The sequence below is a fragment of the Helianthus annuus genome, chromosome 6 (genome assembly GCF_002127325.2).
Source record: "Helianthus annuus cultivar XRQ/B chromosome 6, HanXRQr2.0-SUNRISE, whole genome shotgun sequence".
Classification (NCBI taxonomy): Eukaryota; Viridiplantae; Streptophyta; class Magnoliopsida; order Asterales; family Asteraceae; genus Helianthus; species Helianthus annuus.
The window spans coordinates 88,547,942-88,692,120 of record NC_035438.2 but is presented as its reverse complement, the minus strand read 5'-3'; positions in this window follow the sequence as shown (position 1 = coordinate 88,692,120).

Here is a 144,179-nt window from a genome sequence, read left to right as displayed (position 1 = left end):
TCAACTAATATTTACCAAGTTATTAAAGTGGGAAACTGATTTTATGGCTTTTATATTAATAGTTATGAATTTTATTTAAAACTAACCCGTTTGACTTTTATTTAACCCGACAATTTAACTAAGTAAATGTGGTAATTAGGAGGTGCCCTTTTGAGGGTTTAACACCTACCAAATTACAGTCACGTAGCCATGTTCGTTGCGAACAATGGCTCAACCGTTTAAAAGTCAAAGTGTTTATCAAAAAACGCTTGACTTTTCGGCTATAAACACTAAACAATTAATACTAAGCACGAAAAGATACTTACAAGAGGTCCTATGGACTGAAGGAGGTTCTCAAGAAGCTCAAGATCCAACAAGAATTCAGAGAACAAGGAGAAAGGAATGAAGGTGCCAATGAAACCCAAAACCAAAGGGGTATTTATAGGATTTAGAGGACCGTTAGGATCGTTCTTCGATAAACGTGATTAAATTTGGACCATACACATATTACCCACTATTTTTGGTAATCTATGGGTGCCCACAACAGCCCCTAGATTGTTAATTGTGAGTATGAAAACTAGTTTTCATCAAAACCAGCAACCAGAATTGTTTTCTGCATCTGTGCAGGTCTCGCGGCCGGTGTAGGGGTCTGTGTGGCCTTACGCGGCTCGCCTAACAGTCCAGCCCAGCAAACAATTTCCAGAATGTACAGTTTCAGTCCCTGAACTATGTTAAATGGCTTTTCTGACGCGTATAAAGCCCGTTAACCTCATCTCAAGGCTCCACCATGATGTCCACACAATGGGGACATGAAACATGCTCAAAATGTGCCGGATGTTGGTTTGTTTGGCCGTACGGTCAAGTTATTCGTCTAATTACGACGAAACACGAACGGACGCGAATAAGGATCCAAATTACGCGACGAATGGAATTTTACCAAGCCAAACACTAAAATAAAATATTTTAGTGGTTACATAAATTTTTGGGTGTCCGGGTATATTCAGAATGTGAGATATGCGCGACAATGCAAACTTGTGCACTTATTTTAGGTATTCTAACACTTCCAGTCCTTTCACAATCAAAGTTTTTGATTTTTCGAAAACTTAGTCCCTTAAATTCAATGTTTGACTTTAGTAGGGTTTATTACACGTGTCAATACTTCATTGCACGTGATTTTACGAGGTGTTACATCCTCACCCCCTTAAAAGAAATCTCGACCTCAAGATTTGCTAAAATGCTTGAAGTTCTTTTCGTCACATAATGGACTTAACTTTTATAGCATATCTGGAGCCTCTCAAAGCTCTCAAGCTGACCTCTATAATATGTACATGTATCCTTTTTGGAGCTTCTTAACCTGTCGATTCTCAATCGATATAGGTTTCTCATCATATCATAAATCTGCATATCATTATGTGATAATGCTCCTCGACTTATTGGTGAAACACATCCTTAAATCATTAGTGTGTAATGTATTGCGAGCTCCGCCAAGCTTCTTAAATAGGTTTTAGCTTATAAGCTATTTGATCTTGATACATTCGATTCCCTTGAATGATTCTATATATTCAGAGCTTAACTAGCCTGATGATTAACAAATTGGCACACCCTTCTAGGGTGATATCTTTTGTTGAACCTTATTCCTTAACAAGAACTTAGGAGGGTTGCTACTTTCATTAATCCTTGATTTTCTGCAGAATATTGGCAACTTAAAGATGATTATGGATTTGTGTGATCTTATTCATTGTTTCCAAGGCAACTTTCAGATCCTTATAATTGGACTTACTAATCTTCTGTCTAACAATAGATGTTTAACATTCCATCTATGCAAGGTCTCCAAGGAAGCAGCCTTGATACTTATATAACAACTATTATAGAAAAGCTTATTTTAAGGTGAGATGGTTATTCCAACCACTTCTTAAAACTAATCTTAAGGAGTAGCTAATCCTCGCCGTTAGTCGAACAAATCGACGATCCTGGGCAGCTGATGGCAACTCTTAATTGTTGCCTAATTAGGGTTGCGGTAAACAATGCATAAGCAAAATGAACCGTCTTTCTTAATTAACTATACCGAATTCTCAGAATATTGAGTTAGGCTATATGAATTCTCTATTTTACAACTTACTTAATCAGGGTTTGGATTCTTCCAATGATGGTACTAGCCGTCTTGGAGATTTCATAATAATACAGCCCTAAATGGGATATAAATCTTAACTCTACTTGCCTCTCAGGAGGTAAACAGGGTAATCTTAGGAGAAGATAATCAAGATACAAGGAGGTTACAGAGATTTTCCAAATCTCAGGCTCCAGTTCATCCATCATTGCTTGTGTCAAATAAGTGACACATTTATGTTACAAGTCCACGAATTCCTTAATCGGGAACATTTACTTGGAAACTTCCATTCTGGATGTCTTCTTTGAATACCATTAGCTGACTTTAGTACCATATGACCATCGGAATATCTTGGTGTTCCCATGCATTAAACCTCCATACTGACCAGGCATGGAAGCAATCTATAGAACATATTAAGATACACTAAATCCTCATATGGCGCTTTTATCATACCGTCTGGTATTCGCAATCGATAGAGATCAAAGAGATATCAACTATGTATGCTGACGCACTTCTTCTAGAGAAAGGATACTTCCAGAATTCTACGATTGGAGGTTTCTGACAGGAACAGAAGGAATGGTTCTTATGATTTCGCCTGTAAGTTTTACCTTACACTTAATATCTGGGGTCCTTACGGGAAAATTTCTAAAAGTTTGCTAAGCTTATGGTTTTATGAGAGACTTAGCAGCACCTGAAACCAAACGTAACTTCTAGCAACAAAATCACAATAAGGGATTTATCTGGTGTCATTATTAATGTGAACCGCCTCTAATCATTCATCAGGAGGGTTAAGCACCTCCATTCTTAATCCTTTTAAACCTAGCTGCATAATCTTTGACCAATTTTTAGGGCAGTCTCAGCTTTGACTGGTTATTTCTTAATGTATAAAACGTGAGTAGCTGAGGTAGATCCATAATGGATTTATAATAAGCAGGCTTTGAAACCTTAATGTGTCCTCTTATTGCCGATGCTAACCACCAATAATTGTTTGCATTAAGCTTAGATTTTTGGGCAGATTGAATAGGGCACTATCTCAGCCAATGAATTAAAATTTGTAATATACTGTCTATAGTCCAGAACTTTTATGGTGAGAGTCAGAAAATTCTTATTCCATCTTTTTCCATTTCGTGATGCGGATAATAGGTTTTTCTAATAAGGTCCTTAAAACTTGGTCCATCCCATAATGTATAAGAGGATCTTTCTTGTGGACTTCATTAATGTCCTCACTAATTAAGGGTATTGCCATCGAATGACTGTGATGCGTACCTCACCATGTCCTTTCCAGCGTAACCGCTGATACACCGAATGGTTTCTACTTCATCTAACAATTTTCTGCAATCGATGGCCCCTTTTTATTATTGAAGTCTCTCGACTTCCAAGAGACGAAGTACCTTTAAGTACATCCTAAAAAGGAATGGGGCTCCTTGCCATATATGCTTTTGTTGGGTTTATTCTTCGCATTTGAAGTATGAATATAGCTCTTCCCATGAGCAGCGACATGTGTTTTAAAGCAAGCATCATTCAGCTTCTTGAACCTTTTCATGACATTTCTCATGGCCTTTCTAACAGCTGCGTTAATTACCGTTTTGGAGATTAACTCCATTAACATTGAGGTTCACATTTGGTGCACCATTAACATTTGTTGTATCTCTAGCATCACGACTATTGTGTGCCTCTTCTGAGTTTTCCATACTCAAGGCTTCGGTATTAAATACCAAATTCAGCACGTGCTTAGGCAATCCATACCATATGTCTCCTTGAATTGTCAAAGGCTCACCATAAGGAGTCTTGATAACTACTTGCTTCTTATCACCCACAATATGGGCTTGGTTACAAGACGACCAATCCATTCCTATCACTATATCGAGTCCCTCTATTTTAACGGAAACAAGGACAACGGAAAAGAATGGTTCCTAATGGATATAAAACATCCATCTAATATTGTAGGATCGTGTTCTGACCCGAAACGAGTCGATCAGAGGCGTTCTATTCAATATGAAAGGCGGAAACAGACGTAATGAGTTGAATTCAGCTAGATACACACTTTAATTGTCTTTCTGATTGATTTGACAAAGTTTTACAGTGAAACGACACTTCGGCAGCACTTCGGCTCCGGAAATACACATACACCAGTTACTCAAATGAAATTACATGGGCTCTATTTATAGGCTGCCTAATTCCGCACCAAACAGACTCAAACGGAATTACAACTCATGCGGAATTAGCATTCATGCGGAATTAGCTAATTTCATACGGAGTTACCCGATGGTAATTTCGTGCGGAATTACCTAATTCATGCAAAATTAACTTTTTGACTTGTTCTCTCGAATTTCGTGCCCTGAACTATACACATTCAAACAAGACTCGATACAAGACGAAGTCAAAAGACGTATGCACCAACGGACTCCCCCTCGGATGTTGACGAGTCGTAAGTGTCGAGTCTTCAACGTCTTCATTCTTTATCAGTCTGACTGCTCTCTCTGAAGTATCTAACAATGTAAAACTTCCTCAATCTTTTCTCTCTTTCTTCCATCAGCACCAACAGATAGCCTCCCCTCGAATGTTGATCTTTGATTTTATAGAATCACAGTCTGGCTTTATCCTCTAACATCCCAAGATCTTGATCTGGCTATAATCTTTCTACAATTCTCTTGATCAGATCTCTTGATTCCTTAAGTTCATCAGCATCATCAGCTTGCGTGAACATCAGGCTCCAGAATCATAACCAGGCTCTATTATCAATAGACTCCCCCTTTCGATAAACTGGGATCGTAGTCTAGTTCTTTGAAAAGACAGAGTCCTCAGGCATTGGAACCTGGCTCTTTATCATTCAGAATCAAGATCTGAAACTTGGCTATCCTGCACATTCTCTACCACAAACATAAGTTTTATAATATTAAGATTTGGGAACCTTAGACACCACTTGCAGATTTCTTTCAACAATCATCATCTTTATTGTGAGGTAGAGACATTTATAACATATTTACTTCAAAACAATCTCCCAAACTTTGTTTATCATATTTAGCACTTGGAATTTTGAAAATCAGCTTTTCAACAACAGTTGTCGAAAATAAGATGAAATAAAATCTTTTTTGGATTTTTCAAAATTTTATGCTAAAACACACTCAAATCTTTTTGGATTTTTAAAACTCAGAAAAAAAATGTTTACATACAATATTTTTGTGAGTTTGTGTAAGAGGATCATATCAGTTTATGAGACAAATCACCAACACCGTTAAGCTTTAAATATTTTAAGTTCTAAACAATTCACTTAGATTGTCAGTATACTGATCCACTTCAATTTTCACACAAAGTTCAACTGTTCCGAGATACGAGATTAGTGTTTTAAGGACTTAAACTTATTCGCGTGTTCCACCACTTGAATATACTCCCGTATCCAGATCCCAATATTCAGTCTTACAGGTGAGTATACCTAGATGATATCTGTTAAAGGGTTAAATGCGAAACCATGAGAGCTCAGGTCAGAACTTTCGTTCGTGCAGAGAGATGATGATTCGACTTTGGGTATGTTCCCTTTAGAGAATCTTTTCTTCAACAGCACATGATAGCATTTTGCAATGTTTCATCATTTTTTGTACTGAGGGCTAGCTTTAAGATTAAAGCAAATGCAAAGTATTATTCGAGGACTAGGCCATTGCTTCCGCAATATCAGAAGTCCCGGAATAATACCCCAGATATCACTGAGTATAAAGACCTAGTGTCTCAGAAAGAGGGACCTTTCAAACAAGATTTGAGGGGTTACCCATATATCCAAGAAATGTTCCCCACGAGATAAGTAAGTTTGAAATTTTTTTTATATCTCGAAAACAATCTACTGAATGTATAAAAACCTACTGGCACATCCGCAGTGAGATTGTTTATCACATTTAACTTTCCATTTCTTTAGCATGTTGTGATAGTCTACTGATGTACTATCATTTCCTCTTTTTCACAACAAAACTCATTTTTGAATTTTATCATTTTTTTGGCTTTTCAAATTTTCTAATGTTTTTGGATTTTCTGAAATTTTTACTCCCCCTAAAATGCAAACACATTTAAAGAAATTTGAAAACAAACTATACAAGTAAATTGACAACAGATATCGATTTGTTTCAATTCGCCATTCACTTGGCATAAACAATCATAGCTCCCCCTTACAACAAACTATTTTCCCATTATGATTTCAAAACACTTAAGTTTGTTTTAATCAAAATGGTTTTTCCGGAAAATAAGTTTTGTTGATTTTACCACTTGTAGGGGAAAACTCATCACATTGTTCTTTTAACCACTTAAAAAAATTTAACAGTTTTAGATTTAGCCAACAAACAATCACTTGTAGAAAATCAAGTACAATTTAATGTCCCTGATTTACCACTTGTAAGTCAAACAATTTAACACTTGTAATGAGATTACAACAAGTTCAAATTAATGACCTTGATCAATCATTTTATAAGAATAAACCTCTGTACCACTTGTAGGTATGCACAATCAAACCTGATATAAAGAATGATGTCGATTCCTGCTCCACTCTTACCAACTTAGGAGCTCCGGCATGTCAGGATTTTACTTGTGAAAAACTTCTATCCAAGCCTGACCAAACATGGATGTTTCTTCCTCAACTTCACTTGGGTAAAAAGTTACTTTCTTTGTTTCATAAAAGTCCTTTACCCCTTTAGCCTTTCCCTCGACCATTTTCCCAAAAATCTTTTTAACATTTTCATTAAACACTTTTCTCAACATCAAATTCTTTTTTCTCAGAATAGAATTGATTCGAGATCTCAACATTACCAACTTTTGATTTAAAATTCTCAGCCCTCAATGGTGGAAAATTAACATCATCCATTGGAGGCACTGAGTCTTCTTCTTTAACCTCAATTTGTGGCACCTCTGACTTTGTGGAATCAGATTCATCACCAAATTTCTCAACAAACTTCTTAACAACCCACATTTGGTTATCATGCTTAGCTCTCTTTTTTTGTAAAAATTTGTCTTTGAACACTCACCAACTTCATATGTTGAATTTTCAAAAATTTTAAATCTGTCAATTGGTAGTTCATTTTTTTCAACAGCCTTTTCTTTGAGTTTTTTAGAGACTTCCTATTTTGTTTTTGTTGCTAGAGAACAGTTCCATGCAATGTGACCAACTTCATTGCATCTGTAACAGGTTCTTGTCTCCTTTCTTTGATAAGCTCCATTCTTCATTTTCTCTTGCTTCTTGGCAAGGAATTCTCTGTTTGATTGCTTCCAGAATGAGCTTTTTTATTCCTCTTCACAGGTTGTCCTTGAAACAAATTGTGTATTTGTTTTAGAAATATTCTCATTTTTATGATTTTCAGATGGAATAAAACCTAAGCCTTTCTTTTTGAAATTACCGTTGTGTTTTGGTTTCTTTTGAAAACCAGAACCAGAACTGTAACCCTTTTTCTTGTTTAACCGTTGTTGAACACTTGAAGTGTATTTTTTAGATTTTTCAGAAAGATTTAAATCTTTTATTTTAGAAATATTAATTTCTGTTAGTTGGAAAACCTGTTTGATCTTTTCAAATTGAACACTTCTTATTGGAAACTCTTTATCAGAATATAATTCGTCAGAATCATTGAAAGTATATGCAATTTCAAATGTTTCATCATTCAAACTAGATTTTGATAACAAGAACTCTTTACTGTAAACCCATTTTACCGACGTCTTTGAATTGTTGACCGACGAACTCGAACTTCCAGACGAAGACTTTGACTCAGACTCCTCATCTTTATCCAACACCTGATCGACCACCTTTTTTATTAACTTAGACTCATGATCAGTGTCAGACGATGTAAAAGTAACATCAATGTTTTCTGGTAAATCATCGGTTATTTCGGACTTTAACTTTATATTGATTGCCTTTTCGACTTGCTCCTCATTTGGTTTTCTGGGAGAATAGCCTTCCCAGATCGGAGGTGGACACTTGTTATAACTAACACTCTGTTTCTTACCAGTATCCTTCTTCGGCTTTTTATCATCTTGAAATGCTTCCAAACCTGCAACAGTTGGATAAATTCGATCAATCAATTAATCAGAACTCGAATAACTTTGCAACAATCTTCTAATTCTTTCAATTTTAATCTTCTCAATCTCCAACTCTTGCTTTAGCTGTGCACATTCTTCAATGTAATGATTGATAGCTTTCTGCTTCGACATCATCACTGCATTCATCATGGTTAATGCATCTTCTCTTTCAGGATTTGTCTTCTGAAGACCAGTCACTGTTCTATTCAACACGTCATTTGACTCTTTCACATAATTGAGATTGAACAGTAATTGTTCTTTCATTTTATCAAACTCACACAACTTTTCATCTTTCTCTTCGCATTTTTTGCAAGATTCCAAGCATTTTTCACACGGTTTGATAACTTCAACAATCTTTTCTACTTCAATAATCTTCTCAACTTCAACAACCTTTTCAACAACCTCAACTACTTCAAAACTTTGTATAGAATTCTTTTCCTGATCAACACTTTCACATTTCTTCTTTTTCTGTTCTTTTGCTGCTCGTCTCTCCTTCAGCTTCTCCAAGCGATCTGCAAAATAAAATTGAAAACTTTCAGGAGATAAATGAGTTTTTGCAACATTAATATGTTTTTCTTCCTCATCATCACCACTGTCGTCAGTTGTGATTGATCAAACACTATTGTGTTTTCTAAACTATCATCTGATGAACTAGAATCTGATGATAATTGATCAAAAACTGTTGTTCTTTCTGAAATTTCGTCTGATGAAACAGACTCTTCATCTTGATTCTTCTCATTAACACCAGCCACTTTCATCCATTCTGTAAATAAATCTGGTTCTTTAACAATTTGTGCAATAAGTGCTACTGTTTTTGAATTAGGTGGAATGTATTTATCCCAGCTGAAACCTGATGCCACTTTTTCATCATCTTGATCAATGATACCATAATAAGCTTTCTTATTTGCATCTTCGAACATTTTAGCATGAGCAGTTTGTGGTTCTTTTTGTTGATACGGTTGATGAGCAACTTGTTGATATATGGCCTTCCTATAGTAATCATCTTTTCCAAATGGATTCTTTGCTCCACTTTCCTTTGGATTTTTGCATTCTCTCTTGAAATGTCCTTTCTCCCTGCATCGAAAACAAGTAACTTTAGATTTATCAAAACCCAAAGTAGAAACATGGGCATCCAGAAAATCATTTCTTCCTGTAATCATTTTGAACTTTTCAGCTCTTCTCAAAACACTCGCTAAACACCATTTGATGTCCATAAGTTCCATCTCTTCTGCATCAATCTGATCGTAATCCTCTTTCGTCAGCATTGGATTTCCGATCCTTCCTGCAACTAATCCCTCATAAGATTCCAGCACGGTAGCAAGTAACGCCATGTGATCTTTAGCAACTTCTTCAGAAAAACTTTGACCATTTGGAAGATTCAATGCAATGTTACATTGTATCACACAACCATTTCCACTTTTTGACCCTTGAGACTGAAAGCTTGAAGCTGAAACATTTGGATTAACATTCAGGTATGAAGAAAATCCACTACTACTGTTTGGACTTTGATTGTTTGATCTGGATGTGTTTTCTGCACTGAAAGCAGTTTGAATTTTTAGACTTGCTTCGATGTTCTGAACACTCCCTTTGAAGTACATTTTAACATCTTGTTGTGCACTCGGATTGTTTATTCTAGCTATCTTTTGTTGTTCCAGATCTTGTCCTTCAATCTTTTCAATAAAGTGAGAAATGGTCAAGCCATCATATTCTCCAGTATTCTTTAAAATCATCAAATATGTACTCCATTCTTTTTGAGGTAAAGCATCAGCCAAGTTATCGACCCATTCCTCTCGCTCTTTGTTTATACTCAATAACGACATTGAACGAACTAAGTGACAATATCTTTCAATCAATTTCTTTGTATCTTCTCTCGGCAAACTTGAAAATAAATCAAATTCTTTCTTTAGCAATGCTTTCTTGCTTCTAATCATCTTTTCGCTACCTTCAAACTTAGTTTTAAGTGCATCCCAGATCGATCGTGAAGTATTGTCGTGTTGAAGCAATATGAAGATGTCTTCTTTAATAGCTTGCTGTAGCAGACTGATCATCATCTTTTCTGCTTTATACATGTCTCGTTCTTTATCATTCAGTTCAGAAATTTCTTTAATAACTCCCAACTCAGTACGTGGTCTAACATACTTTTTCTTGATACATTCCCAAGTTCTTAAGTGAGTTGCCTGAACCTAATTCTCAAAACGATCTTTCCATCCATAATACTCTTCAATACCCATAAGCTTCGGAGGTTTTTGTAAAGTTCCGGTTTCATTTTCCATATTCATGCTTTGAGCAATGGCAGCCGGAGTATTAGGGGATGTAGCAAACGCATTATAGAATTCCTCTTCCATGATTTGGTAACATGTTTTTCACAATAGACACTTTCAAACGGAATTAGCACTTCAAACAAAATGCTTCAAACGAAATAACATGCACCACAGTTTCAAGCGAAATAACAACACAAGCGAAATTAGACTTTTCAAACGAAATAAGGGATTTCGTGTGAACCGGTCAAACAAAACTTAATTTCGTACGAAATTATGAACCAGTTCAAACGAAATTAATCTTTTTGAAACGAAATTATAATTTCGTGTGAAATAGGCCAAACGAAATTACAATTCCAAGCGAAATCAGTAACAGTTTCAAAGGAAATTAGCTAAAAGAGGTAATTCCGTGCGAAATTAATATGTAATTCCACGCGAAATTAAGCTGATGTCATCATTTCGAACACATTTTCAAGCGAAGTTACAAATTTTATTAGATTTAGATCGAATTAAGGTCCAATTCTTTCAAGGCTTTGTTAAAACATTGTTTCCCTTATAATGTGTGAAATTTAAACCATTTTAACCGTGAAAACTTGTTCAATTTAGAAAAGAAGGTGTAGAAGTAAGAGAATCTGATGAAATCAAGCTGAATTTGCTAGAACTCCTCCTCCTGAGCTCTAATACCAGTTGTAGGATCGTGTTATGACCCAAAACGAGTCGATCAGAGGCGTTCTACTCAATATGAAAGGCGGAAACAGACATAATGAGTTGAATTCAGCTAGATACACACTTTAATTGTCTTTCTGATTCATTTGACAAAGTTTTATAGTGAAACGACACTTCGGCTCCGGAAACACACATACACCAGTTACTTAAACGAAATTACATGGGCTCTATTTGGCTGCCTAATTCCGCACCAAACATACTCAAACGGAATTACAACTCATGCGGAATTAGCATTCATGCGGAATTAGCTAATTTCGTACGGAATTACCTGATGGTAATTTCGTGCGGAATTACCTAATTCATGCGAAATTAACTTTTTGACTTGTTCTCTCGAATTTCGTGCCCTGAACTATACACATTCAAACAAGACTCGATATAAGACGAAGTCGACAGATGTATGCACCAACAAATATTGCTGAAGCAGTCTCTGAAGTACCATCGGCCAATTCTACTTCATACTTAACGCTTAGAGTTTTAACAGGTAGATTTAATAATTTACAAAATCTATTGTCTACGAAAGACTTATCTGCACTTAAATCAAATAATACTCTAGCATAAACGTCATTGATAAGGAAAGTACCTGTTGTGACATTGTCATCCTGAATGGCCTCTTGAGCATTCATTTAAGAGCCCCCAGCTTTGGTCTTCTTAGCCTCCCCAGGCTTCTTGGTTTTATTTGGGCAATTTGTTTTGATGTGCTCTTTTTCATTGCAACCATAGTAGGTTGCGTCCTTTATGTCTTGGCACTCCAAATTCTTGCGCCCTTCCTTATTACAAATTCCACAAGGCTTAGCTTGTGAATCTAAAGTGCCTTTCCCTTTAGTCGCCTTCTTTGGGCAGCGGGTCTTTATGTGCCCCTTCTCGCCACAACCAAAGCATGTGGCGTCCTTCAAGTCCCTGCATTCATGGGTCTTGTGATCCATCTCTTTACAGATGACACATCCCCTGGTCTGTTCATAGAAACATTTTCCGAAGTGCTTCTTCCCGCAGGTTTTACATTTGGGTTTTGCCTCCTTTGGCTTGGACTGGTTATAGTTTGAATCGGTCTTACTCTTTTTGTAACCCTTATTTGGGGTATTATCGCACTTTCGCTTATGATCCTTTAATATACGGTCCACGGCTTTGTTTACGGCTGTATCTAACATAACATGTAACTCGGTGCCCGTTAAGTTCAATCTTGCATCATCGTTCTGATCAACTGGATGATTGTGAGCTTCAGAGTAGTCAGCCATGGTGAAGCTTTGAAGGCTACAAACCAAGTGGTCATAATTTGTTTAATTATATAGTGAATCGTCAAATCTGATAATTAAATTTCCATGGTGTAAGTAAACCATATAGGCCAATAGATAGTATAAAATTTATTTTGATTATGTTTTGCCTAGGTTTTTAAATAATCCATCTTTGGCGTTTAAACATAATATAATCCTTCATATTTATTAGACAGGGGACATAAATCACGACTGTCAATGTTGTACCGACATTTTATATAGCACAAGGGCTTGTTCCAAAGGACTTTTTGATGGCGCAGAGGCGTTGTCACTAAGGAAATTTTAAAATATAATCAGTGATCCTTTGGATCGGAAAATTTCATAGTTCATTGTCTTGACATGAAGTTTTGAAATAAGGGGTGTGGAAGTTCCTAATATAAATGATTCCTATTGATCATTTATGCTAAATAAGGGGTGTGGAAGTTCCTAATATAAAGATGACAAGTGTGATTTTATCGCATCACCTGTTGTCAGGAGTGTTAACATGTTTTTAGATGTTAACAAGGACTGGAATCTTTTGAATAGGCTTTACCATCTTGGCCATGTCTGAAATGACATCTAGGCTAGGTTTTACTTGTAAGATTCTTTTTAAAATTTAACGCAGAACAATCCTAAATTGATATGTTAATAAGGATCTGAATCTCTTTTAAACAGGTTTTACCATCATATCCAGGTCTTTAATGACATTCAAGCTAGGCTATACCCCTTTAAGATTCTTTTTAATATGTATATACTGGCTGATCATTTGCAAAAAGGAATAATATTCCAATTTATTTCATATATTTTATTCATATATAATGATATAAATGAAATTTAGATAAAACATCCCAATGATTTCAAAAGAGGTACAGAATTTGCCCTAAACGGGGCTTGAAAGAATTAGTGTTGTCCACGAAGGGATTGAAAGATGCGTATGCCCTTATAAGGACCTACTATGGAAACGAACTTCAGCAAAAGGAGTTTCCTCTTCATTTTAATTCTGAATATTTTATCCTCAGTTGCACGTTTATCCTAGTCGCAGCACAAAGCTCCGCATTCCTAAGCTTCGGATGGGGAGAATTTCCATTACGGCTTCTTTGCTTGGCGAGGTATTAAAAATATATAGAATTGAAAGCAATAATTCTCCGAATAGAGCTGAGAGTATTCCTATGTTAAGTCTAGACTCAGAAGGTCAAGGAATGTGCTAGTGTGTCATTGAGATTAAACACATGAAGGCTAGTGTTTAATTCACTCAATGTTGGCTCTGATACCAACCTGTCACACCCCGATATTTGCACGTATTACCGGTGGGCCCAGTGGGGAGTAACGTGACGTAGTTGATATCATTATAGTCAAACAACACAATTTAAATGCACAGCGGAAGCAAAAGATAAATATATTACAATCCGATTCAAAAGTAATATCAAATATTACAAGGAATGTAAGATGGATCCACAGGTGGATCTTAAAACATAAAGATAACATTGTTCAACAGATTTAGGCATCTAGAACTTGCAAGATTCCCTATTAACGCCCTGAGCTTCCAGCCAATTACGTACAGTACATGTCACTTAATATTTTTGGAAAAATACGTCAGTTTACACTGGTAAATACAATTAACTGGCTCATTTTGAAAATGTTTAAGAAAATTGATTTGAATGCTCAAGGCACAAAATTCTTCTATAACTTGGGATAATTATTTATATATAAACTTGTAAAAGAATTACATGTTTGTTATACGTTCAGTAGCCCGATCTGTATACCGGGTTAAAGATTAATAGACACACCACAGGTATAACGCCCACAAGGTTGATTCCTTTAAGTGGATTACCAGTTTTTACATATGCAACTGTCACGTGTACACCTACACCTATACCCCGTGCTTAGGTCGTGGCCATTTCATGAATGATGTCAAGGATATCCGGGACATAGTCATTAACCCCCCAAAGGCTTTAAGCAAACAAATCAATTTAAACGGGTCATCTCAATGAATTAACCTTATCATGATTAACAATTCAATGCCCGACCAAGCGGTATTTTATATACCGTACCCCAAGCCCGTATAAGGGAAAATAAGTTAAAAGTATTTACCTGAGCCTAAAATGCAATTTATACTCAGCTGTATATCCTAATCAGTAAGCACAAGTACCTTTACTGGGGCTCTTAATCTGGAACGAAGGTTTTTTTCATAACCTATTAGATTCCTAACGGGTCTTAATTAAGCCTATGCTTAGACCGGTTAGTTTTAAAGGAGGATACGGTTCAAAACGCATGATTGAGCGAAGACCGGATTAGAATGTGGTTTAGACCCGACAAGCTTGTATACTTGTATAATAAGGGTAAACTAAACACATTCTGGAAATTGAGATAAAAATGATAAGGTTTGACCCGTTTCGGCTAATTTATGCAAACTAGTTATATAAGTCGATCCGAACGCGAAAAGTGCGTAACGAGTAACCAAAAGAGTCATGAACAGGTTTCCTAAGTTAATAGGCCTTAAATATGTTGTGAAATCAGTAGGATACCTTCCATTATGCCCCAAACGAATTTAAACTCAAATTTAACCTCGGAGGGGTATTTTGGTCATTTTAAAGGTTATAAAAGAGTTTATATATTAATCTGAGTTTCAGGTCTAATAAAATCAGTAAAAATACTTACTTTAATAAGTTATATCTGTATGGTATTACATATATGTGAAATTTATTAATTATAACCAAACTGTGCACCGAAGGGGCATTTTGGTAACTTCACATAAGCTTTAAAGGTCAAAACATGAATTCTGAGTTTAAAACTTTTTCCTATTGTTTAATTATGAAAATTTACTTAAAATATCAGTTGGTATCAAACCTTATATGTTAAAAATAGTTTTAACTTATACTATGCGTTAAAAACACGTAAAAAGGCGATTTTAAGGGATTTCCGGGTTTTATAAGAAAAGCTGATATTTTTATCATTCCAGAAAGCTTAAAATGTTTTATTTATCATATAAAATCAGTAGCAAAAAGTTTGGTATCAAATGATTTGTAAAACTCATTTTATAGGCCAAAAGGGCAAAACCGGCAATTACCGAATTAAAGCTAGAACCCTATGTTATGCTCAGCTTAAAAATAAATAAAAATCTTTAAAAACCCCAAAATATTATTTTATATCAGTAGGTAAAAAGTTTGGTATAAAAATTGGGTTTAGATAGGATATACGCTAATTATGCCGTTTAATTAATAAAAAGCTTTTCAATTATGCTAATGAGCATAACTCCTAATCTAGACCTCAAACTGATGTCAAATTTTAGGGACAAGTTTAAAAATTAGTAATAAAGATTATTGTCGTCTCACATTTTCAAAATTCTCGTTTTAGGGTCAAAAGGGCATAATGGTCAACATTTAAGCATATAACGGAAACATGCAATGAATGGGATAACTAAGGATCCAAGTTGTATAACCTCAGAGGGTTACACTTGTAACATTTGTGCCTGTAATCATCATGAACAGTTCAATTATCAATAAAATAATGTTATTTGATCCCAATGTTTGTTTCATTGTGTTTTACATTTTTCGTGTTTTGACTTTTATTCAATTCCAAACTCTACATCACTTTCTGGAGAGTTATACGCTAACTGGTGCGTAAACGTACTCAGTTTAGTGCGACAAATACTCCGGAACACCAACATATACTCAACATACCTTAAATAACCTTTACATAACTTAGAAATAAGTTTTGAAGGCTTTGGTATAGCAAAAACAAGTTAATTCGCTTACAGGGACTAAACTTGACAAACTGCGAAAGTATGCCAATTTGAACGGTAACGAACATTCCGGAACATGTCCATAAGTTAAACATACCATAAATATCCTTTGCATAGCTTAGAAATAGGCTTTGAGGGGTTTGGTATGCTAAAATAAACTTTTGGGTCATTCAGGGACTAAAAGTGTCAAAAAGTGCACAAGTTTGCACTTTTGCGCATAACTTACGTTCTGAATACATCCGGACTTCCAAAAATTTATGTAAGCATCCTTATATTATGCCTTAGTGTTTGGCATGAGAAAAACCCATTCGTCGCGTCATTTGGATCGTCTTTCACGCTTATGCGCATTCCGTCGTAATTAAGCGAACATCGCGATCGTACGGCCAAACGAACCGACATCCGACACATTTTTGAGCATGTTTCATGTCCACAATGTTTAGGCATCATTTTAGGGCCTTAAAGGTGACTTTACAGGTCTTAAAGGGGCTGGAAATAGCTTAAAAACGCAACAGGGGCTGAATACGTAAATTCTGCAAGTGGTGCAGATCAGACGGGGCTAGGCGACCCGCGTAAGACCTGCACCCACTTTCACGCGGGCCGCGTGAACATGTCTGACAGCAGATTCTGCATTTAATGCAGAATCTGGCCTTTCGTTCGATCAAAGGGCGATGCCTTTTCACCCAAATGAAGGGCCAAGGGTCAAGTACACTGAATCTAACCCCTGGACACGTGTACGCACGAGATCAAAGCACGTTATTCGATAAAACGATCCTAACGGTTCCACCTTTCCTATAAATACCCCCCCCCCTTTTTGTGTAAAAACCCACAAATCAGATCTAAATGCTCTAAGTTGATGCTTTTGCTTCATACCTGAGCTATTGGATCTTGATTAGCACTCGGGGACCCTCCGTAAGTCTTCTTTCGCTCTTTTATTCGCTTTTCGAGTCCGAAAGTCAACGTTTTGTTGACTTTCTGCATTGACCAGCTTATGGTCGATGCGAAGTTCATGGAACTTCATAACGTGAGCGTGATCACGATGGTTATGGTCCATAGTGACCATACCTACTGATCACCACGTTATCTAGGCTCAGTGACGAGTCGTAGTTTCGGCCAAAATATGCATTCTTGCATATTTTGTAACCAAAACTACTCGTGGGCATCAAAGCCGTTTGTTTTGATGTCAAACCCGTTTCTAAACTTAGTTAAGCATGTTCTAACATGCTTGGCTCGTCACTTTTAGTTTAGTGCTTATATAGGGTCGTAAGGTAAGCGATCTAAACCATCGCTTATACTTTCGAACCCGACCCATTTGGTCGGTCATTAGGACCTGACCAAACACATTAGGTGACCATAGCTATAACCTTCCGAGGTTATACCTTGTGGTCACGATGTTAGGCGTTCCAGACGCGTTCTACGCGAACGACGCGTAAGGTGGCATAAGCTACCTAAACGGGTCGTGATGGACCGTAAGCACCTAGGTTAAGTTTCATTTTAGTATGTAGGCTTTGTTAAACCATATTACACGAGTCTCCATACTCGTTTGGTTTACGAACCCGCGTACTATCCGATCATCCGATTTGGTCCGGTATATTAACATAAGCTACCTATTAGGTGCCGTTGATATTCCGTGATCTTTAGCATTATCCGGTTATTATACAAAGAACTCAAAGCAATCTCAGGTGAGTACATTGAACCCCTCTTTTACTGTTTTCTAAACTGTTTTGGGGTGAAACACATGTGCCTATCTGTTACTTTCATGCTTTCCATGTTTTCACATCGTATATCTGCTATGCTCATTAGTACATTATAGTACATGATTTCATTACATTTTATGCTACGTATGCCCATTGTGTGCGTACTTAGTACATTGATTTGCATTACATTTCTGTTGCATATGTTTACTCAGCATATGGACACATTGATTTACATGAACATTTCTGCTTCGTATGTTTACTTAGCATACTTAGTACAATTGTTTACATCACATGCCTTCATTTTGTTATGACATTTGGGTTGTTTAACATGGGACAATACATTCATTAACACTGATCACGCCGTTCGTTAGTAGGTAGTGGTACCATAGGAATTGACAACTCCCATTCCTGAAGTCCTGGGTTTGATAGGACTGGAAGGAATGACCGAATTCGATATACATAACTTAGATAAACCTTTAATTTGTTTAAGGGTTTATCGCCGCAGTCTCAAGGCTTGGATGTATGCATAGTTTACAATACCACACAAATGTTAATATCAATAGAGCATGCATTTTTCCACAGAACATAACGTTGATTTAAACCACGTGTTACTTCAACGACTTGTTTTGTGCAGTTTACATATGGTTTAAGTTGATACATTTCGCTTACCATACATGATTCATTTTGGGATACACATTACATGATTTACATTGAACATAAACACGTTGACATTGACATACACATTGGTGGTTTACATTTGAACACAAACATTTGACATAGTTTACACAATAACACTTGACATTTGGTTTACACATGAACAATTTACATGGTGGATTGGTTTGGGTAAATGATTTAAGTAACGTGGCGTATGTAATATGATACAAACATGGTGGATACGCCGCTGGTACTTCCTATATATAAATGTTTGTATAATATTACATATCGTGGCGTTATCTAAGTCATTTCAGTTTAGACACATTATATTTTACATAAATAACATATTCCTCACAAGACATTATTTTCACAAACAACTTATCTTATTCAACTCATTTTACTTGGTTATTCATTTAACCTTGCACTTATTTATACATATCCTTTGATGTTATCGCTTTTCAAATGGTTTACAAAGCAAGACAAATTACAAGGTTCATGACTGACTGTTATTAAACACTCTTTAAACACAAGTCATGAATCCCATTTTCACAAAAACTATGTATCTCACAGGCATTTTTATGCTGACGTACCTACTTTCACATGTGTTTTCAGGAGCTATTCCATAGGACGATGGTCATGATTCTAGGGCGGACCTGTGCCTTAGAGCCTAAAAATGAAGTTTGAACTAGCTTAATTATGTTTTGATTTCTGTACTATCTTTCTAAGACAATGTAACACCTTTGTTTATAAATAAAATACAACTTGTATGCCATGGTTATGAAACAATTTAATTCTGTCCACGACACTCCCCGGCGTTTCCGCCGCGGTTGCATGTTATACGCGGCCGGGGTGTGACAACACTAACCTATAACATGGTCCTAAAGGAATCCTAAGGCATATCTAAACTAAGCTAAATCGGGTCAGAACTGAAAGTCAAAGCAAAAGTTAACTTCTGCGACTTTCGGTTCCGAACCGAGCCTATACTTAGAATTATCGGGTTGAATCATGCTTAGGCATGTTCAACTAATATTTACCAAGTGATTAAAGTGGGAAAACTGATTTTATGGCTTTTATATTAATAGTTATGAATTTTATTTAAAACTAACCCGTTTGACTTTTATTTGACCCGACAATTTAACTAAGTAAACGTGGTAATTAGGAGGTGCCCTTTTGAGGGTTTAACACCTACCTAATTACGGTCACGTAGCCATGTTCGTTGCGAACAATGGCTCAACCGTTTAAAATTCAAAGCGTTTATCGAAAACGCTTGACTTTTCAGCTATAAACGCTAAACAATTAATACTAAGCATGAAAGGATACTTACAAGAGGTCCTATGGACTGAAGGAGGTTCTCAAGAAGCTCAATATCCTCCAAGAATTCAGAGAACAAGCAGAAAGGAATGAAGGTGCCAATGAAACCCAAAATCAAAGGGGTATTTATAGGATTTAGAGGACCGTTAGGATCGTTCTTCGATAAACGTGATTAAATCTGGACCATACACATATTACCCACTGTTTTTGGTAATCTATGGGTGCCCACAACGGCCCCTAGATTGTTAATTATGAGTATGAAAACCAGTTTTCATCAAAACCAGAAACCAGAACTGTTTTCTACATCTGTGCAGGTCTCGCGGCCCGTGTAGTGGTCTGTGTGGCCTTACGCGGCCCGCCTAACAGTCCAGCCCAGCAAACAATTTCCAGAATGTGCAGTTTCAGTCCCTGAACTATGTTAAATGGCTTTTCTGACGCGTATAAGGCCCGTTAACCTCATTTCAAGGTTCCACCATGATGCCCACACATAGGGGACATGAAACATGCTCAAAAATGTGCCGATGTCGGTTTGTTTGGCCGTACGGTCACGTTGTTCGTCTAATTACGACAAAACACGAACGGACGCGAAAAACAATCCAAATTACGCGAAGAATGGAATTTTACCAAGCCAAACACTAAAATAAAATATTTTAGTGGTAACATAAATTTTTGGGTGTCCGGGTATATTCAGAATGTGAGATATGCGTGAGAATGCAAACTTGTGCACTTTTTGACACTTTTAGTCCCTGCATGACCTAAAAGTTTATTTTTGCGCACCAAAGACCTCTAAGCCTATATCTAAGCTATATAAAGGAGAATTAGGGCATGTTTAACTCATGGTCATATTCCGGAAGGTCCGATAACATATGAATCGACATACTTTTGCAGTTTGACGCAAATAGTCCTTTAATCGCACAAAGTAGCGTGAAATGTCGTTTAATGATATCCAAGCCTTCCATGGCCCATATTGCTCATTCCCAAGCATATAATTAAATATTACTATGCTCCCGTTTGCTTAAATGGTCACCAAAAGGCGTAGATTCAAAAGTTGACGCATTAGGTCCCTCTATTGCGCAAACTTGCGCATCTCATCATTTAATAGCATTGAAGCCTCATCCAATCCATATTAGGCATTCTTGAAAGTATTATTAAACATCACGATGCTTCGGGTTCGCTAAAAGGTCATTCAGAGGTATAATTAAACATATTGACACTTTTAGTCCCTCTAACTTGCAAAGTTGCGCGTAACCTTACTTATAGGCATAAAAACCTTAGTCGGACAATAATTGGCATTCCCGAGAGTATAATCGAATATCATGAAGCTCCCGGTTTGTTAAAAGGTCACTCAGAGGTAAGAATTAACATGTTGACGCTTTTAACTCTTCATTGCGCAAACTTTCAATTAATTCTGCAAACGGCTACACTCGATCGACAAGTGGCTTATTAGCGAACATAAATATCATAAGAAGTTATTTAGAAGCTTATTTTAGGTATTCTAACACTTCCAGTCCTTTCACAATCAAAGTTTTCAATTTTTCGAAAAATTAGTCCCTTAAATTCAATGTTTGACTTTATTAGGGTTTATTACATGTGTCAATACATCATTGGACGTGATTTTACGAGGTGTTACACACTAATCAGGAATATGGTTGATGCAAGATACAAGGATACTCAGGCTGAAATCAGGGCTATCAAAGAAGCCTTGGCAAAAATGACTGGCACTACCACTGCACCTATCTACAAAGATGATGATGATCAAAATGATGCCAAAAAGGGGGAGAAACATGACATGAAAAAATTTGGCAGACCTACTCCTAGCAAAATCCAACCCAAAAGCCAGAGCCTGAAGAAGTCTTCTGCAACCACTGATGAAACATCTGCCAAAGAAAAGAAAAAGGGAATTGATGAAACCCTGAACATTCAAGCAGATGAAGTGGAAGCAAACAAAAAGACTGTTAAAAATCAAAATGAAACAAAGGAAAGGGAGTGGAAAAGGGAACAAAAGGCAATGAAGGATTGGGAAATCAAAACAACGAATGTTGGCACTTCAGAAAGAAGAAACTCCATAAGCATAACAAACCACCACTTGCCACATATCCAAAATCACCCTTCACCAACAAAATCAACCACTGATGGTATCAAAGCCACTGCTGGTGTTAAAAGGCCATCCACTGCTACACCCAAACCAACACCACCACCACAAAAACAACCTACCAAAAGGCAGAAAACAAAACCATCCCCACCAAAACCATCCTCACCAATACCAGCCAACACTGCAACAAATGTTGACACGTCAATAATTGTTATGACAACAGCGGTTGAAACACTAGTTGTTTCAACAGTTGTTAGTCAACCATCCATCACCTTTCAATTTCCTTCCCAAGCTATCCTCATTCCTATTTCCAAATCTCCAACAAAAACCCCTTCTCCTAAAAATATTTACACAAGAAAAAGAAAGTTTCAAGTGAATGATGATGATATCCCTGCACCTACTCCTATATCTTCTTGACCTTTCATTCAAACCAACCCTGAACCATTCATTCCTCCACCATCACCATCATCAAATCCACTTGTTGACCCACAAACACTTGAAGGTCATGATCCTTCAAGAACCATCCCATTGGCTGTAAATTATCCTCTGGAATTGCATGTAGTGAAAGATGAAATGAGGCAATTCTATACAGAGGATGATCCAGCTAAAAGAAAGTTTCCATCCTTTCATGGTTTCAGACCTCCAAAGAACATGGATGAGTATCTGAAACTCAAAGTTAGGCAAGCTAAATATGCTGCTAAATATGAAGGTCAAGGGCAAGGTGATAACAACATCTCAAGTCGAATGCAGCATGGGCTTAGTAAAGTCAAGAAATTGGAAGACTATGCAATAGACTTAAGCAAAGAGATGTCAAACTTACCACCAAATGTTAATCTATAGAAGAAGCCGAGGAAAGATATCTTAGAGCTATTATGATAGATAAATTTTATCCTGCCAAAGTTGAACAATTTAAAGACTGGCCACTCATAGCTCTCAAAGAAGAAATGAACAGAATTGAAAGAGTAAAAAAAAATGATCCTCAGATGAAAAGGTCTCCACCAAACTGGAACAAGTATAAGAAGACCATTGCAGAACTTACATTAGAATACAAGAGGAAGAAAGTTGAGTTGGTTGCAGCCAAGTATGGATCAGCAAAGACCATCTCAAAATAGTCCAGGCAGTATACTGATATGGTTTATGATAAGCTGGAGAAACTAAGAGAGACAGATCCTACAGCACCAAAGAAACCAGCATACAAAGACAAAGCCACTGACGAGCCACAGCAGCAGACCCTCTCTCTAAAAACACTGTTCACATCATCTAACTTATCCACCATTGCCTTAGATCAAAGAAAAAGGCAAAAGTAGATAGATGAGGAATATGCACAGAGAGAAGCTGATATCATGAAAGAGGCTATCAAGCAAATGATTGAAGAGAATCCTGACTCACTAAAGCTACAAGAAACTGCCAAAAGGTTAATAAGCAGGCCTCTATCACCAAACTCTCATCAAATAAAATCTCACCCAAGAAATCCATTGAACTCAAAAATACTAAAGTGGAAGTCTGATAAAAAGATCCATGTATTGACTTTGCTCAAGTCCAACGGAAGAGTTGAACACATTTCAAGGGAGGATGCATTAGGTCTGAATGCAGCTGACCTCCTAGATCTTTTAGACCATCAACTCTGTAGGGATGAAGATGATGAAGATTCCCTTAACTTTGAGCTACAATTGAAAGGGCAAGTTAGGGAAAAACTGATGAGAGAATAAAGATCACGAATAAGGAAGTGTTTTGGCATCATCTGTTCTAGGGGGAGATTGTTGGCCCATGCAATCAAGCCAGAAGAACAGATGATATGAATAGCCAAAACTGGTTCTCAAACAGTTGATCACAATAAGCAGTGTATGTCCTAGACGCTCCCCAATGACGGTGTCTTCTATCAGCTGATGATCCTAAGTGCTGATCTTATCAACAATTGTTAGTCAAAAAACTGCTGAGGTATAAAGACTAAAGCCTTAACAACTGATGTCTCTCAAGTACTGATGAAGACTAAAGCACTACTGACTCAAGGTTTGATCACCCTTTGACGAAAGCACTGATCTCCAACATCAGTGCTTAGGCAACAACAGTGGGAAGCTGCATCAGTGTTTATATAATCAGTGTTTATTGTAATAAGTGTTTTGTATGATAAGTGTTTAGAAGTTGTTAGTTTGTTAGATGTCACTATCTAGGTGACGTCAGCTTAGATGCTCAGTGGTTAGGTTTGTACTATAAATAGAACAGTACTATAAATAGAACAGTACCTGTACTGTTCTATTAGCTCTTTTGCACCAAGTCATTTTGTACGAACAAACTAGTGAGCTCATGATGAGGGGGATTTTAGTGTTGCATGCATGCATACTTGATCTTTGTAATTGATACAATCTTTCGACTAATGAAATCATATTTGTTGAAACTATTCTCCTATGATTGTGTTATAAAGTTTATTTCCATTTCTGTTGCACATCATTCTCTGTTTCATCTTACATTTCTGTTAAACAACACAATCTAAAGAAACTCAGATCCTAACACCAAGAATCACGAAATAGGTATCAATGTTTAACGAATCAAGACATATTAGTATAAATGAATAAGTAAGGTTATAATTTGTACAAAACAGGGACGTTATTACAATCGAGGTCTCGGTTTACACAGTTACAAAAACGAATTACGATTATAAGAGAGACAAGTTTTCCAAAAATAGAATTACAAAATAGGCTTTCTAATTCAGGTAAGTTACGAAAAAGCGAGGCGTTACATGTATGGAGTAGTAAAACACGTCCACAACTCGGTATTCTGACCAAGAACATATGTATGAAAACGAATTTTCCATGATGGATAATCGTTCATGTGATTTAACTTTGGTGGACGATTGTTGCTTCTTGTCTCGCTCTCGCTAATAAGAAGAGTTTGAACGCTTTAGTTTTGATTCATAACACACGCCCATTGATTAGCAGTAATCATGGCCGTTTGTTGAGGCATTAAAGATCGTACCCATGAGGTTGCGGAACTAGATTGTGATGGATCTTGGCTTATACTCAAGCTACTACCCCAATCCCAAGGATTTATACCCATTTTAGATGTTTGATTAAGAACAATTGCTTAAAAACTCAAATTAGGCAAGTTTAATATGAATTGAAAACCTTCTGTGAAAAACAATAACTTTCAAAACCCACAAAACACTTATTCCACGAAGAATAGATGTCTGCAAAATTCTTATCTAAGAATCATCCTGCGAAGAACTGAATTTAAGGACGAAGAACCCTTCTCCGTGAGTGTCTTCGATGAAGAACTGAATGTATGGACGAAGAACTATTCTTCGTGGCTTCTACTGACGAATAACTGAAGTAAAAGAAGAATCTATTCTCCGTTAACCAGAGGTTTTCATAGAACTAGGTTCTTCGCATAGGATAGTTCTCCGTGGTTATAGGTTGTTCGTGAACTGGTTGGTGAAATATTTCCTTTTATAATGGAACTTTGTTTCTGAATTTTAGAAAGTTGGTAGCTAGTTATCCAGATTTAGTTAAACAACAAACATTCGAAATTCACTTTTCAAACAAATCTTAAGGTTATTTTATCTCACCAACAAGATTCTGGTGACTTTTCCGGCTAAAACACTTCACCGAAAAAGATGTCAAACTAAAATTTTGCTAGAGATTTCAAGAAAAAATGTATTTTAACATGTCTCCATGTGTTTTAACAAGGTTTTTGTAAAAATTATCTGCAAACAACAAGGTTTTCCTAAGTTTTAACCCATTTTACTTGTAAAAACTTAAGTTTCTTGTTTTAAGTTCAAGAACACTTCCAGGAAGCTTCAACACTTGCTCAAACACAACAATATGCTTGGTTTTAAACAAAGGAAGAGAGCCAAAGCTCTGATACCACTTGTAGGTCCCTCTCGGAGGATCAAGATAAACCTACTTTCTTGTTGTTTAACACACACACGAGTGCGGAATCCAAGTGTATATGCAAACCAAAGCAAGAGCATAACCAATATAACAAAAGATATAACTTCAAAGATTCACTATATTGATTTGTAGAGAGACCCAGTACACACACTCTTGAACAAACTGCTTATCTCTCTATGCACTCTTACAGAACCAGGTTAACTTGTGTGGGTATTTATAGGCCAAGACGTAGCTAACACCATGAAGAACTTACACGGCCACGAAAAACCTATTTGGGCCAAAAGCATGTTATCCCACAATGCCAGTCCACGAAGAATCTGATTTTATTACGAAGAATGGTTCTTCGTGGGCTATTCTTTGTTGACTTCCACACATAGAATCACCTGTTGGGATTGAACCCTGCCAAAGGAACAGATAATAAAAGCCAAAACTGGATCAGAGCAGTGGATCCAGAATAAGCAGGTGTTATGCATGCAAGTCTCTCCCCTTGAAAGTGGTTTCAACATCTGCTGACCTCCTATCTACTGATCATACAAACTGCTGACCTACAACTGCTGATCAAGTCAAAGACTGATGAAGAACTGAAGCTCTGCTGCTCAATCTACTGCCTTGTTTCAAGCACTGCTGATCATGACAAGTACTGCTGGGTTCACAGCAGTGGAAGGAAGCAACAGTTGTTTTATTCACTTTATGTAATGAACTGTAATATCAGCAGTTAGCATAGCAGTGTTTGTATAGGTCAGAGGTTAGAGTTTGTTAGGAGGTTAGATGTCACTTTCATGGTTACGTCAACTTAGATGCTCAGTGGTTTGTTGCGTGCCTATAAATAGAACAGTACTCTGTACTGTTCTGTTTAGCTCTTCACCATCTTCTTCCTGCATGAACAAATTACTGAGCTCGGGCTGAGGGGGAGTTTACAAAGCATACATGCAATTGTAATCAAATTTTGAAATAAATTTAAACATTTGGTTCTTTGTTGAAAATGTATGGTTGAAAGCATTTCTTCTGTTTGATTGTGAAAAGTTTGCTTCCATTTAATTTCCGCTGCACTACTCTTTCATTGTTCATCTTAATTCAAACACAAATCACAATCAATCCAAACTCAGATCCTAACAATTGGTATCAGATCTTGGACAGTCAAATTTGATTTAACAATCATTTTGATGTAAATAGTTCAGCTCGTAATTGTTGATACTGATAGTTTGTTCGTTTCGTTGAAAAACAGAGCAAGGTTTAATCACCATTAAAGTTGATTAATCAGTGCCTGTAAAACAACCAGGATGACGTCACAATCACAAGATGATAAGAATAACATCGGCTCTATTTTCAAACCACCCATGCTTAAACATAATGAGTACAACATCTAGGAGAGAAGGATGGGTCACATCCTTGCTCAACAGAACACTGGATGTTGGAGGTCTGTTGTTTTTGGCCCTCATGTTCCCATGGTGCCAAGTGCTGAGGATGCAAAGAAGTTCGTTCCAAAACCAACTGAAAACTATACTGAAACTGATTTTCAAAAGTTCGAACTCGATGCCAAAGCATTTAGCATCATAGCTTCTGCATTACCCAATGAAATCTATGATGGGCTGTTACACTGTAACAGTGCCAAAGAATTATGGGATGCATTGAAGGAACAATTTGGGGGAATGGAAGAGGTTATTGAAAACAACAGGGAAATTCTGAATCAGCAGTATGAAACATTTTGTCACATCAAAGGGGAATCACTAACCCAACAATTTGAACGTTTCAGCTGTCTCATCAGTAAACTAAGGCTTGTTAAAGTTACATTTCCAAATGCAACTCAAAATAGCAGGTTCCTTAGATCATTGCCCGAAAAATGGGACACAATTGCTTTTGTCACCAGGAATTCAGCTGAGTTTAAAGATCTGACCCTGACCCAACTCCATGGTAGACTCCTGACCTATGAAAGGGAGTTATACCAGAAAACGAAGTTGCAAGAGTCTGGTAAAGTTGCTGATGACTATTCATTTGGCAGCACAGCTCTGTTTGGTCAGGAAGAATTTGGTAGCAGCAGTAAGGATCAGAGTTATGATCATTTTATTGACATAACTGCTGGTGGTAATTTTAAGAACTCTGATTCTCACTCTGCAAATTATGCTTTCACTGCAAAAAATGAAAACTAGATGTCAGATAACTTGTGCTTTGAACTCAATGATTTGCAACATTTTGATCCCACTAACTTAGAAGAGATGGACATATTGCATCAATTAGCTTTGCTTAGTGTTAGAACAAGCAAATTCTACAAAAGAACAGGGAGAAAATTCCCAGGGTTTCTTGGGAATTTAAGGGTGGGATTGGATAAGTCAAAAATCAAGTGTTACAAGTGTAATAGGCTAGGTCATTTTGCTAGGGAATGTAGGAGTCAAACCACTGGTCCAATAATTACTCATCCTAGCTCAAACCCTAGATCACAACAACAAAACACTGTGCACTATACCCAATATACCCCTACAGCACATGTTAACACTGCTCATTATGTTGCAACCCTTGTGCCTGTGCATTATGTTCAAACCACTGTTCCACAAATTCAGTATGTTCAAGCCCCTGTTCCTCAGGTACAGGTGTAACCAGTTGCACCTCAACAAGTTGCTCCAACAGTGACACAACCAGATCAGCAAAGCTTTTTCACACAAGGCTTTGTTGATTGGTGTAGCATGCCTGATGAACTTTGTGATGAAAATTTTGCTCTATATGCATCTAATGATACTTTTAATGATGAATTTTGTTTGATGGCATTAGAGTCAATACCAGAAGGGGTAGAAGCTGAAGGTGAACAGCTAAGTGCTGAAACAATGGATGAAGTTGCTGAAGCAGTGGTTACTGCAGTTGCTGGTGAACTACTGCTGGGAGAAAATTCAGAAACCCTGATTGAACCACTGTCTGACCCTTGGTCCAAAGAAGACAAAAAGAAAGAAGAATTGAAGAAGGCTGGTAAGGGAGAAGGGAGAGCTGATGAAGAAGATGATCATCAATGTAATTGTGCCATGATGCTTGCTGCCAAGGTAACTCCTCAAGTTCTTGAAAATCCGTGTTCAGACAAATGTATTATTGCATTTGCTAACATCAAAGAGGTGAATGAAAACCTTAGGGATAAACTCTTGTCTGATGAAGTCAAATTTGAAAAGTCATTAAAAGAACTTAGAAACAAATTGGTTGAAAAAGATAAAGAGATCAGCAGTCTAAAAGAAGAGCAGAGCATAACCAAAACTCAACTCCAAACTATGGTAGAAAAATACCAGGTTTGCAAAAAGGAGTTGGAGTCTACCCAGATCACCTGTGAAAGATGGGTGGAGTCTTGTAAAGGGTATGAGGTTATGCTTACGAAACAGCTTGAAAGCAATGTCAAGTTTGGTATAGGACATAGAAAATATGATGAACTTGTAAACACTGCTGAAAAACAAGCTGGTTCAACTGAAATAATACCAACCAACAAAAATGGCCAAGAGGTTAAAATAACTGACAAACTTGGAAACAAAATTACTCTGGAAAGACCTGTGGGATCCTCAACTTTTGAGGAAATTGAGAAATATCAATTTAAACCCACATGGTCTGATGAGTGTGATATCCTGGAAAACTTCAAACCAATGGATTTCACAACCACTGATGGTGTAAAAGCTCCAAAAGCAAAGATCATTCCAATCAAAGATATCCCAACAGTGGTTCAAAACTCTGTTGCAAAAGAATCTGAGAAAAGGAACAAGAGAGAAAAAATTAAAAACCTGTTTTGTGATTTTTGTGAAAAAAAAAAAATCATCTAACAAAAGACTATTTTCATTTAAAAGCACATGATCTAAACAAAACAAGTGTCATTGTACCTGCTGAGAGCTGCACCATCTGTGGTAAAAATAACCACAAAACTAAGGAATGTGTGTATCTCAAAAACTTTGATGAGAAAAAGAAGGAGTACACAGCAAAAAAATCCTTAAGTTCATCAACATCTTCTGTCAAGTTCACAAAGAAGCAACCACTGTTTGTGCCAGTCCAAAGAGCTGTCACAAAACAGCTGTACCAAACATCTGTTCAAAGAGATGTTCAGGGGACTGATGCACCCCCTGCCAATCAATTCAGGAGAGGCAAAGGACAACCATCATACCAAAGGATCCCACATGTTTATGAGGCTTACAAAAAGCCCTCTAAACCAAAAGTGAACAGGCATCCTTTTGGTTATCAACAGGTGATTGGCCAAGACCCCCAACAGTGGTTAGAGAAAAACATTCCCAAAAATGTTCAAACCCCTGAGCTAACCACTGTCCATGCATCTGTCACCATCCCAGACACTGTTGAGACCCCATCCAAAGCCTTATTGGCTTTAGAGAACTTAATGAACTAATCCTTTTACTTCATGTGCAGGGAGCTTTTGCATGCTTAGATAGTCTTTGGTATGTAGATAGTGGAGGCTCCAGGCACATGACAGGATGTAAAGCCCTACTTAAAGATTTCAAAATCCATGGAGGGGGTGATATATCCTTTGGGAATAATAGTAAAGGGAAAGTTCTGGGTTCTGGTACAGTTCAATCTGGAAATGTAAAATTTGAAAATGTCAATCTGATAGACAATCTGAAATTCAACCTCCTGAGTGTCTCATAAATGAGTGACAAGGGGTATGGGTCATTCTTCACAAAGGAGTGTTGTAGGATTGTTGGACCAGAAATGGTTGAAAAGATTGAAGCAATAATAAAATCAGGAAAAATAAAACTTGTTGCTCAAAGAAGTGGCAATGTTTATGTTGTTGATATGTCAAAAGAGTGTCCCAGAACTGATGCCTGTCTGTTCTCAGCTTCCTCTAACAAAGAGACAGAGCTTTGGCACAAAAGACTGGGCACACAAATCTCAAGACAATCAATGAAATTTCAAAAAATGGCTTAGTGAGAGGCTTACCACAAAAAAAATGTTTTCATGTCCTGAGCAATGTGTTTCCTGTTTAAAAGGAAAACAGCATAAAAGCTCCTTCAAGCCCATTGAAGAGTCCAAAACAACCTAGTGTCTGCAAATGTTGCACATGGATTTGTTTGGCCCAGTGCAAGTCATGAGTCTCAAAAAGAAGAGATATTGTTTCGTTATTATTGATGACTTCTCTAGGTTTACATGGACCTTCTTTTTACACTCAAAAGATGAGACTGCAGGCATTTTGCAAGACTTTGTGACACAGGTTGAAAAGCAATTTGACCTTCCAGTAAAAGTCTTCAGGAGTGACAATGGCACAGAATTCAAAAATAAGGAGTTGGATGCCTTCTGTGTGAAGAAAGAGATTGTAAGGCAGTACAGCATCCCTGAACACCAGAGCAAAATAGGGTTGTTGAAAGGAAGAACAGAACATTGATTGAGGCAGCCAGAACCATGCTTGCAGATTCAGGTTTTCCATTAACTTTTTGGGCAGAGGCAGTAAACACTGCTTGCTATGTCCAAAACAAAGTTTTAATCAACCCCAGGCACAAAAAGACTGCTTATGAAATTCTGTATAAAATAAAATCATTAATCTCATATTTCAATGTTTTTGGTTGCCCATGTTTCGTTTTAAACTTAAAAGATTCTATCTCAAAGTTTGCAGCCAAAATTGATATGGGATACCACCTGGGATACTCAACCACTGCTAAGGCCTACAAAGTGTTTAACACACAGACCAAAGCAGTGGAGGAGACTTTGAATGTAAAATTCAATGAACTTTCATCAATGAAAATCCCAGCAAATCCTGCAGAATTGTTTGATCTTGAAAAATTCACTTTTGAAAATACTGCTGTCAAGACTAACAGTGCAGGTCCATCAGAAAATTCATCACAGACTATAGGTATGAGATCATCATTCCTCAACAAAAGTCTGTGCAGGTCCATCATAAAATTCATCACCAGACTATAGGTATGAGATCATCATTCCTCAACAAAAGTCTGCCACAATGGGAAGAGCAGCAGATGTCCAAAACAGCTGTCAAAGCTCAACCACTGCTACCTCAACAGTTGTTGACCAAAGTAGCCCATTAACCACTGCTTCCACATCATCAAACACTGCTGATAAAAATCCTCAAACAGTGGATCAAAGTCAGCATGTGTCCACACCTTTACCCCCTATGCCACCACCTTTTGAAGCCACTGTTGGGTCATCAAAGTCACCAGCAGTGGTAGCTCAGATGATACACATTTGCAGCCCTCACCACTCAATGCCATTGTTCCATACAAAGGGGAGTTAATCTTCCTGAAATCTCATCCACCAGATCAAATCATTGGCAACATCAATGAAGGGGTGCTTACAAGAAGGCAATCCCAAAACATTTGTCTTTTTGCTGGTTTTCTATCGGTCCATTAGCCAGTCAAGTACCAAGAGGCACTGAAATACAACAGCTGGGTAGAAGCCATGGAAGAGGAGCTCCAACAGTTTAGAAGACAACAAGTATGGGAGCTTGTTCCATTGCCAGAGGGTGTAAGTCCTATTGGCACAAAATGGGTCTTCAAAAATAAAACTGATGAAAGGGGTATTGTTGTCAAGAATAAAGCCAGGCTTGTGGTTCAAGGTTTCAGACAAGAAGAGGGCATTAACTATGATGAAACTTTTGCCCCTGTAGCAAGACTTGAAGCTATCACACTCTTTCTGGCCTTTGCTGTCAACCACAACATCAAGGTGTATCAAATGGATATCAAATGTGCATTCCTCTATGGTAAGATTCAAGAGGAGGTTTATGTTTGTCAACCTCCAGGTTTTGAGGATCCATTTAATCCAAATCATGTCTACAAGCTGAATAAAGCTTTGTATGAAACTCTTTCCACCTTCCTACTTTCCATTGGTTTCACCAGAGGCAGAATTGATAAAACACTATTTTTAAAATGGAGAGGGAAGGATTTGATGATTGTCCAAATTTATGTGGATTACATCATTTTTGGAAGCACATGTAATAAAATGTGCGAAGAGTTCAGGCAACTCATGACAGCTGAGTTTGAAATGAGTGCAATGGGTGAACTCCAGTGCTTTCTTAGTCTCTAATTAAGGCAGCTGCAAAATGGCACTTTCATCCATCAAGGCAAATATGCCAAAGAACTTTTAAAGAAATTTGATATGGATGATTGTAAGCCATGCAGTACACCCATTGCAACCACTATATTGGTCATGTCTGATGAAAAGGATGATTTGGTTGATCAGACCTTATATAGAAGTATGATTGGGTCTTTAGTGTACCTAACTGCATCTAGACCAGATATCATGTTTGCAACATGTGTCTGTGCAAGATTCCAGTCAGCCCCTAGAAAGTTAAACCTTATTGCTGTAAAAAGGATATTCAGATACCTAAAAGGTGCTCCCACACTTGGTATCTGGTATCCAGCTGATGGTAAAATTGAGCTTTCAGGTTTCTCAGATAGTGACTTTGCTGGATGTGACAAGACAAGGAAGTCTACTTCAGGAGGGTGCCAATTCCTAGGCAATTGCTTAGTGTCTTGGCAAAGCAAAAAGCAAGCAGCTGTTCCCACATCCACTGCTGAGGCAGAATATATAGCTGATGCAAGCTGTACAGCCCAACTGCTTTGGCTTCAAAATCAGTTGCTGGATTTTGGAATCACTGCTTTGAAGACACCACTCATGTTGGACAGCCATGCAGCAGAAAATATCATCAAAAATCCAGTTTCTCATTCAACCATCAAACACATCGACATCAGACATCACTTTGTGAGGGATTGCTATGAAAAAGGTTTGATTTCTCTGCATCATGTTCCAACTAAGGATCAGCTGGCAGATGTGCTAACCAAAGCATTAGACACATCCACCTTTGAAAGCTTGATCTCTAGGATTGGCATGCTAAACATGGAATAACAGGCAAAATCCTGTTTTTCTATGAATAAAAGCATTAAAATGTTTTCAGAAAATCAAAAATCCATCCTTAAAAATAGCTAAAAATGAATTTTTCATTAAAATCCTAAAAGTCTGCCATAACCACTGATGAGTTCTAAAGTCTGCTCTACTTCAAAAGTCTGTCCACTACTGAAAATCATCCCATGTTCTCATATTCCTCTGATAAGCACTGATGTTCAAAATCAATGTTGTATCCACTGATATATGTTATCCACTGATAGTGAAAATCATCCACTGCCTCCATTAACTTTGCAACCACTGCCTTCACTAGTAGTTTTCACAAAAGTACTGTCCTTCACTTCATCAGGGGATAGTACGTGGACAGTACATAGTGGACAGACCTTTTGTAACCGCTGCCACGTCATCATTCACTTTTTCCTCTAAAAAACCCTCTTCAAAACCCCAAACAGGGTCTTACTATCGAATTGAATCCTCAAAAATTCTCTTCTCAAAGTAGTTTCTTCAAATTTCATCAAATTCCTTCACAAATTTCTTCGATCGTCTTCTCCAAAATGACTAAATCGAAGCCTTCCGCAAAATCATCTTCAAAAGGGGCCTCTCAAAAGGCAAAACCCACAGAAATTCCACACAAAACTTCTCATAATCTTCTGGGCCTTCTCACAAAACCTGGCGCCATTGATACATTTGATTCCATCCTTGATATGATCACTGCGTCAAAGTACAAAACTTTGCTTACAGCAGATGCTCCCATCTACCTGCAAACCCAGAGAGTGTTTTGGAAAAATTGTACCCTTGACAAACAATGTGAAGATGTCATAGCCATTAACTCTACTCTACAGGAAAAAGCAGTTCAAATAACACCACAATCCATATCAGAGGTCTTTCAGCTCGATGATCAGAAAGGTATAGATTCTTTTCCTAAACACGAGTTAAAAATTTACTTCATTGAAAGAGGGTATGCAGACACAATGATGAAGAGGGACACCTTACAAAAAGGTTTCTTCCCTCCTGCAACACGGTTTTTATTCCATACCCTCCTTATATGTGTTTCAAATAAAACTACTTCTTTTAATGAAATACCAATGAAGATTCAAAACTTGGGATATGCTATTCTACAAGAAGAAAATTTTAACTATTCCAAGGTAATCTTCAATGATTTGGTTAAAAATGTTGAAACAAAATCATTCTTACTGTTTCCAAGATTTCTAAGCTATTATTTTGAAAAGAAATTCAGTAAGGATAATCTTTTTGTAACAAACCAAGGTGAATCTATTCAAATGCACAGCTTAACTGCTGAAACTTTTACAAGAATGTCAACACCTTGCAAAACACAAGCAGAGGCGCCTGAGCAGAATTTAGCAGCTACCACTGCTCCTCAGGTATCTGCTGCTGAGCCCACTGCTCTAGGTGATCAAAGCAGCAAAACAACTGCTTTGAAACCCACACCTACAATCACCAAAAGGCCACAGAAAAAGAAAACTCAAAAACCCCCAAAACCTACCAAAAAGGCACCTCTGGAGGATGAGATACCAGAGCAAATGCCAGTGACAGCACAAAAGTCACAAGAAACCACTGCTGCTACTTCCTCACAGCCCAAACCATGGCTGAAACTCCTCCTGCTTCTTCACAAAAAGATCAGGTTGTACAAACTGGGTCACCACATCATGATGCTCTGGAAGCACTCGTTTCCATCATCCACAGCCCAATGCCCGGGGCACATTCTCTTTCTACACCTACCCTCACATCCAAAATTCCACCAAATACAAAAATTTTGTTGGATGCAATTGATTTGAACCTGGCACAAACTAGTCCTTCTCAATCACCTGTTCATGAGAATATGCCTCAACAAAAGACTGGGCCTGATGTATCAATCTTCGCTAACCCACCAACACAATCTGAGGAGGTTACACCCCTTGAGTTACAAGTAACTATTGGTGGTAATCCAAGTGAAGCAGCCACTACAAGTGTTGAACCCATCGGTTTGCATTTGGACAGTGGTTACATCAATAAGACTTCCTTGGAGGCAATTCCTTCTATAACACCTCTGTTATCTGCTAGTGAGTTTGTTTTGACCACTCGTTCCATCAAAAGATTGTTAAGTGTTGAAGGAAGAAGACCCCAGTACCAAGAAAAAAGGGCATCAGTTGTTGATGTTTGGAGTACACTCCCTACCTCAACCTCTGATAAAACCACTGCTAGTGGGAAATCAGATGATCCCATTAAATTGGGTGATGGTTTAAAGTACCAGGAATTGACGAGTCGTGTTGAAAAACTTGATACCTCTGTTGCAGAAATCAAAGAAATGCTGCATCAGTTGTTGACAGTACAACAGGTACAATCCACGGCTGTTCCACCTCAAGCACCTGCTCCACCACCAGCAGATGCTACAAATGAGCTCTGGAACCTTTTTCAACCATTTCTCCAACAACAACAACAGATGGCTGAGCAGCAACATGAAAAACATCTTACAGAGCTGAGAAAAGCAATGGAGTCTAGCTACAAGAACACACAAGCAGACATCAAGGCCCTAAAGGCCCATCTGTTGACAACCACTGGCACTGCTCCTCCAACAGTTCTTTTTGTTGGATCTGAGTTTCCTTTTGATTGTATTTTTGTTTGTAAAATAAGATGGAAATGAATGAGTGTGCAGCGGAAATTAAGATGAACACAAACTTTGTATACAATCAAATGAGAGTAATACTTTTAATCAAACATCTTTACACAAAGAACCGAATGATTGAATTTATTTCAAACACGACTACAATGATGATGTATGAATGCAAACTCCCCCTCAGCCCGAGCTCAGTAGTTTGTTCGTGCAAAGAAGACGAATGATGTGAAGAGCTTATAGAACAATACAAAGTACTGTACTATTTATAAGCACTTGCAAACTACTGAGCATCTTTAGCTGACGTCACCATGAAAGTGACATCTAACCTCCTAACAAACTCTAACCTCTGATCTATACAGACACTGCTTGTGTTAACTACTGCTATTACATTCTATTACATAACAGACTATAGAACAACTGCTGCAACCTTCTACTGCTGTGAACCCAGCAGCACTTATCCGGATCAGCAGTGCTTGACTCAAGGCAGTAGATTGAATCAGCAGGACTTGAGTCTTCATCAGATCTTTAATTGAGTAGCAGTTATTGGTCAGCAGTTAGTAAGATCAGCAGATAGGAGGTCATCAGTTGTTGTAATCACTTTCAAGGGGAAAGATATGTATATCAGCATCTGCTTATTCTGGATCCACTGAGCTGATCCAGTTTTGGCTTTACATTATCTGTTCCTCTGATAGGGTTCAATCCCAACAATCTCCCCCTGGAACAGATAATGCCAAAACTCTTCATTATTGTGGATATTTTATTGCCTCATCAACAGCTCCCTTATCTGGCCTTTAAATTGCAATTCAAAGTTAAGGGCATCTGTATCTTCATCATCCCTGCTAAGTGGAAGATCAAGGAGATCCTGCAAATCTTCAAGACTCAGGCCAAGAGCTTGTTCCCTTGATATTATCTTCACTTCTCCACCAGACCTGAGCAAAGTCAATACGCGGGTCTGTTTGTCAGTTGCCCACTTTTGTATTTTTGAGCCTGGTGGGTTTCTTGGGAGATGCTTATTTGCTGAAGTATTTGGAGAGGCTGGCCGATTCATCACTGGCTGAGCAGTGGTAGCAGAATTTTCTTGTTTAAGTTCTTCTTTTAACGTTCTTAACAGGCCTTCTTTTACAACAGCATTGCCAGTAAGAATTTCTTGAACTGTTTCAGCACCTAGCTGGCTTTGACTCCTTCTTTTGTAAAAGGCAGTACCAGCTGGAGCAGTGGATCTCCTGATTTGCAGCTTTGATGGTCCTTTTGAAACCGCTGCTTCAGGGTAGTCAGGTTTTTGAGGGATTTTAGGATCTTTCTTCCTTAATTCCTCCAACCTTTTGTAGGTTGACCTGACCAAATCTTCCTTCCATCTAGCAACTTGTCTTTTGGTGCCAAATTTAGCAACAACCAATTCTTCTTTCATTCTTTTTAGTTCCAACTGCTTTTCAGGTACATTCTTTTTGAACTTTGCCCAATCAGGAGGAGTGTGAGTGACTTTCCTTTTTACCATAACTTGAATTCTGGCTGATTCAGCTTCAAGCTCTGGGATAGTCCACTCTTTGTACATGTGTCTCTCTCCTTTGTATTTCTTGTAAAACATGATGCTTTCAATGTAGTCTTTCTTCAGAGTTTCAGCTGCTCTTTCAGAAATTTGTTGACTAACATTCTTTGCAAAACGTTCCAGGGAATTAAATTGTGTAAGCAGATATTGGTAGTATCTTGAAACTTCTTTGTCAGATTTCCCTTGTGAGTTTCTTTGTGAGATATCCTCTGCTTGTTTGGCCTTTATCTTCAAATATTCATCAATGTTTTTGGGCCATGGATATCCTTTGATTGAGGGCAAACTCCTTTTGGCAGGGTCATCCTCAGTATAGAAGGATTTTATCTCTTCTCTGACAGCTTCTAGTTCAAGAGGAAATTGAACACCTGCAGGAGGTAAAGGTTTGTGCATTGGAACAGAAGAAAGTGGAACTGGTTTTGGTATATTAACAAGGGCTAAAGGTTTTGAAGATGTTTGGGGTGGTAAAGTGACATCATCTTTAGGAGTTAGCCTCCTCCTCTTTATTTGAGGAGGGACTGACGTTGTTTTGGATGGAAAGATGGTTGTAGTGGCAGTGGTTTGTGATAGACTAACAGCTGTAGAAACAACTGGTGTTCCAACCACTGTTGTCTTTACAGTAGATGTTTTAACATCTGCTGTCTTCTGCCTTTTGACAGGAGGTAATTGTGATTTTGGTGGTGATGGTGGTAAAGCAGTAGATGAAGTGTGTGTTGAGGTGGTGTGTGTTGAAGTGGGGGCAGATGTTGAAACTACTGAGGTACCAACAGCAGTTGATACAACAGAGGTTACAACACCTGTTTTGGAAGGTGGTTTTTGAACAAACTTTGAACGCCTGACCGGAATGGATTTGGGTAGCCTTACTTTTCTAGTAGGCTTCTTCTTTTCATCAAAAAGATTTTCATCATCTCTTGACCCTGAAGTACCCTGATCCGGATAATCCACCTTGGCTTTCTTTTTGGCCTCTCTATCCCTTTTTACACAAGCAAGTGCTTCTGCAAGTGCATTTGTAGTCTCATCAATTTTCTTACTACCATCTGGCAAAGGGATCTGCTTGGTCATATTTGAATTTTCTGGTGCAAGGTAAAGACCATCAGTTATTCCCTTTCTCCTCCATTCTTGAATTTTCTCCCCTTTTTTGGCATTATCTTCAGGGAGTTGATCAATGAAGAATACTGGTGGAGGAGCAGTGCCAGTGGTGTGCAGGATCTGAGTTTTGAGAGCCTTTAGATCAGCCTGAGTGTCTTTGAATCTAGACTCCATAGCATTTCTCAGCTGTTGAACATGTTTTGCATGTTGCTGATCTGCCAGTTGTGCCTGATGATGGAGATAAGGTTGAAAGAAATTCCAGAGCTCATTTGTAGCAGGTGCTTGTTGTAGAGCAGGTGCTTGAGGTGGAACAGCAGTGGATTGTACCTTTTGTACCTGTAACAACTGCTAGAGCATAGTTTTGAGCTCTGCAACAGAGTTATCAAGTTTTTCAACACGATCCGTCAATTTCTGGTACTTTAAATCATCACCCAATTTAATGAGATCATCTGATTTCCCACTAACAGTGGTTTTATCAGTGGCAGATGTAGGGAATTTATTCCAAACACTAACCACTGATGCCCCTTTTTCTTGGTACTGGGGTCTTCTTCCTTCAACACTTGACAACCTTTTGATGATGCCAGTTGGATATATAAATCCACTGGTGGTTGGCAGAGGTGCTATGTAAGGAATTGCCTCCAAGGAAGTCTTATTAATGAAACCACTGCCCAACTGTAAACCTGTAGGTTCAACAGTTGTAGTGGCTGCTTCACTTGGATTACCACAAAGAGTTACTTGTAACTCAATGGGTGTAACCTCCTCAGGTTTTGTTGGTGGGTTAGCAATGGATGATACAGTAGGCTCAGTCATTTGTTGAGGTATATTCTCATTGACAGGTGATTGAGAAGGACTGGATAGTGCCTGGTTCAAGTCAATTGCATCCAACAGTAGTTGTGTTTTTGGTGGAATTGAGGATGTGATGGTGGGTTTAGAAAGCTGAATTGCTCCGGGCATTGAGCTGTGGATGATGGAGACAAGTGTATCCAGAGCATCATGATGTGGTGGCCCTTTGTGTACAACCTGTCCTTTTTGTGAAGAAGCAGGAGGAGTTATGGTTATGGGTTGAGATATTTGTACCAACTGCTGTGAGGAAGAAGCAGCAGTGGTTTCTAGTGACATTTGTGTTGTCACAGGCATTAACTCTGGTATCTCATCTGCCAGAGTTGCCTTTTTGATTGGTTTGGAGGGTTTTTGATTTTGCTTTTTGGATGGCCTTTTTGGTTTGGTAGGTGTGGGTTTCAAAACAGTTCTTCTGCTGCTTTGATGACCTAGAGCAGTAGGCTCAGCAGCAGATACCTGAGGAGTAGTGGTAGCTGCTAAAATCTGCTCAGGTACCCATGCTTGTGTTTTGCAAGGTGCTAACATACGTGAAAATGTTTCAGATGTTAGACAGTTTATTGCAGTTATTTCACCTTGGTTTATTAGAGGCAAATCATCCTTACTGAATTTCTTTTGAAAATAATAGCTTAAAAACTGTAGGTCCCCTTGATGTATATGGATCTTCACAGAATCGTCTTTCCAATCAAGAGTGCGGAATCCTCTTGATCAGAATAAGCAGAAAACGTGTAGGAACAGAAATCAGCAATCACTTTCGAACCGGGTTTTATTGATTATCTATCAAGACTGATTACAATCAATCAAACCCTAACCACACTCACAAATTCGTCCAAAGCCTATTGCCTCTCACGAATTTCTCACACAAACTGTTTTGGCTGATTAATCTAAACCCTAAAGCCTAACCTTGTTTATATAACACAAGGTTTACAAGTGGGCTAGGTTTACACTCTTGGGCTGCGAATTGGACAGGCCCAATTCGCACCCCATCACCCAATTCTTTGGGTTTAGTTAGCCCAAACATTACAACTAACTATTATAAAGCTAAACCCGCTAACCGTTTATCGTTTAACTAATTACAAGATATCCAAAGACCAAATCCAAGCTGTTGTCACAAACATGCACCAACAAACTCCCCCTTGACAATAGCTTCATAAAAACTTTGTCTTCAGTCTTCTTGCAATCTTCAAGTAGTCTTGCACTGTCTTTGGTCTTTGGATAGCTTCAGCTTCAATAGCTTCTGTCAGCAACAAAAACCATGGAAACAGTAAAAATGATTTGCTTTCAACATTGTTAACCAAATCTTTAAAGATTTCCCGAGAATAGTTATAATTTTCTTCTTGAAGAATCGCATATCCCAGATTTTGAATCTTTATAGGGATCTCATTGAAAAAAGTGGTTTTGTTTGAAACACATACTAGGAGGGTATGAAATAGAAATCTTGTTGCAGGAGGAAAATAACCTTTTTCTAAGGTAAGTTTCGTCATCATTGTGGCTTCATACCCTCTTTCAATGAAGTCAATGTGCAACTCGTTTTTGGTGAAGGAAGTTTTACCTGCCTGGTCATCGAGTTGGAAGACTTCAGAGATGGATTGTGGTGTAATGTGAACAGCTTTACCCTTTATGGAAGATTTGATTTCTGTTGCAATGTCTCCTTGTTTTTCAAGGGTTGCATTCTTCCAAAACTCCCTTTGGGTTGCCAAGTAGATGGGTGCGTCGGCTGTGAGCAAAGTTTTGTACTTTGATTTTGCCATGATGGTGATAATGGAATCGAAAACATGTGTGGTTCCTGGTTTTGTGAGAAGACCCAGGAGATTGTGAGATTTTTTGAATGGAATGTCAGTGGTGGTTGCCTTTTGAGAGGCTGTTTTCGAAGATTTTGATGTGGGTTTTGCAGATGACTTCGATTTTGTCATTTTTGAAACGATTGATCGAGGGAATTTTGTGGGAGATGGAAAGAAAAACTGCTTTGAGAAGAGAATTTTTATGAATTCAATTCGACAGTAAAACCCTGTTTGGATGGTAAGTGGGGAGTTTTATAGGAGAGATAGTGAATGCTGACGTGGCAGCCGTTACAAAAAGTTTGACTGCTATGTACTGCCCACGTGACAACCACTGGTGAAAATGAAGGACAGTACTTTTGGTGAAAGCAACGGATGAAAGCAGTGGAAAGGGGGCAGTGGATGATTTTTACTATCAGTGGATAGCATATCAGTGGATAAGACACTGCTTTTGAACAACAGTGGTTATCAAGGAATGAGATAGCAGAGGTTGCCTTTCAACAATGGGCAGACTTTTTGAAGTAGAGCAAAATTTTGAACAATCAGTGGTTATGGCAGACTTTTAAGGATTTTAATGAAATTTTCATTTTTAAGCTATTTTTAAGGATGGATTTTTGATTTTCTGAAAACATCTTGTTGCTTTTATTCATAGAAAAACAAGATGTTGCTTGTTATTCCATGTTCAGCATCCCAATCCTAGAGACCAGACTTTCAAAAGTGGCTGTATCAAGTGCTTTTGTGAGCACATCTGCCAGCTGGTCTTTAGTTGGGACATGATGCAGAGAAATCAAACCTTTTTCATAGCAATCCCTCACAAAGTGATGTCTGATGTCGATATGTTTGGTGGTAGAATGGGAAACTGGATTTTTGATGATATTTTCTGCTGCCTGGCTATCCAGCATAAGTGGTGTCTTTAAGGCAGTGATACCAAAATCCGGTAACTGATTTGAAGCCACAGGAGTTGGGTTGTACAGCTTGCAGCAGCAATGTATTCAGCCTCAGCAGTGGATGTTGACACTGCTGCTTGCTTTTTGCTTTGCCAAGAAACTAAGCAATCACCTAGAAACTAGCACCCTCCTGAAGTGGACTTCCTTGTTGTGTGACAACCAGCAAAGTCACTGTCTGAAAAACCTGAAAGCTTGATATTCCCATTAGCTGGATACCAGATACCAAGTGTGGGAGCACCTTTTATGTATCTGAGAATCCTTTTTACAGCAATGAGATTAGATTTTCTGGGAGCTGATTGACTTCTTGCACAGACACATGTTGCAAACATGATGTCTGGTCTGGATGCAGTTAGGTACAATAAAGACCCAATCATGCTCCTATAAAGTGTTTGGTCAATCAGCTCATCCTTTTCATCAGACATGACCAGCTTATTTGTGGCCATGGGTGTGCTGCATGGTTTACAGTCATTCATATCAAATTTGGTTAAAAGTTCTTTAGCATATTTGCTTTGATGAATGAAAGTTCCATTTTGCATTTGCTGTACTTATTTCCCGAGAATAGTTATAATTTTCTTCTTGAAGAATTGCATATCCCAGATTTTGAATCTTTATAGGGATCTCATTAAAAGAAGTGGTTTTGTTTGAAACACACAGTAGGAGGGTATGAAATAGAAATCTGGGTGCAGAAGGAAAATAACCTTTTTCTAAGGTTAGTTTCTTCATCATTGTGGCTTCATACCCTCGTTCAATGAAGTCAATGTGCAACTCGTTTTTAGTGAAGGAAGTTTTACCTGCCTGGTCATCGAGCTGAAAGACTTCGGAGATGGATTGTGGCGTGATTTGGACAGTTTTACCCTTTATAGAAGAGTGAATCGCGGTTGCAATGTCTCCTTGTTTTTCAAGGGTTGCATTCTTCCAAAACTCCCTTTGGGTCGCCAAATAGATTGGTGCATCGGCGGTGAGCAAAGTTTTGTACTTTGATTTTGCCATGATGTTAATGATGGAGTCGAAAACATCTGTGGTTCCTTGTTTTGTGAGTAGACCCAGGAGATTGTGAGACTTTTTGTATGGAATTTCAGTGGAAGTTGCCTTTTGAGAGGCTGTTTTCGATGATTTTGATGTGGGTTTTGCAGATGACTTCGATTTTGTCATTTTTGAAACAAACGATCGAAGGAATTTGTGAGAGATGAGAGGAAAAACTGCTTTGAAAAGAGAATTTTTTAAGAATTCAATTCGACAGTAAAACCCTGTTTTGGTGGTGAGTGGGGAATTTTATAGGAAAGAGAATAAATGCTGACGTGGCAGCCGTTACAAAAGGTATGACTGCTATGTACTGCCCACGTGACAACCACTGGTGAAAATGAAGGACAATACTTTTGATGAAAGCAACTGATGAAAGCAGTGGAAAGGGGGCAGTGGATGATTTTCACTATCAGTGGATAGCATATCAGTGGATAAGACACTGCTTTTGAACAACAGAGGTTATCAAGAAATGAGAGAACAGAGGTTGCCTTTCAGCAGTGGGCAGACTTTTTGAAGTAGAGCAGACTTTTGAACAATCAGTGATTATGGCAGACTTTTAAGGATTTTAATGAATTTTTCATTTTTAGCTATTTTTAAGGATGGTTTTTTGATTTTCTGAAAACATTTTGTTGCTTTTATTCATAGAAAAACAAGATGTTGCTTGTTATTCCATGTTTAGCATCCCAATCCTAGAGACCAAGCTTTCAAAAGTGGCTGTATCAAGTGCTTTTGTGAGCACATCTGCCAGCTGGTCTTTAGTTGGGACATGATGTAGAGAAATCAAACCTTTTTCATAGCAATCCCTCACAAAGTGATGTCTGATGTCGATGTGCTTGGTGGTAGAGTGGGAAACTGGATTTTTTATGATATTTTCTACTGCATGGCTGTCCAACATGAGTGGTGTCTTTAAGGCAGTGATACTAAAATCCAGCAACTGATTTTGAAGCCATAGGAGTTGGGCTGTACAGCTTGCAACAGCAATGTATTCAGCCTCAGCAGTGGATGTTGAAACTGCTGCTTGCTTTTTGCTTTGCCAAGAGACTAAGCAATCACCTAGAAACTGGCACCCTCCTGAAGTGGACTTCCTTGTGGTGTGACATCCAGCAAAGTCACTGTCTGAAAAACCTGAAAGCTTGATATTCCCATTAGCTGGATACCAGATACCAAGTGTGGGAGCACCTTTTATGTATCTGAGAATCCTTTTTACAGCAATGAGATTTGATTTTCTGGGAGCTGATTGACTTCTTGCACAGACACATGTTGCAAACATGATGTCTGGTCTAGATGCAGTTAGGTACAATAAAGACCCAATCATGCTTCTATAAAGTGTTTGGTCAATCAGCTCATCTTTTTCATCAAACATGACCAGCTTATTTGTGGCCATGGGTGTGCTGCATGGTTTACAATCATTCATATCAAATTTGGTTAAAAGTTCTTTAGCATATTTGCTTTGATGAATGAAGGTTCCATTTTGCAATTGCTGTACTTGGAGACCAAGAAAGCATTGCAGCTCACCCATTGCACTCATTTCAAACTCAGCTGTCATGAGTCCTCTAAACTCTTCACACATTTTGGTACATGTGCTTCGAAAAATAATGTCATCCACATAAATTTGGACAATCATTAAATCTTTCCCTCTCCATTTAAGAAACAGTGTTTTATCAATGGTACCTCTTTTGAAACCATTTGAGAGAAGAAAGTTGGAAAGAGTTTCATACCAGACCCTTGGTGCTTGTTTCAGGCCATACAAGGCTTTGTTTAGCCTGTAGACATGATCAGGATAAAATGGATCCTCAAAGCCTGGAGGTTGACATACATATACCTCTTCTTGCAATGTACCATAGAGGAAAGCACTTTTGATATCCATCTAAAACACCTTCATGTTGTGGTTGACAGCAAATGCCAGGAACAGTCTGATAGCTTCCAATCTTGCAACAGGGGCGAATGTTTCATCATAATCAATCCCCTCTTCCTGTCTGTAACCTTGAACCATAAGCCTGGCTTTGTTCTTGACAACAATGCCCCTTTCATCTGTTTTGTTCTTGAAGACCCACTTTGTGCCAATGGGACTGACCTCTTTTGGCAGTGGTACAAGCTCCCATACTTGTTGTCTCTTGAACTGTTGGAGCTCTTTTTGCATGGCTTCTACCCAGCTGTTGTCTTTTAGTGCCTCTTGGTACTTGACTGGCTGATGGAGTGATAGAAAACCAGCAAAAAGACAAATGTTTTGGGTTTGGCTTCTTGTGAGCACCCCTTCATTGATGTTGCCAACGATTTGATCAGGTTGAGATCTCAAGAAGATTAAATCTCCTTGGTATGGTATGATGGCATTTGTTGGTGAAGGCTGCAAATGTGTATCATCTGAGCTAACCACTGCTGGTGACTTTGATGACCCAGCAGTGGCTTCAAAAGGTGGTGGAATGGGTGGTAATGGAGTGGACCACTGCTGACTTTTATCCACTGTTTGAGGACTTTTGTCAGCAGTAGTTGAGGATGTGGAAGCAGTGGTAGATGGGCTACTTTGATCAACAACTGTTGAGGTAGCAGTGGTTGAGCTTTGACAGTTGTTTTGAACAACTGATGCTTTCCCTTTTGTGGCAGACCTTTGAGGGATGATGACTTCATACCCATAGTCTGGTGTTGTATCCTCTGATGGACCTGCACTGTTAGTCTTGACAGCAGTATTTCCAAAAGTGAATTTTTCAAGATCAAACAGTTCAGCAGGATTTGCTGGGATTTTCATTGATGAAAGTTCATTGAACTTTACATCCAAAGTCTCCTCCACTACCTTGGTCCGTGCATTGAACACTTTGTAGGCCTTGGCAATGGTTGAGTATCCCATAAAATAACCACAATCAATTTTGGCTGCAAATTTTGAAATGGAATCTTTTAAGTTCAAAATAAAGCATGGGCAGCCAAATACCTTGAAGTATGAGATCAGTGGTTTGATTTTATACAGAATTTCATAGGCAGTCTTTTTGTGCCTGGGGTTGATTAAAACTCTGTTCTGGACATAGCAAGCAGTGTTTACTACCTCTGCCCAGAAAGTTAATGGCAAACCTGAATCTGCAAGCATGGTTCTGGCAGCCTCAATCAAAATTCTGTTCTTTCTTTCAACAACCCCATTTTGCTCTGGTGTTCTAGGGATGTTGTACTGCCTTACAATCCCTTTCTTCACACAGAAGGCATCCAACTCCCTATTTTTAAATTCTGTGCCATTGTCACTCCTAAAGCTTTTCACTGGAAGATCAAATTGCTTTTCAACCTGTGTCACAAAGTCTTGCAAAATGCCTGCAGTTTCATCTTTAGAGTGCAAAAAGAAAGTCCATGTAAACCTAGAAAAGTCATCAACTATAACTAAACAATATCTTTTCTTTTTGAGGCTCATGACTTGAACTGGGCCAAACAAATCCATGTGCAGCATTTGCAAGCACTGGGTTGTTTTGGACTCCTCAATGGACTTGTAGGAACTTTTATGCTGTTTTCCTTTTAAACAGGAAATGCAATGTTCAGGACATGAAAACAATTTTTGTGGTAGGCCTCTAACCAAACCATTTTTTGAAATTTCTGTTATTGTCTTAAGATTTGTGTGTCCCAGTCTTTTGTGCCAAAGTCTTGTCTCTTTGTTAGAGGCAGCTGAGAACAGACAGGCATCAGCTCTGGGACACTCTTTAGACATGTCAACAACATAAACATTGCCACTTCTTTGAGCAACAAGTTTTGTCTGATCATTTTTAATTATTGCTTCAATCTTTTTGACCATTTCTGGTCCAACAATCCTACAACAATCTTTTGTGAAGAATGACCCAAACCCTTTGTCACTCATTTGAGACACACTCAGAAGGTTGAATTTTAGATTGTCTATTAGATTGACATTTTCAAATTTTACATTGCCAGATTGCACTGTGCCAGACCCCAGAACTTTCCCTTTACTATTATTTCCAAAGGATATATCACCCTCACCATGGATTTTAAAGTCTTTGAGGAGGGCTTTACATCCTGTCATGTGCCTGGAGCCTCCACTATCTACATACCATAGACTATCAAAGCATGCAGAAGCTCCCTGCATATGAAGTAAAAGGATTAGTTCATTAAGGACTCCAAAGCCAACAGGGCTTTGGATGGGGTCTCAACAGTGTCTGGTATGGATGCAGTGTGATGGGCAGTGGTTAAGTCAGGGGTTTGGACAGTTTTAGTACTGTTTCTTGCTAACCACTGTTGGGGGTCTTGCCTAATCAACTGCTGGTAACCGAAAGGATGCCTATTCACTCTGGGTTTTGAGGGCTTTTTGTAGACCTCATAAACGTGTGGAATCCTTTGGTAAGACTGTTTTTCCTTGCCCTTTCTGAATTGATTGGCATGAGGTGCATCAGTAACCTGAACATCTCTTTTGACAGATTTTTGGTTCAGCTGTTTTGTGACAGCTGTTTGAACTGGCACAAACAGTGGTTGTTTCTTTGTGAACTTGATAGATGGTGAAGGTGCTGATGAACTCAAGGATGTTTTAGCCATGTACTCGTTCTTCTTTTCATTGAAGTTTTTGAGGTACACACATGCCTGAGTTTTATGGTTTGTTTTACCACAAACACTGCAACTTTCAGCTGAAGTAGTGACACTTGTTTTGGTTAGGTCATAAGCTTTTAGATGGAAACAATCTTTTGTTAGATGGTTCCTCTTCTCACAGAATTCACAAAACAAGTTATCAATTTTCTCTTTCTTCTTCCTCTTTTCAGACTCCTTTGTAGCAGAGGTTTTGACCACTGCTGGAATATCCTTAAGAGGAATGACTTTAGCTTTTGGAGCCTTAACACCATCAGTTGATGTAAAGTCCATTGGCTTGAAATTTTCAAGGATATCACACTCATCAGACCATCTTGGTTTAAATTGATGATTTTCAATCTCCTCAAATGCAGAGGGACCCATTGGTCTGTCAAGTGTGATTTTGTTACCAAGTTTATCAGTGATTTTCACTTCTTGGCCATCCTTGTTTGTTAGGATGAACTCAGTAGTTTCATCAGTGGTTGAAACAGATTTTCCAAAAGCAGTGTTTTCATCATCATGTTTTCTATAACCAACCCCAAATTTTACATTACTTTTTATCTGTTTCTCAAGCATAACCTCATACCCTTTGCATGATTCCACCCATTTTTCACAAGTGATCTGGGTGGATTCTAACTCCTTTTTGCAAACTTGGTATTTTTCTACCATAGTTTGGAGTTGGGTTTTGGTTATGCTTTGCTCTTCTTTCAAACTGCTAATCTCTTTTTCCTTTTCAGTCAACTTGTTTTTAAGTTCTTTTAAAGATCTTTCAAATTTGACTTCATCAGTTAAGATTTTGTTCCTAAGGTTTTCATTCACCTCTTTGATGTTAGCAAAAGCAATAATGCAATTGTCAGAACATAGTTTTTCTAGAACTTGAGGTGATACCTTGGCAGCAGCCATCATTACACAATCACATTTAGGATTTTCTTCCTCATCAGCTCTCTCTTCTTCCTCACCAGCCTTTTCATCTTTCTTGTCTTCTTCAGACCATAGATCTGTCATTGGTTCAATCAGAGTACCTGAACTTTCTCCCAGCAGTACTTCATCAGTCACAGCAGTAACCACTGCTTCAGTCACCTCTTCCACTGTTTCAACCTTCAGCTGTTCCTCCTCAGATTCAACCCCCTCCTGTATTGACTCTAATGCCATCAAACAAAATTCATTGTGAGAAGAATCATTTGAAGCATATAGTGCAAAATTTTCATCATTAAGATTTTCAGGCATACTGCTCCAGTCAACAAACTCTTGACTAAAGAAACTTTGTTGTTCAGGTTGTGTAACTACTGGAGCAGTAGTTTGAGGTGCAGATTGCACTTGAGCCTGGGGAGCAGGGGTTTGAACAAATTGGATCTGTGGAGCAGCTGTTTGGACATAATGCACTGGCATAGGGGCAACAGCATAGTGAGCAGTGTTCACATGTGCTGCTGGGGCATATTGGGCATAGTGCACAGTGTTTTGAGTTTGAGGTCTAGGATTTGAACTAGGGTGAGTGACTATGGGACCAGTTGTTTGACTCCTACATTCCCTAGCAAAGTGTCCTAACCTGTTACACTTGTAGCACTTGATTTTCGATTTATCCAACCCAACCCTTAGGTTCCCATGAAGACCTGGAAATTTTCTCCCAGTTCTCTTATAAAACTTGCTAGTTCTAACACTTAGCAAGGCCAGTTGGTGCAGGATGTCCATTTCTTCTAGGTCAGTGGGGTCGAAATGCTGTAAATCATTGAGTTCAAAGCTTAAATTGTCTGACATCTGGTTTTCATTTGCAGTGAATGCATAACCTGTAGAGTGAGGATCATGGTTGTTGAAGGTTGCACCAGCAGTTATGTCAATGAAGTGATCATAACCCTGATCCTTACCACTACCACCAGATTCTTCTTGACCCAGAAGAGCAGTGTTACCGAGTGAATAATCATCAACGGTTTTCCCTGACTCTTGTAACTTCCTTTTCTGGTTCAACTCCCTCTCAAAGGTCAGGAGTCGACCATGGAGTTGGGTCAAGGTCAGATCCTTGAACTCAGGTGCAGTTCTGGTGACAATAGCTATTGTGTCCCATTTTTCTGGCAGTGATCTAAGGAACCTGCTATTTTGAGTCGAGTTTGAAAACGTGACCTTAACAAGCCTCAGTTCACTGATGAGACAACTGAAACGCTCAAATTGTTGAGTCAGTGATTCACCTTTAACATGACAAAATGTTTCATACTGTTGGTTCAGGATTTCCCTATTGTTTTCTATGACCTCTTCGGTACCTCCAAACTGTTCCTTAAGTGCGTCCCACAACTCTTTGGCACTGTTACAATGTAACAGTCCAGCATATATTTCGTTGGGGAGCGCTGATGCAACAATACTAAATGCTTTAGCATCTAGTTCAAATTTTTGATAATCCGTTTCAGTATAATTTTCAACAAGTTTAGGAACAAATTTTTTAGCATCTTCAGCGCTTGGCACTGTAGGAACATGAGGACCAAAGATAACAGACTTCCAACAACCTGTGCTTTGTTGAGCAAGGATGTGACCCATCCTCCTCTGCCAGATGTTGTACTCATTTCTTTTTAGCATAGGTGGTTTAAAGAGCGAGCCAATGTTGTTTTTATCGTCCTGAGATTGTGACGTCTTTCTTGTTGTTTTACAGGTACTGAGAAATCAACTATAATGGTGATTAATCCTTACTCTGTTTTTCAACGATGAACAAACGATCAGTATCAACTGTTTTGAGCTGAACTATTTACGTCAAAATGATTGTTAAATCAAATTTGACTGTTCTGGCTCTGATACCAATTGTTGGATCTGAGTTTCCTTTTGATTGTATTTTTGTTTGTAAAATAAGATGGAAATGAATGAGTGTGCAGCGGAAATTAAGATGAACACTAACTTTGTATACAATCAAATGAGAGTAATACTTTTAATCAAACATCTTTACACAAAGAACCGAATGATTGAATTTATTTCAAACACGATTACAATGATGATGTATGAATGCAAACTCCCCCTCAGCCCGAGCTCAGTAATTTGTTCGTGCAAAGAAGACGAATGATGTGAAGAGCTAATAGAACAGTACAAAGTACTGTACTATTTATAAGCACTTGCAAACTACTGAGCATCTTTAGCTGACGTCACCATGAAAGTGACATCTAACCTCCTAACAAACTCTAACCTCTGATCTATACAGACAATGCTTGTGTTAACTACTGCTATTACATTCTATTACATAACAGACTATAGAACAACTGCTGCAACCTTCTACTGCTGTGAACCCATCAGCACTTATCCGGTCAGCTGTGCTTGACTCAAGGCAGTAGATTGAATCAGCAGGACTTGAGTCTTCATCAGATCTTTAATTGAGCAGCAATTATTGGTCAGCAGTTAGTAAGATCAGCAGATAGGAGGTCATCAGTTGTTGTAATCACTTTCAAGGGGAGAGATATGTATATCAGCATCTGCTTATTCTGGATCCACTGAGCTGATCCAGTTTTGGCTTTACATTATCTGTTCCTCTGATAGGGTTCAATCCCAACACTTTTTATTGATGAACTCCCCCAGATAATGCCAAAAAGGGGGAGAAAATTCAGGAGTGGAAGAAGAAAGGGATTGATAATGGTTTGTATATTGAGCCAAAAAAAGTTGCTATGCTAAGAAAAATCCCTTTGCCAGATGGTAGCAAGAAGGCTGATGTTACCCAGAATGCACTTGATGAAGGTGTATTAAGTGTAAAAAGGGATAGAGCGGTAAAGGATATATCAAGGTGGAATGACGAGAAAAGAGCTTACATGGAGCTGAAAATGCACAGGGTTGTTCTGGGTTAAAGGATGTTCAAAATCCCAAGCCAAAAAGAAATCCTACTAGAAAAGTAAGGGAACCCAAGTCCACACCATCCAGACTCACAAAGCATACTCCAAAACCACCATCCAAAAGCCACCAACATCAAACCTCCACCCAAACAGCTACTGAAACTCCTGCTATATCAACATCTGTTGGTACTTCAGTTGTTACAACAACTGCTCTCACTTCAACACACACCACTACCACTGCCTTATCACCACCAAAAACAACATCTCCACCATCATTTCCTGCCATAAAGCAGAAGACAGCAGATGTTACAACATCTGCTGTAATGACAACAGTGGTTGAAACACCAGTTGTTTCAACAACTGTTAGTTAGTCACAAACCATTGCCACTCAAATCACTACCACTGTTCAACCCAAAACATCATCTGTCTCTCCTAAAATAAAAAAGAGAAGGATTATCATACCAGATGATGATTCTCCATCCCCACCACCAACAGCTTCAAAATCTCAAGCACTTGTCACAATTCCAAAACCCATTCCTCTCTCTTCAGCTCAAATTCACAAACCCTTACCTCCTGCAGGTGTCTTATTTCCTATGGAACTCATAGCAGTTAGAGAAGAAATCAAATCTTTCTATTATGAGGATGACCCTGCTAAAAGGAGTTTACCATCAATTGAAGGATATCCCAGGCCAAACAATATTGAAGAATATTTGAAAATCAAGGCCAAGCAAGTAGAGGATATCTCAAACAAAAATAAACAAGGGAAATCTGATAGAGAATTTCAGCAAAACTATCAGTTCCTACTCACCCAGGTCAGATCTATGGAGCAATTTGCCAAAAGAGTATGTCAGCAAATCTCTGAAAGGGCAGATGAGACCTTGAGAAAAGAATACATTGAAAACATCATGACCTATAAGAAATACAAGGGGGAGAAATACATGTATAAAAACTGGACCATTCCTGAGCTTGAAAGTGAGGCAGCCAGGATTCAAGAAATGATCAAAAATAAGGTCCAGCAAACTCCTCCTGAAAAATTCAAACAATTTGAAGTTGACAAGGCCTTAGAGTTGAAGAGAATGAAAGAGGAGCTGGTAGCAGCTGATTATGGGTCAAAGAATTATGTGTCAAAGTGGGGAGAAGCTAGGGTCAGGGCCACCTACAAAAGGTTGGAGGAACTTAGGAAGAAAGATAAAACAACTCCACAAAAGCCTGACTACTCCAAAGCAGAGGTTTCAAAAAGACCACCAAAGCTGCAAGTTAAAAGAAACACTGCCCCAGCTGGTGCTGCCATCTACAAAAGAAGGAGTAAAAACCAGTCAAGTGCTGAAACAATTCAAGATCTAATTGCTGGTAATGACCTTGTAAAATAGGGCATTAGGTTAATGATGAAAGAAGAATCTGAATTGGAACAATCTGCAAGTACTGCCCAGCCAGTCATGAATAGGTCTGCATCACCAAATACCTCAACCAATAAAAATCTCTCAAGAAACCCACCAGGCTCAAAAGTACTAAAGTGGAAAACTGATAAATAGACCCACGTACTGACAGTGTTCAAGTCTAGTGGAGAAGTTAAGAAATTAACAAGGGAACAAGCTCTTGGCCAGAGTCTTGAAGATTTGCAGGATCTCCTTGATCTTTCACTTAGCAGGGATGATGATGAAACAGATGCCTTAACCTTTGAATTACAACTCAAAGGGCAAATAAGGGAACTGTTGTTGAGGCAATAAAGATCTACCAATAATGGAGAGTTTTGGCATTATCTGTTCCAGGGGGAGATTGTTGGGATTGAACCCTGCCAAAGGAACAGATAATAAAAGCCAAAACTGGATCAGAGCAGTGGATCCAGAATAAGCAGGTGTTATGCATGCAAGTTTCTCCCCTTGAAAGTGGTTTCAACATCTGTTGACCTCCTATCTACTGATCATACAAACTGCTGACCTACAACTGCTGATCAAGTCAAAGACTGATGAAGAACTGAAGCTCTGCTGCTCAATCTACTGCCTTGTTTCAAGCACTTCTGATCATGACTGTCACACCCCGACCGCGTATAACATGCAACCGCGGCGGAAACGTCGGGGAGTGTTGGGACATAATTAATTGTTTCATAACCATTGAAATTAAAGTTACATTTTTATTTATCAACAAGAGTGTTACATTGTTTCAAAATAAGAAATAAAGAGTTCACAACATAATTAAGCTAAGTCTATCTTCGTTTTTAGTCTCTAAGGCACATGTCCGCCCTAGTATCACAATCATCATCCTAAGCAACATCTCATGAAAACACATGTGAAAGTAGGTACGTCAGCATAAAAATGCCTGTGAGATACATAGGTTTTTTGAAAATGGGATTCATGACTTGAGTTTAAAGAAAACGTTTAATAACAGTCAGTCATGAACCTTGTAAGTTGTTTAGTATTGTAAATCATATGAGAAACGATAAGATCATATGATATGTATAAGTAAAACGTAAGGTTAAATGAGAGTAAAAATGAGTTTGTATAAGATAAATTTGTTTGTAAAACAATGTCTTGTGAAGAATATGTTATTCGTGAAAAAGGTAACATGTCTATACTGAAATGATTTAAATAAGGCTACGATAGGTAATATTATACAAGCATTTATATATAGGAAGTACCAGCGGCGTATCCACCATGTTTGTATCATATTACATACGCCACGTTACTCAAACCATTTACCCAAACCAACCACCCTGTAAATTGTTCATGTATAAATCAATTGTCAAGTGTTATTGTGTAAACCATATCGAAATGTCTATGTTCAATGTAAACCACCAAATGCGTATATCAATGTCAAAATGTTTATGTCTAATGTAGATCATGTAATGTGTACCCAAAATATATCATGTATGGTAAGTGAAATATATCAACTAAACCATATGTAAAATGCACAAAAACAAGGTATTGAAGTAAAACATGGTTTAAATCAAAGTTATGTTTTGTGGAACAAATGCATGCTATACTGATACAAACATTTATGCGGTATTGTGAAAATGCATACATTCAAGCCTTTGTGACTGTAGTGATAGACCTTTAAACAAATTAAAGGTCTACATGTGTTATGTTCATCGTATTCGGTCATTCTTTCCAATCCAAACAAACCCGAGATTTCAGGAATGGGAGTTGTCAAGTCCTATGGTACCACTACCTACTAACGGGCGGCATGATCGGTGTTAATGAATGTACATTGTATAATTTAAACAAACCAAATGTCATACCAAAATGTAGGCATGTGATGAATAATTGTACTAAGTACGCGCACAATGGGCCTACATAGCATAAAATGTAATTTAAAACAATGTACTAAGTATGCACACAATGGGCATACATAGCATAAAAGTCATGTAAATCAATGTGCTAGCATGCTCAGTCAACATACATAGCAGAAAATGTAATGTGAAACAATGTGCTTAATATGCCAAGTAAACATATGTAGCAAGATAATGTAGTGTAAATCAATGTACTAAGTATGCTAAGTAAACATACATAGCGAAACAATGTAATGTAAATCATGTACTAATAGTGTACTAATGAGCATAGCAAGTATATGATGTGAAAACAGGAAAGCATGAAAGTAACAAGTAGGCACATGTGTTTCACCCCAAAACAGTTTGGGAAACAGTAAAAGAGGGGTTCGATGTACTCACCTGAGATTTCTTTGAAGTTCTTGTGTAATATTCACACAATGCTAGAGATCACGGAATATCAAACGGCACCTAATAGGTAGCTATATTAATATACCGGACCAAAATCGGAAGATTGGATAGAATGAGGGTTCGTAAACCAAACGAGTATAGAGACTCATGTAATATGGTTTAACAAAGCCTACATTCTAAAATGAAACCTAACCTAAGTGCTTACGACCCATTACGACCCGTTTAGGTAGCTTATGCTACCTTAACGCGTCGTTCGCGTAGAACGCGTTTGGAACGCCTAACATCGTGACCATAAGGTATAACCTCGGAAGGTTACAGCTATGGTCACCTAAAGTGTTTGGTCAGATCCTAATGATCGACCAAATGGGTCAGGTTCGAAAGTATAAGCGATTGTTTAGATCGCTTACCTTACGACCCTATATAAGCACTAAACTAAAAGTGACGAGCTAAGCATGTTAGAACATGCTTAACTAAGTTTAGAAAACAGGTTTGGTATCAAAACAAACGGTTTTGATACTCACGAGTAGTTTGGTTACAAAATACGCAAGAATGCGCATTTTGGCCGAAACTACGACTCGTCACTGAGCCTAGATAACGTGGTAATCAGTAGGTATAGTCACTACGGACTATAACCATCGTGATCACGCTCACGTTATGAAGTTCCAACGAACTTCGTGTTGACCATAAGCTGGTCAACGTAGAGAGTCAAACAAGGTTTGACTTTAGCACTAGAAAGCGATTAAAAGAACGAAAGAACACTTACGAAGGGTCCCCGAAAGCTAAACTTGATCCAGGAGCTCAGGTATGGAGCAATAGCATCAACTTAGAGCTCTTTGATCAGTTTTGTGGGTTTTAACACAAATGGGGGGGGGGTATTTATAGGAAAAGCAAAACCGTTAGGATCGTTTCTTGAATATCGTGCCACGATCTCATGCGTACACTTGTCAAGATGTTATGGTAGCTTATTATGACCTTAACCCCAAAGATGGTGAAGGGGCATTGCCCTTTGGAGTGATTGAAAGGCCAAATTCAGCCAAAAAACGAGTTTCTGCATCTGCAGGGCTCACGCGGCCCGCGTCAGCATATAGGCAAAACTCAGGCGGGCCGCCTGGCCATGTCTGATCAGCACAAAGTTTCAGAAATGACAGTTTTAGTCCCTGTTGCATATTTAAGCCATTTCCGACACATCTAAGGCCCGTAAAGCCAACTTTAAGGCCCTAAAATGATGCCTAAACCTTGTGGACATGAAACATGCTCAAAAATATGTCGGATGTTGGTTCGTTTGGCCGTACAATCGCGATGTTTGCTTAATTACGACGAAATGCGCATAAGCGCGAAAAACGATCCAAAATGCGTGACGAATGGATTTTTCTCATGCCATACACTAAGGCATAATATAAGGATGCTTACATAAATTTTTGGATGTCCGGATGTATTCAGAACGTAAGTTATGCGCGAAAGTGCAAACTTGTGCACTTTTTGACACTTTTAGCCCCTGAATGATTCAAAAGTTTGTTTTAGCATACCAAACCCCTCAAAGCCTATTTCTAAGCTATGTAAAGGATTTTTATGGTATGTTTAACTTATGGACATGTTCCGGAATGTTTGTTACAGTTCAAATTGGCATACTTTCGCAGTTTGTCAAGTTTAGTCCCTGTAAGCGAATTAACTTGTTTTTGCCATACCAAAGCATTCAAAACTTATTTCTAAGTTATGTAAAGGTTATTTAAGGTATGTTGAGTATATGTTGATGTTCCGGAGTATTTGTCGCATTAAACTGAGTACGTTTACGCACCAGTTTGCGTATAATTCTCTCGAAAGCGATGTAGAGTTTAAAATCGAACAAAAGTCAAAACATGAAAAATGTAAAACACAACCAAACAAACATTGGGATCAAATAACATTGTTTTATTGATAATTGAACTGTTCATATTGATTTCAAGCACAAATGTTACAGTCTCCCCTACTTGTGGAAATTTCGTCCCGAAATTTATTTAGAGGAAACTCGTGGAAAAAGATGCGGATATTTTGCCTTCATTTGATCTTCGTGCTCCCAAGTAAACTCGGGTCCACGTTTAGATTCCCAGCGAACCTTGACCAAAGGAATGCGCTTGCGTTTAAGCCACTTGACTTCACGTTCCATGATTTCCACTGGTTTCTCAACAAATTTCAGTGTTTTATCAACATGAATTTCGTCAAGCGGTATGTGGAGGTTCTCATCAGCTAAACACCTCTTGAGATTGGACATGTGAAAGGTTGGATGAACATTTCCAAGTTCAGGAGGTAACTCAAGTCTGTAGGCTACCTTACCGATTCTTTCGACGATCTTGAATGGTCCAACGTATCTAGGTGCAAGTTTTCCTTTCTTTCCGAATCTGATCACACCTTTCCAAGGTGAGACCTTAAGCAATACACGATCACCGACTTGAAAATCCAAGGGCTTGCATTTTAGGTCCGCGTAACTCTTTTGACGGCTTCTAGCTGTCTGAAGGTTATCACGAACTTTCTTAACCTTATCTGTTGTCTCTAATATGAGGGCAGGTCCAGTAAGCTGAGCCTCGCCGATCTCATTCCAGCAGACTGGTGAACGACATTTTCGACCATAGAGAGCCTCGAAAGGAGCCATGTTGATGCTGGAGTGATAACTGTTGTTGTAGGAGAATTCAATCAACAGAAGATGTGAATCCCAACTACCATCAAAATCGATCACACAAGCTCTAAGCATATCCTCCAGTGTCTGGATTAGTCTTTCAGACTGACCATCCGTTTGCGGATGATAAGCTGTGCTCAGATTAAGTTGGGACCCCATAGCAGATTGCATGGTTCTCCAAAAATGAGAAGTGAAACGAGCATCTCTGTCAGAAATGATGTTCAAAGGAACACCATGTCGAGCTACAATTTCATCCACGTAGATTTGAGCAAGTTTGTCAGCCGAGAAATCCTCACACATTGGCAAGAAATGCGCTGATTTAGTAAGACGATCAACAACTACCCAGATGGCATCGTGACCTTTCTTTGTGAGCGGGAGTTTAGTAATGAGATCCATAGTAATGTTTTCCCATTTCCAAATTGGGATCTCTGGTTGCTCCAATAAACCAGAAGGACGCTGATGTTCAGCCTTAACCTTAAGACAAGTAAGGCATTTTGATACATATTAGGCGATGTCTTTCTTCATACCAGGCCACCAATACTGAATACGAAGATCCTTATACATCTTATCTGAGCCAGGATGAATAGAATAACGAGACTTATGGGCTTCATCCATAAGCAAGGTACGAAGATTATCTTGGCTTGGGACCCACAAACGGTCCATGAAGTAATACGATCCATTGTCCTTCAGTTCAAGAGCAGGTGTAATGTGATAGGGAAATTCCTGATCCATCAAACCTTGTGAAACACAAGCTTGTTGAGCCTGAGAAATACGGGCTTGGATATCGGTTTGAGCTTGAATAACAGATTGGACACGAACACAATGAAGCTTAGTACGTTCCTTGCGACTCAAAGCATCGGCTACTACGTTCGCCTTACCAGGATGGTAGCGAATTTCGTAGTCATAGTCATTTAGAAGTTCAACCCAACGTCGTTGCCTCATGTTGAGTTCTTTCTGATTGAAGATATGTTGAAGACTTTTGTGGTCTGTGAAAACCACACATTTTGTACCGTACAAGTAGTGTCTCCAAATCTTAAGAGCGAAGACAACTGCACCCAACTCAAGATCATGAGTGGTGTAGTTCTTCTCATGTATCTTCAACTGCCTCGATGCGTATGCTATGACTTTGTTTCTTTGCATTAGGACGCAGCCAAGACCCAATTTAGACGCATCGCAATAAACAACGAAATCATCATTACCCTCGGGCAAAGTTAGGACAGGCGCGTCGCAAAGTTTTTGTTTCAAAGTCAGGAACGCTTCCTCTTGCTTGAATCCCCAATCAAATGGCTTATTCTTCTGAGTTAGAGCAGTTAGAGGAACTGCAATCTCTGAGAAGTTTTCAATAAAGCGGCGATAATAACCCGCTAGACCAAGAAAAGAACGAACTTCAGTAGGGGTAGTAGGCGTATCCCAATCCTTAATCGCACTGACCTTGGAGGGATCTACATGAATACCTTGTTCGTTGACAATATGTCCTAAGAATTGAACCTCTTTAACCAGAATTCACACTTGGAGAATTTGGCGAAAAGTTGCTCTTTCTTTAGGAGTTCCAGAGTAAGACGAAGATGTTGTTCATGATCAACTCGTGTCTTCGAATATATCAAGATGTCATCAATGAAAACGATGATGAACTTATCCAAATAAGGTTTGGAGACCCTATTCATCAAGTCCATGAAAACAGCAGGAGCATTAGTCAAACAGAATGGCATGGACCGTGAACTCATAATGTCCATAGCGAGTACGGAACGCTGTCTTGGGAATATCTTCTTCATGCACACGGAGTTGATGATATTCAAATCGTAGATCAATCTTCGAAAAATAAGAAGCGCCTTGCAATTGGTCAAAGAGATCATCAATGCGAGGTAGGGGATATCGATTCTTGATGGTAAGCTTGTTAAGCTCACGATAATCGATACACATCCTAAAAGATCCATCCTTCTTCTTGACAAAAAGAACGGGAGCACCCCAAGGTGAAAAGCTAGGACGGATAAAACCTTTGTCAGAGAGTTCCTGAAGCTGCTTAGACAATTCTTGCATCTCAGACGGTGCAAGACGATATGGAGTTCTGGCAATGGGATTTGCACCAGGTACGAGATCAATACGGAACTTGACTTGGCGTGCTGGAGGTAGACCAGGTAACTCTTCAGGTAAAACCTCTGAATAATCCCGAATGACAGGAATATCTTGAATAGACTTACCTTTGCCCTTATCTGCTACAACATGTGCCAAAAATGCCACATAGTTCTTTCGCAGATACTTCCGAGCTTTAAAACAAGACATGAGTTTGAGACCACCAGCAGGTTTCTCACCACGAACCTGTAGAATCTCACCTGACGAAAGCGGCATGCGGATGATCTTCTCGAAACAAACTATCTCTGCGTGATGCTTGGCTAACCAATCCATACCCACAATAACGTCGAAGCTTCCAAGTTGCATAGGCGTGAGGTCAATAGGAAAAAGATGGTTGTTAAGGTTCAACTGGCAGTTGCGGAGAACAGAATCAAGAACAATGGGTTCACCACTAGCCAATTCTACTGTCAATGGTTTACCTAGTTTCGTTCTAGACACGCGAAGCAATTGTTCAAAACATAACGACACAAAACTCTTATCGGCACCCGAATCAAAAAGAACAGATGCTGGATGATTATTAATAAAGAACGTATCGTTCACCACATTATCATCTGCTTGTGCCTCTTGTGCGTTCATATTGAAGACTCGACCTCGAGCCTGAGCCTGATTCTGATTGGCATTCTGATTCTGGTTGGCTAGCCTTGGGCACCGATTTCTGTAGTGGGTCAGATCCCCACAATTGTAGCACGAACCAGGAGGAAAATGAGGTCGTGCAGCTTGACCTTGTTGCTGAGCAAGAGGCTGAGCTTGGTTCTGGTTAGTAGGAATGCGGCAGGTGGCAGCAAGATGACCATTTGTTCCACAGTTGGTGCATTGACGACACTGAACCTGTGGTGGGTGATGGTTGTTACACCTGTTGCACAAAGGTGCATTGCCAAGATAAGGCTTCTTGGCTGGAGGCTGTGCGGGTTGGTTGGGAGCTGCCTGGTTAGCCTGGGCAGTGACAGTAAAGTTTTGGGAAGCCTTACGCTTCCTTGACCCCCTAGCAGAACCAGAATCCTTTCCCTTCTTGTTTTGACCTTTCTTGCTATCTTCATTGTCAGACGACTGCTTCTTGCCCTTGTCACCCTTCCTGTGTAATTTATTCTTCCGAATCTGCGACTCAGTCAATGTCGCTGATAACTCGATCTCCTGACGGAGTGTGGTAGGGTTACTACCAGTAATGATGTCTTGTACCGAGTCAGGCAGGCCGTCGATGTACCTTTCGATAGCGTTGTCGAGTGGGGTAACCATAGTCGGGCAAAGCAGACTCAACTCCTCAAACCTATCAGTATATGCCCTGTGCTCGCCACTATCTTGCTTCAAAACATCAAACTCTTTCTCCAACGCTCGTTGTTCATGACGAGGACAAAACTCCCTCATCATAAGAGCTCTAAGTTTAGCCCATGTCTGTGCTAGAGCAACGTCGGCACCACGGTCTCTCATTACCCCATTCCACCATGTAAGAGCCCTCTTCTGAAACACGCTCGAAGAAAACTCGACCTTGTGATTATCCGGACACTGAACGTGGCGAAAAGTATTCTCAATGCTCTCGAACCATTGAAGAAGCCCAGTTGCTCTCTCAGAACCACTAAACTTAAGTGGTTTAGCCGAGTTAAAATTCTTGAAATTGCATGGAGCATTGTTGTTGTTGTTGGCTTGGTTCCATTGAGCAAAGAGATTTGGGAATTGAGCAGCCATCTGCTGTGCAATAATTTCTGCCAGCTCGGCAGTAGCTATCTGGTTGTCGCGTCAAGGAGGCATTCTAGAAGAGGAAAACTTGAAAGGAAACGAGTGAGATGATTGGATGAAGAGAATGAGATGAAACAAAATCAACAAAAGCAAAGATGGTGGTTATGCATCGCTAAGCAAACAAGCGACACATAATGTCTTAATCAAAGTAAATGGGTCGATAATAATGCATTGCGAAGACATGCTCGCCTATAAGTGAACACTCACCTCAAGAGTTCCCAGGTAAGAGTGACTGGTCCGATTATGTGTATTTCTACGTACACTCTAGCCTTAGACAGAAAACCCAGGGTACAGGCAGTCACTCTTCCAGTTCGCACGTGTTCACACTATTAAAACCCAAAACTTTGATGAGACTTTTGAAAATTCAAAAGGGTTCAAAACCATATAATAGAGGGTTCAAATCCTAGTAATCAATCATCCTAGAACAGATGATTAATTATCAAAGCGGATTCGGAATCGAGATTCTCGTTGTGGTTATCACCTAAGGATAGGTGAAGTGCATGTTTTAAAATCTAAACACAAGATAACTTGTGTTAGGGTCCTAGAAAGTTATAGTCTAGGTCAAAGCATTACTAATAACCTAATTCTCTATAACCATTGGCTCTGATACCAACTCTTCTGTCACACCCCGACCGCGTATAACATGCAACCGCGGCGGAAACGTCGGGGAGTGTTGGGACAGAATTAATTGTTTCAGAACCATGGAAATTAAAGTTACATTTTTATTTATCTACAAGAGTGTTACATTGTTTCAAAATAAGAAATAAAGAGTTCACAACATAATTAAGCTAAGTCTATCTTCGTTTTTAGTCTCTAAGGCACAGGTCCGCCCTAGTATCACAATCATCATCCTAAGCAACAGCTCCTGAAAACACATGTGAAAGTAGGTACGTCAGCATAAAAATGCCTGTGAGATACATAGGTTTTGTGAAAATGGGATTCATGACTTGAGTTTAAAGAAAACGTTTAATAACAGTCAGTCATGAACCTTGTAAATTGTTTAGTATTGTAAATCATATGAGAAACGATAAGATCATATGATATGTATAAGTAAAACGTAAGCTTAAATGAGAGTAAAAATGAGTTTGTATAAGATAAATTTGTTTGTAAAACAATGTCTTGTGAAGAATATGTTATTCGTGAAAAAGGTAACATGTCTATACTGAAATGATTTAAATAAGGCCACGATAGGTAATATTATACAAACATTTATATATAGGAAGTACCAGCGGCGTATCCACCATGTTTGTATCATATTACATACGCCACGTTACTCAAACCATTTACCCAAACCAACCACCGTGTAAATTGTTCATGTATAAATCAATTGTCAGGTGTTATTGTATAAACCATATCGAAATGTCTATGTTCAATGTAAACCACCAAATGCGTATATCAATAAATGTTTATGTTTAATGTAGATCATGTATTGTGTACCCAAAATATATCATGTATGGTAAGTGAAATATATCAACTAAACCATATGTAAAATGCACAAAAACAAGGTATTGAAGTAAAACATGGTTTAAATCAAAGTTATGTTTTGTGGAACAAATGCATGCTATACTGATACAAACATTTATGCGGTATTGTGAAAATGCATACATTCAAGCCTGTGTGACTGTAGTGATAGACCTTTAAACAAATTAAAGGTCTACATGTGTTATGTTCATCGTATTCGGTCATTCCTTCCAATCCAAACAAACCCGAGATTTCAGGAATGGGAGTTGTCAAGTCCTATGGTACCACTACCTACTAACGGGCAGCATGATCGGTGTCAATGAATGTACATTGTATAATTTAAACAAACCAAATGTCATACCAAAATGTAGGCATGTGATGAATAATTGTACTAAGTACGCGCACAATGGGCATACATAGCATAAAATGTAATGTAAAATAATGTACTAAGTATGCACACAATGGGCATACATAGCATAAAAGTCATGTAAATCAATGTGCTAGCATGCTCAGTCAACATACATAGCAGAAAATGTAATGTGAAACAATGTGCTTAATATGCCAAGTAAACATATGTAGCAAGATAATGTAATGTAAATCAATGTACTAAGTATGCTAAGTAAACATACATAGCGAAACAATGTAATGTAAATCATGTACTAATAATGTACTAATGAGCATAGCAGGTATATGATGTGAAAAAAGGAAAGCATGAAAGTAACAAGTAGGCACATGTGTTTCACCCCAAAACAGTTTGGAAAACAGTAAAAGAGGGGTTCGATGTACTCACCTGAGATTGCTTTGAAGTTCTTGTGTAATATTCACACAATGCTAGAGATCACGGAATATCAAACGGCACCTAATAGGTAGCTATATTAATATACCGGACCAAAATCGAAAGCTAAACTTGATCCAGGAGCTCAGGTATGGAGCAATAGCATTAACTTAGAGCTCTTTGATCAGTTTTGTGGGTTTTAACACAAATGGGGGGGGGGGTATTTATAGGAAAAGCAAAACCGTTAGGATCGTTTCTTGAATATCGTGCCACGATCTCATGCGTACACTTGTCAAGATGTTATGGTAGCTTATTATGACCTTAACCCCAAAGATGGTGAAGGGGCATTGCCCTTTGGAGTGATTGAAAGGCCAAATTCAGCCAAAAAACGAGTTTCTGCATCTGCAGGGCTCACGCGGCCCGCGTCAGCATATAGGCAAAACTCAGGCGGGCCGCCTGGCCATGTCTTATCAGCACAAAGTTTCAGAAATGATAGTTTTAGTCCCTGTTGCATATTTAAGCCATTTCCGACATGAAACATGCTCAAAAATATGTCGGATGTTGGTTCGTTTGGCCGTACGATCGCGATGTTTGCTTAATTACGACGAAATGCGCATAAGCGCGAAAAACAATCCAAAATGCTTGACGAATGGATTTTTCTCATGCCATACACTAAGGCATAATATAAGGATGCTTACATAAATTTTTGGATGTCCAGATGTATTCAGAACGTAAGTTATGCGCGAAAGTGCAAACTTGTGCACTTTTTGACACTTTTAACCCCTGAATGATCCAAAAGTTTGTTTTAGCATACCAAACCCCTCAAAGCCTATTTCTAAGCTATGTAAAGGATTTTTATGGTATGTTTAACTTATGGACATGTTCCGGAATGTTTGTTACAGTTCAAATTGGCATACTTTCGCAGTTTGTCAAGTTTAGTCCCTGTAAGCGAATTAACTTGTTTTTGCCATACCAAAGCCTTCAAAACTTATTTCTAAGTTATGTAAAGGTTATTTAAGGTATGTTGAGTATATGTTGATGTTCCGGAGTATTTGTCGCATTAAACTGAGTACGTTTACGCACCAGTTTGCGTATAATTCTCCAGAAAGCGATGTAGAGTTTAAAATCGAACAAAAGTCAAAACATGAAAAATGTAAAACACAACCAAACAAACATTAGGATCAAATAACATTGTTTTATTGATAATTGAACTGTTCATAATGATTTCAAGCACAAATGTTACAATGGCAAGTACTGCTGGGTTCACAGCAGTGGAAGGAAGCATCAGTTGTTTTATTCACTTTATGTAATGAACTGTAATATCAGTAGTTAGCATAGCAGTGTTTGTATAGGTCAGAGGTTAGAGTTTGTTAGGAGATTAGATGTCACTTTAATGGTGACGTCAGCTTAGATGCTAAGTGGTTTGTTGCGTGCCTATAAATAGAACAATACTATGTACTGTTTTGTTTAGCTCTTCACCATCTTCTTCCTGCACGAACAAATTACTGAGCTCGGGCTGAGGGGGAGTTTGCAAAGCATACATGCAATTGTAATCAAATTTTGAAATAAATTTAAACATTTGGTTCTTTGTTGAAAATGTATGGTTGAATGCATTTCTTCTGTTTGATTGTGAAAAGTTTGCTTCCATTTAATTTCCGCTGCACTACTCTTTCATTGTTCATCTTAATTCAAACACAAATCACAATCAATCCAAACTCAGATCCTAACATCACCAAACTTAATGAAGATCAAGATATGAGGATATCTTGACGTCGGCCTTTACTTCGTAAATGTCGGTTCGCACGACGGAGGAACGTCGTCGACTTCGGTCTCGAACCGAGTCGAGTCGAACTTAACCGAGATACATCCACACAAATATGCATCAACACCTTGTATCGTGAGCCTTGGTGTGAAAACTTAAAAAAAAACGATACAAGAGAGATGAATCAAAGATGTTGGGTTCTTGAAGAAGTTGAGTTTTTGAAATGGTGGGTTTTGACTAAAATGTCTCTTTTTATGTTTTTTTTAACTTTGACACATATTCTTCTATTGTTGTTTACTACCCAAACCATATTTCCTATTTGATCCTTACCATTATGTAATATATCATATTTTAGTATTAATTTATTAAATTAAAACATATAATTATAAAAAAATATAAATAGAAGAAAAAATTATACTTGAAACTCCCAACAATTCTTTTTAATATGAATACAAGAAAAAATTATACCAAACCCATAACCGGCAAAAAAAAAAAGAAAGAAAAAAAAAACCATAACATTATTTCAAAAATGGTTTCTAGATTGCGTTGAGTACTTTGTATATCGAATCCTTAAGTTGTAGCTACCCCTTAACGATAATAGGGAAATTTATAAAAACGTAACTTGCAAGTACTTTCCAAAATGACCAAAACTAGCAATTAATTGTAGCTACCCCTTGACGATAAAAAGGAAATTTATAAAAACGTAACTTGCAAGTACTTTCCAAAATGACCAAAATTAGCAATTGTAGCTACCGCTTGATAATAAAAAGGAAATTTATAAAAGTGTAACTTGCAAGTATACTAGCAATAAGACCTGCGCACGTTGCAGTGCGGATACATCGTAATGTGACTGGATCAAAACATTAAGTAAATCAAATTTATATTGTACAATCATAACATATCATATGTGACCCGACTCATACATGGAAAACGTGATGGGTATAACACAAAAGTTGCCACGTTTAATCATATAAGGGATTAATTTGAGCTTTTGAAAAAATGGAAAAAAAGAAACCACAATTTCACTACAGTCGATTCGAAACAAACTTTATGAAACATTCATAAAATAAACACGAAACCATATTATATTTTACCTGACTCGTTTCGCAATTTTTTTTTTGTCGAAACGTACACCAACTCAAATTTATAGTGAAATGTACATAAAAATATGCACGTAAAAATGTTTTTTAAACAAAGACGTATTATATTTGACATGACTCATTTTCTAGAAAAAGTTACGCATAGAGCAAATCAGATTCATACTTACACGTACATATAAATATGTACGTAAAATTATATTTTAAGTAAAGGAGGTACAAGGGTTAACTCGAAACAAATTATTAGTAAAAAACTTGATACGTTAAAAACGTTCGTAAAACAGTGCCATTTAGCACTAATGCCACACCACTGGCAGGGACTACCAACATCGTTAAAGCTCGTAAAAATAAAATAAATAAAAAAGGAAAATATAACACTAAACGAAAAGGGTACGTAAAATTGTTGAGTCAAGCACACCCGTTGTAGTGTGTTAATATGAAAAAATAGACCAAAACATAAAACGTAGAAAATAATAACTAAGTCGATCTAAGACCCGCGCATTGCGACGAGCCGGTCAAATGGAGAAAAATAGACGCGTTGCGACGGGCCTGTCAAATGGGAAAAATAAGACCAAAAAACGTCGAACCCCACACACACGTTGCGAAAGATTAAACGTAAGGGGAACCAAAGTTGAAAATAAAAAAAAGTGTTGTGATTAAATTGTAAAAGTTGAAAAACTTTCTGTTAAAAGTAAAAAAAATCAAAAGGATTAAAATTGAAAAATCTAACTTTTTTTTGAAATACTCTCTAAGCATATTACAACATATAGCAACAAGCTAATTTATACTATGGAAATATTGATGAAATAAAACTTTAGTTAGTCACTTAGACAAACAATAATTGCAATTAGTAAATGGTCGGTGAGCTGCTTCGACATTAATTAACCAGCACGTAAGCTTAGCAACAAACCTTAGCTAATCACTCCATTTTCTTTTGATGGTGCCTCTACTAAATTGTTTGATTCTGTATCTTTCATGATGCCTGATGATGTATAGTTATAATTATACATACGTTCTAAAAACAATGGCTAAGTGGCTAATCTAAGAAAGTGTAAGGAGATTAGATAGCAATTTAAAATGGTTTTGAATACGGATAACCGGAAAATTGTGTCAAATATAAGACACTTTATTTATTGTAGTATTTTCACCTTTATATAATAACTAGTAATATCACCTGTGTGCGATGCACCGCGGGCTTGTCGCAAACATCAAACAGATTAGTCTACACGTTATATGGTGTGTTAATCATATAAAACAAGTGCTTCAACGTATTCGATTTAACCCAATGCAACATATATAAGTATTGCGGTTGGATCAAAATGTAAAGTAAATCAAAATTATACCGTATAATCATAACGTATTATATGTGACCCGACTCATACATATGAAAAATACAAAAAAACATAAAACATGTACAAAGGAAAAACTGACATGTGTAATCAAAAGAGATTAATTAGAGCTATTAAAAAAGGAAAAAAAAAACAAAAAATGACAAACGAAAACACATTGGATAAACATAAGTATTTTGCAAAGTGAAAGAACCAAACTCAGGAGGTGTAATATATAATATAATATTAGTTTTACCAGTCGCGTGATGCAGTAGGTCGAAATGTAGAATAGCTTTGATTTATAACATCCGAATGAAAACGTATTATATTTGACTCCACTTAGTTTGGAGCAAAAATTACGCGGAGATGTATACCAACTAAAAACATACATAAATAAGTTTGAAAACGTATTATATTTGACTTAACTCGTTTCCCAAAAATAGTCTACATCGAAACGTAGACTCGAATTTATACCCACACGTATATAAAAATGCACACGTAAATAATAGTATCTTTCAAGTAAAGGAAAAAATGGGTAAACTCAAAACTTTAGAACGTCAAATGATATTTGACAAAGTTTTTAAACATAGCGACAAATTAGTTTTTGAAAAAAGAAATTAGCGAACGAAAGTTGTTGAAGAAAAAGTAAGTTAGTAAAAAACTTGATAGATTAAAAACGTATATTATATTTAAATACAAGGGTAATGTTGGAACATTAGAAACTTAAGGGTTAATTTGTAAAATATGTAATATGGAGTAGGGGCTAAAAGTGTTAACTTGCAAAATGGATGGGGTAGCAAATCTAGGGGCTAAAAGTGCTAATTTACAAAATGGAAGGGGCATTGTAAAATGAAGTAGGGGCAAAAAGTGATCATTCGCAAAATGGAGGGGTAAGGGTCTTACAAGGGTTATGAAAGAGATTTACCAAAGTTGGAGGTAAAAGTGCAAAATGCATTGATATTTCCTTTTAAGAATGTACTTGTAATAAGGCGCGTGCGCGTTGCGGCGCAAGTACATCGCAAACATCGAATGAATTTGTTCAAGTGTTAGGTGATGTGTTAACCATACGAAAACGTGTGTTTCGACATATCTGATTGAACTCAATGAAACCTATATAAGTATTGCGATTGAATGATAACGTAAGGTAAAATGAATCTATCCCGCACAATCATAACTTATTCTATAGGATTAATTACAGCTTTGAAAAAAAAGAAACCACAATTTGGCTTCACTTTGTTCGGAACAAAATTTATGAAAACGTACATAAAATAACTAAGAAAACGTATTATATTAAAAAAAAGTATATCCAAATGTAGCCCAACTCGAATTGATACAGACGCATACATAAAAATATGCATGTAAAAATGTTTTTTAAACGAAAATGTGTTATATTTGACCTAACTCGTTTCCAGAAAAAGTTTATGTCGAAACGTAGACACTCTTACATTTATACGGATACGCACATAAAAATATGGGTGAAAAAATAATTTTTTAAAGTAAAAAAATGATATGTGTAAACAAAAGAAATTAATGAACGAATGTTGTCCAAGGAAAATTAAATTAGTAAAAAGGTAGGGGCTAAAAATGTCAATTGTTAAAGTAGAAAAATAGTAAAGTTAGATAAGGGACAATAATTGTTACTCTAAAAGTGAATGGACCGTAGCAAAGATGAAAGGCTTGAAATGCAATATTGTAAAAGTTTAGAGGGTAAGAAAAAAACTGATGAAAAACTCCACCAACTTTGTCTTTAACTTTGTGTGTTAAGATGGTATAGAATTTACGTATGGCTAATTCATTCATATACAAAAAAGCTAAACGTAAAGTGTATTGGTTCCGGATAGACTTTATATAATAATGTACGTATGGCTAATTCTTTCATATATAAAAAGCTAAAGGTAAAGTGTATTGGTCCCAGATAGACTAAATAAGAATTACAAGTAATTTCAACTAATCTCATATGGTATGGGTTTATCATGTTACATCAGTGTTAGGGCTATAAATGAATCGAACAAGACTTTATTTGTGTTTGTTTGTTAAGAAATAAATGTGCTCACGAACGGTTCATGAACATTAATCGAACGAGATTTAATGTTCGTGTTCGTTTGTTAAGAAAATGAACGTATTCGTGTTCGTTTGTGTTTATTTGTTACTTTTAGGTAAAGAACAAAAACGAGTGTTGATAAACACAAACTAATGCTAATGAACACTAATGGAAAACAAACGAATAAAAACAAGCATTTATAGACAAAATATATAATACACTTACACTTATTAAATATTTTATTTGTCAGAATTTTGAAATATATAAATAAAATATAAAAACTTATTAAATATTTTATTTGTTAGAATTTTGAAATATATAAATAAATTATAAAAACTAAAACACTAATGAACTATCGAACAAAAATGAACACGTTACCGAACGTTCATGAACATAAATGAATGAACACAGACTCTGTTCATGTTTGTTCATTTAACTAAACAAATGAAATTCCTTGTTCTTGTTCGTTTGTTTAATAAACGAACGAACATAAACGAACTTCTTGCCGAACAATTTACGGACTGTTCGCCGAACGTTTGATTCGTTTGCAACCCTAAGTGTTACGTCTGCATCACATAGACAAGGGGGCTTTATAGTTTTCCACCCTTAAGACTATGTGTTGTCATCGCGTGTTGGGGCGTTGTTCCGGGCCACGTCAGACAAACACCGCCCATCACACAGCTACACATTAGGGTGGTTAAAGGCACGGGGGAGGGACTAGATGGTGGATCACGCGAGGATGTTTGAAAGTGGTGGGCCCTCTTTGACCAATCTAGGCCCTTGGATGAGTCTAACAAAAACAAAATACGATAGTTAAGACCGTAGGGTATGGTGGGGCGGGGGTTTGGGGCATGGGTTGACACATGGACTTCGAGAGGCACCGCTGGTCACTTGCATGTTGGGTCGGTATGGCGGGGCGTGGCTAGCCCACGTGGGTTGGCCAAACGGTTATTTTTTAAATTTGAATCATAGCCGCTATAGCCTAGCCAACCCAGCCAATGAGAGCCGGCCACGGAAGACCGCTAGGCACACCCAACGCCCGAGCTAAAACCCCCGCCCAAGGGGCCACGCCGAAACCCAAGCCCACCCGGGGTGGTGACTTGGGCGTTTGTACCCAACCCACGCCCCAACCTTCGCCCCATACCCCATAGTCTAACATGGGCATAAAATTAATAAGACTTGAATTTGGAAGTATGGAAGATGATCGAAAGTTGCAGGTCAGTGTAGAATCTGGTTATTTGCAATGAAGAAGAAGATATATGATGTTAGGGTAAGGTTCCAGCGTGAACAACCTCCCAAAAGTGAACTGCGTGAACAGATCTGGACCTTTGATTTCCTTTTAGTTGTTAATGATAGGATTGTAATTATATAAAAAATTAGATTTAAATCATTATTTTAATAATTGAATTAAGTTACATCTTTCCTATTTTAAATTCATTATCCACAATATCTTTTATTTCAATTTTATTTTTCATATTTCATCACCATAATTCAAATTTTGATTTTTAAGGTCCACGTAACCTTCATATTTCAACGGTATACACATGTGTACTTGGATATGGATAGAACAATACGCATGTGTACTCACCATCGTACATATGTGTAATTAGCTACATAATACATACATAGAAACAAAACCTGTAAAACTATTTTATATTTAACAAATTACAAGTTCCATAATGTTTGCCAAACCAAGCAAAAAAACATACAATTACAAGTTCTAGTTTCGTAAAAACAATAAACGCAACATAATCAGAAAAACAAAAAACATAGTCTTTTACAACTATTCGCCACGTTGTATGCTGAATCATCCTTATCGACCAAGCAAACAAACATACGTGAATCATCCTTATCGACCTCATACGTGAATCATCCTTATCGACCTTCCATCTTCACTTTTCTCGTTGATGACATCTCCTATAATAGCACAAAAAAACTCAGCAACTAATACTTTGCATAATTCACAAGTGTACATGAACAACTTTACACATTCAATACACAAAAAATTATGAGATATAAAAAAAAACAGATGCTATACACACGTGTACATCGCATTAAAATCAGTTCAAAATCGGAATACACATGTGTACATCGCTTTAAAAACAGAGCAAAATCAGAATACACATGTGTACATCGCGTTAAAAACAGAGCAAAATAAAAAATTTGAACAAAAAAAAACTCAGCAACTAATACTTTGCATAATTCACAAGTGTACATCAACAACTTTACACATTCAATACACAAAAAAATCTAAGATATCACAAAAAACAGACGATATACGCATGTGTACATCGCATTAAAAATAGAACAAAATCAGAATACACATGTGTACATCGCATTAAAAACAGAACAAAATAAAAAAAAATGAACTCGAAAAAACGCTAAACAACTTAACAATAATAACAATCTTCAGAACCTCATAACAATCTTCAGAACCTCAATCAAACAATAATAATTTTCAACATCATTTTTAAATACAAGTGATGAGTAGATCTCCAAAATAAAATTACAAAAATATCAACTTGAATTAAAAAAAAAATATCATCATACTAATTTAAACATTTTTTTTCTGTCAAATGTCAACAAATAATCCTTTTTTTTTTCTTGCATGCAAGGTACTTAAATCTTTAAGCATCAATTCCACATTTTAAGTGAAATATCAATCATTTCAAATAATCACATATTTATTAAAAATACTGGATCATCTAGTCTACATACCAAAGACTTAAATATAAATTCTTTTAACTACCACTTGATAAAAAAAAAAAATAATTAACTGTTATGCACCATCATGCATATCAACTAACTACTTATTCAGATTTTTTGGAAATTTTATAATTCTTAACCGGTCTCTCTCAAATCTCAATAAGCATTAACTTTAAATATTATTAATATTGAGTAGATCTCCAAAATTTAAAATCACAAAAAATATCAACCTGACTTAAAAAAAATATCATCATAACCATTTTTTCTAATTTCTTTTGAAATCACAATCCATAGAAGTCAACAAAATTGTCTTTTTGACAATTAAATTTAATTATTATTTTATTAATCATAATCCATAGAAGTCACGCGCTTCCACATTTCCACCAGCAAATGACATCACACATAGAGAAACACAGATTCTACTATACGTATAGATTTAAGAGAGTTTCAGATTCTTACAGATCTAATAATTTCAAGGTTCAGCTCCTCCGGTAAAACATGAAGAGGTGAATCGAAGTTTGTTTCAATCCCTTTCCAGATCTAAGGTATGCCGCAGATACGACGGTTTGATGATCAGTGACGGCGGCATAACGGCGACGGCGATTTCTGCTATGCCGATGAACCCCATCCGGAAAACTGTTCAGTTCGACCCCTCCACCTTCGTTGTCACCCCTGATTTTCCCTTCGACGCCGGAGATAAAACAGCGAACAAATCCTTTCTTTTCTTTGATGCTGACTGTAAATGTGAGAGAAAAGATTGTTGAAGAAAGTTTGTTTGATATCTCAGATGAAGGTGAGAGAGAAATTAGGGATAAAAGTTTGATTATGATGATTTGAGAGGGAGAAACGGGATTTATGCAATCAATGCAAAATGGAAATTACACATATACCCTTTTTGTATTTAATTAAATGAAAAAAAATTAACAAAATAATTACCATCATGCCACTCACTTTAATCTCAAGATCATAAAAATCAAGGGCCCAGATCAGTTCACGCAGTTAACTCTTGGGATTTTGTTCACGTTTGAACCTAATCCTATGATGTTAAAGTATATTTTATATTTTATAATCTAATCTAATCTAATCTAATCTAATCTAATCTAACTTATAATAAAAGACTCCAAATAATGCCACATGTCATTTTCTCCTTCAACCTTATAAATTTTATTTATATTTGTTTAATAAATTTATTTTAATATTAATATCAATTAATAACCAATATATAGATATCACTTATTTTTGTCTTTATTTGTATCTAAAATTAATAAATAACTTCAATTTTGCAATTTAGACCCTTTGTTTTTTTATTTTTAACCCAAAGTTTTTCAACTTTTGCAATTTAATCCCAACTCTTTTTTATTTTCAATTTTGGTCCACCATACTTTTCCTCTTTCCCAATTTTTTCGCTTCGTTCTAAATTTTGTGAGTTAACGCACCGCAACTTGTGTGTGGGGCTCAACATTTTTTCATATATTTTTTCCTGTTTGACTGGCCCGTTGCGCCACATCTATTTTTCTGCGTTTGACAAGTTCGTCTAACACGCGGGTCCTGGATGGACTTAGTTATTTTTTTTCTATGTTTTACGTTTTGGTTTAATTTCTCAGCAACGAGCGTGCGTGATTCAAAGATTTTTTGTCTGCTTTTCACTCGGCGTTATTTTTTCCCGTTTTTATTTATTTTGTTTTTAAGAGCTTTTCCGGTGTTGATGGTCGCTAACAATGGTATAACATTGCTACTACTTAATACAGTTTTATTACAACTGCTACAACGCAACGGCTTAATACTAGTAATAATTATAGGTAAGTAAAAGTGTAACATCCCGAAATTTTAAAACTATATACTAGAATTATAAAATACATAATAAACAAGAATAAACTAACTAGGATAAATAACCTAGTTAGTTAAAAATCTTGTAGTAACATTTGAATGAGTTAAAAGGCCAAAAATATAAACTAGATAAGAGTGGAGGGACTAAAGTTGTTAAATATGAAACTCTAATTACTAAAATAGTAAGAAATCAAACCAAACACCTCAAAATTGAGGTTCTGGTCGATCAACAACAGAGAGGGGCGACACCCACACCTCCAAAACCCTAACATCAACAAAAACTCTAAATTGAAGGCTCAAATCATGTTGTAAGCAAAATCTGAATATAGAATTGTGATCTCCTCGTCAAGAAGGTCATAAGGTATGTCAAATTAGGTTATTTTGATACAAATCAAATTCTTACATGAGATTGAAATCGAAGGTTGAGCTTGATTATGTGTTGTAAAACATGAAATTGGAAGTAATGTGAAGTCTAGGGACAAACCCTAGATGATTTCTTGTTAAAATCTTGCATGTGAGTTGTAGAAATCAAAATCACTATAGTGGGTGATTAGTAAGTTAGAAGAACTTGATAAACACTAGGATTAAGACTCTTGTTCTAGTGAAAATTGAAATTTGGAGATAATCTCTGAAATTGTTGATGTTAAAATATGAGTATAATGTCTAATTGAAGTTAATTTGAGTGATAAATTCAAGTTATGAACTTGGTTTAGATCATGTAAAAATCTGACCCGCAAGGTGTTTGATAAAACGCCTAAATGAGGAGTAAAATGTTAAAAATTGCTAAAAACGCAGATTTACATATGTAATGAATGAATGCGTTAAAGCTTATGAAAAAGAGTTCTAATCTTTTATAAATTGGACTCTTTAGGCAAGGAATCCGGGACGTCAAGTGGACACGCCGGAGGTGATACCCGCGGAAAAGGTGTGCTTTGAAGGTACGCGACTTTAGTCTCGTCAAATTAAGTTTATTTACTTTGGTTTGAAATGTAATTGATGTTGTAGTGTAAAGGATGCGTTTGATGTGTTGCTAAGTGCCGAAGTGCACTCGACTATCAAACGGGTCAAAACAAGAACTCGGTATTTAGTTGGGTTAGTCATTGAAGTGATGGTTTTCACTAAATGGCAAAACGGGTCAAAATGATGTTTTAAATAGTCACGGAAGTAGCGACTTGAAAGTCTCATATCTAGATAAATGATAAATTGCACCATGCTAATGATTTGGTGATAGTGAATCTAAGTATAAGAACCCGGGATATGGGTCAAACAATGATGTTAAAGGAAAAAGGATTGTTGAAACGGAATGCTTGAATTCCGAACAATCAAGTAATAGTTTTAGAGGAAATGCAAAGCCAGGGAATTGGCGTGAAAACACCAAGTATGTGAGCCCGGGTATTTGGGTAAATATGTTGAACAGGTTTTAAGAATGAAAAGATATGCTATGCACTCATACTAATGGGTCGAATAACGGAAATAAGGAAATTTGGGAACCAAATTGTGGGTATCTCGGTTTTCGCAATGTAAAATTTACATAATTAAGTCCGAGGTTTCATTACGGACTCATAGCAAGAAGAATCGGTTAAATCGGATAAGCGAGTAAAAAGTTACGAACTTGTAAAGTTGAAAAATAGCAAAAGGGTAAATGTGCAGAGCCCACCGTAAATTACGGTTCCACCGTAATTTACGGTGGAGCTCAAACTATTACGGTGAGAACCTCCTGAGTTACGGCAGAACCAAAATCATTCCAGGTCCACCGTAATTTACGGTGACACCGTAATTTACGGTGGAACCCAGGAAAAACTTGTATTTTAGGGCCACTCGTGTTGTCAAACTTGTTTATACATTATATACTAAGTCGAAACTAACGGGTTTTAGTGTTTGACTCTAGGTACAGGTAAATCTCTCTCGGATGATGATCAAGCACCTTGTCAAGAACCGAACACGCAAATTGAAGCTTCCGCATGAATATAACTTTGTCTAAACTCTAAACATGTCATAAATACTTTTGGTTGATGATGTTTTGAATCCTTTAACTAGTTGTTAGTTGATTAGTAGGGATGGCTTCTAAATGAATTTGTACCATCTTAAACATGTTTGGAAAATTTCACTAGTATGTATGGTTTAAAACGGTAATTGCTTTTGTAAACTCTGATTTTATAAAGTATCATGAAACATTCCGATATATTATGTTAAATTATTAAGGGTGTTACAAGTTGGTAATCAGATCTTAAGGTTGTCAACAAAAGTGTTCGGTTCAAGCTTGATCGATCGTCCGGTAAGAATTAATTTATTATGTTAACAAAATTATGTCTTATATATGAATGAGAAGGAAATTAAAGTGCATGGGAAAAGTGTGTTAACACACTTAAACCCGGGAGGTGCACTAAATTTAAGCAGTTAAAGCAAGTTGAGAGCTTTACTAAATCAAAACAAAAGAAGCAATGTTATGAACGAAATGTTTAACGTTTAAATGTAAACATTTCAGTTTCAAAGATGACAGATAAAGGAAATGACGAAGCGGTGCCAAGAGTCACCGAACAAATGAGAGAAGTGATTGCGGAAGAGGTAGGAAAAGCAATCGAGAATAGTTTGTCGGGTTTCATCGATAAAATCCAAACCACAGTGTTATCAGTGGTGGATGAAAGGATAAAGAAATTGGAGGATAATGCAAGTTCAGCCAAGGAGAAATTGGTAGAGCGTAAGGGTTGCTCGTACAAAGAATTTATGGCATGCAAACCACCACTCTACAACGGAGAAGTGGATCCGATAGTGTGTCAAAGGTGGTTAAGTGATATAGAAGGGGTATTTGAGAGAACCCACTGTGACGCAAATGACTTCGTGGCGTATGGCACGGGTCAACTGAGAGGACAAGCAAAAGATTGGTGGGATAATAAGAAAAAGGAAATCGGTAGTGAAGAAGCGAAGGCGATGACATGGGATGAGTTTAAGGTACCCTTCCTTAAACATCACAGTCCCAAGGCGGTTATTAATCGAATCAAAGAGGAATTCATCCAGCTTAGGCAGAAGGGCGAGTCCATTGATAAAATCACGGGAACTTTTCTTGACAAATTAAGGTTCTGTGATGAATTGGTGACGACCGAAGAGCAGAAGGTGTATTATTATTATAATATGCTAAGCGCGGAGTATCGGGAGTTCATGACTCCCTCAAAATACGAAACCCTCACCGAAATCATCAACGCCGCTCGGGAAAGAGAGATAGAGTTGAAGAAACAAATAGAGAGGGGTGAAAGAAGGACGCAAGTGGTTAATCCAAGTCCCACGAAGAAGGCACGCGTGAATGACTCGTCAAAGAAGCAAGAAGGAAAGAGTAGCTCGCCAAGCTGTAAAGTGTGTGGGAAAGGGCACAAGGGTGAGTGCCGGTTTAAGGACAAGCCGTGTCCTATATGCGGGAAGACAGGGCACACGGCTGTATTGTGCCCGGGGAAAGTTTCGGTATGCTACAAATGCTATCAGCCGGGTCACAAGAAATCCGAGTGTCCGGAATTGTCCGGAAAGAAGGAAGACAAAGGTGCGCACACTGAAGCACCAAAAGCAAAAGCTAGATCTTTCCAGCTAACGGCAGTGGAGGCGAAAACGGAACCCGATGTGGTCTCAGGTGTATTTGCCATAAATTCAATTCCTGCTCATGTGCTATTTGACACGGGTGCGAATAAGTCCTTTATTTCACATGGACTTATTCGACATCCTTCCTTTGTACTAACAAAATTACCTATGCCTTTAGAGGTAGAAATAGGTGACAACAAAAGTTTCCTTGTATGTGATATATGTCGAGATTGTAAGATAAGCATAGATGATGAGGAATACCCGATAGATTTAATTCCTATGTCCATGGGAGAGTTCCAAGTAGTGGTCGGAATGGATTAGCTATCCCGACATAATGCGAAAGTCATGTGTTTCCGCAAGGAGATAAAACTAAAATCTCCAAGTGGAAAATTGATTATCATACGTGGTGAGAAGGAAGGAAAACCGGTTATGTGCTCGATGATAAAAGCTTACAAGCTCATGAAGCACGGATGTAGAGCATTCATGATATACGCGAATGAACCAAACAAAGGATCGTTAAGGATTGAAGACGTGCCGGTAGTGCGCGAATACGCCGATGTGTTCCCGGAAGACCTACCGGGAGTACCGCCGGAACGGGAGATAGAGTTCGGGATCGAATTGATTCCGGGCGCGAAACCCGTGGCCAAGGCACCGTATCGGCTCGCACCCTCCGAATTGCAAGAGTTAACGTCTCAAATTCAAGATCTCCTCGACAAAGGCTTTATTCGCCCGAGTGTGTCACCGTGGGGCGCGCCGGTGTTGTTCGTTAAGAAAAAGGATGGGAGTATGCGTATGTGCATCGATTACCGCGAGTTGAACAAACTCACGGTGAAAAATCGATATCCACTTCCAAGGATTGACGATTTATTCGATCAATTACAAGGTGCTAAATGGTTCTCCAAAATCGACCTTAGATCGGGGTACCACCAGTTGAGAGTCAAGAAGGAAGATATACCGAAGACGGCATTCCGTACACGATACGGACATTACGAATTCCTGGTGATGTCCTTTGGGTTAACAAATGCGCCCGCGGCCTTCATGGACCTCATGAACCGGGTCTGCAAGTCCATGTTAGATAAGTCGGTAATAGTTTTTATTGACGACATTTTAATATACTCAAAGGACGAAGTGGAACACGCAAGACATTTGTACGAAGTCTTGGAAACGCTCAGAAGGGAAAAGTTGTATGCAAAATTTTCAAAATGCGCCTTCTGGTTGCGAGAGGTGCAATTTCTTGGGCACGTCATCAACGCAAACGGGGTATTAGTAGACCCGTCGAAAATAGAAGCTGTGGCGAAATGGAATCCACCGAGAAATCCTTCGGAAATCAGAAGCTTTTTGGGGCTTGCGGGTTATTATCGGAGGTTCATACAAGACTTCTCCAAAATTGCCATGCCACTGACCAAACTAACCCGCAAGGAGGAGAAATTTATTTGGGGTGAGGACCAAGAAAAGGCGTTTCAAACGCTTAAGCAAAAATTGACACAAGCACCGGTATTGTCATTACCGGATGGAACGGATGATATGATAGTTTACTCGGACGCCTCGCATTCGGGGCTTGGTTGCGTTCTGATGCAACGAGGCAAGGTTATAGCCTATGCCTCAAGGCAGCTGAAAACTCACGAAAAGAGATATCCTACTCATGACCTCGAGCTAGCGGCGGTGGTGTTCGCCTTGAAAATATGGAGGCATTATTTGTACGGGGTAAAGTTCACTATTTTTACCGACCACAAAAGCCTAAAGTATTTCTTCGATCAGAAGGAATTAAATATGAGGCAAAGGCGGTGGTTGGAGACGGTTAAAGATTTCGATTGTGATATACATTACCATCCCGGGAAGGCTAATATAGTAGCGGATGCGTTAAGCCGAAAGACAGATTATGCGCCTATTCGAGTCCGATCGATGCAACTAATCGTGACATCGGGATTGCTCGACCAAATTCGAAAATCTCAAGGTGAAGCAATGAAAGAAGAGAATGTGAAAAAGGAAAGAATAGTAGGGCAGTTAAAAGATTTGGAGGACGGCAACCAAGGATTAAAAACTCGATTTGGGAGAATTTGGGTTCCCAATACATGTGGAGCCAAAGCACTTTTACTTGACGAAGCCCATAAATCTCGATATTCGATACATCCGGGGGCGACCAAGATGTATAATGATTTAAAACAAAATTATTGGTGGCCCGGAATGAAAAGAGATATCGTGAAGTACGTGGAGAAGTGCTTGACTTGTTTACAAGTCAAAGCAGAGCATCAAAAACCATACGGTAAGCTGCAACCATTAGACATTCCAGTTTGGAAGTGGGAACAAATTACGATGGACCTACTGACTAAACTTCCAAAAACCAGCCGTGGTTTTGACGCCATATGGGTAGTTGTGGATCGATTGACAAAAAGTGCACATTTCATTCCGATTCGGGAGACTTATACATCAGAAAAGATGTCCGAAGTGTACACCAATGAGATTGTGACGCGTCACGGAGTACCGATATCCATAGTGTCTGATAGAGATACCCGGTTTACGTCTGATTTCTGGCGTGGTTTCCAAGAGCAAATGGGAACCAAGCTGTTTATTAGCACTGCTTACCATCCCCAAACGGATGGGCAAAGTGAGAGAACAATCCAAACGTTGGAAGATATGTTACGCGCTTGCATTATCGACTTTGGGGGCAGTTGGGATGTCCATTTACCCTTAGTCGAATTTTCATATAACAACAGTTATCACGCGAGTATCAAAATGGCTCCATATGAGATGTTATATGGTAGAAAGTGCCGAACCCCGGTTTGTTGGGGAGAAGTTGGTCCACGGGGGTTAGCTTAGACTGATATAATCCGAGCTACAAATTGTAAGATGGACTTGATCCGCACACACTTAAAAGCAGCTCAGGATCGACAAAAATCCTATGCGGATAAACGAACGAGGCCAATAGAATTTCAGGTGGGCGATAAGGTAATGTTGAAAGTATCGCCGTGGAAGGGGATAATTCGATTTAGAAAAAGAGGAAAGTTGAGTCCAAGATTTATCGGGCCATTCGAAATCGTAGAACGGGTTGGAAAGGTAGCATACCGTCTCGAGCTACCTGAAGAGTTGAGTGGGATACACAGTACATTCCACGTGTCACATCTTCGTAAATGTTTAGCGGACGAAACTGCTCGTGTCCACTACAACGATATCGAGGTGGATAACAGCCTTAACTACGCGGTAAGGCCAATAGCAATCCTAGATCGTAAAGTGAAAAGTTTGAGAAACAAAAGGATCAACCAAGTGAAGGTTAAATGGGAACACCGTAAGGGTGCGGATACTACGTGGGAGACCGAAGAAGAAATGCAACTGCTCTACCCTACGCTATTCGGTACGTAATTCGGTTTCGGGGACGAAACCCTCTTTAAGGGGGGTGGACTTGTAACATCCCGAAATTTTAAAACTATATACTAGAATTATAAAATACATAATAAACAAGAATAAACTAACTAGGATAAATAACCTAGTTAGTTAAAAATCTTGTAGTAACATTTGAATGAGTTAAAAGGCCAAAAATATAAACTAGATAAGAGTGGAGGGACTAAAGTTGTTAAATATGAAACTCTAATTACTAAAATAGTAAGAAATCAAACCAAACACCTCAAAATTGAGGTTCTGGTCGATCAACAACAGAGAGGGGCGACACCCACACCTCCAAAACCCTAACATCAACAAAAACTCTAAATTGAAGGCTCAAATCATGTTGTAAGCAAAATCTGAATATAGAATTGTGATCTCCTCGTCAAGAAGGTCATAAGGTATGTCAAATTAGGTTATTTTGATACAAATCAAATTCTTACATGAGATTGAAATCGAAGGTTGAGCTTGATTATGTGTTGTAAAACATGAAATTGGAAGTAATGTGAAGTCTAGGGACAAACCCTAGATGATTTCTTGTTAAAATCTTGCATGTGAGTTGTAGAAATCAAAATCACTATAGTGGGTGATTAGTAAGTTAGAAGAACTTGATAAACACTAGGATTAAGACTCTTGTTCTAGTGAAAATTGAAATTTGGAGATAATCTCTGAAATTGTTGATGTTAAAATATGAGTATAATGTCTAATTGAAGTTAATTTGAGTGATAAATTCAAGTTATGAACTTGGTTTAGATCATGTAAAAATCTGACCCGCAAGGTGTTTGATAAAACGCCTAAATGAGGAGTAAAATGTTAAAAATTGCTAAAAACGCAGATTTACATATGTAATGAATGAATGCGTTAAAGCTTATGAAAAAGAGTTCTAATCTTTTATAAATTGGACTCTTTAGGCAAGGAATCCGGGACGTCAAGTGGACACGCCGGAGGTGATACCCGCGGAAAAGGTGTGCTTTGAAGGTACGCGACTTTAGTCTCGTCAAATTAAGTTTATTTACTTTGGTTTGAAATGTAATTGATGTTGTAGTGTAAAGGATGCGTTTGATGTGTCGCTAAGTGCCGAAGTGCACTCGACTATCAAACGGGTCAAAACAAGAACTCGGTATTTAGTTGGGTTAGTCATTGAAGTGATGGTTTTCACTAAATGGCAAAACGGGTCAAAATGATGTTTTAAAATAGTCACGGAAGTAGTGACTTGAAAGTCTCATATCTAGATAAATGATAAATTGCACCATGCTAATGATTTGGTGATAGTGAATCTAAGTATAAGAACCCGGGATATGGGTCAAACAATGATGTTAAAGGAAAAAGGATTGTTGAAACGGAATGCTTGAATTCCGAACAATCAAGTAATAGTTTTAGAGGAAATGCAAAGCCAGGGAATTGGCGTGAAAACACCAAGTATGTGAGCCCGGGTATTTGGGTAAATATGTTGAACAGGTTTTAAGAATGAAAAGATATGCTATGCACTCATACTAATGGGTCGAATAACGGAAATAAGGAAATTTGGGAACCAAATTGTGGGTATCTCGGTTTTCGCAATGTAAAATTTACATAATTAAGTCCGAGGTTTCATTACGGACTCATAGCAAGAAGAATCGGTTAAATCGGATAAGCGAGTAAAAAGTTACGAACTTGTAAAGTTGAAAAATAGCAAAAGGGTAAATGTGCAGAGCCCACCGTAAATTACGGTTCCACCGTAATTTACGGTGGAGCTCAAACTATTACGGTGAGAACCTCCTGAGTTACGGCAGAACCAAAATCATTCCAGGTCCACCGTAATTTACGGTGACACCGTAATTTACGGTGGAACCCAGGAAAAACTTGTATTTTAGGGCCACTCGTGTTGTCAAACTTGTTTATACATTATATACTAAGTCGAAACTAACGGGTTTTAGTGTTTGACTCTAGGTACAGGTAAATCTCTCTCGGATGATGATCAAGCACCTTGTCAAGAACCGAACACGCAAATTGAAGCTTCCGCATGAATATAACTTTGTCTAAACTCTAAACATGTCATAAATACTTTTGGTTGATGATGTTTTGAATCCTTTAACTAGTTGTTAGTTGATTAGTAGGGATGGCTTCTAAATGAATTTGTACCATCTTAAACATGTTTGGAAAATTTCACTAGTATGTATGGTTTAAAACGGTAATTGCTTTTGTAAACTCTGATTTTATAAAGTATCATGAAACATTCCGATATATTATGTTAAATTATTAAGGGTGTTACAAAAAGGCTAAACAATAGTCTTTACAACATATTAGTTAATTAATCTCTTTTAAATTACTTTTAGGATAAATATTATTTATTTTAGATATAAAAAACCTATATCATATCAAAAAGTTATTCATTATTATTTTTCTATACATTATTTTTATATCTGAACCTTTTAAATTAAAAGTCACTGGTTTATAGGGGAAGGTTCTACTAAAAAGTGGGTTTTGCATAAGTAAAAACCTAAGAAGAATTGTGGAGATGACATGTTACATTCTTATAGGTAGGATGAAAGGGTATTTTGGTCCTAAAACACAAACTTTCACTCTTTTGTTTTCTTAAAATACAATACTAAAAATCTTGTACAAAAAAAAAAATTAGTGCAAAAAACTCAGGATACAAAAATCTAGCAAAACAATTTAGTACAAAAAATACAGCACAAATATGTTATAAAACATAGAAATCTAAGACATTTTTTTGGTTTTTTTTTTATCTCATATTTTATATAGAAATATGATGTTCAAATTAAAGATAAAAAGATGTTCGATTTTATGGTGTAATTTAAAAAAAAAATGTCGTATGAAAAATTATGAATGTTTAAAAAATAGGGGGAAATGTGCATGTGTCTTATTTGTGGATGGAGAAAAGTCAACCGAAAGTTATTATAAAAATATCCTACGCACATCTTTTTTCTTACACATTTATCTTAACTAATGATTTGAAAAATGAAAGGTCAAAATTTCTTCTTATCCTACTTAGGCAAAAACAACTTTTGTTTGATCATAACTCTTGGTTTATACATATGTTAAACATAAGTAGGCCTGACAAAACCAACCTAGATGCCTAATTCTGGGTCTGTCTGGGTCTTTTAAGATGAACTCCTAGGTCAATCTGGATGGGGAAATTTTGAGATAAGGGTTAGAATCGGTTGAAATGAAACTGGTAGATTTTTAAAACGGGTCAGAATAGGTTGATGTATAGCAAGGAAAGGGTGGAAAGGGTTAGAATGGATTGTCAAGCACTCTTCCTCTTAAATGAAAAATCATCTACCTTGAAGCCACCGTTAACCGACCACCCATTTAAGAAGCTCTTGCCACCACCACCACCGTAACTAGCACAAACATTCACCGCCATGACAACGGTCGTCAACCAACATAGCCATCAACATCCATCGATGCCGCCAAAAAAACACATGCGGTTGCACAACCACATGTTTATGGTTGCTTGCAGGTTTTGGTCGTTGTTTGGTAGAGAAAACGAATTAATGGTTGTTTGAATGCTTGAGTTGTAGGTTACAATTTTGGACAGAAAAACATATGGTGGCTGAAATTTGTTTAAAAAGAAAAGAAGTATGAATCTAATACGGAACAGAATGAACAACGGATGTAGTAACAAAACGTTGGCAAAATCATATTATTAACCAACTCAAAAATACCCAAACAAAACCCTAGATCTTATGATTGTAAGATCTTAATAACAATACAAAATACACAGATTAACCGATGAATATCAGTTGATCATCAACAAGAAATACAGATGATCACACAAATGATCAACAAGAACGAAACAGATCTAAGAAAACCCTAACAACTTAGAGAGAACAACAATGAGAAAATGACTGAGAGAATGATCCCGAAAACCCTAGATACTCTCTTTTGTACCAGCACAATCAGAAGTTTCGCTTTAGCCCTCCAGCATTAACCACAGTTCACCACAACCCTTGAGACTTTATATTCTTTACACTCTATGTAGGATCGTTTTCTGACCCGAACGAGTCGTTCAGAAGAGTTTTTGCTCAATACGATAGGCGGAAACAAACGTATTGAGGTAATTCAACTTGCAAATCACTTTAAACTGTCTTTTGATTGATATAACAACGTTTTACAGCGAGTTGACACTTTGGCAGCAGTTCGGCACTGAAACCGGAAAGTTACAAATGACAAGGCACACCTAGTATTTATAGGTATGGCTATTTCGCACGGAATGGTTCAAGCGAAATCAACTTCAAACGAAATAGTTATTTCGTGCTAAATGACTAGCTGATTTCGTGTGAAATGACAAGTTTGTCATTTCGTGCGAAATGACAAGTTTGTCATTTCATGCGAAATACCCCTTTAACACATATTTGACATTTTTCTCGTATTACGTGCCCTGATCTATCTATTCTAATACAAGGCTCGATACAAGACGAAGTCGACAGACGTATGCACCAACAGACTCCCCCTCGGATGTTGACGAAGTCTTCAGTGTCGAGTCTTCAATCTTCAGTCGTTATCAGTCTTCTCGTACTTTCCCGAAGTATCTAACAATGTAAAGCATCCTCAATCTCTCTCTTCTCTTTTCCTCAGCACCAACAGACTCATCTTCCCCATGGATGTTGATCTTCATAAATTCAGAATCTCATCCTGGCTCTCGAGCTTCCTAATTCTCTTAATCAGATCTCTTGATTCCTTAAGTTCATCAGCATCATCAGTATCAAGATCATAACCTGGCTCTATACATCTATAGACTCCCATTTACTAGCAAACTCCCCCTTAAGTTGTGCTTGGGATCGTTGTCTGGCTTTCACATATTCAAGATCGAAACCTGGCTCTCTCTAATCACAGAATCCTCAGGAATCGAAAACCTGGCTTACCTGCACATCCTCTTACTCAAAATAAATTTCACAAATTTAAAATTTGACAAATTTATACTCCACTTGCAGGTATTAATCAATCAATAAATGATTTTACAATGTTAATCTCTGATGAACCACTTGTAAGAATAAATTCAAACCAACTTTGAAAATCACTTGTAGGAAAATCATTTTCTTTTTCAAACACATTTTCCCAATCCAGTTGTCGTCATGTTTAGCACTTAGAATTTTTGAAAATCAGCTTTTCAACATCAGTTGTCGAAAAATAAGAAGAAATAAAATCTTTTTGTATTTTCAAAATTTATGCTAAAACACACTGAAAATCTTTTTGGATTATTTGAATGAAATGTAATGCAACAAAGAAATATACACAGACAATATTTTTGTGAGTTTGTGTAAGAGGATCATATCAGTTTATGAGACAAATCACTAACACCGTTAAGCTTTAAACATTTTATGTTCTAAACAATTCACTTAGATTGTCAGCATACTGATCCAATTAAATTTTCACACAAAGTTCAACTGTTTCGAGATACGAAATTAGTGTTTTAATGATTTAAACTTATTCACGTGTCCCACCTCAGAATATACTCCCGTATCCATGTGACAACCGGTAACTTTTCGGGTTTTAATTACACGCATAATGAATATTAATAGTCATTAGATATAGCTTTATCATGTTACGCTACAAGAGTCTAAAACAAATGTTGGTGATATGCCACTCAGAATTTTAAGATATACTATATAAATTATTTTTACGCATAAGATATTACACAGGCATTTATTACTCCATGATCTTATATAATATTTGCGTTAATACGCATCTACATATTATAAAGACTTATGGTTCACGGACACACATGCGTATATAATTTTACTTGTACAGAGCACATATATGTGCGAATTGTGTCTTATTAGATCTAGACCTCAAGGTTTAGGTATTGTATCTTATTAAATCTAGACTTTAAGGGTTATATTACTTAAAAGTAGTTAACGTTTCATGGATTTAATTTAGTTTTGATTATTGATAAATAATCTATTTAAACGTCATCCACTTACCAACACTCCAACGTATTTTCTTTTATCTATTTAAACGTCGGCCTTTTCCATCACCTTTTTATTTTTACGGCTCCATGAACTTGATATTTGGGCATCAGTTTTATTATTTATGGATGTAAGTATTACGTTGAGAATTCCATGTTATGTACTTGAATTAAACAAGACAAAGCCAACCTAAACACTTTGACTAACCATGCCCCTCATCCATTCTCTATTTTTTTTCTTTTCTTTTTCTCTGACAATTCTATATTCTAAACAAAAGTAAAGCAAGACTAATCCATATCATCCATATCATGATTAAATCCAAGTGTACACTCCACGTTTGGTCAGCTCCATACTTAATCATTTGGACTATGTCTTCTTACTCATGAAAAGCAACATGAACATGGGGCACGGTATAAAATAAGATCCAACCTACAACCCCCCTTCCCACTCGTTTTCTCCTGAATCCGGTCGTCGGAGATTCTCCGATCGGCGACCGGTGGCGAGTTCATTCATGGCAGCGGCAGAAGAAACAGGGAGAGAGAGAATGATCGGTGTGGTTGGTCGGAACTGGTGACGACGAAGGTGACCCCACCTCAGGCAGCGGCGGTGGCGGCCACCCTCTTCTTCGGTGGTTTCAGCGACAGACAAGTGCTTCCGGTAAGTACACGCGTTCCTGTTCTTTCTTTTCTGCAAGATCATTTCAAATCCGAGTATCATTGGTGAGTGATACTCTCTTTTTTTTCCGATGAATATATCGATGATGATGAAGTGGTGGTGGTGGCCGACGGCGGCGCTCGCCGCCGGAGTCACATCGACAAACCACGGCTGGGAAGGTGGCTTTGTTACTTATTTTTTTCTTTCAGTCTCAGTCCGCTCAGGAGTCAAACACAGGTGTATTGTTTCGAGCTCGGGTCCACATTGGGCGAGAACGAGAAACAAGTTCAGTTTAGATGACGGTTCGGGTGTACGGATCAGATTCAGTCAACGATCAACTATTTTGGTGTGGGTTCAGTCTCCACTCGGGTTTAGGTCACATTATTTTTTTTCGGCAGCGACGATTTATGATGGTAGTGGAGGTGTTTAAGGGGTGGCTCAGCGGTTCAGGTTCTGTTAGGTCAAAACGGGTTATATTTCGGTGTTCTGGTCAAGGTTTGGGTCGCGTTCAACACCCGGTCAACAGCGGTCAACCTCAGTCAAAGCAAGTCAACGTTGGTCAACCAGTCAACTGTCGGGTCAACTGGTCAAACGGAAGATGCGGTAAAGTTTAAACGACACGAAATTCTTTTTTTATCTATTTCGTTGCTATGAAAATTATAGTTATACGCGACCGAGCTCGACCCACTTTGACTAGATATTAATTACGTTTTGATACGTTTGATGAAAACTTATTATATATAGATTTGTTTGATTGAATTATTGTTGAGTTTAACAAAATACGACAACTTTTATCATCCGAATATTCCAAAAACAGAGGAAACTCTGCCCGATTTTCGTTAAAAACCCGTAACGCGAAACATATTTTATTCTAAGAACGACATATATTGAAGTCCAAGTTTTCTTACAAAACGAATATAAAGGTGCATTAAATTTTGGCGTCGCTTTGTGATTTATAAGACGAATTTACGCCACTTCGACAAAACATGAATTACTAGTTAACGAAGCTCGAATACTCATATAAAATAAATATAACGTATATATTTATTCCGAACGCTTTTATAAAATTAATATAAATGTTTATATTTATTTCAAACGTAGTTACTTCGAGTTATTTTATAAAATAAAAATAATCGTTTATATTTATTTTAAAACACCGACTTTAAACTCTCTTACAAACTTAATATAGTTTTTTTAGGTTATTTTAAACGCGTAATATTCGGAAATCATATAAACAAATATAATTGTTTATATTTATTTCAATTATTTCGGATCCGAATATTCTTATAAGATGAATATATTTGGCTATATTCGTTTCAAACGTCGAGTTTTCGAATATATATAAATGTATATATATTTTTTTTTACTTCCAATCCTATGAAAAACTACAACGGTATATTACCGAATCACTTACGACATTTGAATACATACCATTTCATCTACACCTTCTATCACGACGACTACCATGACTTTGTGTGTATATATTTGATTATATACATAAAAATAAGTATATATCTTATAACATTCGAACACTAAATCGTTTTCGAGACTTAGTGTTTATCCCGACTATAAATGGGATCGAATAACCATAATTCAGTTATTTCAAATTGGAATATTTACACTACCTTAGAATCGTTGAGCTAACGATTCGGTAGAGCTCGGACACGTAGTTTAATTACGTTGTTTTATTAGAAAACTCATAAGTATTCCTTCGTAGGAATGTCGTAGTTGCACGCTAGCTAAATACACGTTCTTGGAACGGCACTACGGAATCACGCTAGGCTAGCTTTGCACAGGAATGTCAAGGTGAGTTCATAACCCCCACTTTTTACGGTTTTACATTTTTATAAATGTTTTCGGGGGTGGAAAGACATGCAAGTTTTTGCAAAAGAAAACACTATTTCGATGAACGAAAACACATATTTATAAACCATGTTGCAAATGAATTTCAACGAACTCGAAAGGTTTACGAAAGGTTTATACTAAACATACCGGTTTTACAAAACAAATGCGTATTTTTGAAACGTGCATGATTTTCATGGGTAGGGACGGGATCGTCCTAGTTATAACAACGGGACTGCGTTAGTCTGCTTTTAAAGAACAGGACACCCAGTGAGTTCACGTCCCCCTTTTCTTTTAACATTTCGGCTTACAACTTTCGGGGGGAAATACATGTCAAACTTAGGTATGATTAAGTTATGGAATGAACTCTTAGATCATGTGAGCATAGGCTGTAACTGAGGTGCCACTAATCCTTTTGAGGACCAAGGAACAAAGGTTAGATCTAATGGGTATGGGCGAGCCCCACTCACGGTCAATGGGTGACCACTTAGAGTGATGTTGTGTCTCAGTCGAGGTGATTCGACACAAAAAATTGCCTACGCGGGTTGAGTACCTCCTGTGTCGTCGCATATATTAATGTCCTCGCGAAACATTAATAATCAACATGTTCATAGACGCTTTACATACCAACTTACAACACTATAACTTTCAAATGTTTTTAATATTCATTTGACGCAAACTCGTAATACATGTATTTATAAACTTTGATAATGTTTTCAACTTATGTACAAGTAAGAGGACGTGTTGGTCTTGCTTACAAATACTCTTTTGGGCTCGGCCCATTCTCTCTCGTGCAATGAACGAATACTCTGGTAGGCTAGACCCACAGTTTTCATATAACATGCCAAGAAACTGATTTTACTAAATTTTCTCCACAGCTTTTAAACCGGTACACAAAAAGATTTGTTTAAAATCTTTTTAAAACAAACTATGAACTCGCTCAACTTTATGTTGACTTTTTCACATGTTCTTTCTCAGGTTGCATTTTCAAAACTACAGAACGGTTGGAAAAGGAGAACCCATGGGATTTCGAGTACTTAGCGGGCGTTCATTGTTTAAAAGTCTTAGCTTTTTGCTTCCGCTGTGCAATGAAGATACCGGTCCAGTCACGCCAAGCTCTGATATTTCGGGGTGTGACAGATTGGTATCAGAGCTATAGGTTTCAGCGAATTAGGTTTCTGTAGAGATACCTAGGCTTTAACCTCACTTTCCCCTGGGGACATAGATTATTAAGACTTGAACATATACAGAACGCCTAAGACTCGAACATGGGTTCCAACCGTTGCCAAAAACAATGAGTTAACAGTTTTGGATTAAAACATGCATAAGATTTGCGTTTGATACACGATACACCAAACGATTACATACCGTAAGCAAATCCTTGAGGGTTTTGATAACATGCGTCTAGGACCTTTGGAGAATTTATGTCAAAATCCATTAAAGGTCATTACGTAGGAACCGTGACTAACCACTCGGGCAAACACCATTATCTATATTGTCTATGCTATTTTAATTACCCTAGCAGGTAATCTACATGGAATGAAACGCTAGTGCGCGAGTTTACATGAAACTTAAACTATACGTCAGCGGACATCGAAGTATATCACACACGACTTTCGAGACAAGGCCTTGGGAAAACATGATTGGGCACGACAACAACGATGCTAATCCTGTCTGTGGGAGAGCTACCAACCGAAATGCAGCACTTTGCAACGTGATCCTGCAAATGACACGAGTCACGCTGAGGTACGTTAAAACATGATTTCACAACAGTCGATACTTAGTCTGAAGAGACTCGCAATGGTTGGCACTGCAAAAGAAGTCACACGTCTTCGTATCCCCCCTATTTCATTTACGACAATTACGCAATGTTCGACATTCCATGGTAATGTCAACTAACCAATGTTATCACGTGGAATTCCAGGTAAAGTCCTCAAATTTCTTTTGTTTTAATTCTGAATTTTGCAGATAATGAGTAGATTTTCGTATTTCTACTCCCCCTAATGGTCATTGCATCACGAAGATTTCTTCCATGGTAGCGAATACTCATTTGCTTATTTCTTGACAAACTCATATGCTGCACATGCATTATTTGTTATGCATGTGGTTTCACTTTGAATGGTTGTTTTACCAACATTTCATATGTTATTTTGCCATACTCAATATTTGCATTTTGATCTAGACGACCCGTTTTATTGCAAAGTGTTGACTCTTTGATATCGAGTCAACGAACTCATTGAAACTCATTACTCTTGAATTACCTTACATGGTTTTTTTTTTCATTGTAACCATGTCGAAATTCTTTTGTCAACACATGCATTCATTGTTGGAATGTGACTAAACCAAGTTCAATTGTTTGAACTTGCTTGTAATATATATTCGATTCAAGATTCCATATGATGGGATTGAGGCCATCATATTCGAAATAATCCCAACAAGCACTTCATTTGCTTTGAACCATAACATGCTTGTTTGGTCTTCGACTTCATTGAATCGTTTCTCTGATCACGATCACCTTGTGGTGGCGTTTTTCACAAGTTTGAAGCTTGCGCTAATCTCGTTGTTCACCTCATGTACGGATATAATTATTTATTTGTTTATTGATATTAAATCCGCTTGTTCGATTGGTTGTATTAATTAGTCTTAATGCAATCATGTATTAAAATATTGGTACACAAGTTCGTGTTAAATATTCCGGTGTACCTCTTAACGGTTCTTTCACCATTGAGCGAACATTTTGTGATATTCATTGCTTTTCATCTTTGCTCGAAAACATTGTTTATTTGTTCCATTTTCGGTTGTAGATCCTATGAAAATTATTTGAAACAAATATTCAGATTTACTTTGTGAACCCCTCGCTTGATTTCAAAACACGGTGATACTCGTTTGATCACTGCTATTATTGAATTGTTTCAATCACTATGACACCTTGTGGTGTCGGTATAAACTTGTTGTTTGGGCTAATCATGATCGAGCATTTCATGCAAAACACAGGTGGTACTTGTTCGATCACCGCTATTATTGAATTGTTGCATTCACTACGACACCCTATGGCGTCGGTCTAAACTTGTAGCTTGTGCTAATTACTATCAGTCGTTTCATGCGTAACTATTTATGATTTTCGTTTGACACATCACTCAAATAGTGTTAATGCAACTATGTATTAAGACAATGATACACCAAATTCGGTTGTATTTCAGTGTATCCTTGCAATTCAACAATGTCAAAACGTTAATTTTATTCATTTAACGGTTTGATTGTTGATAAATCATTTTTATGACTCTATTTATTGAACTTGTTAAACTCGAGTTTCAATCATACAACAACCAACACCAGTTTTCGTTGGTAGTGAATTCTGTTGTTCAAAAATTGATTTGCATACTGTGAATGTTCATTTTAAATTCTATGGGTCGAAATTCCTCTTTTGTTGAACCCCGTAAACTTGATCACATTGGTGATAGTATCACTACACTTCGTTCACTCGACATCGATTTCTGAAACAAACATATCAATTGAACCGTTGGGTTCTTATTGTTCTGGTATGCTCTTGCGTTCACGTAATTTAAACAAGTCTTGATTCAATTTCATGTTCATTCACTTTGGTATTATTCGGACTTACCTAGGAACGACACAACTCTAAGAAGATAACATAGACTAAATTTCGAGGACGAAATTTCTACAACAGGGGGAGAATGTGACAACCGGTAACTTTTCGGGTTTTAATTACGCGCATAATGAATATCAATAGTCATTAGATATAGCTTTATCATGTTACGCTACAAGAGTCTAAAACAAAAGTTGGTGATATGCCACTCAGAATTTTAAGATATACTATATAAATTATTTTTACGCATAAGATATTTATTATTCCATGATCTTATATAATATTTGCGTTAATACGCATCTACATATTATAAAGACTTATGGTTCACGGACACACATGCGTATATAATTTTACTTGTACAGAGCACATATATGTGCGAATTGTGTCTTATTAAATCTAGACCTCAATGTTTAGGTATTGTATCTTATTAAATCTAGACTTTAAGGGTTATATTACTTAAAAGTAGTTAACGTTTCATGGATTTAATTTAGTTTTGATTATTGATAAATAATTTATTAAAACGTCATCCACTTACCAACACTCCAACGTATTTTCTTTTATCTATTTAAAGGTTGGCCTTTTCCATCACCTTTTTATTTTTACGGCTCCATGAACTTGATATTTGGGCATCAGTTTTATTTATGGATGTAAGTATTATGTTGAGAATTCCATGTTATGTACTTGAATTAAACAAGACAAAGCCAACCTAAACACTTTGACTAACCATGCCCCTCATCCATTCTCTATTTTTTTTCTTTTATTTTTCTCTGACAATTCTATATTCTAAACAAAAGTAAAGCAAGACCAATCCATATCATGATTAAATCCAAGTGTACACTCCACGTTTGGTCAGCTCCATACTTAATCATTTAGACTATGTCTTCTTACTCATGAAAAGCAACATGAACATGGGGCATGGTATAAAATAAGATCCAACCCACAACCCCCCCCCCCCTTCCCACTCGTTTTCTCTTGAATCCGGTCGTCGGAGATTCTCCGATCGGCGACCGGTGGCGAGTTCGTTCATGGCAGCGGTAGAAGAAACAGGGAGAGAGAGAATGATCGGTGTGGTTGGTCGGAGCTGGTGACGACGAAGGCAGCGGCGGTGGCGGCCACCCTCTTCTTCGGTGGTTTCAGCGACAGACAAGTGCTTCCGGTATGTACACGCGTTCCTGTTCTTTCTTTTCTGCAAGATCATTTCAGATCCGAGTATCATTGGTGAGTGATGCTCTCTTTTTTTCCGATGAATATGTCGATGATGATGAAGTGATGGTGGGGGCCGACGGCGGCGCTCGCCGCCGGAGTCACACCGACAAACCACGACTGGGAAGGTGGCTATGTTACTTATTTTTTTCTTTCAGTCTCAGTCCGCTCAGGAGTCAAACGCAGGTGTATTGTTTTGAGCTCGGGTCCACATTGGGTGAGAACCAGAAACAAGTTCAGTTTAGATGACGGTTCGGGTGTACGGATCAGATTCAGTCAACGATCAACTATTTTGGTGTGGGTTCAGTCTCCACTCGGGTTTAGGTCACATTATTTTTTTCGGCAGCCGCGATTTATGATGGTAGTGGAGGTGTTTATGGTGTGGCTCAGCGGTTTAGGTTCTGTTAGGTCAAAGCGGGTTATATTTCGGTGTTCGGGTCAAGGTTTAGGTCGCGTTCAACACCCGTTCAACAGCGGTCAACCTCAGTCAAAGCAAGTCAACGTTGGTCAACTAGTCAACTGTCGGGTCAACTGGTCAAACGGAAGATGCGGTAAAGTTTAAACGATGCGAAATTCTTTTTTTATCTATTTCGTTGCTATGAAAATTATAGTTATACGCGACCGAGCTCGACCCACTTTGACTAGATATTAATTACGTTTTGATACGTTTGATAAAAATTTATTATATATAGATTTGTTTGATTGAATTATTGTTGAGTTTAACAAAATACGACAACTTTTATCGTCGGAATATTCCAAAAACAGAGGAAACCCTGCCCGATTTTCGTTAAAAACCCGTAACGCGAAACATATTTTATTCTAAGAACGACATATATTGAAGTCCAAGTTTTCTTACAAAACGAATATAAAGGTGCATTAAATTTTGGCGTCGCTTTGTGATTTATAAGACGAATTTACGCCACTTCGACAAAACACGAATTACTAGTTAACGAAGCTCGAATACTCATATAAAAAAATATAACGTATATATTTATTCCGAACGCTTTTATAAAATTAATATAACTGTTTATATTTATTTCAAACGTAGTTACTTCGTGTTATTTTATAAAATAAATATAATCGTTTATATTTATTTTAAAACACCGACTTTAAACTCTCTTACAAACTAAATATAGTTTTTTTAGGTTATTTTAAATGCGTAATATTCGGAAATCATATAAACAAATATAATTGTTTATATTTATTTCAATTATTTCGGATCCGAATATTCTTATAAGATGAATATATTTGGCTATATTGGTTTCAAACGTCGAGTTTTCGGATATATATAAATGTATATATATTTTTTTTACTTCCATCCTATGAAAAACTACAACGGTATATTTCCGAATCACTTACGACATTTGAATACATACCATTTCATCTACGCCTTCTATCACGATGACTACCATGACTTTGTGTGTATATATTTGATTATATACATAAAAATAAGTATATATCTTATAACATTCGAACACTAAATCGTTTTCTAGACGTAGTGTTTATCCCGACTATAAATGGGATCGAATAACCATAATTCAGTTATTTCAAATTGGAATATTAACACTACCTTAGAATCGTTGAGCTAACGATTCGGTAGAGCTCGGACACGTAGTTTAATTAGGTTGTTTTATTAGAAAACTCATAAGTATTCCTTCATAGGAATGTCGTAGTTGCACGCTAGCAAAATACACGTTCTTGGAACGGCACTACAGAGTCACGCTAGGCTAGCTTTGCACAGGAATGTCAATGTGAGTTCATAACCCCCACTTTTTACGGTTTTACATTTTTATAAATGTTTTCGGGGGTGGAAAGACATGCAAGTTTTTGCAAAAGAAAACACTATTTCGATGAACGAAAACACATATTTATAAACCATATTGCAAATGAATTTCAACGAACTCGAAAGGTTTACGAAAGGTTTATACTAAACATACCGGTTTTACAAAACAAATGCGTATTTTTGAAACGTGCATGATTTTCATGGGTAGGGACGGGATCGTCCTAGTTATAACAACGGGACTGCGTTAGTCTGCGTTTAAAGAACAGGACTATTGAACCTATTGCACAAAGGTGCATTCCCTTCATACCGCTTCTTTGCGGGAGGCTGTGCTGGCTGATTGGGAGCCGCTTGGTCTGTTGGGCAGTGATGGCAAAATTTTGGGAAGCCTTTCGCTTCCTGGAACCCTTTGATGAGCCAGAATCCTTCCCCTTCTTACCTTTCTTGCTATCCCCTTTGTCAGACGCCTGATTCTTGCCCTTGTCACCCTTCCTATGCAATTTACCCTTTCTGATCTGCGATTCTGTCAACGTTGCAGATAGTTCGATTGCCTGACGAACAGTGGTAGGTTTACTACCAGTAACGATGTCTTTCACAGAGTCAGGTAGACCATCGATGTATCTTTCGATAGCCTTGTCAAGTGGGGTGACCATTGTTGGGCATAACAAACTCAACTCTTCATATCTATCAGTATACGCCCGGTGCTCACCACTAACCTGTTTCAGATCGTCAAACTCCCTTTCCAACTTTCATAGCTCATGACAAGGACAAAACTCACTCATCATGAGAATCCTCAATTCAGCCCATGTTTGTGCTAAAGCGACTTCAGCACCTCGATCTCTCATAACCCTGTTCCACCATGTTAACGCCCTCTTCTGAAAAACACTTGAAGCAAACTCAACTTTGCGATTATCAGGACACTGAACATGACGGAAAGTATTCTCAATGCTCTCAAACCATTCAAGGAGCCCAGTTGCCCCCTCAGTACCACTGAACTTGAGTGGTTTAGCCGAATTAAAGCTCTTGAAGTTACAAGGAGCGTTCTGATTGATGTTGGCTTGGTTAAACTGAGCAATAAGATTCGGGAACACAGCAGCCATATGCTGTGTGATGATTTCTGCCAGTTCGGCATTGGGTAGCTGATTTTCGCGTCGAGGAGGCATGCTAAAAAGAGGAAAACATGAGAGGAAACGAGTGAGATGATTAGATGAAAAGAACGAGACGAAACAAAATCAACAAAGCAAGGATGGTGGTCATTTGTCCGTATCACAAAGCAAACAAACGACACACAGTGACTAATCAAAGTAAATGGGCTCATAAATAATGCTTAGCGAAGACATGCTCGCCTATAAGTGAACACTCACCCCAGGAGTTCCCAGGTAAGAGTGACTGGTCCGATTATGTGGATTTGTACGAACACTCTAGCCTTAGACAGAAAACCCAGGGTACAGGCATTCACCCTTCTAGTTTGCACGTGTTCACACTATTTAGAACCCAAAACTTTGACGAGATTTTGAAAACTTGGAAGGCACAAGGCCAAAAGAATCATTTAAAAACAAATGATAAAGTTTCAAAATCAAATTGAAAAACCAAAAAGGGTTCAAAACCATATAAGAAATCATTTGAAAACAGAAGATTGTTTTTCAAAAACCGTTTTAGAAAACTGGGTTCTTGTTTTGGTGATCACCTAAGGATAGGTGAAGTGCATGTTTTAAAATCTAAACACAAGACAACTTGTGTTGGGGTCCTAGAAAGGTTATAGTCTAGGTCAAAGCATTACTAATAACCTAATTCCCTATAACCATTGGCTCTGATACCAACTCTTCTGTCACACCCCGACCACGTAAAACATCAAATCGTGGCGGAAACGTCGGGGAGTGTTGTAACAGAATTATTGTTCCACAACCAAGGTAATTTAAATAATATTTTATTCATCACCCAAGGGTGGAATACATTGTTTCAAACGAGAACCCACAAGTTACATTGTCTTAAAATAAAAAGAAACAAAGTACATAACAAGTTTTAACTAGTCTAGATCCATTTTATCGTCACTAAGGCCCAAGTCCACCCTAGTGTATCACGATCATCCTATGCATTTACTCCTGAAACACATGCGAAAATAGGTACGTCAGCATAAAAATGCCTGTGACATACATAGGTTTTGTGAAAATAGGATCCATGACTTAGGTTTTAGAAAAACGTTTAATGAAATGTAGTCATGAACCTTGTTGATTGTATTGTTTGTAAATCATTTGAAAAACGATGGTAGATATGTATTTTTGAAAGAATAATGTATGGTTAAATGAATAACCAAGTATAGTAAGTTGTATAAAACAAGTTGTTTGTAAAACAATGTATTGTGAAAAAATATGTTATATAGCTAAACTGAAATGATTTAAGCAACGGTGCGATGCGTAATATCATACAAACACTTATATATAGGAAGTACCAGCGGCGTATCCACCATGTTTGTATCACATTACTCACGCCTCGTTACTTAAATCACTTACCCAAACAAACCACCAATGTAAACATGTTTATGTTTAACCGAATGTCAAAATGTTTATGCGAAAAACCTTGTCTAACGTCAAGTGTAAATCATGTAATGTGTGTAACAATGTCAAAATGTCTATGTCAATGTCAATCATGTCATGTGTAAACAAAATGTCATGTATGGTAAGTGAAATATATATCAACTAAACCATAGGTGAAAATGCACAAAACAAAGTATTGAAGTAAAACTCAGTTTAAATCAACGTTATGTTTTGTGGAGATGCATGCTATACTGAATACAAACATTTATGCGGTATTGTAAAAATGCATACATCCAAGCCTTGTGACTGTGGTGATAAACCTTTAAACAAATTAAAGGTCTATCGGTTTTTATGTTTAAATCGAATTCGGTCATTCCTTTCATCCAAACATACCCAGGATGTCAGGAACGGGAGTTGTCAATTCCTATGGTACCACTACCTACTAACGAGCGGCGTGATCAAAGTTAATGAATGTATATTGTCCCACTTAAACAAACCAAATGTCATACCCAAAATATAAACATGTGAAAACAATTCACTAAGTATGTAATCAAATGTATACACATAGCGTGAAATATCATGTAAAACAAATGTACTAAGTATGATGAACATACATAGCATGAAATGTTATGTAAAACGATGTACTAGGTATGATGAACATACCTAGCATGAAAATGTCATGTAAAACAAGTGTACTAAGTATGATGAACATACATAGCATGAAAATGTCATGTAAAACAATGTACTAATGAACATAGCAAGTATATAATGCGAAAACATGAAAGCATGAAAGTAACAAGTAGGCACATGTGTTTCACCCAAAAATGTTTGGAAAATAGTAAAAGAGGGGTACTATGTACTCACTTGAGATTGCTTAGAAGTCGTAGGATAACCACCAAGCAATGCTAGAAGATCACGGAATCAAACGGCACCTATATAGGTATCTACATTAATAAACGGACCTATCGGAGGATCGGGTAGTACGAGGTTTCGTAAACCAAATAAGTGTGGGAACTTATGTAATATGGTCTAACAAAGCCTACGTACTAAAACGAAACCTATCCTAAGTGCTCTTGACCCGTTACGACCCGCTTAGGTAGCTTATGCTACTTTAACGCGTCGTTCGCGTAAAACGCGTTTGGAATGCCTAACTAGCCCTATGATAAACAAGATATGCCTTATCATGTTCAATATTGTTGTTAAATCAGTTTAGATACCAAAAATTATGTTACATAGGCTTAAAATGAATTTTGGCGTAAAAAGGGTATTTTGGTAATTTACCTAAGGCACATACATTACCTATCATACAACTAGTTAAACGATGTGACCATTAGGTATAACCTCGGAAGGTTATTCCCTATACAACTATGGTCACCTAAAATATTTGGTCGGATCCAAAAGATCGACCAAATGGGTCGGGTTTGTAAGCATAAGCGATTGATTAGATCGCTTACCTTTACGACCCTAAACAAGCACAAATCTAAAAGCGACGAGCTAAACATGCTAGAACATGTTTAGTAATGTTAGAAAACAGGTTTGGTATTAAAACAAACGGTTTTAATACCCTAGAGTAGTTTGGTTACAAAATACGCGAGAAACGCATTTTGGCCGAAACTACGACTCGTCACTGAGCCTAGATAACGTGGTAATCAGTAGGTATAGTTACTAGGAACTATAACCATCGTGATTACGCTCACGTTATGAAGTTCAAACGAACTTCGCATTGACCATAAACTGGTCAATGCAGAAATTCAAACAAAGTTTGACTTTCGAACTCGAAAAGCAATAAAAGAACGAAGGAATACTTACAAAGGGTCCCCGCAAGATTGAACTTCCGAGTATTCTCAGGTATGAAGTGTTAAAGCACCCCAACTTAGAGAACAAACTCAGAATTCAAGTGGGTTTTGCAATGGGGATGGATGGGTATTTATAGGAAAACCAAGACCGTTAGGATCGTTCCTCGACAAACGTGCTTCGATCTTGGCCGTACACATGGGCCCCTTGTTTTAGAAAACCATTAGAGCTCATAGAAATGCCCCAAAACCATTTGCAAGTGGTTTGGAAGTGGTTAACAGCTGTAAGCAGCTGTTTGCAACAAAAATGCAGATCTAGGGAGGCCATGCGGCCCGCATCAGGATCCATAAAAACTCAGGCGGGCCGCCTAAGGTTGTCTGATCAGCATAACTTTTCAAAAATGACAGTTTCAGCCCCTGCATGCTATTAAGTCCATTTTTGATACGTTTAAGGCCCGTTAACCTCATTTCAAGCCTCTAAAATGAGGTTAAAGTATAGGGAACTCAAAACATGCTCAAAAATATCTCGGATGTCGGTTCGTTTGGTCGTACGATCGCGATGTTCGCTTAATTACGACGGAATGCGCATAAGCGCGAAAAACGATCCAAATTGCGCGACGAATAGATTTTTCTCATGCCAAACATTAAAACATAATATTTTAATGCTTACATAAATTTTTGGATGTCCGGATATATTCAGAACGTAAGTTATGCGCGAAAGTGCAAACTTATGCACTTTTTGACGCTTTTAGTCCCTGAATGAGCATAAAGTTTAGTTTAGCACACCGAACCCCTCAAAGCCTATTTCTAAGCTATGTAAAGGATAGTTAGGGTGTGTTTAACTTATGATCATGTTCCGGAATGTTCGTTACAGTTCAGATTGGCATACTTTCGCAGTTTGTCAATTTTAGTCCCTGTAAGCGAATTAACTTAATTTTGCCATACCAAAACCTTCAAAACTTATTTCTAAGTTATGTAAAGGTTATTTAAGGTATGTTAAGCATAAATTGATGTTACGGAGTATTTGTCGCATTTAACTGATTACATTTACGCACCAGTTTGCGTATAATTCTCCAGAAAACGATATAGAATTGAAATCGAATAAAAGTCAAAACATGAAAAACATCAAACATAAAGAAACAAACATTGGGATCAAATAACTTTATTTCATTGGTAACTGAACTGTTTACAATGATCACAAGCACAGATGTCACAAACATGTTCATAGACGCTTTACATACCAACTTACAACACTATAACTTTCAAATGTTTTTAAAATTCATTTGACGCAAACTCGTAATACATGTATTTACAAACTTTGATAATGTTTTCAACTTATGTACAAGTAAGAGGACGTGTTGGTCTTGCTTACAAATACTCTTTTGGGCTCGGCCCATTCTCTCTCGTGCAATGCACGAATACTCTGGTGGGCTAGACCCACAGTTTTCATATAACATGCCAAGAAACTGATTTTACTAAATTTTCTGCACAACTTTTAAACCGGTACACAAAAAGATTTGTTTAAAATCTTTTGAAAACAAACTATGAACTCGCTCAACTTTATGTTGACTTTTTCGCATGTTCTTTCTCAGGTTGCATTTTCAAAACTACGGAACGGTTGGAATAGGAGAATCCACGGGATTTCGAGTACTTAGCGGGCGTTCATTGTTTAGAAGTCTTAGCTTTTTGCTTCCGCTGTGCAATGAAGATACCGGTCCAGTCACGCCAAGCTCTGATATTTCAGGGTGTGACAATCCAGACTTCTATATGCAGTCTTACAGGTGAATGTACACTAATGATATCTGTAAACGGATAAATGCGAGACCATGAGAGCTTAGGTTAGAACTTCCATTCAGACAAAGAGATAATGGCTCGTCTTTAGGTGTGTCCCGTTTGGGGATCTTTTCTTCAACAGCACATGATTAGCATTTTTCAATGTTTCGTCATTTTTTATGCTGAGGGTGGGCTTAAAGATTTAAGCAGTGCAAAGTATTATACGAGGACTAGGTTATTGCTTCCGCAAAATCAGAAGTCCAGGTATAATACCCCAGATATCATCACGCACAAAGACCTAGTATGTCAGAAATAGGAAATCTTTCAAACAAGATTTCGGGGGTTACCCATATATCCGAGAGATGTTCTCCACGATATAAGTAAGTATTGATATATAGATTTATATCTCGTAAACAATCTACTGAATGTGTAAAAACCTACTGACATATCCTTAGTGAGATCGTTTATTACTTTTTAACTTTCCAATTCTTAGCGTATTGTGATAGTCCACTGATGTACTATCATTTCCTCTTTTTTCACAACAAAACTCGTTTTTGATTTTATCATGTTTTTGACTTTTTCAAATTTTCTAATGTTTTTAGATTTTCTGAAATTCTTACTCCCCTAAAATTCAAACACATTTAAAGAAAAATTTGACAACTGTATAAATAAAATGACAACTATTGTGAATTGCTTCAAATCTCCATTCTCTTGGCATAAACACTTAGAACTCCCCCTGACAACAGACTATTTTCCCATTATGATTTCAAAACAGTTAAGTTTATCTTAATCAAAATGGTTTTTCCGGAAAATAAGTTTTGTTGATTTCATAAACCACTTGTAGGATAGGGGTTAATTCATCATATTGTTTTTCTCAATCCACTTATTATGAAAGTTAAATCAAGTTCAAATTAATGACCTTGATTAACCACTTGTAGGAACAAACCTCCTGTCAATCACTTGTAGGTTTGCTTACCATTACACCACTTGGAAAGATAAGATATGACAATTTCAAGAAAATACCACTTGTAAGTCGAAATTTCACAGATGTGAAATTCTCAAGAAAGATGCCGATTGCTACTCCCCAATTACCAACTTGGGAGTTCCAGCAAGTCAGGTTTTTTTTTCAGTTAAGAATATTCTCCCAAGCCTGACAGTCCTTGGGAGATTCCGAGTCATCAACACTCGGTTTCTTTCCTTTCATCTTCTTCTCATAAAATTCCTTTACCCCTTTGGCCTTCCCGTTAATCATTTTTCCAAAAATATGTTTCACATTGGGGTTAAAAGCTTTTTCAACATCAAATTCTTTTTTCTCAGAAAAGAATTGATTTGAAATCTCAATCTTGCTAACTTCTTGTTTAAAATTTTCAGCCCTCAATGGTGGAAAATTTGCATCATCCATTGGAGGTACTGATTTTTCATCTTTTGATTCAGTTTGTGGCTCCTCTGACTTTGTGGAATCAGATTCATCACCAGAAGATAGCTCCTCTGATTTTGATGAATTAGAATCATCACTAGAACTATCATCAGATCTCTTAACAACCCATTTTTGGTTGTCAAGATTTGCTTTTCTCTTGTAAAATCTTTTTGAACACTTACCAACCTCAAATTTTGAGTTTTTGAAAACTATAGAAGGTTAGGTTGGTAGTTCATTTTCAATCAACGTTTCTTTCATCTTAAGAGACACTCCCTGTTTTGATTGAATTGCCTTGGAGCAGTTCCTGGCAATATGACCAACTGTTTTACATTGAAAACAAGTTCTCGTCTCTTTTTTTTGAACAACTTCATTCTTTGTTTCTTCTTGCTTCCTAGCAAGAAATTCTTTGTTAGATTGCTTCCAGAATGAGCTTTTCTCCTCTTCTTCTGAGCTTGCTCCTGAAACAAATATAGTTTTTGGTTTAAAAGTTTTCTCATTTTTATGATTTTCAGGTGATATAAAACCCAAACCTTTCTTTTTCTCCTCTTGAAATGCTCTTTTTCCAAGCAACGAAAACAAGTAACTTTAGACTTATCAAATCCCAAAGTAGAAACATTTGCATCACGGAAATCATCTTTTCCCGTAATTTGTTTAAACTTTTCTGCTCTTCTTAGCACACTCGCCAAACACCACTTTATATCCATCAACTCCATCTCCTCAGCATCAATCTGATCGTAATCCTCTTTTGTCAGCATTGGATTCCCGATCCTTCCTGCAACTAAACTTCCATATGACTCTAATACAGTTACCAACGAAGACATATGACTTTTTGCAACTTCTTCTGAGTAATTCTGATTATTTTCAAGGTTTAATGCAATGTTGCATTGAAGAACTTTTCCATTCTTTGTTGTTGACAAGTTTGGATCAAATGATGGATATGAAGAAAATTCCGTTTTGCTGTTTGATCCTTTAGATGACCCTCCAGACAAACTCTTAGCATTGAATGCTGTGACAACTGTGTTCAGTAGTCGTGGTTCAATGTAAAACAATGTTGATTATTAATAAAACAATGTGCTTTGGTGTTATTATATATGTTCTATGTTATTATGTGTGTATTTATGTTTGGTAAGTTTTCAATTCGATTCGATTCCAATTTCAAGCTCTAAATCGCTTTCTGGAAGGTTACATGCGCACCGATGCGTAAATATAACCAGTTTAATGCAACAAACACTCCGGAATAGTGACATAGGCTTAACATACCTTAAATAACCTCCACATAACTTAGAAATAAGTATTGGATGGTTTGGTGTGTTAAAAATCAACTTTGTTCGATCGCAGGGACTATTTGTGTCAAACTGTGAAACTATACCGATTTGTGTAGTAACAAACATTCCGGAACTTGATCATAAGTTAAACATACCCTAAATAACCTTTACATAGCTTAGAAATAGGCTTTGAGGTGTTTAGTGTGCAAAAATAAACTTATTTGATCAATAGGGACAAAAAGCGTCAAAAAGTGCATAAGTTTGCATTTTCGCGCATATCTTACATTCTGAATATATCTGGACTTCCAGAAAAAAATTTATGAAATCATTAAAATATTTTATTTTAGTGATTGGCATGAGAAAATTCCACTCATCGCGTAATTTGGATCGTTTTTGCGTTCGTTACGACTTCCGTCGTAATTAACCGAATAACGCAACCGTACGGCCAAACGAACCGACATCCGTGATGTCTTTGAGCATATTTTAAGTTCCCTATACTTTAACATCATTTTAGAGCCTTGAAATGAGGTTAAAGGGGGTTTAAAAGTGCCAAAAATATCAAGTTTTACAAGTGCATGGACCATTTTTGAAATTTCTGGCAGATTCAATGAACCTAGTCCATTTTGAAGTGTGATGGTTTTCACCCATGGTTTTGCAAAACCATGGGCTGGTATTCAATGAACATAGTCCATATTAGGGGCTCCCATGGTTTTAGAAAACCATGGGCACACATGTAAGGTCCAGATCAAAGCTCAGTTTTCGAGGAACGATCTTAACGGTTCTAGAAATCCTATAAATACCCCATCCATTTCACTTCAAAACCCACAATTTGAAATCTGATTTATGCTCTCTAAGTGGAAGTATATGCTTCCTACCTGAGAGAAAAATCGGAATCAAATCTTGCGGGGACCTTCTGTAAGTGTTCTTTCGTTCTTTTCATTCGTTTTAGCGTTAAAGTCAAACTGCGTTTGACTTTCTGCTTTAACCAGTTTATGGTTAACGCAAAGTTCGTTTAATGCAATGTTGCATTGAAGAACTTTTCCATTCTTTGTTGTTGACAAGTTTGGATCAAATGATGGATATGAAGAAAATTCCGTTTTGCTGTTTGATCCTTTAGATGACCCTCCAGACAAACTCTTAGCATTGAATGCTGTGACAACTGTGTTCAGTAGTCGTGGTTCAATGTAAAACAATGTTGATTATTAATAAAACAATGTGCTTTGGTGTTATTATATATGTTCTATGTTATTATGTGTGTATTTATGTTTGGTAAGTTTTCAATTCGATTCGATTCCAATTTCAAGCTCTAAATCGCTTTCTGGAAGGTTACATGCGCACCGATGCGTAAATATAACCAGTTTAATGCAACAAACACTCCGGAATAGTGACATAGGCTTAACATACCTTAAATAACCTCCACATAACTTAGAAATAAGTATTGGATGGTTTGGTGTGTTAAAAATCAACTTTGTTCGATCGCAGGGACTATTTGTGTCAAACTGTGAAACTATACCGATTTGTGTAGTAACAAACATTCCGGAACTTGATCATAAGTTAAACATACCCTAAATAACCTTTACATAGCTTAGAAATAGGCTTTGAGGTGTTTAGTGTGCAAAAATAAACTTATTTGATCAATAGGGACAAAAAGCGTCAAAAAGTGCATAAGTTTGCATTTTCGCGCATATCTTACATTCTGAATATATCTGGACTTCCAGAAAAAAATTTATGAAATCATTAAAATATTTTATTTTAGTGATTGGCATGAGAAAATTCCACTCATCGCGTAATTTGGATCGTTTTTGCGTTCGTTACGACTTCCGTCGTAATTAACCGAATAACGCAACCGTACGGCCAAACGAACCGACATCCGTGATGTCTTTGAGCATATTTTAAGTTCCCTATACTTTAACATCATTTTAGAGCCTTGAAATGAGGTTAAAGGGGGTTTAAAAGTGCCAAAAATATCAAGTTTTACAAGTGCATGGACCATTTTTGAAATTTCTGGCAGATTCAATGAACCTAGTCCATTTTGAAGTGTGATGGTTTTCACCCATGGTTTTGCAAAACCATGGGCTGGTATTCAATGAACATAGTCCATATTAGGGGCTCCCATGGTTTTAGAAAACCATGGGCACACATGTAAGGTCCAGATCAAAGCTCAGTTTTCGAGGAACGATCTTAACGGTTCTAGAAATCCTATAAATACCCCATCCATTTCACTTCAAAACCCACAATTTGAAATCTGATTTATGCTCTCTAAGTGGAAGTATATGCTTCCTACCTGAGAGAAAAATCGGAATCAAATCTTGCGGGGACCTTCTGTAAGTGTTCTTTCGTTCTTTTCATTCGTTTTAGCGTTAAAGTCAAACTGCGTTTGACTTTCTGCTTTAACCAGTTTATGGTTAACGCAAAGTTCGTTTGAACTTCATAACGTGAGCGTAATCACGATGGTTATAGTCCCTAGTAACTATACCTACTGATTACCACGTTATCTAGGCTCAGTGACGAGTCGTAGCTTCGGCCAGAATGCGTTTTCTCGCGTATTTTTTAACCAAGCTCCTTTTAGGTATCAAAACCGTTTGTTTTGATACCAAACCTGTTTTCTAACTTAACTAAATATGTTTCGACATGTTTAGCTCGTCACTTTTTAGTTTAGTGCTTGTGTAGAGTCGTAAGTCAAGCGGACTAAACACCCGCTTAGACTTCCGAACACGACCCGTTTGGTCGATCATTAGGATCCGACCAAACATGTTTTGTGACCATAATAGCATAGGGAATAACCTTCCATGGTTATACCTTATGGTCGCCTAGTTTAAATAGTTGTATGATAAGTAGTTTATATGCCTTAAGTAAATTACCAAAATACCCTTTTCATACGTAATTGGTGATTAAACATATGTAACCTAAACTTTTGTCACATAACTGATTTTGTAACATATTTAAAACATGTTTTGGCATATAATACTTGTCATAGGACTAGTTAGACATCTCGAACACGCATTTGCGCGCACGACGCGTTAAAGTAGCGTAAGCTACCTTAATGGGTCGCGATGGGTCGAAATCACTTAGGTTAGGTTTCAATTTAGGATGTAGGCTTTGTTAAACCATATCACATGAGTTCCAACACTCATTTGGTTTACAAGACCTCATCCTGTCCGATCATCCGATTTAGGCGTCTATTGTTTGACTAGTGGTTCGATTACTAGGTGCTACTTAATTCCTTTGGTTTGCTTGAGGTTGTTTGAAGTTCTATTGATTGAGGATACTTTGCACTTCATGTGAGTACATAGTTCCCCTATTTTACTGTTTTCAATTGTTTTGGGGTGATTCATATGTACGAAATGTTTTCAAAGTTTAAACGATGATTTCAAAAACGATTAAAACGATTTTTACTAAACTAATAACGATTTCAATAATGTGAACAAAACTTATTGGTTGTAGTTACATAACAAATGACATTCATTAGCATTGATCAAGCCGACCAGTATTAGGTTATGGTACCATAGGATCTGACAAATCCCGTTACTTTACTACACCCATGGTTATGTGTGGGGGTTGTGGGTAGCGACTGAATATGTTGTTTGTTAACTTACCCTTTGGTGGTTTGTTAACTCGAGAAGCGAGAAGCGAGGTGATCGAGTCACGAAGGTTTGAATGTTGTTAACGAGACGACCATAAATAGTTTTTCACAATTAAAACGAGGACGATTTAAACGATTTGAACGAGTTAACGATTTGGAAACGAATTGGAAAACGATTTTAACAAGTTAAACTATTTGGGTAAACGATTGGTTTTTGGTTAGTGTTTAGATAACGGGACGGGTGTGATATGGTGAAAACATGGTGGATACGCCGCTGGTACTTCCTATATATAAGTGTTTTCAACATATTACATACCATGGCATTATTTAGTTCACTTGGGTAAACGATTTTGGAACGATATCACACAAACGAGGTTTTCAAAATAATATAAACCATACGAGTTTTTAACGAGTTTTTACAAGATGTTTTACAAGTTGGTTTTCTAAAACAAATGTTTTTGGGGTTAAGAATCATGGCTACGAGATTTTATAAACTATAATCAACTTGATTTGAGTTGGTTAACTATGTTGCAATACATTTTTCAAAATAAGGTTTGTATTTTGACTCTTGTAGTCTAATAAAGTACTGCAATATATAAACGAGCCATGATTCCGATACTCTTATAAAACCTATGTACTCGCCAGCATTTCTTTGCTGACTAAGTTTTTACATATGTTTCAGGTGTTGATGCTTGATTTCTAGGATGCATGCGTCACGTAGGATCTGGACAAGGCCTTAGTGACATAATAACTATGATAGTCAATAAGAAACTTGTTTGTTATGTGATAAGACAATATTAATATTTAATGTTATCAATAAAACGAAACACTTTTTGTATCCATGGTTATGAAACAATGGCTTCTGTTACAACACTCCCCGACGTTTCCGCCACGGTTTGTTGTCCTACGTGGTCGGGGTGTGACAGAAGAAGTTGGTATCAGAGCCAATGGTTATAGGGAATTAGGTTATTAGTAATGCTTTGACCTAGACTATAACTTTAGGACCCTAACACAAGTTTACTTGTGTTTAGAATTTAAAACAATACCGTCACCTATCCTTAGGTGATAACCACAACGAGAACACAAATCCGAATCTGCTTCGAAAATTAATCATCCGTTCTAGGATGATTGATTACTAGGTTTTGAACCCTCTGTTATATGGTTTTGTACCCTTCAAGTTTGATTCATATTTGGCTTAGTGCCTTTTGAATTTTCAAAATCTCGTCAAAGTTTGGGTCTAAATAATGTGAACACGTGCAAACTGGAAGAGTGAATGCCTGTACTCTGAGTTTTCTGTCTAAGGCTAGAGTGTTCGTACAAATCCATATAATCGGACCAGTCACTCTTACCTGGGAACTCTTGGGGTGAGTGTTCCCTTATAGGCGAGCATGTCTTCGCGATACATTAGTTTGACCCAATTACTTTGGTTAGTCACTGCGTGTCATTTGTTTGTTCGAGGTAACGAACGAATGATCGCCTCTCTTGTGTTTTATCGATGCCTTTTATGTTTTTCCTATTGTCGATCCCGCTCATGGAGGAGCATTCAATCTGAATGCAAACGAGGCCCGAGCTGACCACCACGTTGTCAATGGTACCTTGGTTAATGGTACGTTTCTTGTTAACAATCGGCCTGCGTCTATTCTTTTCGATTCTGGTGCCGATAGAAGTTTTGTTTCTTTGTCTTTTGAGTCTTTGCTTGCAATACCTAGAACTAAACTGAGGAAACCCTTATCTGTCGAAGTTGCTACTGGTAAACCTCTTGTTCTAGATTCTGTTATTCGTGATTGTCAGTTGAACCTTGATAACCATCTTTTTCCTATTGACCTCACGCCAATGCAACTGGGGAGCTTCGATATTATCGTTGGAATGGATTGGTTAACCAAACACCATGCTGAGGTGGTTTGTTTCGATAAGATTGTTCGTATTCCTCTTCCGTCTGGCGATGTTTTGGAAGTTCGTGGCGAGAAGCCATCTGGCGGTTTGAAGCTTATGTCGTGTACAAAGGCCCATATTTATTTGAGAAAAGGATATGTTGCTTTTCTAGCACATGTCACCGAGGAGAAAGACAAGAGTAAGAGTATTCATGATATTCCGATTGTTCGGGATTATCCAGAGGTGTTTCCTGATGAACTGCCTGGTTTGCCTCCAGTTCGTTAAGTTGAGTTTCATATCGACCTTGTACCCAATGCCAACCCGATTGCGAAAGCACCTTATCGTCTTGCACCATCAGAGATGCAAGAGTTATCAAAACAGCTTCAAGAGTTATCTGATAAAAGATTCATCCGTCCGAGTTATTCACCATGGGGAGCTCCTGTCCTCTTCGTGAAAAAGAAAGATGGATCTTTTCGAATGTGTATCGATTATCGTGAGCTTAACAAGCTTACCATCAAGAATCGATATCCCCTACCTCGAATTGATGATCTCTTCGATCAGCTGCAAGGTGCTTCATGCTTTTCCAAGATCGACCTGCGTTCTGGGTATCATCAACTTCGTGTTCTCGAAGAAGATATTCCCAAAACTGCTTTCCGCACAAGATATGGCCATTACGAGTTCACTGTCATGCCTTTTGCTTTGACAAATACTCCAGCCATTTTCAAGGACTTAATGAATAGGGTCTGTAAACCTTATTTAGGCAAGTTCATTATAGTGTTCATCGACGATATTCTCGTTTATTCGAACTCTCGAGCCGAGCACGAGCAACACCTTCGCTTAACATTGGAACTCCTAAAGAAGGAACAACTTTTTGCTAAATTCTCCAAGTGTGAATTCTGGCTCAAATAAGTTTCGTTTTTGGGTCATATAGTCAACAAGCAAGGTATTCATGTGGATCCATCCAAGATTGCTGCTATTAAGGAGTGGAGTACACCGACGACGCCTACAGAGATTTGATCTTTTCTTGGTCTTGCTGGTTATTATCGTCGATTCATTTCAAATTTCTCGAAGATTGCGGTTCCACTCACTGCTTTGACTCAGAAGAATAAGCCTTTTGAGTGGGGACCCAAGCAAAAAGAAGCTTTCCAAACACTGAAGCAGAAGCTTTGTAATGCTCTTGTTCTATCTCTGCTCGAGGGAAGCGATGATTTCGTTGTTTACTGCGATGCGTCCAACTTAGGCCTTGGTTGTGTCCTCATGCAATGAGGTAAAGTTATTGCATATGCATCTAGACAGCTGAAAATTCATGAGAAGAACTACACGACTCATGATCTTGAGTTAGGAGCTGTGGTTTTCACGCTAAAAAAATCTGGAGACACTACCTCTATGGAACGAAGTGTGTGGTTTTTTACAGACCACAAAAGTCTCCAGCATATTCTTAAACAGAAAGAGCTGAACAGGAGGCAACGACGTTGGGACGAGCTCTTGAGCGATTACGATTACGAGATTCGCTACCACCCTAGTAAGGTGAATGTCGTAGCCGATGCGCTTAGTCGAAAGGAGCAAGTCAAGCTTCATTCTGTTTGAACTCTATCTGATATTCAATCTCGTGTCCTTCAAGCTCAGCAATTTTGTGTTTCACAAAATTTGATGGGTAAGGAATTACCACGTCAGCTTGAGCTTAAACTCGAAGTGAAAGACGATGGTTTGCTCTATTTCAAGGATCGTTTGTGGATCCCGTAACAAGACGATCTTCGCACCTTGGTAATGAACGAATCTCATAAGTCTCGATATTCTATCCATCCTGGTGCTGATAAAATGTATAAGGATCTTCGTACTCAGTGCTGGTGGCCTGGTATGAAGAAGGATGTTGCCTTGTACGTATCGAAATGCCTAACTTGTCTCAAAGTTAAGGCTGAACATCAACGGCCTTCTGGGTTGCTTGTACAACCACAGATACTGGTTTGGAAGTGGGAGAACATTGCGATGGATCTCATCACTAAGTTACCGCGTACGTCTAATGGTCATGATGCTATTTGGGTTGTTATCAATCGATTAACGAAACCAGCTCATTTTATTCCAATTCACGAAGACCTATCTGCTGATAAACTTGCAAAGATTTATGTTGATGAGATTGTGACACGACATGGTGTTCCTTTGGATATCATCTCTGATCGTGATGCCTGATTTTCATCTCATTTCTGGAAGACCATACAATCTGCTATGGGAACCCAACTAAATCTAAGCACTGCTTATCATCCCCAAACAGATGGTCAATCTGAGAGAACGATTCAAACTTTGGAGGATATGCTTAGAGCATGCGTGATAGACTTTGGTGGTAATTGGGATTCTCATCTGCCATTGATAGAATTCTCTTACAACAATAGCTATCATGCTAGCATTAATATGGCGTCATTCGAAGCTCTCTACGGTCGAAAATGTTGTTCACCTGTCTGTTGGAATGAGATCGGGGAAGCTTCGCTTACTGGACCTGAGCTTGTTCTGGAAACAACAGACAAAATCAAGAAAATCCGCGATAATCTTGTGACAGCTCGAAGCCGTCAAAAGAGTTATGCGGATATGCGACGCAAGCCCTTAGAATTTCAAGTTGGAGATCGTGTCCTACTCAAGGTTTCACCTTGGAAAGGAGTCGTGAGATTTGGAAAGAAAGGAAAGCTTGCACCTCGATATGTGGGACCATTCAAGATTGTGGAAAGAATTGGGAAGGTTGCCTATCGACTAGAGCTGCCTCCAGAGCTTGGTAATATTCACCCAACTTTTCACGTGTCCAATCTGCGAAAGTGTTTAGCTGACGCTGATCTTCACATTCCTCTCGACGAGATCCGAATCGATGAAACGATGCACTTTGTCGAGAAACCCGTGGAGATTGTGGACCGTGCTTTCAAACAGTTGAAGAACAAACGGATTCGATTAGTCAAAGTTTGTTGGGAGTCCAAACGTGGCCCAGAGTTTACTTGGGAACGTGAAGACCATGAAGGCGAAATATCCGCATTTGTTTTCACAAGCTTCCTCTAGTTAAATTTCGGGACGAAATTTCCTGAAATAGGGGAGACTGTGACAACTGTGTTCGGTAGTCGTGGTTCAATGTAAAACAATGTTGATTATTAATAAAGCAATGTGCTTTGGTGTTATTATATATGTTCTATGTTATTATGTGTGTATTTATGTTTGGTAAGTTTTCAATTCGATTCGATTCCAATTTCAAGCTCTAAATCGCTTTCTGGAAGGTTACATGCACCGATGCGTAAATATAACCAGTTTAATGCAACAAACACTCCGGAATAGTGACATAGGCTTAACATACCTTAATAACCTCCACATAACTTAGAAATTAGTATTCGATGGTTTGGTGTGTTAAAAATCAACTTTGTTCGATCGCAGGGACTATTTGTGTCAAACTGTGAAACTATACCGATTTGTGTAGTAACGAACATTCCGGAACTTGATCATAAGTTAAACATACCCTAAATAACCATTACATAGCTTAGAAATAGGCTTTGAGGTGTTTAGTGTGCAAAAATAGACTTATTTGATCAATAGGGACAAAAAGCGTAAAAAAGTGCATAAGTTTGCATTTTCGCGCATATCTTACGTTCTGAATATATCTGGACTTCCAAAAAAAAAAATTTATGAAATCATTAAAATATTTTATTTTAGTGATTGGCATGACAAAATTCCATTCGTCGCGTAATTTGGATCGTTTTTGCGTTCGTTACGACTTCCGTCGTAATTAACCAAATAACGCAACCGTATGGCCAAACGAACCGACATCCGTGATGTCTTTGAGCATATTTTAAGTTCCCTATACTTTAACATCATTTTAGAGCCTTGAAATGAGGTTAAAGGGGGTTTAAAAGTGCCAAAAATATCAAGTTTTACAAGTGCAGGGACTATTTTTGAAATTTCTGGCAGATTCAATGAACCTAGTCCATTTTGAAGTGTGATGGTTTTCACCCATGGTTTTGCAAAACCATGGGCTGGTATTCAATGAACATAGTCCATATTAGGGGCTCCCATGGTTTTAGAAAACCATGGGCACACATGTAAGGTCCAGATCAAAGCTCAGTTTTCGAGGAACGATCTTAACGGTTCTAGAAATCCTATAAATACCCCATCCATTTCACTTCAAAACCCACAATTTGAAATATGATTTATGCCTCTAAGTGGAAGTATATGCTTCCTACCTGAGAGAAAAATCGGAATCAAATCTTGCGGGGACCTTCTGTAAGTGTTCTTTCGTTCTTTTCATTCGTTTTAGCGTTAAAGTCAAACTGCGTTTGACTTTCTGCTTTAACCAGTTTATGGTTAACGCAAAGTTCGTTTGAACTTCATAACGTGAGCGTAATCACGATGGTTATAGTCCCTAGTAACTATACCTACTGATTACCACGTTATCTAGGCTCAGTGACGAGTCGTAGCTTCGGCCAGAATGCGTTTTCTCGCGTATTTTTTAACCAAGCTCCTTTTAGGTATCAAAACCCTTTGTTTTGATACCAAACCTGTTTTCTAACTTAACTAAACATGTTTCGACATGTTTAGCTCGTCACTTTTTAGTTTAGTGATTGTGTAGAGTCGTAAGTCAAGCGGACTAAACACCCGCTTAGACTTCCGAACACGACCCGTTTGGTCGATCATTAGGATCCGACCAAACATGTTTTGTGACCATAATAGCATAGGGAATAACCTTCCAAGGTTATACCTTATGGTCGCCTAGTTTAAATAGTTGTATGATAAGTAGTTTATATGCCTTAAGTAAATTACCAAAATACCCTTTTCATACGTAATTGGTGATTAAACATAGGTAACCTAAACTTTTGTCACATAACTGATTTTGTAACATATTTAAAACACGTTTTGGCATATAATACTTGTCATAGGACTAGTTAGACGTCTCGAACACGGATTTGCGCGCACGACGCGTTAAAGTAGCGTAAGCTACCTTAATGGGTCGAAAGCACTTAGGTTAGGTTTCAATTTAGGATGTAGGCTTTGTTAAACCATATCACATGAGTTCCAACACTCATTTGGTTTACAAAACCACATCCTGTCCGATCATCCGATTTAGGCGTCTATTGTTTGACTAGTGGTTCGATTACTAGGTGCTACTTGATTCCTTTGGTTTGCTTGAGGTTGTTTGAAGTTCTATTGATTGAGGATACTTTGCACTTCATGTGAGTACATAGTTCTCCTATTTTACTGTTTTCAATTGTTTTGGGATGATTCATATGTACGAAATGTTTTCAAAGTTTAAACGATGATTTCAAAAACGATTAAAACGATTTTTACTAAACTAATAACGATTTCAATAATGTGAAAAAAACTTATTGGTTGTAGTTACATAACAAATGACATTCATTAGCATTGATCAAGCCGACCAATATTAGGTTATGGTACCATAGGGTCTGACAAATCCCGTTACTTTACTACACCCATGGTTATGTGTGGGGGTTGTGGGTAGCGACTGAATCTGATGTTTGTTAACTTACCCTTTGGTGGTTTGTTAACTCGAGAAGCGAGAAGCGAGGTGATCGAGTCACGAAGGTTTGAATGTTGTTAACGAGACGACCATAAATAGTTTTTCACAATTAAAACGAGGACGATTTAAACGATTTGAACGAGTTAACGATTTGGAAACGAATTGGAAAACAATTTTAACAAGTTAAACTATTTGGGTAAACGATTGGTTTTTGGTTAGTGTTTAGATAACGGGACGGGTGTGATATGGTGAAAACATGGTGGATACGCTGCTGGTACTTCCTATATATAAGTGTTTTCAACATATTACATACCGTGGCATTATTTAGTTCACTTGGGTAAACGATTTTGGAACGATATCACACAAACGAGGTCTTCGGAATAATATAAACCATACGAGTTTTTACAAGATGTTTTACAAGTTGGTTTTCTAAAACAAATGTTTTTGGGGTTAAGAAGCATGGCTACGAGATTTTATAAACTATAATCAACTTGATTTGAGTTGGTTAACTATGTTGCAATACATTTTTCAAAATAAGGTTTGTATTTTGACTCTTGTAGTATAATAAAGTACTGCAATATATAAACGAGCCATGATTCTGATACTCTTATAAAACCTATGTACTCGCCAGCATTTCTTTGCTGACTAAGTTTTTACATATGTTTCAGGTGTTGATGCTTGATTTCTAGGATGCATGCGTCACGTAGGATCTGGACAAGGCCTTAGTGACATAATAACTATGATAGTCAATAAGAAACTTGTTTGTTATGTGATAAGAAAATATTAATATTTATTGTTATCAATAAAACGAAACACTTTTTGTATCCATGGTTATGAAACAATGGCTTCTGTTACAACACTCCCCGACGTTTCCGCCACGGTTTGTTGTCCTACGTGGTCGGGGTGTGACAAATGCAGTCTCAACCTTTGGTGACATGTTGGTCTTATCACTGATACCTCCTTTGTAATAAAGACCGATATCTTGTTCACCATCAAAATCTTTCATTCTTGATATCTTCCGTTGTTCCATCTCTTGAGTTTCAAGTTTTTCTATAAACGTACTCAATGTTAGATTCCCAAAATCCTTCTTATTCCTCAACATCATAAGGTATGTGCCCCAAGTTTCATGTGGCAATGCATAAGCCAACTTCTCAATCAATTCTTCATTATCCTTAGTGATGCTCACCCTTTTCATGTTGACTAACAGATTGTAATATCTTTCGATGATCTGCTTAGTGCTTTCAGTTCTCAAACCACGAAATAGATCAAATTCTTTCTTCAAAAGTGATTTTTTATTCTTGATCATCTCTTTACTTCCAACAAACTTTGATTTTAACGCTTTCCAAATTGAATATGCAGTTCCGTTGTGTTGCAATAAAACAAAAATATCTTCCTTAACAACTTGATGCAATAAACTCGTCATCATCTTTTCATCTTTGTATTTCTTTTTCTCTTCAGCACTAAGATCTTTAATTGCAATAACCTCTTCATCGTCATTCACCGGTCTAACATATTTTGTTTCAACACATTCCCAAGCATCCAAGTAATTTGCTTGAACCCAATTCTCAAATCATTCCTCCCATCCTTTATATTCCTCAATATTCATGAGTTTTGGCGGTTTTTGCATGGTGCCCGTTTCATTTTCTAACATTGTGTGTTGTGCAATGGTAATTGGAGTAGCATAGGCGTTGTAAAATTCTTCTTCCATGATTCGGTTTCAAAATTTCACAATCTTTGACTCTCAAACGAAATAGCTTACACGGAATAAGCTTTGGTGCGAAATGACCTTTCAAACGAAATTAACCTTCTGATGCGAAATGATTGATTTCGTGCGAAATAACACACTTTCAAATGAAATAGGTGATTTCGTGCGAAATGATCAAACGAAATGCCAACTTGGTGCGAAATAGACTGATTTCCTACGAAATACCCTGTTGATTTCATGCGAAATGAAAGAATCTAAGTGATTTCGTGCGAAAAGACCCTGAATACGCTATTTCATGCGAAATGAAACACGTATTTCGTACGAAATGCTGCTGATGTCATCATCTCGAACTGTTTTTGTCAAAATTAATCAGGTTTTAGTCCGATTTTAGATCTGAAACTCTCAAGGCTTTGTTAAAACAGTATTGCGCGTATAATGTGAGAAAATTAAGTCATTGTAACCATGAAATCTAGTTAATTGTGAAAAAGAAGGTGTAGAAATCAGAATTTTGAGCTGAATCGGTAAGAACTCTTCCTCCTGAGCTCTGATACCACTTGTAGGATCGTTTTCTGACCCGAACGAGTCGTTCAGAAGAGTTTTTGCTCAATACGAGAGCGGAAACAAACGTATTGAGGTAATTCAGCTTGCAAATCACTTTAAACTGTCTTTTGATTGATATAATAACGTTTTACAGCGAGTTGACACTTTGGCAGCAATTCGTGTCACACCCCAACCGATGGCGGAAACATCGGGATGAGACGAACAAATCCCTCAAAAGCATCATAACACTAATTATGACAATATAGATTAAATCAAATTTCATAAGTGCTAAAATGTCATATATTGTTCAAATATGATCAAAACATAATTCAAATTTCAACATAGTTTATTTTCTAGGTGAGTTTCTAGTCCACCCTAACTTGCTTCTTCATCATCTTGTCTATCAACCTGCAACATGTATTAAAATAACATCAACAAAAATGTTGGCGAGTATACAAGTTTGATACATAGCATAAAGTAGAATAAAATGTTTAAATACTCATATCCAACATGAACAACATAATACAAGTTACTAATATGCTGAAACGGTGTCACTATATGTCAAACACAAGTTTCCAATGCAAACACCCCAAGACTCACTCAAGGGTGGTGTGTAAATGAGCATAAGAAGTCTAACAAGTCTCACAAGTTTCACAAGTCTCACAAGTTTCACAAGTTTAGCCAGGTTAATGAGCATATAGACACGAAATGTTTACATAGCATACAAGATTAACAAGCATCAAATTGTTTCATGTTTAGAAATGGATAGAGTGTGCATATAACAAGTTTCAAGTGTTGTTTGTTTTTGTATAGAATATATGTTGCACCCAAAAGTGATAAAATAAAAATGGGATCAAGTATACTCACAGTGGTTGCGTTGCGATTTCTTGTAAGAACGTATGAGTAAGAGTGGGAATCCGAACGTACGAGAGTGGTTATCCTAATTATAAGTTAGATAAATTGATATAAAAGTGTATTAAAAGGAAAAAAATTAATAAAAGTAAAACTGTTATAATAATAATAATAATAATAATAATAATAATAATAATAATAATAATAATTATTATTATTATTATTAGTATTATTATTATTATTATTATTATTATTATTATTTATAATAAACAATACATCTATCTTAGAATCTAATATGAAAAATAAATAACTTATTAATATCATAATATTAGCAAAACAGTATAACTTTATTTCTATTGAAAGGTAAGAAATATAATAAAATTAATTAACTACAAATATAAATAACTATATACATAAACGAATTAAATTAGGATAAAAATCTGTCAATGGTCATTTAATTCATGAAAAATTTCCGAGTTCAAGGATTAGGATCCAACATTCAAAACGGGTCGGATTTTGGGAATCCAATTTGACGGATGTTACAGTCTCCCCTACTTTAGGAGATTTCGTCCTCGAAATCTAAGAGTAAGACTTTTAAAAGATGATATCTAAAGATTTAAAAGAGAGAATAGATGAGACTTGGTCATATTGTTTGTTTAAGGAAATTGTTTTCATGAATGATCACATAGCAAATAATTTTTCAAATAGTTCCACATAGCATAACGTGAGTTTTCACATAGCATATAAAATGTTCAATTCGTTTCACATAATATAATCATGAATTTCACGTAGTGTAACATGGATAATGAAAGCATCGTAAATTTAGTTTGTTCGCGAGAGAATATTATTATTTGTTTTAGATTGCGAAGATAGTGCGATTCATGTCTCCAAACTTGAAATGAAAGTAACGTTAAAATATAAAGTTTCATTGAGAACAAAGAAGAGTTGGTAACTACCTCCGAGGTAAGGAAATCACCTCTAGCTCATTGGTGAAGTTGAAAAGTGAGCGGAGCTAATCGTCAAGGTAAGGAAATCACTCCTATCTTGATGATAAGCTTCCATTTTTGAGAATATGAGTATTAGCATAACAAAAAAAAAAAAATAGAACAATCCACATAACATACTTAGTTAACAAGATTAACGTATCACTGGCATGTGAATAAACATATCAACCCATCGTGTACCGCAATTGAATGACTTAACATGACCTCTCGTTCACGGGTGGTGCGCTACTCCTATAGCACTACGCATAGAGCTATACATGTTAAGGCGTGGGTTAAAGGACAAGTTCATCGCATAAGATTAACCCAGTAATCACAAATCAAGTAAAACATACTAGCATGCATGTATTAGATTGAAATGATATATCGTACAAATGTAAAACACATGAAAATTGAGATAGCATAAAAGAGATTTAACATAAAAATTTGGATTGTCACGGAACGTAAAATACGACTATTCCAAGGTAAATCGAAGTCCTTTTCGAATTAAGGGAACGTGCTTTAGCCTAATAGATAAATACTCTCATCGAGAACGATATTTGTCCTTCCAGTTACTACACGTCCTTAATCGATTGGGAAAATTGAAACTTTGGCGAGATTGAAAATCGAAGAGTGGGACTAGTTAACAAGATGCGAGTCACCTCTAACTTGATAACATCGTACCTTAACGTGGTTGGTACTTATCATAAGATAAGGGTCCACTAGAATATGAAATGGAAAACTCCCTTCAAGATTTGGATATCACTCCTAACTTGAGGGTCGATTTCGTGCAAAAATCAAAGTATAGCTGAGTGAAAGTCTTCAACAAATGTCGGAATCACCCCTATTTTGATGAGTCGTTTAAATTGTGTTATAAGAGTGTCTTCAAAGCTTCCATGTGTGTATTGTGTTAGCCTTAGGAAAGACATGTATATTAAAAGACCAAAGAGAGTAGGGGGGAAGCAAATAAGATAGAAGGAAGATAGTATTAAACATCACATAAGGATAAAGCTCCTAAACTATAGACTAGGTAAAAGCATTCCTACTTTTCCTAATTCCCTATAGTCATGGCTCTGATACCAATCTGGTATCAGAGTTCCTAAACTATAAAAGTAGTCATACTTTTCCTAATTCCCTATAGTTATGGCTCTGATACCAATCTGTCACACCCCAACCGATGGCGGAAACATCGGGATGAGACGAACAAATCGCTCAAAAGCATCATAACACTAATTATGACAATATAGATTAAATCAAATTTCATAAATGCTAAAATGTCATATATTGTTCAAATATGATCAAAACATAATTCAAATTTCAACGTAGTTTATTTTCTAGGTGAGTTTCTAGTCCACCCTAACTTGCTTCTTCATCATCTTGTCTATCAACCTGCAACATGTATTAAAATAACATCAATAAAAATGTTGGCGAGTATACAAGTTTGATACATAGCATAAAGTAGAATAAAATCTTTAAATACTCATATCCAACATGAACAACATAATACAAGTTACTAATATGCTGAAACGGTGTCACTATATGTCAAACCCAAGTTTCCAACACAAACACCCCAAGACTCACTCAAGGGCGGTGCGTAAATAAGCATAAGAAGTCTAAAAAGTCTCACAAGTTTCACAAGTCAGGTTAATGAGCATATAGACACGAAATGTTTACATAGCATACAAGATTAACAAGCATCAAATTATTTCATGTTTAGAAATGGATAGAGTGTGCATATAACAAGTTTCAAGCGTTGCGTGTTTTTGTATAGAATACATGTTGCACCCAAAAGTGATAAAATAAAAATGGGATCAAGTATACTCACAGTGGTTGCGTTGCGATTTCTTGTAAGAATGCACGACTAAGAGTGGGAATCCGAATGTACGAGAGTGGTTATCCTAATTATAAGTTAAATAAATTGATTTAAAAGTGTATTAAAAGGAAAAGAATTAATAAAAGTAAAACTGTTATAATTATTATTATTATTATTATTATTATTATTATTATTATTATTATTATTATTATTATTATTACTTATAATAAACAATGCATCTATCTTAGAATTTAATATGAAAAATAAATAACTTATTAATATCATAATATTAACAAAACAGTATGACTGTATTTCTATTGAAAGGTAAGAAATATAATAAAATTAATTAACTACAAATTTAAATAACTATATATATAAACGAATTAAATTAGGATAAAAATCTTTCGATGGTCATTTAATTCGCGAAAAATTTCTGAGTTCCAAGGATTAGGATCCAACATTCAAAACGGGTCGGATTTTGGGAATCCAATTTGACGGATGTTACATTCGGCACTGAAACCGGAAAGTTACAAATGACAAGGCACACCTAGTATTTATAGGCATGGTTATTTCGCACGGAATGGTTCAAACGAAATAGCTATTTCGTGCGAAATGACTAGCTAATTTCGTGCGAAATGACAAGTTTGTCATTTCGTGTGAAATACCCCTTTAACACATATTTGACATTTTTCTCGTACTACGTGCCCTGATCTATCTATTCTAATACAAGAATTGATACAAGATGAAGTCGACAGACGTATGCACCAACACTTTAGTCCCTCAACTTGTTACATTCTACATGTAACACAATAAACACATGAATAGCCACAAGAATTATATATGTATCATTATTTTTAACATGCCCCCTTAATTCTTGTGGCAAACATGTCAACTAAACCCAACCTTTCACAAAAAAAACTTTATGTTGAACAACTGCTGATCATCACAAGGTCTCTCAGGAGAACCTAATTCCCTATCTTTATCATTAGGAATTTCAACAATGCTATTTGCTATCGTATCACGAAGATCAGAAAAATTTAAATGATTTAAACTGTTATCAATTAAATTTTCCTTATTACTCCAAACATTTGACTTAAAGGGTATATTGTTTCATAAACTTTTACATGCCTTGAAAAAAAACTCTTTCTTATCATCCAAATTCCACAGTTTATACCCTTTCTTAACATTGGAATATCCTATTAATACACACTTATCAGATTTAAAAGAAAGTTTATCAGATTCATTTAAGACTGTACTAAAACACAAACACCCAAAGTTCCTCAAATGACTAAGAGAGGGTTTAAAACCATGAACTAACTCATAAGGTGACTTTCCTAACAATACAGAAGAGGGAATCCTGTTAATTAGAAAAACTGCAGTTAGTACACAATCTGAGCAAAATCTTAAAGGCAAACCACTTTGAAATAACAAAGCTCTAGCTATGTTTAAGAGATGCCTATGTTTCCTTTCCACCACACCATTCTAGTGTGGTGTATAGGAACATGATGTCTGATGTAAAATTCCTTTAGTTTTACAAAAAAAAAAACATTCATCTGATTGTTAACAAATTCAGTGCCATTGTCACTTATAAAAACTTTATTTCTTTTTTCAAACCGTGTTTTTAATAATTCATAAAAAGAAACTAGATTACCAAACACTTCAAAGTTTCCTTTGAACATATAACACCAAACTGTTCTAGAAAAATCATCCACAACAATTAAAAATATTTGAAACCATCCTTACTAACTTCTTTATATGGACCCCAAACATCTAAATGAACTATATCACCTAATGCTTTATTTTGATCTATGACATATTTCAGAAGGATGATTTCAACAGACCCAATTTCAAGACCATCTCTTAAAATAGTTAGAACCTGATTAGAGAGATGACCTAGTCTACTATGCCATAATCTGGCTTTACTCATACTACTAAAGAAAAAACTCACATCATTACCACAATTATTCACAAAATATAAACCATTGTCCTTTCTACCAGTCACCGGGACTTTCCTTAACCTCAAATCCTGAAGAGAACAACCACTTTCATCAAACACAACAGAAACTTTACTATCCCTAGCATGTTTAAACACAGACACCAAATTCACACTATAATTGGGGACAAAAAACACATCATATAAAACAACACCAGTTGCCAATTTTATATTACCAATCTTTGAGACTTTAGCACTAGTTCCATTTGGGTGACAAACTTTTAAGCCAAATTCAGTTACATCAACACAATTGTACATATCTCTATCTGTCATGACCATGTGTTGATTAGCCCTAGAGTCTATAATCCAGTTATAATTATAACCCACCCTCACAGAACTACAGCAACTAACAAAATTACCAATAACATCATTCACACCTGAAGACTTACCTCCCATACTAGAACCACCCTGTTCTGTTCCAGATTTCTCTCCTTCCAAATTTAACATTTTTTATTCTATTCAGAAATAATTGGTACTCCAATAGACACATTTGATTTATTGTTAGACACATTTGATTTACGACTTTGACCTCCTGACCTTTTCTTAAAACCAGGACGGTACCTAATTAACTCAAAACATCAATCTACTGTATGACCACTCATATTACAATTAGTACATTTTGAGTTTGGATTAGGACCCCTAGTTATTCTTCTTTTAGGATCAAAAGCTTAATTAGTTTTAGAAACAAAAGACACATTATGACCTGCAGTTCCACCACTAGTAATCCTATGAGACTCTTCCCTAAAAACCACAAAACAGGCAACCTTGACAGATGGAAAATTTTCTCTTGTTAATAAAGTTATTATCACAGGTTGATAAATATCATCAAGTCCCGTGAGAAACTGCATAAGTTTTATTAACATTGAAAAATCATTGTAATCTTTTGCTGCTTTACAAGAACAACTGAGCAGTTTAAGAATGACATCAAACTGTTTCCATATAGTAGTTAATCTATTATAATAGTCTGCAACAAAACTTCCGTTTTGAGAAATACAATTTATCTTTTTATAAAGATCATACACAACAGATCCATCCACCTTGACATAGGTTTCCTTAAGATCATCCCACACCTCTGAGGTGAATTTACAAAAAAAACTTGACCCAAAAACAACTCCTTAGAACAGAATTTAACAACCAAGTTAAGACTATGTCTTGAATCTGATTTCTCACTTTTGCAGAAAGATAGAACCATGTGAAGAAAGATAGAAGAAAGGTGAGATTTAACTCACTTTTGCAACTTGAATGTTACTGCCTTGAATCAGATTTCTCAGCTGATTTAGAGTGCTTGAGAGTGAGAATGAAGTATTTGCAACGTGGAAAATGTGCGGGAATGAGGTGGGTTTTATAGGGGAGGATTAGGGTTAAGTTAGGTGGTAATAAATGGGAAAAACACAACTAAAATAACACATAATTTCCCAATCCAAGAGCTGGCCACAACTTTCTGTGGATCGTGTATCCTGGCAGGGCACGAGAGGGAATGGGTGGGCCAGTCGCGGGCCGCGAGCCACATTGCATGATGAATTTTGTTGATTTTTGGGCAACTTTAGTCCCTATAGTTTATGTTTGGGATGTTTTCACGTATTTTAAGTAAGAAATGTATAATATAAGGGGGGTTTTAAGTATCTTTAATACATAAACAAGTATGAACAAGTACGTTATAAATATATGAGTCGTGAATAAGCATCGTATACGTTCAGTGTGTATGTATTTGCAAGTTTAGCACGTGTTTCCAAGAATATTTAACGAATCAAGACGCATTAGTATAAATGAATAAGTAAGGGTATAATTTGTATAAAACAGGGACGTTATTACAATCGAGGTCTCGGTTTACACAGTTACAAAAACGAACATTAAGACAATTAAAAATAGTGTTTTAAAACTCAAATTAACTTAAACAAGCCTTTGGTATTCCCAGGAACGTCTATCCGACTTTACAGTACGCGAATGGTGAATTGCGGGAAATCTGCTGATAACGGAAACCAACTGACACCAGACGGACTGACAACGCCAAAAAATACGAGTTTTATACATATATTCTATTCACATGAATTTGGTTTTGCTAAATTATCCTGCTTCTAAACGCTACAAAACGCATACGTGAACGAAAAACGCGACTGCAGGAACGCACTGACAATGACACGGAAGCATAGGACTCGTGTATTACCTTAAAAACTAAAATATAATAACAAATTTAGCTTCGTAATTGAATTTTAACATCCTCAGTCGAAATCGGATCGAAAAACTGACTAGAAACGACAACCAAAACATTTTAAGCAACTTTAACGCAACCAAAGAACGAATGCGTCAAACAACTACTCACGATACTATTTTGCATTTTGATCCTAAAATGAAATTCTACGACACTGTACAAAGTTCGGGTTCAAAAACAGGCCTTGTAGACGCATTGGCCTTGCAAAAAACAAGAAAACGGACTAGTGGGCCTTGGGCCCAACCCACACTAACCCTAACTATATATACCTAATTATAACATTATCCTCTCATTCACCCTCCCAAACTTCAGCCGCACCTCACTTTTCTCTCTCACTTCTGGCCACTGGAGTTGGAGTTCTAGCCAACTTCATACGCCGGTTTTCCGGCCGGTCACACCCACAAAAGAATTCACACCCCCTTTTCCTGCGCTCTCCCTTTGTTCGGCGACCAGAGTAATTCCGGCCGGCGACCGGTCATTTCTTTTCCGGCAAGCCAACCACACAAAACCCCCTTCTCCTTATACCACCTTACACCCACCTTTTCTCTCTCTCCAAGTAATCAGCTAGCCACCATCATGGTGGTGACGCACAACGATGGCAGCAGAGCCTCGACGGCCGGAGGTACAAGGAACACCACCACAACAGGCGGCGGCGCAGTGATGGGTGGTGTTCGATGGTGGACTTGAGCGCATATAGAGAGAGAGCGCGGCAGAGAGAACGAAGATGAGAGAGGGGATGACGGACGGCAAAGCCGTTTTCTAGCAACCACGGGAGCCCCAAGCAGCGACGGCGGCAGGGAATAATGGTGGAGCAATTTCCAGCCAGACTTATAGGAGTGGCAGCAGAAAACGACGGAAGAGGTGGCGGTTCTGACAAAAATGACGGCGGCAGAGGTGGGGGTTAGTCTAATTTGGGTACGGCGGTGGTGGCTGTAGCCGCCGGAGTCACGTTGGTTCAAGTTGGGTAAAACAAGGTTTCAGGTTTTGGGTTCGGGTTACAAGGGAAGCAGATGTGTGCGGTTTTGGTTCGGGTTCAGTCAAACATGGTCAACATCAAGTCATGGCTCGGGTTCAGGTCAACCTTGGTCAACTGGTCAAATTGGGTGTTTCAGTTTGGGTTGGTCAACTTTAGTCAACTCAGACTCGGTTCGGGTCAACAAGTCAAACCCGGTCAACCCGGTCAACGTAGTCAACTCAGTCAAACCCGGTCAATGGTTCGACGCGAGGCTCGGTAAAAGTTTAACAACGCGAATTATGTTTATATATATATATATATATATATATATAGGGTAGGGATATGGTAAAAAGTGTCTAAAATGTAAGAAGGGTAAGAAGTGTTTTAAACCATTGGATATTTGATCTAATGGTTGAGATCAATAGGGTATAAAATGTAAATTGTGTTTTAATTAAAAGGACCTTATGTAAAAATTGAAGGGCAATAGTGACTTTTCCAACGTTTCAAATATGGTAACCGTTTCAAAACTCCCATCACCTTCCTAAAGATCAGCGAATTATATGGTAACCGTCATCAATCTCCAAAAAATCAACTAATTTCTTCATACTTTATCATAAATAGATCTATAATCAGATTCATGGTGTGGTGTTTTAAAACAACTGGATAAATTGACTATGATTCAGGTCATGGTGTTTTATCTGGAGACATTGTTCATGTCGTGGTGTTTTAAACGCTTATGATTCAAGTCATGGTGTTTTATCTGGAGACATTGTTCATGGCGTAGTGTTTTATCAATAGAAAACGTTCCCAGATTTTAAAACATCATGACTATGATTCAAGTCATGGTGTTTTATCTGGAGACATTGTTCATGGCGTGGTGTTTTAAAACATCTATGATTCAAGTCATGGTGTTTTATCAGGAGACATTGTTCATGGCGTGGTGTTTTATCAATGACTTGAATCAAAGATGTTTTAAAACACCACGCCATGAACAATGTCTCCAGATAAAACACCATGACTTGAATCATAGTAATGGTGTTTAAAATCTGGGAACATTTTCTATTGATAAAACACTACGCCATGAACAATGTCTCCAGATAAAACACCATGACTTGACTCATAAGCGTTTAAAACACCACGACATGAACAATGTCTCCAGATAAAACACCATGACCTAAATCAGTGGTCGGAGATGCAGGTGTGTTCAAATCGGAGAAGATGACGTGAACTGTGATGATGATGACGGAAGGTTAACAAGATGGTCGGAGAAGATGATCTGAATCGGAGATGGATATGAAACAATCAATCCCTAAAAATTCGCATGGCCAGTTTTTTTTTTCAGTTATATTGTAAATCAATTAAATGACAAAAATGTACAATTACTAATCTACCCTTTTGAATTAATTAAGAGGAGGGACACTTGTCATTCCAAGATTATTTCTTACACTTCTTACAAAAGATGGACTTTTTACAGGATCCTTTACCTATATATATATATATATATATATATATATATATATATATATATATATATATATATATATATATATATATATTGTTTTAAACGCGAAACCGAGCTCTAAGTCAACCGATTAGTAAAAACGTCATAATAAAGATTATCCGTACTTGTGAAATGGATTGCGTATGTAAATTCTGTTTATAACAATTAAAACCGAACCGACGTATCGTAAGTAATATGTATACAAATGTATATATTGGTTTAGTATTCGACAAAGTTGATGTTTGCACATTTGAAGAAAAATCATACATTGTTGTAAATTGAATGTTGCGTTTTGAAAATTATATCGAGAACTTGCATTGTCGGGACCATCCAAAACTAGAGGAAACTCTGCCCAGTTTTCGTAAAAATCCATAATACGAAACGTGTTTTATTATAAAAACGAAACCTATGAGATTAAAGTAATTTTTATAAAAAAAATAAATGTATATATATTTTGATGACATTTTATAAGTCACAAAAATGAGTCGATAACGTTTCAACGAGCGTGATAACAAGATAACGAAACTCGGAATTCTTTTATAAAAGGGTTATTGGATTTTATCACGCCCAACTATTAGCTATTGGCCGCTACCACCCCCAACTATCACTTTGACGCCTGCCACCTCCAACTTAACACTTAGTGTGTTCTGTCACCATGTCGTTAACTGATCAATAACTATTGATCCTATTACTATACTTTTGGGGTGCCATAGGGATCTTAGGAAGGTTTTAGGGATCTTAGGATGCCCCCAAAAGTATAGTAACATGATCAAAAGTTAGTGATCAGTTAACGACATGGTGACAGAACACACTAAGTGTTAAGTTGGAGGTGGCGGGCATCAAAGTGATAGTTGGGAGTGGCAACGGCCAATAGCGAATAGTTTGAGGTGATAAAATCCAATAACCCTTTATAAAATAAATATAATTATTTATATTTATTTCAAACGTCTAAAACTCAGAAATCTTTTATAAAATAAATACAATTATTTATATTTATTTCAGACGTCTAGAACTCGGAAATCTTTTATACCAAAAATATAAGCATTAGTAATTATTTCAAACGTATAGTAATAGACAATTATATAAAATAAATATAATTATTATTTATATTTATTTTAAACGTCCACAACTCGAAAATTTTATAAAATAAATATAATTTTTATATTTATTTCAAACGCCTAAATGGCATACGATATATTACCGACCGATCGTCACATATATTATTTACCAAGTTATATGATAACAAACCAACGAGGTCGATTCCTAACAAGCATATAAATATATATGTATTTTGACAATGTCGCAACCCACGTCCCCCTACTAACCCGGGTATGGGCGGCCACGGCCAGTTTCGGTGGTATCTGGTGTTTGTCAATTTTGGCAGCGGAAACTTCATCAGGGTTGTAGTTAGGAAATATTTTATCAGAGTAAAATACCACCCTTTCATAACATTAAACACATGGGATAAAACCCAAGTTTAAGTACACACATTTTCATAGGAATAAATCCTATTTTTATTTAATAAAAACATCTATTTCTTTTTAGGTAACTTTATTGCCACTTTTCCAAGCCTTCTGTGCTGTCCAACTGGCTTCTATTTGGCTTTCACATTTTGTTACCTGAAACGCGTTTAAAAACATTTTGTCAGTGGGAAATACTGGTGAGTGAATCCCAGATTAATCAAGTTTAAATAAAAATCATTGTACCGTATTGAGGGCGGTCTCGCAATTACATTTGTTTCCAAGTCATATCAATTAGCACCCACGGTACTATCAGACCCGACTTGTGGAAATGTTACCCCTCGTAAGGCAGTAACAAATTTTGTATACAAAACCCCAACATACCGACGATAATTGTATCCTTACAAATACTCAATAACTGCTTAATATATAATTAATTGTGTGAGGTTTTGTAAAAACAATTTGCAAAAAGGAGATTACTCACATTGCTGTCTTAGGTTTTTAGTAAGGGTTTCCTAGTGACAATCTATAAATTACACAAATGCACACGTGTTACTATAATAACCCATTTTAACATTAGTAATACCCTCCCTGAGACGGCATTCCAACGACTACGTCGGGAAGAACCACGACAGCCGTTACGGAACCCTAGATCAATCGGGCAGAGTATCTAATACGTATCCAGGGGTTATGATACTTACAACGGAGCAGAGCCTCATTATTTAGAGGGGTATTATACCCGAGTATAATGCCTCCCATTAAGAAATTGAGAAAGAGATCGAGTGAATGAACGAATTTCGACTGAAGGCCCAATGCCCTCTTATATAGGGCCTGATTTTGGGTCTTACGCGGCCCACGTAAGATGTAGCAAAGGGCTACGCCGCCCGAGTAATAGGGGGTCTAGGCCGTAGGTGATCCGGGTCACACATGTAGGTTCAACACTTTGATGACACGTGTCAGCACCGGGTGCTGCCTCGTTTCCAATCGGTCGCGACCCGCGTAGGCTCAAGGGGTGGCTTACGCGCCCCACGAGAGCCCCAAAAATTTGATTTTTAAATAATTTTAATAGTATTAAAGGTATTCGGGGTCCGTTTTCACGTATGGGGTGTATTTTATAACATATTGGGATATTTTAAATATTTTTAGGGTGTCTGAAAATATTCCGAGGGTGTCGGTTTTTAATTTAGGGCTGTTATATCCTCCCCACCTTGTTTTAGAGCTCGTCCTCGAGATCTACCTGAACAAGTGTGGATATTTCCTTTGCATTTCTGATTCAAGCTCCCATGTGTATTCTGGTCCTCTTTTGGAGTCCCACTGTACTTTGACCAGAACTAATCTTTTATGCTTGAGGTTATTGACTCTCTTGTCTTCAATCTGTAGAGGCTTCTATACAAACTTAAGCTGTTCATTTATCTCTATATCCTGTAGAGGCACTACGAGTGATTCATCAGCTAGGCATTTCTTGAGATTAGATACATGAAATATATCATGTATTCCTGCCATTTCCTCTGGCAGTTGTAGCTACAGGTGCTATTCTTCTAATAATCTCAAAAGGTCCAACATACCTGGGACTTAACTTTCCCCATTTGATGAATCTTACCACTCCTTTCCAAGGAGAGACTTTTAACACTACTTTATCTCCTATCTAAAATTCCAACGGTTTGCGTCGATTATCAGCATAGCTCTTCTGTCGATCACGTGCTGCTTTCAGTCGATCCTTGACTTGAATGATCTTGTCAGTTGTTTCTTGCACTATCTCAGATCCAGATAGTTGCTTTTCCCCAATTTTTGCCCAACAGACTGGGGTTCGGCACTTTCGTCCATAAAGTGCTTCGAATGGTGCAACATTGATACTTGTGTGATAACTTTTATTATAAGAAAATTCTATTAATGGTAAGTGATCGTCCCAATTACCTCCGAAATCAATTACACAAGCTCTAAGCATGTCTTCCATTGTCTGAATTGTCCTTTCGCTGTGTCCATCTGTTTGAGGATGATAGTCTGTGCTTAGATTCAACTTGGTTCCCATTGCTTTTTGGAAACTTACCCAAAAATGAGAGGTAAAACGGCTATCCCTATCAGACACAATTGATAAAGGTATTCCATGTAATGAAACTATTTCATTTACATACAATTTAGCTAACTGTTCCATACTGAAAGTTTCTTTTATTGGTAGGAAATGAGCTGACTTGGTTAGCCTATCTACAATCACCAGATTGTATCATTACCTTTTCTTGTTTTGGGTAATTTGGTAACAAATCCATTGTTATCAATTCCCATTTCCACACTGGCATTTCTAACTGTTGCAGCAAACCTAAGGGTTTCTGGTGTTCAGCTTTGACTTGTGAGCAGGTCAAATATTGGGATATTTTAAATATTTTTAGGGTGTCTGAAAATATTCCGAGGGTGTCGGTTTTTAATTTAGGGTTGTTATATCCTCCCCACCTTGTTTTAGAGCTCGTCCTCGAGATCTACCGGAACAAGTGTGGATATTTCCTTTGCATTTCTGATTCAAGCTCCCATGTGTATTCTGGTCCTCTTTTGGAGTCCCACTTTACTTTGACCAGAACTAATCTTTTATGCTTGAGGTTATTGACTCTCCTGTCTTCAATCTGTAGAGGCTTCTCTACAAACTTAAGTTGTTCATTTATCTCTATATCCTTTAGATGCACTACGAGTGATTCATTAGCTAGGCATTTCTTGAGATTAGATACATGAAATATATCATGTATTCCTGCCATTTCCTCTAGCAGTTATAGCTACAGGTCCTATTCTTCTAATAATCTCAAAAGGTCCAACATACCTGGGACTTAGCTTTCCCCATTTGATGAATCTTACCACTCCTTTCCAAGGAGAGACTTTTAACAATACTTTATCTCCTATCTAAAATTCTAACGGTTTGCGTCGATTATCAGCATAGCTCTTCTGTCGATCACCTGCTTCTTTCAGTCGATCCTTGACTTGAATGATCTTGTCAGTTATTTCTAGCACTATCTCAGCTCTAGATAGTTGCTTTTCCCCAATTTTTGCCCAACAGACTGGGGTTCGGCACTTTCGTCCATAAAGTGCTTCGAATGGTGCAGCATTGATACTTGTGTGATAACTTTTATTATAAGAAAATTCTATTAATGATAAGTGATCGTCCTAATTACCTCCGAAATCAATTACACAAGCTATAAGCGTGTCTTCCATTGTCTGAATTGTCCTTTCGCTTTGTCCGTCTGTTTGAGGATGATAGTCTGTGCTTAGATTCAACTTGGTTCCCATTGCTTTTTGGAAACTTGCCCAAAAATGAGAGGTAAAACGGCTATCCCTATCAGATACAATTGATAAAGGTATTCCATGTAATGAAACTATTTCATTTACATACAATTTAGCTAACTGTTCCATACTGAAAGTTTCTTTCATTGGTAGGAAATGAGCTGACTTGGTTAGCCTATCTACAATCACCCAGATTGTATCATTACCTTTTCTTATTTTGGGTAATTTGGTAACAAATCCATTGTTATCAATTCCCATTTCCACACTGGCATTTCTAACTGTTGCAGCAAACCTGAGGGTTTCTGGTGTTCAGCTTTGACTTGTGAACAGGTCAAACATTTAGAAACATAGGCTGTTATATCCTTTTTTATTCCTATCCACCAAAAAATTCTTTCTTAAATCCTGATACATTTTATCACTTCTTGTATGCATCGTATATTTGGACTTATGGGCTTCTTCTAATATACGATGGCGTAGGTTCCCTAATTTAGGTATCCACATTCTCTTTTTATGGAATCTCCAAATTCCATCTGTTCCTTGTTCTAATTCCTTAATCATTCCTTTTAATTTTTCAGTATCATCCTTGATTACTGATTCTTGTGCTTTTCTAATTTGATCATTTAAATCTACTTGTAGATTTAATTTAAGAGAACGTACCCTTTTTGGCTTCTCATGATACTTTCGACTTAAAGCATCAGCCACTACATTTGCCTTACCTGCATGATACCGGATATTACAATCATAATCACTAAGAATCTCTATCCAGCGTCTCTGTCTCATATTTAACTCTTTTTGCCCGAAAACATACCTTAAACTCTTATGATCAGTGAATATGGTAAACTTACTACCATAAAGGTAATGTCTCCAAATCTTAAGGGCAAAAATTATGGCTCCTAATTCCAAATCATGGGTTGAATAATTCTCTTCATGATTCTTAAGCTGTCTAGACGCGTAAGCTATAACCTTTTGACGTTGCATTAATACACATCCATAACCTAACTTAGAAGCGTCACAATATACTACAAAATCTTCAGTTCCTTCTGGTAACGCTAGTATGGGTGCATGGGTTAATCTTTGCTTAAGAATTTTAAATGCTTCTTCTTGTTTTGGTCCCCATTCAAACTTAATTGATTTACAGGTTAGCTTAGTTAAGGGAATGGCTATTCTAGAATAATCTCGAATAAATCTTTTATAATAACCAGCCAATCCTAGGAAACTTCTAACCTCGGTTGGTGACTCAGGGGTTTTCTATTTGGTAATCGCCTCGATCTTGGTTGCATCTACATGAATTCCTTCATGGTTGACTAAGTGTCCAAGAAACTGTACCTGTTCTAGCCAAAACTCGCACTTTGAAAATTTAGCATAAAGCTTTTCCTTTCTTAATAAACTTAAAAGTACGTGCAAATGCTTTGCAGAATATCATCAATAAAAACAATTATGAATTCATCCAAATATGGCTTACATATTCGGTTCATCATGTCTATAAATGCGGCTAGGGCATTGGTTAAACCAAATGGCATGACAGTAAATTCATAATGCCATACCTTGTTCTAAATGCGTTTTTAGGAATGTCCTCTTCCTGTATCTTTAGTTGATGATATCCTGACCTTAAATCGATTTTAGAGAAAAATCGAGCTCCTTGCAATTGATCAAACAGATCATCGATTCTTGGTAATGGGTACCGGTTCTTAATCGTGACCTTGTTCAATTCACGGTAGTCAATGCACATACACATTGATCCGTCTTTCTTTTTTACGAATAAAATTGGTGCTCCCCATGGCGATGGCTTGGTTGTATGAATCCCTTCTCCAATAATTCGTCTAACTGTTTCTTCAGTTCCTGCATTTCGGCGGGTGCCAAATGGTAAGGTGCTTTGGCAATTGGTGTTGTCCCTGGTAGTAGAAGAATTCTGAATTCAACTTCCCTGTCTAGCGGTAGTCCTGGCAATTCTTCTGGAAAGACATCTGAAAACTGGGACACTACCGTAATATCTTGCAGTTCTTTTCCTAGTGTTAGTGATTATAGAAATCAAATACACTATAGATCCTTTTCTTATACAACTTGCAGTTTTCATCATAGAGATGAATTTAGTGGATCTAGATGGTTTATCTCCTTTAATTGTGATCTTTTCACCCTTTGGTGAATTTACTTGGATTGACTTTTGATCACATATAATATTAGCTTTATTGGCTATTAACCAATCCATTCCTAATACAATATCAAATCCTGCCAGATTCATTGGGTAAAGATTTGCAATAAACTTTTGATTTAAAAACTCTATTCTTGCTCCCTGCAAGATTTCAGAAATCCTAACGGTTTCTCCATTCGCTGTCTCGACTAAACATTCTTGTAAGAGTTTAGTTAATGGTTGATTGAGAAATTTGCAAAACGAAGTATTAATAAAACTTTGGTTCACAACAGAGTCAAATAATACATTAGCAAAAACATCATTAACTAAAAACGTACCAGCTATGACGTCTAGAATCATTTTGGCTTCATCTGCAGTTAGAACAAATGCTCTAGAATTTTTAGTGTTCTTGTTGTTCGCAGCTGGAGCCAATTTCGGACAGTTTGGCTTGATGTGACCTTTTTCTCTACAGTTGAAGCATAGTCCATTACTGGATTTCCTCCTACAATCTTCTTCCTTGTGTCCTGGCATCTTGCAGAAGTTGCAATGAGTGGAGCATTTTCCCGAATGCTTCTTTTTGTAGGCTTTGCAGTATGGTGTAGAGGTAGAACCTACATTCCTACGATTGAAATTCCCAGAACGGAATTCTTGGGTAAGCCTTTGGGCTAGGTTTCTCCTCTGGTCTTCTTCTCTAGTACGGATTAATTTATCTGTCAAGGTATTTGCTAGTTCTACAGCTTCTTCTATAGTTTGGGGTCTAGCTACCTTGACTACATGTCTAATCTCTCCAATTAATCCCCAGATGTAACGGGAGATCAATACCGGTTCAGGTGATGCAAGGGTTGGTACTATTCTAGCATATTCAAAGAATGTGGTAGTATAACCCTTACTATCTACCCCGGTCATCCAAAGGTTCATAAACTTATTTGCTATCTGTTCCTTTTCATGAGGAGGGCATAACTTCCTTTCTACCATATTTTTAAATTCCTCCCATTCCATGTTATATACTCTATCACTTCCTCTTGATTGGAGGATAGTGTTCCACCATTCTAAGGCTGAGTTCTTAAATAGATTAGAAGCAAACATTATCTTGTCTTCTTCAGTACACTTGCTTATTTTTAAAACAGCCTCAGTCTTTTCTATCCAGCGTAGAGCTGCAATGGGTCCTTCATTGCCCAAGAATTCTATTGGTTTGCAGGACCAAAATTCTTTGTAAGAACAATCATAAGGTATAGTTCTTCTTCTTTTGGGAATGGGCACTTGAAGTATGGGTCCATTGTTTATGTTATGTTCTGGTTCAGTTGGTCGCTTACTTCTATGCTTACTTTTGTTATCCGCTTTCTTAACAGTTTGGATAATAAATGGCATTGCATCTATGATTCCTTGTGCCACTATATGTTGGATGGCACTATTTTCCACTTGGTTTCCATTGTTATTGTTGTTCGGATTCTTGTTATTCGGATTATCATTATTCGGGTGGTTATCACTTTGGTTTTCATTGTTCAGGTTTTCCTGGTTCACTTTGTTGTCCATCTGAATTTTAAACATTTACTACGCATTAATATCACAAAATAATATTTAATATAGCCAATCACATGTCACGCACTTTGGTCAAAAGCGTCGATCATTGCGACTTTACTCTATTTTTATGTAATATGCATCTATTACCAACCAGTACTGAAATTAAAATTACAATACCGACTGAAATTTAAAGTTACACTACTAGTAGTAGGCATCCGTACTTTTTTTTTCATACACATAAACACATATTTTATTATTATATTATATTATATTATTATTATTATTATTATTATTATTATTATTATTATTATTATTATTATTATTATTATTATTATTATTATTATTATTATTATTATTATTATTATTATTATAACCTTCTCCACTATCACTTCTATGGATATGGATTTATCCAGAAATCCATATTGCGCTCGTCGTACTTCCAGACGAGTCGCTCTCCCACCTGTCTCATCCTTTCACTATTCTCTAAAATTTCCTCACCAAATGTCCTAAGTTCTTGTACGTTTTCTGCACTCATTGGGGGTGCAGGTTCTAGGACTGGGTTAGGAATTTAGGGTGCGGGTTCCTGGTATGGAGGTATAGGGGCCTGGTATGGGTAAGATTTTCTAGAATCTCCCTAATGAATACATCATTATCGTAATAGGGATCTAGAGGGTCTAACCCTGGGTAGGCTCCTAGGTTTTGCATGGGCATGTCTTCGTGTATCGGGTAACGTTGCACGTAGTCTCTATTGTCCTCCCACCATGGGTCGTAATTTGGGTCTAAGGGATTTAGTGCGGGTACCCTAGGTATTTCCTCCGGATTAAAATCATGCATTTCTACTTGATTTTCAGGGTTTTTTATCTCCATCGGTTGGTCAGGAAATGGTGGTTGTGGTTGAGGTGCTAACAGTTATTCCAAGTTAGGGTCGGCGGCAGTGGTTGCTAAGATGTGGATGTTGGCTATACCCCTATTAAGCATATCCTGGGCATACGCATCGGTTTCTCTTTTGGCTGCGGCTAGTGCTCTCTGTTCTTGTAACTTTTTCATATGCTTTCTACGCTCATGTGCTCTCCTACTAAACCATCCTCTCTTTTTCTGAGGGAATGGCTCTTCAGATTGAGCCTTAAATACGAATATTCCTTCTTCCGTATCAGCAGAGTACCCCGAGAGGGCAGGCAGAGAAGAGGCACCTTCGCTTCTAGGCGAACCAGACAATTGACGGTACGCGTCAGATGGTCCTTGGTCGCTCATACTATAAACTAACAAATAGTCAAATAACACATAACATGAAGATACAATTATGCACGTATTCCCGTAATTTATTTCCTAACAATTTGAATTTTGGTGTCAGTAGAACACTTCTGTGGCTGAATCAGTGGCTTAGCTCTGATACCACCTTCAGTCGCAACCCCCGTCCCCCTACTAACCCGGGTACAGGCGGTCGCAGCCAGTTTCGATGGTCTCTGGTGTTTGTCCATTTTGGCAGCGGAAATTTCATCAGGACCGTAGTTATGAAATATTTTATCAGAGTAAAATACCACCCTTTCAGAACATTAAACACATGGGATAAAACCCAAGTTTTAAGTACACACATTTTTATAGGAATAAATCCTATTTCTATTTCCTTTTAGGTAACTTTATTGCCACTTTTCCAAGCCTTCAGTGCTGTCCAGCTGTCTTCTATTTGGCTTTCACATTTTGTTACCTGAAACGCATTTAAAAACATTTTGTCAGTGGGAAATACTGGTGAGTGAATCTCAGATTAATCAAGTTTAAATAAAAACCATTGTACAGTATTGAGGGCGGTCTCGCAATTATATTTTTTTTCCAAGTCATATCAAATACCACCCACGGTACTGTCAGACCCGACTTGAGGAAATGTTACCCCTCGCAAGGCAGTAACAAATTTTGTATACAAAACCCCAACATACCGACGATAATTGTATCCTTACAAATACTCAATTACTGCTTAGTATATAATTAATTGTGTGAGGTTTTGTAAAAACAATTTGCAAAAAGGAGATTACTCACATTGTTGTCTTAGGTTTTCAGTAAGGGTTTCCTGGTGACAATCTATAAATTACACAAAGGCACACGTGTTAGTATAATAACCCAATTTAACATTAGTAATACCCTCCCCGAGATGGCATTCCAACGACTACGTCGGGCAGAACCACGACAGCCGTTACGGAACCCTAGATCAATCGGGCAAAGTATCTAATACGTATCCAGGGGTTATGATACTTACAACGGAGCAGAACCTCATTATTAGGGGGTATTAGACCCGAGTATAATGCCTAGTATTAAGAAATTGAGAGAGAGATCGAGTGAATGAACGAATTTCGACTGAAGGCCCGATGCCCTCTTATGTAGGGCCTGATTTTGGGTCTTATGCGGCCCGCGTAAGATGTAGCAAAGGGCTACGCGGCCCGCGTAGTAGGGGGTCTAGGCCGTAGGTGATCCGGGTTACACATGTTGGTTCAACATGTTGATGACACGTGTCAACACCGGGTGCTGCCTCGTTTCCGATCGCTCGCGGCCCGCGTAGGCTCAAGGGGCGGCTTACGCCCCCGCGAGAGCACCAAAAATTTGATTTTTAATTAATTTTAATAATAATAATAAAGGTATTCGGGTCCGTTTTCACGTATGGGGTGTATTTTAGAACTTATTGGGATATTTTAAATATTTTTAGGGTGTCTGAAAATAATCCGAGGGTGTCGGTTCTTAATTTAGGGTTGTTATGGACAATTATCCACGAGACGCGGGATTTTTATTTCGGCTACATGACGTTTACATGTATATACTTATATGTATTTACATCTACATTATACGAGTTACAACATATTACTTTCATATAAATATTCGTTACGTACACGCATGACCATTCGGGATGACTAATATGATTCTATAATTATATTTATGTTTTTACACACACACACACACACACACACACATATATATATATATATATATATATATATATATATATATATATATAGTGGAGAGTTCAAATGAGAAGAAATTTTTTATAAGAAGAAAAAAGAAGAAATTTCAACCAATAACAATGCTTTATTTTACTTCATTTAATATAAGTATTTAATTTTACTATAAGGGCACATTGGTAAATCTACATAGCTCATTAATTTGTAGTCTTCCTCTTTAATAGCTAATTACATTAAATTTTTTGTAACTTATCTTTAAAATATATATTTTTCAAAAAAATAATAATAATAATTTAAAGTGTAGGATAAATTAAGAGTTGTGTAGGATAAATTACGAGTTGTGTAGGATAAATTTCAACGTGTAATATGAATTTCGAAATATGTAAGATAACTTTTGATGTGTGTAGGTAAAAACAGTTAATGTGCGGGATACTAGTCTTTATGACTAATTAATTAGTCAAAAATGATAATAAATGAGATAAGTGAAAAAACTATTTAATGTTTTACAAAATTACCCTTTATTCTTTTTCTTCTCAATTACATTTTCTTCTCAAATGAACCTTCCCCTATATATATATATATATATATATATATATATATATATATATACACACACACACACACTAAACCTCTTGGAAGTTACGTGTTCTCGAAGCTTAGTATTTATCACTGACAATAAATGGGACTAAACAAGTAAAGTATCGTTTCCATTAAGTTAACAACTTACCATCGAATCGTTCTGTTAGCGATTCGGTAGAGCTCAGTGACACGTAGTTTAGCTACACCATTTTAGTAGAAACTTACAAGTTATTCCTTGGTAGGAATGTTATAGATTGCATGCTAGCGAGTCACATTTTGGAAACGACATTATGGAATCATATTAAACTAGCTTTGCACAAGGATATCGAGGTGAGTTCATAACGCCCACTTTTTACAGTTTTACATTTTAATTAATGTTTTCGGGGGGGGGGGGGGAGACTTGCAACTTTTGCAAAAGCATACAAGGTTTTCGATGAACGAAAATTATATATTTCTAAAAACATGCTACAAACAAGTTTCAACTAACATAAATGGTTTATGAAAGGTTTATGCCAAAACATACTAGTTTTACAAAAACATAAGCGTTTTACGAAACATGCATGCGCTACAGACTAGTGACAGGATTGTCCTAGTTAAAACGGGACTGGGTTGTCCTGCATACAAATAAGGGGACTGGTTTATCCTGCTTACGAACAACGAGCCTGTGTGTCCTGTATACAACTTAAGGACTGGATTATCCTACATACAACTTAAGGACTGGATTGTCCAACATACAACTTAAGGACTGGTTTGTCCTACATACAACTCACAGGCTCATGTGGGCATGCTGTCTTTGTCATACAGGGACATTGACGGTTAAACAAGTTTTATAAACACGAAGTTTTACAAATACAAAGTTTTACAAATACAAAGTTTTCATATGACATGCCGAGGAAAATTGTTGGGATTGAACCCTACCAGAGGAACAGATAATGAAAGCCAAAACTGGATCAGAGCAGTAGATTCAGAATAAGCAGATGTTTGATTACAAGTCTCTCCCCTTGAAAGTGGTCTCAACATCTGCTGACCTCCTATCTGCTGATCATGCAAACTGCTGACCTACAACTGCTGATCAAGACAAAGTCTGACTGTAGAACTAAAGCTCTGCTGCTCAATCTACTGCCATGCTTCAAGCACTGCTGATCATGACAAGTACTGCTAGGATTACAGCAGTGGAAGGATGCAGCAGCAGTTTATAATCAGTCTTATGTAATGAAATGTAATATCAGTAGTTAGCATAGCAGTGCTTGTATAGATCAGAGGTTAGAGTTTGACAGGAGGTTAGATATCACTTTCATGGTGACGTCAGCTTAGATGCTCAGTGGTTTGCAAGTGCCTATAAATAGAACAGTACTCTCTACTGTTCTGTTAGCTCTTTCACCATCTTCTTTCTGCACGAACAAAGACTGAGCTCGGGCTGAGGGGGAGTTTGCATATCATACATGCATTGTAATCAGAGTTTGAAAATAAATTTGATCATTTGATTCAGTGTTGAAAATGTATAATTGAAAGCATTTCTTCTGTTTGATTGTGAAAAGTTTGCTTCCATTTAAATTCTGCTGCACTACTCTTTCATTTGTTCATCTAAATTCAAACACAAATCACAATCAATCCAAACTCAGATCCTAACAATTGGTATCAGAGCCTGGATAGTCAAATTTGATTTAACAATCATTTTGACGTAAATAGTTCGGCTCAAAATTGTTGATACTGATCTTTGTTTGTATTGTTGAAAAACAGAGTAAGGTTTAATCACCGATAAAGTTGATTAATAAGTACCTGTAAAACAACCAGAAAGATGTCGCAGTCACAAGATGATAAAAATAACATTGGCTCTTTGTGTAAACCACCTATGCTTAAAAGAAATGAGTACAACATCTGGGAGCGAAGGATGTGTCATATCCTAGCTCAACAAAACACTGGATGTTGGAGGTCTGTCATTTTCGGTCCTCATGTTCCTATGGTGCCAAGCGCAGAGGACGCCAAAAAGTTCGTTCCTAAACCAACTGAAAACTACACTGAATCGGATTTTCAGAAGTTCGAACTTGATGCCAAAGCGTTTAGCATCATAGCCTCTGCATTACCCAACGAAATCTATGCTGGGCTGTTACATTGTAACAGTGCCAAAGAATTGTGGGATGCATTGAAGGAACAATTCGGAGGAACGGAGGAGGTTATTGAAAACAACAGGGAAATTCTGAATCAGCAGTATGAAACATTTTGTCATATCAAAAGGGAGTCACTAACCCAACAATTTAAACGTTTCAGTTGTCTCATCAGTGAACCAAGGCTTGTTAAGGTTACATTTCCGAATGCAACCCAAAATAGCAGGTTCCTTAGATCACTGCCAGAAAAATTGGACACAATTGCTTTTGTCACTAGAAATTCAGCTGAATTCAAAGATCTGACCCTGACCAACTCCATGGTAGACTCCTGACCTATGAAAGGGAGTTAAACCAGAAAAGGAAGTTGCAAGAGTCTGGTAAAGTTGCTGATGACTATTCATTTGGCAGCACAGCTCTGTTTGGTCAGGAAGAATCTGGCGGCAGTAGTAAGGATCAGAGTTATAATCACTTTATTGACATAACTGCTGGGGGTAACTTTGCCAACTCTGATTCTCACTCTGCAAATTATGCTTTCACGGCAAATACTGAAAATCAGATGTCAGATAATTTGTGTTTTGAGCTGAATGATTTGCAACATTTTGATCCCACTGACTTAGAAGAGATGGACATCTTGCATCAATTGGCTTTGCTTAGTGTTAGAACAAGCAAATTCTACAAAAGAACAGGGAGAAAATTCCCGGGGCTTCATGGGAAATTAAGGGTGGGGTTGGATAACTCGAAAATCAAGTGTTACAAGTGTAATAGGCTGGGTCACTCTGCTAGAGAATGTAGGAGTCAAACTACTGGTCCCATAATTACTCACCCTGGCTCAAACCCTAGACCACAACAACAAAACACTGTGCACTATACCCAATACGCCCCTGCAGCACATGTTAACACTACTCATTATGCTGCAACCCCTGTGCCTGTGCATTATATTCAAACCACTATTCCACAAATTCAGTATGTTCAATCCCCTGTTCCTCAGGCACAAGTGCAACTTGTTGCACCTCAACCAGCTGCTCCAACAGTGACACAACCAGATCAGCAAAGCTTCTTCACACAAGG